At 38.8% G+C, this 144,179-nt stretch overlaps 4 protein-coding genes across 5 annotated transcripts; 3 read left to right on the top strand and 1 right to left on the bottom strand.

Annotated features, from left to right (window-relative positions):
- Positions 1-29,573: 29,573 nt before the first annotated feature.
- On the top strand, positions 29,574-100,480 carry LOC132103958 (junction plakoglobin-like). The gene is made up of 15 exons (XM_059509070.1): positions 29,574-29,973; positions 69,701-69,738; positions 72,395-72,556; positions 76,317-76,570; positions 77,449-77,687; positions 81,346-81,547; positions 81,645-81,789; positions 85,931-86,034; positions 88,713-89,051; positions 94,328-94,480; positions 94,668-94,787; positions 96,082-96,232; positions 98,421-98,542; positions 99,401-99,443; positions 100,258-100,480. The coding sequence occupies exons 2-15, from the start codon at positions 69,726-69,728 to the stop codon at positions 100,392-100,394; spliced, it is 2,184 nt and encodes a 727-aa protein (XP_059365053.1). The 5' UTR covers positions 29,574-29,973; positions 69,701-69,725; the 3' UTR covers positions 100,395-100,480.
- Positions 100,481-104,545: 4,065 nt separating this feature from the next.
- On the top strand, positions 104,546-112,715 carry LOC132103956 (WAS/WASL-interacting protein family member 2-like). Of its 2 annotated transcripts, none has more exons than XM_059509068.1 (8): positions 104,546-104,666; positions 105,856-105,980; positions 106,078-106,210; positions 106,753-106,863; positions 107,624-108,286; positions 109,228-109,431; positions 110,967-111,068; positions 111,348-112,715. In XM_059509068.1, the coding sequence occupies exons 2-8, from the start codon at positions 105,921-105,923 to the stop codon at positions 111,386-111,388; spliced, it is 1,314 nt and encodes a 437-aa protein (XP_059365051.1). In that variant the 5' UTR covers positions 104,546-104,666; positions 105,856-105,920; the 3' UTR covers positions 111,389-112,715. The 2 variants fall into 2 exon arrangements, with proteins under 2 accessions (XP_059365051.1, XP_059365052.1); XM_059509069.1 differs by having other exon boundaries at positions 104,552-104,666; positions 105,895-105,980.
- A 2,794-nt stretch (positions 112,716-115,509) lies between these two features.
- On the top strand, positions 115,510-119,553 carry LOC132104627 (pyruvate dehydrogenase (acetyl-transferring) kinase isozyme 2, mitochondrial-like). The gene is made up of 3 exons (XM_059510189.1): positions 115,510-115,670; positions 116,249-116,390; positions 119,405-119,553. Exons 1-3 carry the CDS (start codon positions 115,553-115,555, stop codon positions 119,478-119,480), a joined length of 336 nt encoding a protein of 111 aa, XP_059366172.1. The 5' UTR covers positions 115,510-115,552; the 3' UTR covers positions 119,481-119,553.
- A 4,264-nt stretch (positions 119,554-123,817) lies between these two features.
- LOC132104626 (CD209 antigen-like protein C) lies at positions 123,818-131,471 on the bottom strand. The gene is made up of 6 exons (XM_059510188.1): positions 131,307-131,471; positions 127,360-127,485; positions 126,642-126,812; positions 126,373-126,554; positions 126,040-126,155; positions 123,818-124,095 (listed from the first exon to the last, which is right to left on the bottom strand). Exons 1-6 carry the CDS (start codon positions 131,389-131,391, stop codon positions 123,939-123,941), a joined length of 837 nt encoding a protein of 278 aa, XP_059366171.1. The 5' UTR covers positions 131,392-131,471; the 3' UTR covers positions 123,818-123,938.
- Between the last annotated feature and the right edge of the window lie 12,708 nt (positions 131,472-144,179).

Here is a 144,179-nt window from a genome sequence, read left to right as displayed (position 1 = left end):
AGCCATAACCTATTTGACATCTTTATAAAGGAGTGACTTATAAATTATTATTTATATATATATATATATATATATATATATATATATATATATATATTCCAGTAGTTTTGGTTGGAGTTTCTTACAGTCTAATTTATTCCCTTGGGTAGTTATTAAAATATCTATCTCCCATAACAACCCTGCAAACACAAACATTCACAGAAAGAGAAAGAAAACCTTCATGCTTGACAGCTAGGCCTCCAAAAGACAGTTTGACAATTAAGTGCATCTCAGAATAATTTTTTGATTCCAGCTATACGTTGCAGTCCTTAATATGAAAACATTTCATGTTAGAAGCCATGATAACCATGGCTCTCGAAGCATAGCTTGTATTGAGGCTGTTTTATGGACCCAGTTAGCTGTCACTGCATCTTGCAGTTGGCAGATGTAGTGGAAAAAGTGCCTATTCATGAAGGTGTTTTTATGTGGAAAGAGTAAATTTGAAACAGGGGAACCCAGGGACTATAGTTGTCACATAAGATGATTTTAATTCAGTAACTATAATTGTCTCATTTTACATATGTGTGTGTGTGTGTGTGTGTGTGTGTGTGTGTGTGTGTATATATATATATATATATATATATATATATATATATATATATATATATACACAGTATATATACACACACACAAACACACACACAGAGTGCTGGCTGCATTACTTACAAATTGTTAGAGGTGGACTTTAATTAAACAATTGAGAGCAAGAGAGAGAGCCAGAGAGAGAGAAAACAATAAGTAGGGAAGGTCAATAAATTATGAAGAATTTACTGCCATAATGTAAAAAGTTTGTAATAATGTAAAACCATAAAAAAGTAACTTGGTCTGATTTTGAGCATTTTAAAACAATATAATCTAATTATTATTATTATTATTATTTTAAATCTGATTATTATATGTAATCAGTTACTACCCAGTACTATATATTACATTTTTGTTATATTGTGAATTGATTTGTTTCATAATTTCCTGTATAAATTCTGTGAAAAAGCCCATACCAGATTGTTTGGCAGGTCATTGTGACAACTTACCCCATACATAATGGAGCATGTTGTCACAAATGTTGTGTTAAATGAACTGTATATGTTTTCTGGCACAATTATTGAAATGTTTACTAAGGTTTTTTTTTTATTTTTGCACCAAGACTGAAACATATTCTCTGGAGTAAAAACTGTGACAAATCTGCTATATATTGTGCATCATACAGTACATCAATGAATACATTTATTGTAGTGAACGTTAATACTAAGAGTTGATGCATAGTTTTTCATGCTGTGTACGTACGTGTTAGAAAGTGAAAATCCATATAAAAGGACATTTTATTTTCACCCAAAGCAAGGGAGCCAAAGTGCTTGTTTTCTGACAGCATCATTTGTTATAAACTTTCCCTGCAGGGTTAGAAGAAGATCTCAAACATTTTGTAAAATGGCCCTTCATGCGCACTTAGTGCAGTCATATGAAAACCTCTCCAAGAACAGCACTTTTAATGTACGAACAACATTTATATGCCTTCATAATATTCACAACGCAACATGCCACACTGCGACGGCATTGTAAGTGTAGGTGAAAACTCCTCAGCTTCAAAGCTTTAATAATTGCAGTGTCAGCCAATCACAAATAAGCACCGCTTAAAGCCAATTATAGCCAACAGAGTTATTCACCTCAATTAATAGAGTGACACAGTGCTGTTAAGGGCAGAGACCTTTAGTACTTGATCAATGCCCTTCGTGTCCAGACAGATAATTGCATGCTAGATATTAAAGTGGAAAAGAAAGAGCAGATTTTACGTAAATGGTTAGTATGTAAAACTCAGTTTTCTGATGAAGAGTTAAAAAATAAAATAGACTTGCAACCTGGTACTTATAGGTGTAGGACATACTCTGTTATGCTTCGATGAATAGCTGTGAAGTAGCTTGGAACATGGTGACTGTTTCTAGCTGGTCTTTAGTTGCTAATCATTACATGGTACAAGTTAGTCGTTAGTTGATCAAAGCTGGTTATTAGCTGATACACGGTGGCCATTAACTGGTCAGAGCTGGTCATGCTGGTCATCATTAGCTGACTGACCAGTCATCATGTTCCAAAATCCAGTTTGACCATCGTAAGCTGGTATGACTGACTGGTAGCTGGTTTGTTGCTTTTCTAAAATGGTCTACTAGCTTCCTGTAATTGGTCATTGGACTGGAAACTTTCAGCTGAAGTATAGTGTGATGTACAAACTACATGCAGCAAATGTTGAGGTGAAAGTGTTAACCTGGTGTATATATACCTTTCTGTCAGCAGCTCTGTCTTCACCTAGAAAAGTCCCGAGGCTCTGTGAGCGCAGCACTTCACCTGTCCTTATATCCATACCTGCACTGCACGATGGCAACTGAATAATTAAGGGTCTGGGGTGCTAATACTCAATCTGAAGGCTTGATCACATTTAAAGGTGAGCTGATGTCCTCAAACTGTATGCTTTACCTTCCCATGCAGTTTTTGCAATATTGCTACATCACACTTTTACGGAAGTCCTAAAAGGTCATGGATTATTACATGCATAACAATTTTCTCATTATCATGGCTTAATTTTCTTGCAATCTCAACATAAAAAAAGCTGTTTTCTTGTGATCACGACTTAATTTTCTTGTTAGTTTTAATAAGCATTAGGTATTAGACTGAACACTGTTGCAGCAGTGAGACTGTGATGAGCCATGCAAGAACAGATACACTTTCAAATAAAATAATAATTGATTCAAGCATTCAAAACATTTATAAGTTAATTACTTGCCAGTCATGAACAAAATACTGCACAAATTAAAGCAATCACGAAGCAGTAAGGCCATCACTCAGTCCCAAATGCCTGCAATCTGGGCCAATCTGAACTAACACAGGTTGATATAAACTCCATCAGTTATATTCAGTTTTATACTGCCACCGAGTTCTGCAGTTGTGTAACTTGGAGAACAACTTTTGTTATCTCAAGGTCATGCGAACATTTAGCCATGATGACGAGAAAAAATAAAAATATATATATTTTGGACTTCTGTACGCTTTTGACTAAAATGGACATTTCTCTAAATAAAGCATGTGTAATTCATACATCACTTAATGATTTGAGTGTCTTTCAAGTTTCAGACACTCTCTTCATCAACAAACAGGTATGGGACATTTTTAATTAACATGGTTAAATGTAAGCCAGTAAGAGCGATTTCTCTCACACATTTCATATCATAATCTATTACCAAATCAACAATAGTAATATTTACAGCAGTGCTGCTAAATATATTTTGTGGAAACTGTGATGCGTTTTTCAATTGGCCTTGAAAGGTCAAATTTATTTTGCACTACTGGTCACACATACTATCTGCAGACAGACTGATGATCCCAGAATCTAAACACAAAGCACAAAAGGCTCACAAGGGGCTTTTTCTTTAGAGAAGTTTGTTGTGTTCTTAGCATTTAGAGTTGAAGATCTCTTTCTGTGGACAGACATTACAACTTTTCTGTATGATGTTTTTTTCTGTGGAGAAACAGCTTAATATAAGAGATGTAAACATGCAACAGGCTCCAAAGTCTGTTGGTAGACATCCATAGAGAACAAAGTGCAAGAGTAAGCAGTGTCCTTAAGAGAGACATTTGCTTTTGGTTGCCGTTTTTATGGGCTTCCATTTAAATGTTTCAAAATGTCCCAGAGATTCACTCAGATGCACACCATTGTTTGAGCCAGTACTGTTTTTTCAACCCTGAAACAAACAGACAATTATGCACAGAATATACACAGGCTGTTGTTGAAGAGTTTAGCTTGTTGTGGAAAGACAACCCACGCAGGATGGAGCAATTATCATTACGCTTTGGTGATCACAAGAAATTGTTTTTAGGTAATTCAACAATGCTTTGTCAGAGCAGAATTGGAGGATATCTGTTGAGAATGCTATTCGGACCAGAAGATTGTTCTCATAAGTCTCTCCTATGGCTAGAACAGGATCATATAAGCAACATTTCCTAGTCCAATCGTTTCGTGCCCAACTACCTTCACAGCTGGTTAATTACCTTCTTTAGAGATCAATATTTAATTAGGAAATGTTTTTGCCCATGGGTGCAGTTTTAGACAGTCACCAGACTGAGAGGCCACTCTCTCCACATTTAATAGAATCGAAATTCATTCATAAGATGCGTTCGGCTCCTAATAAATTATGCTTTGATCGACAGAAAGGCCTTCCTTATCTTGTTAGTTAGGTTTTATTTCCTGTAGGCCAGAAACGATGTTTGTATATGCATAATTCTTGCTGGCATTACAATATCAGGTGGATATAAGGCTCTTGAGGATTTGCTGTACAGTAATCATAAGAATCTTCAGTGTGATGTTTCTTTGGGTGCTCTCATCTTTTCTGGATTTTGCAGCAGCCGTGTTCCCCGTCCATATATTTTTGTGTGTCATATTTTATTCACTGTAATCTTTGTGTTTGTCACATTACCCAACACAACGGACACTTTTGGCCCTGTGGACTTGGTTTTCCAAAAAATGAAATTTGTCACCCATGTATCATTCTGAAATCACATGACATGACAACATTCATTCTTCGGCGGAGCACAAAAAAGCAGGTATTTTGATGAATCTCAAATGTTTGAGCATCAAATAAAATTCAGTGGGACCCAAAAAAGACACTGGACCACACTGACTGAGAGATTTCTCAAAATATCTTTATTTCTGCTGAAGAAAGTCTGGTTGGTTTGACATGACATGAGGGTGTGTAAATGATGATATGGTGAACTGTACCTTTAAACCCTGTTAGTTTTTATGTTTAATTCATTTACTAATAAGACATGAATGTTAATAAGTTTCACACACAGTAAAATAAGATTTTTTTTTGTTTTTAAAAAAAAAAAGTTTATTGGTGTATGCTTTAGAAGAAAACGAAACAATATTTCAGTTTTTCCAATTGAAATACCACATTTAATTGCCTTTTCTTTGTAAATGTTTGTGAAACTTAACTAGCAGTTTCCGAGTGAAAATAGTTTCAACAACAATTTATTCTTCAGTGCATGATAAATATTAAATTAGTTATCTGTTTGGTTATACTGTTTGTCTCACTCCTAGTTTATCAGGGGTTTAAAATGCAATAATGAATATTTTAGTTTTAATAAAAGACAACCTCTGGGACACAAAAGCACCTGTAGCTGAAGCTGAAACATCCAATGACAATGAAACGTGACAGAACATGGCCATGTGTATGAATCCTAGGGAAGAGACATGATAAATGATACCCTGAATCAAACTCAAATCTCTCTAGAGCAAACTGAGAGCCACAGTCAAAACTTGTGGTCATATAAATTGAAATGCTCCTATGAGCACGCTGATACAGTGCCGTATTTTTGGCATAGTGACAAATAATTTCTCCTGACACTCATTAAAGACTTCAAAGGAAGCTTTTCATCCCCTAAATGCTTCACATGTTCCAACTGGGAGACAAGACTTCAGCTAAATCTGTGAAACTGCAGCCGCTATCTCGGTTTCTGACAGCATGCTAATGTTCAATAATAGATGTGTGAGAACAAGACCCAAACTACATTTGAATTAATTTTTCAGCTGCCCTCATTCACCCCTCGTCTCCTGCTTTTCTCAGCTCCTCCTACCTCTTCCATTATGTCTCTTTTTTTTGTCAATTGCGTAATAGGCACAGTCTTGCAAACCATCATAATATAAGCTCTCTTATCCAGCTCCACAGGGAGCTGTCATTAATTTTCCCTTGCCATCTCCCGTTTTCGCCTCCTGCACTTATCTACGTCCCCACACACGTCTTGTTGAAGCTTCCAAAAGACTTCAGAAACTTCTTATTTCTGTTTTATGTTTCCTGTGTTTTTTCTCTCTCACACTTTTTCTGTCCTTTGTGATTCTGTGTTTTTCATCTGTTCCCCCTTACTGGCAGAACGTACAGCCGGCGTTCAGTCATCTACTTGTACACTTTCTCATGTTTGTCCCCTATCTGACACGCCACTTTTCTTTACAAGGCGAGACAACTATCGAGAAAAAAAGGCATATTTAATGTATGAAGGTGAGTGGATTGTTTTCAGAAAGGTCATATAAAGTAGCAACTGTAGCGTAAAAACTTTTTAAAGGGATAGTTCACCCAAAAATGAAAATTCTTTTGTTGTTCCAAACGTATATGAATTTATTTTTGTAGAACACCAAAAGAAGATATTTTGAAGGATGTTGGTTACCAAACAGTAGCTGGTAGCCATTGACTTCCATAGTATTTTTTTTCTCTTCCTATTATAGAAGTCGATGGCTACCATCAAAACAAAATATCTTTAAAATATCTTCTTTTTTGTTCAACAGCAGACCTGTCAACGATTTGTCACTCTAAACCTGCTCCTCTGTCCACACGCAGTACTCAAAACAAGCAACAGAAGAGTTAAACCAATTAGAGTGCAGGGTTCGTTCCCCAAATAGCAAGCTGGGAGGATTGTTAAATGCATAAGGCCTATCATTAAAAAGAGACTGCCACATCATAAAATCCCTACTTCATCTCCCATCCACTTCCACCGTCTTTATGTGGGAAGTCGTGGCTTAATGGTTAGAGAGTCGGACTCCCAATCGAAAGGTTGTGAGTTCGAGTCCCGGGCCGGCAGGAATTGTGGGTGGGGGAGTGCATGTACAGTTCTCTCTCCACCTTCAATACCACGACTTAGGTGCCCTTGAGCAAGGCATCGAACCCCCAACTGCTCCCCGGGCGCCGCAGCATAAATGGCTGCCCACTGCTCCGGGTGTGTGTTCACAGTGTGTGTGTGTGTGTTCACTGCTCTGTGTGTGTGCATTTCGGATGGGTTAAATGCAGAGCACAAATTCTGAGTATGGGTCACCATACTTGGCTGAATGTCACTTCACTTTCACTTTATGATTTCTTAAAGGAACACTTCACCCATTTGCATTTAGCTTTGTATTGTTAGAAACCCAGTCATATATTATAATGATCATGGATTTTTCCTTTATTTTTCCCTGAGATGGGAGAAATAAGGATTTAAGTGTTTTACTTCCTGCTTATTATGACGTAAAAATCGTCATTTTGCGTCATAATAAGCAGGAAGTCAAAATTCATTGAAAAAGTGTATAGACTACAGACACTAGCTTATTATTATTCCAGGGGGTGGGACCCACTCACCCTACAGGCCTATTACAGATCAGTGGGTGGGACTAAACTTACAGAAACGAAAATGAAAATCCGCCATCTTGTTTGGAAGCTATGTAGCTAAGCTAACAAGCGCTTATGGAGTCAGATTTACGAGAATGGCTGGAGGAACAACTCATGATATGGAAGAAGAGGATTTTCAAAGTCTGTTGCTCGAAACAGATGTTCGTGGCTATCTATACGAGCCACAATATAGCGCAGAGGAGGAACAGGAGGCGGCGGCTGCAGCCGAGGCCGGAGACCTGCCTGTTGCGTCCGAGGAGCCCGGGCGTGCTCGAGGTGGCGCGGACTGGTGGTGCCTGTGCTCTCGTTGTGCGCCTACGGACACAGAGCTAGAGTCCGTCTGCTGCCAAGAATTTCAAAGATGCCAATTTCTCCTCGAAGAAATGTCCGAGGCAGACAAGGACACGGATGTTTGCGTTGTGAACCATCCTAGTTTCGCCCCGCATATGGACAGAGGCGTCCTGGAGACATATTTCAGAATTCCGAAGGTAAACTGGAAACGCCAGCCGAAGCCTGCAGGGACAAATGGACGTCTAACTGTAAAGTAAGTGTTTTTATTATCGCTAACTGTGTCCTCAATGTCTTGGGAGTGGGAGTGGCTTATGGAGCTGTGCAAATGTGTTGCATTGTGGGAGTTGTGGTTTTCCATACAAATGAGCCCTAAAGTTACTTTCTGTAATAACTCGGTCAAAAAGGCACCAAATTCGAAAATTTTAATAGATTTCGACTACATATATGACCCACTTTCAATGAAGATCAATGTTCCCACGGGTGAAATGCTCCTTTATGCGAGGGCAGTCAGTAGTCATTATTTTGTTTTTGTTTTGCATTTACATTATTTGATATCGTTTATGAGATAGAATCGCTAGCTAGGTAGCGTTACCCTCAACAGTTATGATAGTGATGCTTCACCAGAAGGTTACGAGCCTTCTTTTCTTTATGTTTATAATTTTTTTATTGCTTATCATTATGTCCATTCAGCTACAGTGATAGCTGGATGCCTTTGTCCATATTAGGGATTTCCTGGAGGATCATTGATTCTATTACTTCTGTGATGCATATGTGGTGTTTCTGTGCAAGGGCGCCCTCTGGCGTCCTGTATGAATGAAGCAGACATTACATATAATAATACACATAAAAATAATACTTCTTTAAAATGAAATATGAAGTAGGCATATGATATTTCATGTTTTTCTACAGTGTACAGATGTATACTGATGTTTTAATTAAAGTGTACTAAAGTTTATTTATTTATTTATTAAAATCACACAAAAAAAGCAGAAGAAGAAAATACTCTGATGTGCCAAGCCATCAGAACCGAACTGAACTGAAAACTGTGGTTACAAAAGACGAGGTATGTATTGATCTGTGGGGCTAACTGTTTTGTTGCATCCCTTCTGTTTACTCTAAAATACTGTGTGACTGAGTGCACACCTGCTAACCTTGAAATTAACCATCAAGGTAATAATGTGGCTATCTTGAAATAAATGAACTGAATATATGAACAATATATGAACAATTATGTAATCTTTATCAAATCTCAGATTTCAGTCTGTACATTATAATGTTGTGATGTCTAAATTAACTGAATAATGAAAAAAATGTGGTTTACTTTTAAAGCTATTTATTTGGACAAAATAGTTGTCCATTTATTGGTTAAAAGCCATAACGTGAAAATGATTATCAGCTTATTGGTATTAGTTTAATGTGTTAATAATCAGTGAACGTTCAAGGTTTTATCACTAATTTGCAAAATTGAGTGTTATTTTTATAGTATTATTTATATGATTATAGTATTTATATATTTTATTCATATTAAGAAACAGCTTCTATTTTGAAATATACAAATTTAGTTTCATTAAAATTTTACAGAGCCACTACGTTTACTCATTTTAATTATTACAAAAAGAGTGGAAAAATGTATGATTTATTTTATTTCTATTTGTATTTACATATAATTATTTTTTCTTTCAGTTATAGTTTTAGTCATTTTAGTACTTTTTTCAGTTGGTTGCCAAGGTTTTCATCTAAAGTTTATATTTTATTTAAGTTTTTTTTTTCAATTAACAAAAACAGTTTTTAGATTTAGTTAACAAACACTGTTAACATGTTTTTGTTATGCTAGTTGTGGTAATCTTGTATCTGACAAGTTAAGTAGTTAATGATTTACACTTCACAAGGGTTTGCAAAAATTGACACTGGCATGTTACCAAACATTTGTAAAAATTGTATTATGCCAAACACACTTTAACATCCAGTATGCATTTTTTTGACTAATGAGAACTTCAGAATTGGGTTTTATGTATTCTGACTTCCTTTCAGACAGACCTGGACCTTTCTACACCCTCAAATCACAGCTTAGGTATTTATATACACTACAGTATGTCAAAATCCTCCATCAGAACTTTTTCCGTAAGTACTGTATCACCGTCAGTACTATTTCACCGTCAGTACAAGCCACAGTTATACTTTTGAATATTTCAGTTTTAAAGGTGAGCTATAGAAATGCTTTGGGGTCAAATGAACTAACTGGAGTTATTGAGTGAATACATAAAAGTTAGTGTTACCTTAGCCTACAAAAGTACATTTTGAACATCGTTCATCCTTGCTTTAACTGATGATTAAACATCTTGCGATTTTTTGTTTTAGAAAGACAGAAAGACCAAAGTATTGCACCTGTAAATGCAATTATATTATTTCAGAAATTATCTATCTAAATGTCTATTTAAATGTCTGTCTGTCATCCATTCATCCATATGTTTGTCTATCTGTCTATGTCATTATCCATCCATCCATCCGTCCATCCATCCATCCAACCAACCAACCATCTCTCTATTGTTCTTTCTCTCTTTCTACCTATCCTTCTGTTTGTCTTGTCTATTTATCTATGTCCACCTGCCCATCCATATATCTATCATTATCATGGCTTTCTTTAATATAATAATCTTATCAGAAGGTATTAAACATGAAGGAACTGTTATGGTTTTACTCTTTTAAAGTTGTGGCTTCACTCCATATTCATACAATTTTGACAGTTTCTCATATGCATGAAGTAAAGCAGCTGTTAAGAAGGATATGTATTACCACCAAGAGAGTCATGAGTACTTTCATTATGTCTCAGGTCATTAGCATTCTCTTTACCTTTCCTGTCAATCTGTCAATGCTAAAAATGCCATTAGAGACTCATGAAATGTCTGCTGTTCTGTAAATGTTCTTCTATCCCAGAGGATATGAGCATTTCTGCTGTGTGCTTGAAGGAAAGCAGCTCCCCGAGCCGTCAGTGTTGTCGTGAAAAAAGAACAAAATATGTTTTTTGCCTTCCTCTTCTATGAATCCCTGCAGGTTTACTAATGGTAACAAATGCAAATATTAACTTCTGCATTATCGAAATGGTTTATGAGTTATCGTTTGCTTTGATGCCATCCTAATGGATTTTATCAGTTTCAATACACATATAAAAACACCCAGGACCTTAGCAACCATATAACAACACCTGACAACCACCCACAACTAGAGGTGGGTGATATGACCAAACTCGTATATCACGATAATGATATACATCATTAATATTTTTTTATTTCTTATTTAAGTTACAAAAGGGATTTAGTCAAGAGCAGTGAGAGACTTTCTCTCTGTTGTTTGATTAATATGAATGGCAGACAGGACAAATATTGGACTGCTTCCCCTTTAAGATAGAAGTCCGGATCCAATAAACTGTTACATATGCGTTTTCTTTTCTTTTCTGTTTACTCTCTCTTAAGGCCTAAATCACTGTGTTTATGGGGATACTTGCAAAGACCGGGATGTAGACACATATAAGTGTGTTTTTGTAATAATTCAAAGCCAATAAAGGGGCAAAAAAATCAGTCGATTCAGCTTTATTGTCTATTTATAGTGTAGGGGGAGGGATGTTTCAGATTCTAGAGAGCATCTGATTGGACAGAAAGTTTGATGAGAATCTGAAGTGCAGGGTGACCAGATTGGAGTAGACATCAAAGTTACGTCACTTGCTGATGCATGTGCAAATCAATTTGAATACTGTTGTCAAAGATGCCATTTGAAGCTAAACACAGATGTATAAACGGACAGACTATAGATGAAACCTACTTTGATTACCCTACTTTTAAAGCATGAATTTGATTTAAACAATTTTAACATTATATTCACATATGCAGTTCATAGGGGGCAGACTGTATTGGCCCTGCAGTTGCACCATGATATAGCCTACTATTTAAACCAATAACATTTACCTATTTTATCTTTCCATTCTGACTTTTTTCCCCCCTCAAATGCAAGTTTAAATCTCCTAGGTAGGATTCTAGTGAAATAGTGAAAGTCGTGACATTTAAGCTAAGTATGGTAACCCCTACTCGGAATTGGTGCTCTGTATTTAACCCATCCAAGTGCACACACACAGCAGTGAACACACACACTGTTAACACACACCCGGAGCAGTGGGCAGCGTGAGTTTATAATCCCTCACTTCTGGGTTTTTTTCCACCTCAGAATTGACAACCTCGCAACTATCTATTCTGAGGGGGAAAAAAAGCCTGAAGTGTGGGATTATAAACTCATGATTCTGAGCTGAGGGGAAAAGACAGAATGACGAGTTGATTTTTCTTATCGGAATTATAAGGAAAAAGGTCAGAATTTTGAAATATGAACCATGACCTTTTTCATTCTTTTATTCCATGGTTTCCATAGACTGCTTCTTCTGCCACCAGATAGACTCCGCCCACAAAAAACATCATCAGCGTTTGCAAACACTGAAATTGGTCTATTGGCGGAAATTAGAGACTGTAAGTTTTGAATGCTTACATCTTGTAAATTAGATTTTTGTTATTGTTTTGGAGCATACTAGCTTATAGATAACTTTAAGGCTAACATATTCATACTAAAGGCCAAAAAAATGTAAATTTTGATTTCATGGGGAGTTTTTTCTGTTATCTCTGAAGATTACTATTAGAAACAATGTTCGCTTTAAATGGTCAGAATGTTCACAACTCCGCGTTCATGCAAATTAAAATACAAACCAAAGCAAAATTCTTGTAGTTCCCACCCTTGATCTCCAGCTACTCTGAATGTCTCAAATGATAGCCCCATATTTATTTTTGTTTCTCTGGTTCACGTTTTCCTCTAAATGTACCATCCATTATTGCCAAAATTTGCAGAGAGAGAACGGCACAGGCAACAATGACAGAATGCTTTCGAACAATAGCAGCACACTTGCAACTTCCATAATGTCTGCACGTTTTCAACTACAAGATTGATCAGAAGAAAATATTTTCAGTGCATAGCTTGACAACCATGATGTTTCAGTCATGTTGCATTTGCCAGGGTGTTGCTATACGCTTGCTAAGGTAATTGAATAGCTGCTAAGTTGTGGCCTGCTGGTCCAAGCCTGTTTACATTTTCTGTAGAAAATACAAGTGTCTTGCCAATGGAAAACTGCCAAGATGTTTGGTGTTGCTATGTGCTTTCTAAGGTGTTTTGGGTGGTGGCCTACTGGTCAAATTTTGCAAACACACTCTGAAGAAAGTTAGTTTTTGCAATGCAAAGCTTGATTTAAAATGATGTTACAGTCTTGTTCCTGTTGCCACAGTGTTGCTATGTGGTTGCTAAAGTAATTTGGGTGGTTGCTAGCCCATCTTCACAGTCACACTTTCTAGTTTGTAGATATGGTTCAGCTCCATCCTTCAATGCAAGCCTATGGGATTTTTGTCCCCTCCTGTTTAATGTCTGTTGCAAAAATGAAGTTCAATATCTAAATTGAACAGACTCTAAACATGTGAAACAACAGTAGTGATGCTTGACCTGGCAAACACCACTAATTAGTGCAAATCTTTTGTATCTTAAATATAACAACATGTCTTCCACTGATGAATTTTTCATAATGCCATTCCTATCTGAGCTTGACATCTTTAATGTTGCAGGAGTGTTATTTCCAGTTTAAAGATTAACCGTTTATTGCGAAAAGCATAGCTGAATTGAATTAAGAAGTGAACCTGATTCTGAAAACAGTGCAGATCTGCATTCACAATAACATTAGGTAAGCCATAGAGCAAACCAGGACAATGCTGCTGTGCTCTCTCTATTTACCCAGAAGCCCTGAGGCTGTAACAGGCCTGCATATTCTATAGCCTGTGCTGCTCTATGGCTACAACAATCTCTCTCGCCACACTATCCTTTGAGCTTTTTTTGCATCTCTTGTTCTCCCTCCCCACCCCCTCACTATCATTCTTTCTCTCACTCCTAACTGATTTCATACAGCATGCATGTCCCCCTTTTTGTACACACACATTCTCACTTGTATGTGTGCTATACTTTGCTGCTATACTGACAAAGTTTATTTAATCTTTTTCATGCCTGTTCATTTCCGCTTTTCTCTCGTCTGTCTTTATTTCGTTATCCCTGCCGGGCAGATGAGTTCAGCTGCCACTCTGCAAAGCGTGTGTGTGTTTGTGTTTACGGACATCCAGTTACCTTCCCTCAGCCATTGACAGTGATGGCTTTTGTGTGAGAGCAGCCACAATGTTCAGACTCATTTATCCTGTAATGCAGTATTCTCCTCTGTGAAGAGCACTCACGCATTCAAGCTCTTCAAAGCTCAGCAACACTATATATTTAAATGCTTTAAACGGACCAGCAAAGAAAAAAAATAGCATGGAGAATCAAATCAGGAACATAATAGAAAAGTCAGACCAAGCTGCTCAAAAAAAAAAAAGCAGTTACACAATTGCTAAGTTGTACTGTACATGCAGTTATGTAAGTGTGGTTGTAGTCATGTTAATGTAATAAACTGTTGGGCAATCATTGTTTTAATGAATAATAAAACTTGGCGGGTGTCGCTGTTGGACAGTGTTTTCTCTACTTCCTGTTGGCCTTCTGTAGCAAATTGTAGCTCCGTGTAGCTGTTTTTATTTTATTTTTTTCTCTAGAATCTTTATCTTACTATCACTCTCTGTTTTTTAAAGTGGTAAAATATAACTTAATTCACACCATATTTCTGATATTATCGATCAATCTTATCAGATTAACTTTGATCGTTCACTTTTATTTTATTTCCATGAATGCAGTTCACCTGCAAAGCGTTAGCACTCGTTAGCTTGTCATTAGCGTTTTCATTCGAACCTATCGCTGTTTTCTTTTCTCTTCTCCCTCGCTCCAGTTTTTCACAAGTTCATCAAACAACCGCAGTAAGAATTTTCATCAAGCACGGTGAGTAATGGCTTCTCCTATCATTGTTTCTTGCACCTCTTGCCACATGTACAGTTTATCTATCTCTGTCGCTGATAAGGGATTCACATGTGATAAATGTAGGGAAATAGTTAGGCTGACAGAGAAGATTTCAGAATTAGAGACACGCATCCAAACTTTAATTGAGGACAGTAAGAATGTTAGGGCTCTAGATACGGCTTTGGATGCGTCTAGCTCAGAGATTCCTGTACATTGTTCGGTTCCGGAAACAGAGCCCCAGCAGCAGGGCAACTGGGTGACGGTGAGGCAGCGTAGTCGTGGGTCAAAACACCGCTCTTCTGTTCCGATCAAAACATTAAACAGGTTCTCCCCACTCAGTGATGCACCCACTGAGAAACGGAACGTGAATATAGAGACACCAGCCACCATAGTCAAATGTTTACCGGGAGCCAGAGCGCCTGACATCTTGGCAAATTTAAAAGTGCTGGCTAATGCTAAACGTAAATACAGTAAGATTGTTATTCATGCCGGCGCTAATGATGTTCGACTTCGCCAGTCGGAGATCACTAAAAATAACATTAAAGAAGTGTGTGAACTTGCAAGCACGATGTCAGACACTGTAATATGCTCTGGTCCCCTCCCTGCTTACCGTGGTGATGAGATGCATAGCAGATTGTCATCACTCAATGGCTGGATGTCTAAGTGGTGCCCACAAAATAACATAGGTTTCATAGACAATTGGACGAGCTTTTGGGGCAGACCTGACCTGTTTAAAAGAGATGGTCTTCATCCCTCCTGGGGTGGCGCCACTCTTCTCTCTAGAAATATGGCAAATAGTCTTAGTGTTTATACTTGACTAACTGGGGCCCAGGTCAGGAAGCAGACAGACTGGCTAAACCGACCGTCTGCTAGCTGCCTCCCGTCACAGAGGTCAGTTAATTCTCAGCACATAGAGACTCTTTCACCTAGATATCACACTATAGAGACTGTGTCTGTTCCCCGAACTAGAAAATACAAAAAACGTCCAAACCAAGTTAAGATTAACAATTTAATTGAGGTTCAACAAATAAAAAACAGAAGCAATATGGATAAACAAATGATAAAGCTTGGCTTATTGAATATCAGATCCCTTTCTACGAAAACACTTTTTGTAAATAATATGATCACTGATCATAATATAGATGTACTCTGTTTGACAGATACCTGGCTAAAACCTGATGATTACATTATTTTAAATGAGTCCACCCCCCAAGATTACTGTTATAAACATGAGCCACGTCTAAAAGGCAAAGGTGGAGGTGTTGCTTCAATTTATAACAACGTTTTCAGGATTTCTCAGAGGGCAGACTACAAGTATAACTCGTTTGAAGTAATGGTACTTCATATAACATTATCCAAAGAAACAAATGTTAATGATAAATCCCCTGTTATGTTTGTACTGGCTACTGTATACAGGCCACCAGGGCACCATACAGACTTTATTAAAGAGTTTGGTGATTTTACATCCGAGTTAGTTCTGGCTGCAGATAAAGTTTTAATAGTTGGTGATTTTAATATCCATGTTGATAATGAAAACGATGCATTGGGATCAGCATTTATAGACATTCTGAACTCTATTGGTGTTAGACAACACGTTTCAGGACCTACTCATTGTCGAAATCATACTCTAGATTTAATACTGTCACATGGAATTGATGTTGATGGTGTTGAAATTATTCAGCCAAGTGATGATATCTCAGATCATTATTTAGTTCTTTGCAAAATTCATATAGCCAAAATTGTAAATTCTACTTCTTGTTACAAGTATGGAAGAACCATCACTTCTAACACAAAAGACTGCTTTTTAAGTTATCTTCCTGATGTATCCAAATTCCTTAGCATATCCAAAACCTCAGAACAACTTGATGATGTAACAGAAACTATGGACTCTCTCTTTTCTAGCACTTTAAATAAAGTTGCTCCTTTACGCTTAAGGAAGGTTAAGGAAAACAGTTTGACACCATGGTATAATGAGCATACTCGCACCCTAAAGAGAGCAGCCCGAAAAATGGAGCGCAGCTGGAGGAAAACAAAACTAGAGGTATTTCGTATTGCTTGGCGGGAAAGTAACATATCCTACAGAAAAGCATTAAAAACTGCTAGATCCGATTACTTTTCTTCTCTTTTAGAAGAAAACAAAAATAACCCCAGGTATTTATTCAATACAGTGGCTAAATTAACGAAAAATAAAGCCTCAACAAGTGTTGACATTTCCCAACACCACAGCAGTAATGACTTTATGAACTACTTTACTTCTAAAATCGATACTATTAGAGATAAAATTGCAACCATTCAGCCATCAGCTACAGTATCACATCAGACAGTGCACTATAGACCCCCTGAGGAACAGTTCCACTCATTCTCTACCATAGGAGAGGAAGAATTGTATAAACTTGTTAAATCATCTAAACCAACAACATGTATGTTAGACCCTATACCATCTAAGCTCCTGAAAGAGGTGCTTCCAGAAGTCATAGATCCTCTTCTGACTATTATTAATTCCTCATTGTCATTAGGACATGTCCCCAAAACCTTCAAACTGGCTGTTATTAAGCCTCTCATCAAAAAACCACAACTTGACCCCAAAGAACTAGTTAATTATAGACCAATCTCGAATCTCCCTTTTCTGTCCAAGATACTAGAAAAGGCGGTATCCACACAATTATATTCCTTCTTAGAGAAAAATGGTATATGTGAGGATTTCCAGTCAGGATTTAGACCGTATCATAGTACTGAGACTGCTCTTCTTAGAGTTACAAATGATCTGCTCTTATCATCTGATCGTGGGTGTATCTCTCTATTAGTTTTATTGGATCTTAGTGCTGCGTTTGACACAATTGACCACAACATTCTTTTGCATAGACTTGAATACTTTGTTGGCATCAGTGGAAGTGCATTAGCACGGTTTAAATCGTACTTATATGACCGCCATCAGTTCGTAGCAGTGAATGAAGATGTATCCTATCGATCACAAGTGCAGTATGGAGTACCTCAAGGCTCAGTACTAGGGCCGCTACTCTTCACGCTTTATATGTTAACCTTGGGAGATATCATCAGGAAACATGGTGTTAGCTTTCACTGTTATGCTGATGATACTCAGCTCTATATTTCTTCGCAGCCCGGTGAAACACACCAATTTGAAAAACTAATGGATTGCATAGTCGATATAAAAAACTGGATGACGAGTAATTCTGAAAAAACAGAGGTGTTAATTATAGGACCTAAAAACTCTGCTTGTAATAACCTAGAACACTGTCTAAGACTTGATGGTTGCTCTGTCAATTCTTCGACATCAGTTAGGAACCTAGGTGTGCTATTTGATCGCAATCTTTCCTTAGAAAGCCACGTTTCTAGCATTTGTAAAACTGCATTTTTCCATCTCAAAAATATATCTAAATTACGGCCTATGCTCTCAATGTCAAATGCAGAAATGTTAATCCATGCATTTATGACCTCAAGGTTAGATTATTGTAATGCTTTATTGGGTGGTTGTTCTGCACGCTTAGTAAACAAACTACAGCTAGTCCAAAATGCAGCAGCAAGAGTTCTTACTAGAACCAGGAAGGATGACCATATTAGCCCGGTCCTGTCAACACTGCACTGGCTCCCTATCAAGCATCGCATAGATTTTAAAATATTGCTTATTACTTATAAAGCCATGAATGGTTTAGCACCTCAGTATTTGAATGAGCTCCTTTTACATTATAATCCTTTACGTCCGCTACATTCTCAAAACTCAGGCAATTTGATAATACCTAGAATATCAAAATCAACTGCAGGCGGCAGATCCTTTTCCTATTTGGCGCCCAAACTCTGGAATAACCTACCTAACATTGTTCGGGAGGCAGACACACTCTTGCAGTTTAAATCTAGATTAAAGACCCATCTCTTTAACCTGGCATACACATAACATACTAATATGCTTTCATTATCCAAATCCGTTAAAGGATTTTTAGGCTGCATTAATTAGGTAAACCGGAACCGGAGACACTTCCCATAACAACCTGTGTACTTGCTACATCATTAGAAGAATGGCATCTACGCTAATATTTGTCTGTTTCTCTCTTGTTCCGAGGTCACCGTGGCCACCAGATCCAGTCTGTGTCCAGATCAGAGGGTCACTGCAGTCACCCGGATCCAGTACGTATCCAGACCAGATGGTCGATCAGCACCTAGAAAGGACCTCTACATCCCTGAAAGACAGCGGAGACCAGGACAACTAGAGCCCCAAATACAGATCCCCTGTAAAGACCTTGTCTCAGAGGAGCACCAGGACAAGACCACAGGAAACAGATGATTCTTCTGCACAATCTGACTTTGCTGCAGCCTGGAATTGAACTACTGGTTTCGTCTGGTCAGAGGAGAACTGGCCCCCCAACTGAGCCTGGTTTCTCCCAAGGTTTTTTTCTCCATTCTGTCACCGATGGAGTTTCGGTTCCTTGCCGCTGTCGCCTCTGGCTTGCTTAGTTGGGGACACTTCATCTACAGCGATATCGTTGACTTGATTGCAAATAAATGCACAGACACTATTTAACTGAACAGAGATGACATAACTGAATCCAATGATGAACTGCCTTTAACTATCATTTTTGCATTATTGACACTGTTTTCCTAATGAATGTTGTTCAGTTGCTTTGACGCAATGTATTTTGTTTAAAGCGCTATATAAATAAAGGTGACATTGACATTAACATTAATGTAAAATATTATATACAGATATTTGTATTTTATTTATAAATTGTTTATATATATATATATATACACACAGACACACAAACACACACACATTGTATCATTATAATATATTCTAAATATAAATATTAATATAATACATTTTACATTTTATATTATTCTAAAATATATTAAATTATTACAGATTATTTATAATATATATTACATATGATAATATCTAATTTTGTTGTACACATTTTTATACATAGTTGCTTTATCTTTGATAAATACATTTTTAATTATTGATTTTGAGTAAATAATTTATTAATATTTATCAAAAGTTTTATTAAAAATCATATTTTAAATATTACATTTATGTTTTATTATATGTTAAATAATATAAATATATTAAATTATAATATTTAATTCATAAAAATATATTGTATAAAAAATTATATATATATATATATATATATATATATATACATTTTTATTTTATCTTTGATATCAATAATGAACAAAATATTTTGAGTTATAAATATAATAATTGAACAATAATTAATAATAATAAACATATAATAAAAACGTATAATGCATTTGACTTGATTTGAAATTGTTATGGCACAGATTTATTTAATACATATGTCAGATTCATTGTGTTTTGTTCGTACTGAGTGACGGCTGTTACACCAAGAACTACATTTTAAGTTTGTATTATTTTATAGTTCCAGTGTGTTAAAGGAACAATGTCCTCTTTTATGTAAATATAATTGACTTCTCTGTCTCTGTGCTCTCTGTGTCCGTGCGGATAAGCCTGTTCTAATGGGGGTAAATGAGGAACATTGTCTGACTCATCCGGTTTTACCCACAATCCATCCAAACCTGTTACTGTCCTCTGTTCTGTCCTATCCAGAGTAGTGCTGGGAATTATGTCTCTAATATTACTGTCATGTTTCTGTCTCATTAGTATGAATCAGTTACTGCATTTCTCATTTGTGAGATTTTTATCGATTTGGATAAAAGCGTATGCTAAATGTAAATGAACTGTCAGACAGAGTGTTTTTTAGTTTATTCACAACAGCTGAACATGATAATATTTTGATAAAAGAGAATTAGATGGTTTTTGGAACGTATCAGTGTAAATCATTGCTGTTTCTTTGTGTAAATGTGTTAAAGATCAGCAGTAATGGATTTCTTTTTAAATACATATTGTCAAAATATACACATCATGTGAGGCGCTTATATAATGGAAGTGAATGGAGCCAATTTGTAAGCATGTACTGTACAATACTAGAGCTTTAGTAATATTGCCACATGTAAACAATATTGCGTATCATGATTTTAGTATGAAAAACTCTAAAACGACTGTAAAATGATGATGAAACAGCTCAAATAATGCATTTTAACAGGAACATGCTTTTATAAACTTATAAGTGTAATTAAAAAAAAAAAATAGAAAAAGAAAAGAAATGGACCAATTTACTTCTGTTGTAACTGAATCCTTAATTCATGTTTTTTTCCTAAGAAATTATTATCTACAATTTAAATTATGCAGAAATGCATTATTGAGAACAATTCATACTAAACCCAAATTTTCTGTCATGATTCTGCCCTCGTGTCCTTGATTTTTCTCTAGTCTTGAGGCAGGATCATGACAGGCCCGTGTTTTGTGTGCAAGCACATGGCCTTGTCTTTGGGCCATGTGCTTGTGTTGTCTCGTTTCCTTGCCCCGCCCCCTTGTTATCCTAGTTTTGTCATTATTGCTTTACCTGTGTCATCTGTTATATAATCATTAGTCTCCCTATTTCAATCCCCTTGTGTTCACTGTCGAGTGCAGTTCATTGTTACACCTTGACTAAACGTTGTGAGACCTGTCGATTTGTTTTTTCTGTAGTGTGAATACCAGATTGAAGAATCTCTTGTTTTATTGTTTGTTTCGTCTTACTCCTGTTAAGTTATTTCTTTTCCCCTAGTCGTTGTTATCCCCCTTGTGGGTTTTGTTTTCCCCTTTTGTCACTAATAAACCCTATGTAGTGCATTCTGTCTGCGCCTGAGTCCATCCCCGCACCCCAATCGTGACATTTTCATTTTGAAATGGAAAAAAAAAAAGTTTTTCTGTTTTATGAATTCATTATTTCGTTAAATGTTTTCATAATCTATGATGTCCTTAATTAATGCAAAGTCAGCACTCAATCAACTTCTGGGCCAAATCCTGACTGATAGCAACCCATTCTTTCATAATCACTTCTTGGAGTTTGTCAAAATTAGTGGGTTTTTGTTTGTCCACCCGCCTCTTGAGGATTGACCACAAGTTCTCAATGGGATTAAGATCTGGGGAGTTTCCAGGCCATGGACCCAAAATTTCAACATTCTGGTCCCCGAGCCACTTAGTTATCACTTTTGCCTTATGGCACGGTGCTCCATCGTGCTGGAAAATGCATTGTTCTTCACCAAACTGTTGTTGGATTGTTGGAAGAAGTTGCTGTTGGAGGGTGTTTTGGTACCATTCTTTATTCATGGCTGTGTTATTGGGCAGAATTGTGAGTGAGCCCACTCCCTTGGATGAGAAGCAACCCCACACATGAATGGTGTCAGGATGCTTTACTGTTGGCATGACACAGGACTGATGGTAGCGCTCACCTTTTCTTCTCCAGACAAGCCTTTTTCCAGATGCCCCAAACAATCGGAAAGGGGCTTCATCGGAGAATATGACTTTGCCCCAGTCTTCAGCAGTCCATTCACTATACTTTATGCAGAAGATCAATCTGTCCCTGATGGTTTTTTTTGGAGAGAAGTGGCTTCTTTGCTGCCCTTCTTGACACCAGGCCATCTTCCAAAAGTCTTGGCCTCACTGTGCGTGCAGATGCGCTCACACCTGCCTGCTGCCATTCCTGAGCAAGCTCTGCACTGGTGGCACTCCGATCCCGCAGCTGAATCCTCTTTAGGAGACAATCCTGGCGTTTGCTGGACTTTCTTGGACGCCCTGAAGCCTTCTTTACAAGAATTGAACCTCTTTCCTTGAAGTTCTTGATGATCCTATAAATTGTTGATTTAGGTGCAATCTTAGTAGCCACAATATCCTTGCTTGTGAAACCATTTTTATGCAACGCAATGATGGTTGCACGCGTTTCTTTGCAGGTCACCATGGTTAACAGTGGAAGAACAATGATTTCAAGCATCACCCTCCTTTTAACATGTCAAGTCTGCCATTCTAACCCAATCAGCCTGACATAATGATCTCCAGCCTTGTGCTCGTCAACATTCTCACCTGAGTTAAAAAGATGATTACTGAAATGATCTCAGCAGGTCCTTTAATGACAGCAATGAAATGCAGTGGAAAGGTTTTTTTGGGATTAAGTTAATTTTCATGGCAAAGAATGACTATGCAATTTATCTGATCACTCTTCATAACATTCTGGAGTATATGCAAATTGCTATTATAAAAACTTAATCAGCAACTTTTCCAATTTCCAATATTTATGTAATTCTCAAAACTTTTGGCCACGACTGTAGTCCAAAAGCCCACTTTGCCTAGGAGGTGTATATACATAATGAGAGAGAGGGAGAGAAGAAACATTATCTAAATTTAAGTTTTATGTATTTTAATTAAAAATTTCCATCTATTAAGATTTAAGACATGATTTTAATATGGATAAATGAATAAACTTAAAGTGATGATAATTTGTCAGTTGTACATAAATGAAACCGTTCAGATTTTTTGTAAAAGTACTAATAAACTGGAAGTGTTTTAAATACACAATAATATTTAGTTTGTTTCAGTCCTACATATATTTGAAATAAATCAATATTGCTTGTTCCACAGCTAGCCATATTTTAACCATGTTCATAGTTTTTAACTTAATACATTTAATAGTTTTTTCAGTAACCAAACAGTTTACAGTAGCCATTGACTAGTATGAAAAAATATTCTGTGGAAGTCAATGGCTACCATCAACTGTTTGTTTACTAGCACTGATCAAAATCTCTTATTTTTGTGTTCAGCACAAGAAAGAAATAAATACAGGTTTGGAACGAGTCAATGCTGAGTAATTATTGACAGAATTTTCATTTTTAGGTGAACTATACCTTCAATAATAAACTTTATGCCATGATTTATTCATGGTTTCAAGTGCAGAAATCATGCCTGTTTTTGACTTCTTTGATTTCATACACTCTCAGGACAAAAGGTATAAAAGCTGCCACTGGGATGGTTCCTTTTTAAAAGGTACCCCTTATTATATAGCTAAAGGTGCATATCAGTACCTTAAATGTACATATTAGTTCCCAAATGGTAAATATTTGTATACCTTTTTAAAAGGTACTGCTCCAGTGACAGCTTTTTTTCTGAGAGTGTATGTGACTGAGAAATATATATAATTTTTTTTAAGCTAAAACTGTGTAATCCAAATTTTTATTTGCAATTTAAACAAACAATTTTTTTAATTATTTTAAGTGTACTAAGGCTGCAATACTGAGGACGTCTCATTCTGTAAACCGCAAAGAAGCTCCTCAAATCTCAGATACCCAAACAATGTGTACTATATTACCCATCTGTCTGATGGCAGTGGATTGAGCAATGTATAACAGAGCCTGAATGCAAGTGTAATGATGAACAGGGTACTTGCTGAAAGCTCAGGCTCTAAGGAGCGAATGCACATTTCTTATTTTGCCTGAGTGATGTTTTGGCAGCATTTTCTACAAATTATTTGTAGTATAAATCAAACGCTGGTGTCTGTGGGTCACACAGTAGAGCAGACGGTCGGAGAAAGGCTGAGCAGGTTACTTTATGTTAATATCAACAAATTATTGAATAAATTAGTGAGATGTAATAAATATACAGCTTGGTTTCCTCTGGAAATGTAGAAATAAACAAATAGAGCACATATGGGGACGTGCACAGGCTTTTATGCTCAAAGAGAGAGAGATAGCTGAATGTATGTGCTTTATTTATGCCTGAGGGGCAATATTCACATCCACATTCAGTCAGACACATTTCCATTTCAAAATATCGCTCTCTTTCATCTACAATCACATCCCCCTGGAAGCTAATTTCCTGAAACAATGTTTCGCAATTTTCTTTATCCTGACATGTGATGAAATGTCACTGCCTCACCTTTTGTTTGCCGCTAATGATCTTTTATACTAAACACATGGTTTAGTAATTATAAAAGAGCATTACACGCTCCCAACCTGAGAGATATGTGAACATACAGCTACTGTAAAGCAAAAGGTTTTTTGTTTTTTTTTATTTGAGTGGTGGTGCATGATTTTGCGAATGAGGCCAGGTTCTCTGATATTTTCTCTATTATTATATTTATTACCCATACTCAGTAACTGCAAAACTAGTATATATTTCATTAAGATAAATATTCTGGTTAATTTGATAGATTTTCAGTTACTAATAAGAATGTAAAGCTCTATTAAATGCACGTTACCATGTTGAAATCTATTCTGCAAAATTGTTCTGCAAAAAAAAAAAAAAAATGATAATAATAATTTCTTCTCATAATTTCTTGTGAAATTCTGGGCCTAACTGATCCCACACAGTTTGTGTTGTTGTTTGACTTGTTTCACCTAGTATCTGATAAATGTTTTGATAGAAAAAATGATAAAAAAAACATATCAGAAAACCATGAAATACACTGTTCAAATATCCCAATACTTTTATTCAGCATTAAGCACAATGTTGTTTTAGTATAATTGAGATATTGTGTCTAATTACTACTTCAGTTATAGTTATTTACTTACAAGTTAAACTGAATTAAAATGAGAAATATTACCTTGGCAACTAAAGAAACATTAACATCAGTGGTTCAACCATAACATTATGAAGCAACGATAATATTTTTTGTACATGAAGATAACAAAAACAACTACTTTATTCAACAATTCGTCTCCTTTGTTGCTCTCCACATCACCGTAGCACCATTTTGCCGCGACAAAACGATATGTTTTCTACATATATTTATGCTTTGATTTGAAAGAAAACAGCGCATCCTTGTGTCACGGCTGACACAGAAGAGTGTAAGCTGCCTGCTTTCAGCTCATATTCTCCAAAATGGCGCTACACTGAGGCTTTTCGTTTTCTTTGCGTACAAAAAGTATTGTCATCACTTCATAACATTATGGTTGAACCACTGATGGCAGATGGACTATTCTGACGATGTCTTTCCTACTTTTTTGGACCTTGACAGTGTAATTTACTTGGCAGTCTCAAGCCAAGTCACAAGCCTCCTGGTTTTCATCCAAAATATCTTAAATTGTGTTCGTAAGATGATCAAAGCATTTATGGGTTTGTAATGACATGGGGTGATTAATGTCAAAATTTTCATTTTGGGGTGGAGTATCCCTTTAAGAGAAAAACACATTAAATTCCAAAGTTACAGTAAAACTTTATTGTTGCAAAAGAATTTATTGAAAAGTTCTACTAATCAAAAATGTATCAGTTTTCACAAAAAATGCATGTTGGTTCATCATGTGATCATGTGACACTGCAGACTGGTGTAATGATGCACAAAACCTTAAAAATTTAAAACACTTATCTGTCATAAAACTTTGAACAGTAGTATAAATGGCCTAGCAACACCCTGGCAACCATTTTTTTTTATAACAAAAAACTCTATACTGTATCCTTAACAGGTCTTCTTGTGTAAATGGGACAAATAAAGAGCTACTGTATAATGTATATGTAAACACACATTATGCTACAGTGCAGATTATCTCTGAGCCTGCTGAGATGAATCGGTTATGAAAGCAGCTAAGTGAATTTTGATGACAATTGTCTCAATAAGTGCAACTGTTAATTGGAGAAATGTATTAATCATGGAAAGCACCAGGGATGTTCTCAGCACATGCAGCATGTGGAGGAAGCTTCTCCTTGGCAACACGAGGCTATGTTTAGGCAGCGTGTTCCAGGGTTTGTTCTGGTGATGGTCGATTGATTTGGGTCTCACTGGAAGCAGGCAAGACAACAGTATTTTGTCCAGAATATTGTTTATGCAATGATGGATCATTAAGTGCTTGTTTTGGTGTCTTTAGAGGATAAATCAACTGAATATTTTCTTGAATTTGCAGACTTCTTTCTCGGTGCTCTTCTGGAAATTCTTAAACACTTAAAAGGAGAATTCATCCGAAAATGAAAAATTGCTGTTAATTTACTCACCCTTAGGCCATCCAACATAGCTGACTTTTTTTTTCTTCAGTAGAAGAGTAAAGAAAATTTTTAAGCTGTACTGTAGTCATTGGTGATTCATAAAATCAGTGGCTACTCATTTTTTAGAATTAAAAAAAAGCATATTAGTGAACAAAATTAATATCCATGGCTCCTGACTTTATTAGGTCTTATGAAGTAAAATGATCAGTCTGTGCAAGAAACTGAGCATTATTAGCAACTTATATTACCCGTAATCCAGAGCCTCAGGACAAATACACGTACAGTTACACCCCTATCCTTTAAAGTAGAAGGTTTGAAAAAACTGCTCACTTGAGGTTCTTTGGGGAACCAAAAATGGTTTTTCTATGGCAATGCTGCAAAAAAACTTTTGGATCTTTGAGTTTAATTGATCAGCTGTCTGCATTTATGTAAAATATAATAGTAAAAACAATACTCAAGCAAATAATTGTGTTGCAGGAACATACATCCACTTGTGTGAGGGAGAATATTGAGTTGTAAGAAATGCAATTATTGTAAGAATTCCTGCTGACTGGCCTCGGACAGAAATTTTACAACTTTCAAGTGCAGGAAAGGGTTTTTAAAGCCTCCGATATCAAAAGTGGCAGGAAGTATGGGTCCTCACCATGGCAACAAAAGTGGAGAGCTTTCATTATGTCCCAGACAGCTGAAGGAGTTACTTAAATAAAAGAAATGTGCATTTGTCTCTCAGTAATCATGGAGAATACGAAGCACCTCAAACCTTACCTATTGCTGTGGGTTTCAAGCAGTGGTGATTAGAATAACCTTTAATGGGCTCTTCAACAGAAACTCTTGATATAAGGAGCTTTATTACTGTCTTATCTGGGTGCTTTGATGACTGGATCCCTGATGCTCTTCTTTCAAGCAGCAGAATTCTTGAGGCTCAAAATGCTTTTTAATAACCTGTTTATTTGTTTGTTTTTATGTTGAAGTGGTGATGACGACAGCTGTTGATTGTTAAAAACAAGTCATGAAGAAAACGATTTTCCTCAGCAATGCTGGATTTTGGTTTCTTCCGAACCGTGGCATGTTGCACAATCTTGTAATTGCATTGGCTTCAACTAGAGTGAAGCAGAGTGAGGAGACGATGTCTGTCTGATTTGATAAACATGGGGTCTTGAGATGGGATGCGCTGAATCTGCTCATCCATCCATCCATTTGCCCCCCGGTTCAGAGGGAGAGGTCAAAATAAATCAGACTTTGGTTTATTGGACATTATTTATTCTGCTAAATTATTTCTTTCTGACTATTTAAATTAAGGCAAGATATATCAGATATTTTTCTGATAACGGACAAAATCAGATATTAGATAAAAGTTATTCATAAGGTCATCTTTCACTTCTTCAATGATGTTTGTGCAGAATTTAGATGTTGATATTTTGCATGAATATCTATGTGATATTTTTAAATGCAACCAAGAATTTTGTCATGTCCTTGCTGGACTTGATGAATTTGAGATAACTCATAAAAATGTGCACATAATAAGTTTTGTCCCTTAGTCTGCACTGAGCGCCATCATCTTTGGCCTTAAACAATAAGCATGTGATCGCTATGATCTGAGTCTGCATGGATTCAGCACGTTTTTCAATTCGCAGGGGTGCCGAGCAGAGCGAACATCAGAGAGGACAAGGTGTGTGTGTGTGTGTGTGTGTGTGCATTTATTGATAGATTGCTATGATATGACATCTGCATCGGTGCAGTTCTTATAATTGCAGTTTGCATAATGTTACTGGACCAATACACGGTTCGGTTTCTCATCCAATACAATACGTCTTCGCTGCGTTCACCTTCAGCCCTTATCAAAGTGTGATAGTTTTTTTTCTTCCAACAAAAATGAAGCGATTAACACCCATGAAAACATACTTTAGAAAACGATCATGATTTATTTTAATTTTCTTTTTAAAATTTAACACATATTATTGTGTATTTCGGCATTACATTATGCAGCCATGCACAGAAATGATTAAAGACACACATCGTTGTCTGAAAGCACTAAATGGAACCAAGAGAGAAACATCATGTGGAGTTATTTTGTTTTGTATTATTAAATATAATTTTGTATTAAGTAATAATAAATCATTAGTGTATCATGATACATATATTAGAGTAAGAGTAAAGGGATTTGTGTTTTTTTTAAGTAATTTTCAAATTCAAAATCTAAATATTTCAATTTGTTTTTTACAGTGTTGTATATGGCTCAGTCAGTACTCCTACTGCCATATATGAAATACAGGGAATACAATGGAATAGTGGATTGCAATAAGGTTAGTAGTATACAACCCTACCCTAATAGTCAAATAATATTTTTTTAATCATACCTTTCATACCCTTATTGGGGGCTGAGCCCCCCTAAAATGAAAATCCTAGAATCGCCCTTGGTCTTAACCCTTAAAACTCAGTTAAAATTAAAAAATTTTTCAATGTTTTTTGGCTTCACTTTATTTAAGGTCCAGTTCTTACTATTAACAAACTATTAACTATTACCATTAGCTACAACCTCTAATTTACTGTAAATTAATTAAAAATAAGTTTAGATATGGCGTGGATAAAGGGAGATAGAATATGGTCATGCAGAATAAGGCACAATTAATATTATAATATTATAAATGCTAATATGCCAATATGCTGTAATATGCATGCCAGTCAATGAGAAATGTTTTGTATATTTAGTATATGTGGCTACATTTAGTATTTGCCTACTCCATATTTACTATATAATATTGGATTAATAAAAAAAATGTCCTGGCTCTTCCAAGCTTTATAATGACATTGAATGGTGGTCAAGATTTTGAAGCAAAATAAAGTGCATCCATCCTTCATAAAAAGTACTCCACACGGCTCTGAGGGGTTAATAAAGGCCTTCTGAAGTGAATCGATGCATTTGTGTAAGAAAAATATACAAATTTAAAACTGTAACAATAGCATGTATTTTCATGAGAGAGTGGCGTTTCAGTGGATGATAGAGGACGTAGGCATAAGCATCGTAGATGTTAAAAACACCAGATAGACATCTAAACAACATCATAAATTAGATTTGCACCACAGAGGGTCTTAGAAATTAGTACTAAGCAAAAATATATTTTAATACAAATAGGTTTAAAGTTTTTTTTTTTTTTGAATTTATTACAAAAGGACTTCTTTAAAAAAAATGTATTTGAATAATTAAATATGTATGTATGTGTGTGTGTGTGTGTGTGTGTGTAGAGAGAGAGAGAGAGAGAGAGAGAAAGAGCCTATTCAGTTGACATTACCAGAGCCCCAAAAATCGTTGTCATCAAGACAGCCTAGTAGCAGCAGTGATGGACATGGCGGCAAGAACATGAACCTTACATCTCACACGATTCTCCTGATGTCTGTCTATGAACGAGCATGAATGGCCATCGCAATAGATGCGCCAGAATTCTCAAATAATTACCGATGGTGTAGAAACTGAACCGCTAGAGGTCTCGCCCACTCGCTCGCTCGTGCAACCGGAGGCTTCACGGAGGGCTCCGCTGCTGTCAGACTGACTCTACTGCTCAGCGTTTGCCAGACTTGGATAAAAGTGGACGGGGGGACTTGGGTCCGGAGAAGGGATTCAGGAACTGTATTTTTCTTTTCTTTTTTCTTTCTTTTTTTCTTTTTTGGGAGACACTCGCCAGTGGATTGTGATCATTTTGTGAGGTAAATAAGTGTGCTGATGCATGCTTTTTTTTATACTGACTTTGTCCTGGCGACTGTGGAAACCACCCTTCTGCTGTTAGATGAACCTAGTGTGCATCACTGCACGTTGTTTGCACATGCATCGTTAGAGTTTAGTGTTGTCATATAGATCTCTAAGTGTGTATTGTTGTTGTTGTTTTTTGTGCTCGTGTTCTATAACAGATTAGCCACTTCTGTAACATGCCACGGGAAAGCTGGTTTAAAGCCCAACGGAATTCGTCACACACGATAGATGCGAAACATCAGGCGATGTTGCATAATTTCACCCCCCAAATGATTGCTCTCCTCTGTAGTATAGCCTGGTATTATATTATATTTAGAGAATATTGTTGAGTTCTGCATGTTCAGGAATCTAAACTTTAGCTCACATTAGTTGAGTGCAGATACACTGCTACATATCGACCATAATGCAAGCTCATTTCTTTTGAATGATAGTTAAATTACCAAAGTTTATCTAATATGATTCGTGTCTGGCGAAACCGGTTTCACGTGCGCGTGATCGTCAACTCCGTTAGATGCTCGTTGAAATATTGCGTGGAAACGTAACGCGTTTGAACTGCCAGAGCTTTTCAGGGTCGTTGATTAGCGCACAAACCAGTTTAACTAATGACAAATATTAAAAACCTCAAGAACCTAAACTTAGTGAATCGTTAGCATGTATGAGCTGCGAGACATCCGGGTTCGATTCCTATGATGAAAAATTGCGACTGTTGTTGTTGTATATTTGACTGTTTAATTGTATTTTGTTAGCCAATTTACTTTATTCATAACTTAAAAGCAGCGATTTTTGTGGGAGCGAATGAAAATCCGCGGTAAACGCCTCGCGAACGGGCGCGTTTACTGATTTCCTACGTAAAATCGCTAGTAAAATAAACCTAGGAGAAAAAAAAAATTTCAAGTTATGTTGAATATATTAACATTGATGTCAGAGCAATAATTGTACAATTATTTATATAAGTTATTTTAATTAAAGGAAACAGAACGCCTCTGTTTAAAATAACTTGTGTGCTAGGCCTACCTATTTTCGTGACTGGGATTATGGATAATTTTAGTTGCAAAGATTTACAAACGCAGACTTTGTGAGGGACTGTTTGTGTTATAGTATGTTTTTGTTGAAGTTTGAGTGATTTAAATGAAAGTGAAAACTGGTTTCAACTCTCAAACATTAAACCGGTTCTAAAAGTAAGTTCCTTTCACACTGGAAGCGAAAAAATAAAGTTGCTGTGTTGTTAGTTTTCTAAGTGTTTCTTGTCTGCCATTGTATCCAGGTGAGTAGGAACTTTTTCTGAATGAGTAATTATTTAGTAACTGTTCAAAAAGTGTGTTCTATAGTATTATTGTATGTAGTATGAATCTAATTTGGATGTACTACATTCGCCATGTTGTTGTCATTTGACTACTTTTGCCATTCACATGTTCACATTTAAAGTGTCTATCTCAACGGTCATCTGTTTATTTTTTACCTACTATTTTATGAATATTCATTCACATACTGTTTTTCATCTACTGCATAGTAGGGAAGTACACATATTTAGGTGCTTCCAATGACTAGTAACTACTCTTAAGATGATGTTTCTTGTCAGATTGCATTGAGTTCAAGTCAATGAGTTGCTGCAAGTCATTGATTGTGTGAAAAGGGTTTAGAGGTCTGGTTTAAATCAAGGCTAACCTTTCAGTGCATGCTTTGGTAATGTGCAGTTATTTATTATCAGTAACGTTTGAACATAAACTCCTTTACAGCGCAGTCTCGAGTCAAGTTCACATAATTGATGGGTGGGTTTTGTGGCATTTTGATTGACACAAAGCTTAATGGTATCTACTCGATGCAAGTGCACAGACATCCCAGATGCCAGTATTGCTTTCCAAACTTAGTTTTCTTCTTAGCGGGGAACATTTGCCATAGAGGCCCTTAGAAATTCAGATGGGTCGATTGATAATTATAGCCAAGCTTGAGGTTAAAGCCAACTTATTAGATTGCTTCTTCACATAAAATGCAATCAGCTTAATGTGTAAAAAATCATTTGTTAGTTTTCCAACAGAGTAAATACAGGAAATTAACAAACAACCAATAATTATAAATCACAAATTGGTTAATATCCAAAACAACCAGTCAAGATGCTGATTAAATGTAAACATTGATGCAGTGGGCTGTATTTCTGATTACACGATGATTTACAATCATAGGGGTGAATGCAAATTGACAAAAATTATCATTTAATCAGTGCCATTTGATAGTTTCGTAATGATGAGCCGTGATGACAGATGAATTTATGGATGGTGCAAAAATGCAATGTCAAACTTTGCACTCTAAAAAATGCTTGGTCGTCTCAACCCAACTTTTGGGTTAAAATTTTAATTAAAAATATTTAACCCAACAGCGGGGTTAGTCCATATTTGACACAAAGTTTGGTTTAAACAACACACAATCATGTTCATGCAGCATTAACTAGAAAACAACAGGACACTCTGTAATGTCAGTGGCTCCAGCTATGGGCTATTTAGGCGACCCATCATTGATTTTAGTTGTTTACGAGGCTGATTTTATTCCTCTGCAGGCAGACTGAAGTATGTTAAGGATTTTTGCACATTTATATTTATAGTCTTTTAAAGGAATGATTCACCCAAAATGAAAATTTGCTGAAAATCTACTCCATACTTTACAGTTCAAACAGCTGATAAATCCACACGACCCCAGTCCATCAATTAATGTCTTGTGGAGCAAAAAGCTGTGTGTTTCTTAGGAACAAATCCATCATTAAGACATTTTTAACTTCAAACCACTGGTTCTGGTTAAAATATGAGTCCTCTATCCATAATATTGCTTTAGGAAATGTTTTTATTTATTATTATTAGGAAATTGATTATGGACTATGTTTTGTACAGGAGTGATGGAAACTAATGTAGACTGAATCTGCAATTAGTTGGTTTATCATAGACATTTAAACCATGAAAAATTTCTGAATTGTGTTATACTGATCATTATTAATGATGAAAGGGTTGTACTGTTCTCTAATGAATGCGTGCACGGAGAGCTGCAGAGAGTAAGCTATATTATCGCCCCCTCTGAATTCACCTTTATGCTCCCTGTCATAGCTCACATCTGGTGTGATGGAAATAAAGCGATGTTGTTTCAGCCTTCCACTGAGACACCTGCTGCTCTTTACAGACAGGGCTTGACAGAGTCTTCTGCTGTCGCATCCCTTTGGCACTGGTGTCAGTGGAAACCGGCCCTGGTCCTCTGATTCAGTGTGCATTCATTTACTTTTTAAGGCTCAGATGGCAGAAAATAGCAACTAGAATCGTTGTCTGACAGAAAGTAAAAGGTTTTTTTTTTTCTGTCGGAGAATGCACTGTATTCTCTTGTAAAAGAATCCCAGCCTTTGTTTCGCTTGTCTGTTGTTCTTGAGTGCTGAATATTCTAAAAACTGAATATTCAGTGGGAAGTAGTGTAGAGTGGGACTTATTCCAACCCTCAACATTGTAAGTAAATGTCTCTGTCTTTCTTTCTATCTATAAAATGCACATGCGGAAATAGAAAGTGAGAGTTTTACATTACACTTATTTATTCCTGTCTAAATGATGGAATTTTTTGGAATTATTCATTATTTTAGTACTTCAGATAAAATTAAGGCTTTAAGACAAGGCAAGTGGCAATTCTATTTGGTCATAATTTGCAATGTGATTAAAAAGCTAAAAAACAATAACTATTACTGTAGTTTATTGTGTTTGAACTGATAGGAGTGGAAGGAAAGAGAAGGTTGGCATGCTACATTAGACATAATGTCAGTGCTCAGAGATTGCTGCCTCTTTAGTGCCCTTAGCTGCTCTTCATATTCCATTGACCTCTTGTATTTATTGCATGAGTGCATGTGTATATAGCAGTTATATGTATGTGTATATCTATACTTAATATTAATAAATAAATCCCACTTCTTGTATTTATGTATGCAAATCGGTCTGAATGAATAAATCATGCTGTTAAAGGAAAGACTAACTCACCCATAGATATCACGCTTCATGGCATGTCAAAATCAAACCTGAAATGACTTGAAATTTGAAAACACGATATTTGAGGGCTTTTTAGTGAGTAATCAGCCTGGTGAAATTAAAGGTACATCTCTGTGACTGTAGCCATCATGACATGCAGTGTTTACAGAGCTTTGATGACCGATGACCCGAAAATAAGTTGAATTAAAATGAACAGCTGAACATCATTTCACAAATAAAATATACTTATTTTTATTCAACATAACATTAATTACATTGTCAATGTAAAAATACTTTATGGAAATTTTTCCATATTTCCCTATGTTCTTCCCTCAAATTAGACGAGTTGTTACGTACCTCTCCCGTCTCAGTGCGTGCACTTAATCGCTGACGCGCGTGGCACCACTATGTTAGCGTTTATTACCATTCATTCCTTAGGATCCAAACAAGGATGAATTTAGAAGCCACCAAACACTTCCATGTTTTCCCTATTTAAAGACAGTTACATGAGTAGTTACATGAGTTAAGTATGGTGATATGAAGTAAAACGTGGTGATTTTCTAAGCGGATAAAAAATGAATTGATTAAAAATTTTATATTTTATATAACTGAATAAGTAAAGAATACATTTATAGATATTTGTATATACAAAGCATTAAACAATATAATAAAAGTGTAAACACTGCTTACATTTTTTGAACATCCCGACTAGCCCAACACAATCAACCAATGGCGGAAGTTTTGGGCAGAGCCAGTTATCTTTCCAATCAATGCTAATATTCCATTCTTAACATAAGAATGTTAATTTGATTCTTCAGCGTACTGTAACTCATCATCTGTTCATCTAACTGTTCATTACTGCTTTTGCCATCTGTTTTCACTCTTCCAGTACACTTAATGTGTCCCTGCTTTGAAAATGCTCTATTTTATCAGTTTAATGTCTTCCTGTTTCTTTGCTGCTTTGTGCTTAAAAACAGAGTGTCTGTTGTTCAGAATATGTTTGTGAGAGGATTTGAGTGAAGCGGACGGACAGATCTAGAGAACAGAGGATAAAGTATTTGTGACAGCAACAGAGAGAGCAGCAAAGACGGGAACTGTGTGGCTGATGATTGTCTGGCCATATTTATGAGTTGCGCTTTATAAGAAACCACAGAAACCAAGCTATTTATACTACTCTGGTGATCTCAACCAGACAGCGCCATTTACATAATGTAAAAATCTGCTCAGCTTTGGTTCGTGTCCTCCTTGATGGCTGACCCAGTTTTATGTTTGATGGTGTGGCAAAACATGTCATTATGTGTGAATGAATTACATTCTGACTGCATTATATTTTCTTGTAGCTTTCCATGTGAGAAACCCATGTGTTGAGAAAGGGTTGTGCAGTTACACGGCTTACACACGTATGCAGACTGACACACACACACTTACACAAGCGTATATACAAGGTTCCTGTTATCTCAGGCAATAATTCGGCCCCATTTCTTTTACCATCTCGGTCGTCAGGAACTGAAAGGCAGCCCCAGAGAAGCAATGGATGGGGAAAAAATGGAGAAAGATTACCACAATGGATGGGAAAAGAAGTAAGAAGGTGACGATTATTGAGAAAACTAGGCAAAGCGGGAGAAATGAGAGAGAGGTAGATAGCAGTGCATATGAGAGAATAGAAGTACTGAAAAAATCACTCAGGAACAGGAACGAGAATTTCATATATGTAGACTTATGTGTGATTTGCAGTTACGACAATTGCGATCCAACAATTCATTTTCATAAATTATTTTCAACAAACACATTCATAAATCTCGCAATTGCAACTTTCTTGGAAATTGACTTGATAGCTCAGTTGCAGCTTTATTTCGTGTAATTAGGAAAAAAGAATCATAAAGTTCAACAAGTTTTTGGAATGGTGTTTTGCATTTATTATTATTTTTAGTTTTATATCTTACAATTGTAACTTTATTTCTAAAAATTTTACTTAATATCTCACAGAAGTAAATTTATTTTTGCAATTAATCAGGCCAAAATTTATGCTTCATTTCTCATAATTAGAAAGAAAAAAATGCAATCATAAATGGCAACTATTTCTTGAAAATGGGTGGGGTTTTTTTTTTTGGGGGGGGGGGGTTGTATCTCTCACAATTGTAACTATTTCTCACAATTTGACAAAGTTGCAATATTATTTCTTGTAATTAATTAGCTAAAAAATTATAATTGCAATATTTGTGAAAATTGCAACAAGTTTTTTTTTTTTTTATTGTGATTATAAAGTTTCCTCACAAATGAAACTTAATTTCTTTTGCTTAACATCTCACAGTTGCAACTTTATTTCTCATAATCAAGCAACATCAAAATGTACCCTGTTTGTTATCTTAATAAGTGCTTCAGCTCTTCTTGTGGATGATTTATCAGTGTACTTCAGTTTAAAGAAAACGTCTTGGTTACGTATGTAACCCTCGTTCCCTGAAGGAGGGAACGGAGACGTTACGAATGGGATCGTGCCCGAGAGCCCAATCACCTTCGAGTGGTACAAAAACGAGCCAATGGCACTCAAAGTACCTTGGTCTGCGGGATTTGCATCACGAGCTCCGCCATGCAGAGCGGGTATATAAGGAGCAACGCGAGCAACTGGCATTCAAGTCTTCGCTGAGGAGCCGAGCCAGTGACCCGGCCTTTCAGCGGAACAGCAATGTGGCAAGGGGACTTAACGTCTCTGTTCCATCCTTCAGGGAACGAGGGTTACATACGTAACCGAGACATTCCCTTTCAGTCTGTCACTTTCGATGTTGCCAATTGGGTCCCTTACAAAACGCCACATGGCTGTCTTCCAGCGACCTGTGTGAGTGATAGCACCCTGTCGTGAGGCCAGCAAGAGTGAGGGCTCATAACTTACACAGAATACACTGGTTAGCATATTCCAGCTGGACGTATGCTAGCAGGCTGCCTGCCCGTGGGAGGACTTACAGAAGGCAGGTATCCACCCAGGTGGTGATACAAAAGAACTCTGAGGTACCCAGCCCACAGGGTGGTAGTTTCAATGACAGAGCTGGCAAGGGGCTTGCCAAGGGAAATGCTGCGGAGAGACTTACAGTGGACATACACATGTGGGATTGCCCAGAAAGGGGAATCCGCACGTACTGGACAGAGCAGCGCCAGGGCTGGGTCTGCCTCCTCCAGGGGCAGCACTTGCAAGTTCACCACCTGATCCCTAAAAGGAGTGGTGGGAACTTTGGGCACGTACCCAGGCCAGGGTCTCAATATAACGTGAGAGTTAGCCGGCCCGAATTCCAGGCACGCTTCGTCAACTGAAAATGCCTGCAGGTCCCCGACCCTCTTCACTGAAGCCAAAGCTGTCAGGAGCTACCACCTGTGGTGGCAAGGTACCTAAACCTTCCGTGACCCGTCCAGGACCCACACATATAGGTTCCACAGGTCGGGACGTGGGTGCCAGAGGGTGCCCCGTCTCTGAGAAAGAAGGTCGTTCCTCAGAGGAATTGGCCAGGAAGGGGCTGTCGCGAGGAGTACAAGTTCGGGGAACCAGGTCCGGCCGGGCCAAAAAGGCGCAACCATGAGGACCTGCTCCTCATCCTCCCTGATCTTGCACAACATCTGTGCAAGAAGACTCACTGGGGGAAACGCATACTTGCGCAGGCCCAGCGGCCAGCTGTGTGCCAGGGCGTCCATGCCGAGAGTGCCCTTGGTCAGGGAGAAAAACAACTGGGAGTGGGAATTTTCTGGAGAGGCAAACAGGTCTACCTGAGCGTCTCCGAATTGTTCCCAAATCAGCTGAAGCGACTGGGGGTGGAGTCTCCATTCCCCGGGACGAGACTGCTGCCGTGAGAGCTCGTCAGCTGCACGATTGAGCCTGCCCGGAATGTGAATGGCACGAAGCGACCTCAGATGATTGTGACTCCACAAGAGGAGATGGTGAGCGAGTTGCGACATGCGGCGGGAGCGTAGACCACCCTGATGGTTGATGTATGGTACGGTCGCAGTGTTGTCCGTACGGACCAGAACGTGCTTGTCCTTCAGCAGGGCCCTGAAGCGGTGCAGAGCAAGCCGTACTGCTAACAACTCGAGGCAATTGACATGCCACTGAAGTCGGGGTCCTGTCCAGGAGCCCGACGCAGCATGCCCGTTGCACATGGCACCCCAGCCTGTGGCAGAGGCATCTGTTGACACAACAACATGTCTGGATACCGGTTCTAGGGGCACGCTGGCCCGTAGAAACGAGGGGTCCAACCCCGGGAAGAAGTATCGGCGGCAGGCCGGAGTGATGGTCACTCGGAGCGTGCCCTGTTGCCATGCCCATCTCGGGACTCGGTCGTGAAGCCAGTGCTGAAGCGGTCTCATATGGAGTAGCCCGAGCGGTATGACCGCCGCCGCGGATGCCATATGCCCCAGGAGCCTCTGAAACAGTTTCAGTGGAACCGCTCTCTTGCCCTCAAATTGTCTCAGGCAATTCAGCAGTGACTGCGCGCGCTCGTTCGTAAGCCACGCGAACATGGTGACCGAGTCTATTTCCATACCGAGAAAAGAGATCCTCTGCACAGGGGAGAGCTTGCTCTTTTCCCAGTTGACCTGAACACCCAGTCGGGCAAGGTGTCTGAGCACCAGATCCCTGTGCTCGCACAACCGCTCTCGAGAGTGAGCTAGTGAGCCAGTCGTCGAGGTAGTTGAGGATACGGACACCTTGTTCCCTAAGAGGAGCCAGGGCTCCCTTCGCGACCTTCGTAAAGACGCGGGGAGACAGTGCCAACCCTAATGGGAGAACCCTTGTACTGATATGCCTGCCCCTCGAAAGCAAACTGAAGAAACAGTCTGTGTCGAGGAAGAATGGAGACATGAAAGTACGCGTCCTTCAGGTCGATTGCTGCAAACCAATCCATCGGACGAATGCATTCGAAAAGACACGCAAGTCCAGGATTGGCCGTAACCCACCTGTCTTCTTGGGTACTATGAAGTAAGGGCTGTAAAAACTGGACTTCTTGTCGGCTGGAGGGACCGGCTCTATCGCGCCCTTTGCCAGCAGGGTCGCGTCCTCCGCGCGCATGACGGGCATCTTTGCCCACCATCGTCGCATGGACACCCCGAAACCTGGGGGGACGCTGGGCGAACTGAACCGCGTAGCCGAGCCTGAGCGTCCGGATGAGCCAGCGGGAAGGCCTGGGGAGCTCTAGCCAGGCTCCCAGGAACCGAACCAGCGGGGTCAAGGGGACTACAGGCGTACCCACAGTGGGGCAGCGTGGTGGAGCAGACAGCCCCGGAGGCATAGCGTCCCTTAGCGGGGGCGGAGTGCGGGCACTCGTCTGACTCCAAGTAGCAAAGAGGGCATGAGAAGGCGAAGCGTTCTTGAGCCGGCTTTGCATGGAAACTGGCAAGGGAAGAGGAGAACGAGAGCGGCGAGGAAGCACGTCTCCAACTGTCGTTCGTGGCCTCCTGGGACCCGGAGGTGGTGACAACAAAGGATTTTTCCCCGGCCATCCTCCGGGGGAAGGAGTGGTCCTGCTACCATCTCCTGATGAGTTGACGTCTCCAACTCCGGGTCGCCCGTCTCAGGAACGCCGCTTGGCCTGGCGTTTGGCAGGCTTAGGGGCAGAGAAGGGTTGTGCCACCCTTCTGCGGCCATCTCCTCGCTGCGGTTGGGGTGAAGGCTGCTGCTGTGGCCGAGCGGGAGTGGAGGAGGCCGCAGGGGGGCGTCCTCGGTGACGAGACACGTGACACAACGATCGTGGCCGTCACGAGGAGCGATGTATCGACCGCACCCAGAAACACATGGGCGAAATGACATCTTTAAAAAGACGCAAATCGGCCCGTATCTCTTTTGTGAAAGAAATTTGCTCTTTCAGAGGTGTTGGAGCGCTCAGGGGAACGCGGGAGCTGTCGCAGGAAACCCAAACAAACCACTGAATCGCGCCGTCACACCAACACTAGTGACTCTTGCTTGTAGCACTCTGGTCAAAGCAGCACACGATGTGCTCGGCTCCGAAGCGAAAGCTTGAATGCGATTTGCTCGCGTTGCTCCTTATATACCCGCTCTGCGGGGCGGAGCTTGCGATGCAAATGCTGCAGACCAAGGTACTTTGTGTGCCATTAGCTCGTTTTGTACCACTCGAAGGTGATTAGGCTCTCGGGCGAGGTCCCATTCGTAACGTCGAACATGACCGACTGAAAGGGAACTTTATTTTCATAGTATTTCATCAAATAATGACTTTTCACAGACAAATTTCCTATTTCACTCTGAAATATGCTAAACTCCATCTTTATTTAATTAGGGCTTAAATTAAATCCTAGATCACTGCACAAACTATTATTCAATGCACAAAATTCACTATAATTAAATAAATTCCAATGGATGTGAGCTAGTGCAGTGAGACTCATCATTTGAGGTTTTCATGTTCTAAAGTCTACTTTCATATGCCTTCAGAAAAAAAAAAAAAAAAAAAAAAACACCCAGAGTACGGCAGAGTGTTGGGAGATGATTAGCGTCAACCAGAGGGCATCTGTTTGCTATAATCTCTTAATGGCCAATGCACTGATGTATGGAATAATTCCATATGCAAAATCATTGAACGTGTGTTTTTGCATGTACATTTGCATGTTTCCAGGAGAGTGATCTGAATAAAAATGTGGTAGTAGTTACTGCATTGATTTGTCTTTGTCACATCTCTCATCTTCTCTTTTAGTTCTAAACATGTATTTATGCGTTTATTCCCTATTGGATTCTAACGTATTATCTTGTGGAAACTAGGAGTAAACATATGTCCATTACACTTTAAATTTGTGCATTGTGCCATTTTTCATGTACAGACAGCATGTCCAGTTAAAAACAGTTCCACTTTCAACTAGTCCATTATAAAAATATGTAATTTTGCACATCCCTATAGTGGAATGACATGTTTTTTTTTTTTCCTTTTAGCATCTCTTCATTCCAAAACTCACTCTAGCGTTCGATGCATGCACTCCCCACTTCCTCTACTTTTCTGTCTCAGTGCATCAAAGAGCCAATTTGAAGTGCCTTTTTTGGTATGGCAGCCGCTGCCTCAGTGTCTCTGAAGCTGGCAAGACCAGCGCAGTCAGACAACATGGCTGGCACCGTATGCTAACAGACGAGAGCAGCATGCTCTGCAGAAGGACAGATAATGAGTGTTATTGTCCAGCATGGTGTGTTGCATCCTTACCAACTTTCATTTAAGCAAATAAAAAGCATCATCCATCTGGTGATTAAACCAATGCCAAAGAATAGCAACTCAATTGTCCTCATCAAGAGGAATGGATAATGATAATTGACCTTTTTATGCCAACAACAAGCTTCAGAATTTAAAGGCATGGTTAAGGACATTCAATACAGGTTAAGCTCTATTGAATCTGATGTTGGTTACTACAGAAAGTGATTTTATTCAAATGATGTAGCAGGTTTGTTTACATGTACTGAATCCAATCCTAATCCTATCCTTTTTTTTCAATACGATTCAAATATTTGTTTACATGTGCATTGTTCAAAACATATCTTTAAGGGATATGTCACCACAAGTTTCTTTCTTCTATCGAGATGATAAGATGATATTTTGATAATCAAACAGTTGACAGTATCCATTGGCTTCCATATTATAAAATAAATAAAAAAAATACTATGAAAGTCAGTGGCTACTGTCAACTGTTTTGGATGGCTAACTGTATAGGAAACTTATACAGGTTTGGAACAAGTGGAGGGTGCATAAATTATGAATCATTTTTGGGTGAACTATCCCTTTAAATCCATCCGTACACTAAAAAAGTTATCAAATTTACTTGGGGGAAAAAAAACATTCACTTAGAAGGAAAGAAACGGCAAGTAACATATTGACTTAAAATGCACTCCAATAATCATTGTTTAATTTACAAATGTCTGTGAAAATTGGACAGGGGCATTGGAAGTAATTACATATACAGAAAAGTTCTAATTATGTAAAATGCACAGATAACATGCATTGTGTGTCTGAAAATATTACAATTATTTTATACTTTAATATATTATTTCTATATTAAGTAATAATCTTCTTGCTCAAATTGTACTTATTTTTCACAAGGGAAAGAAGACATGCTAGTTTTATGAATACACTTTTGATGTCTTGTGGCTATAAAGGATGTGTGTTTTAGTGTTTATTGCCTGCCTCTTTACTTCTATTGTAAGTGCCTTACTATGAGTGTGATTGGTGCTTTTTTCCTAAACAATTGAGAGACAAGTCCAAATCATTTGTCTTGTCACAGATGCTGTCAGTGTAGATTAGCTGCTAGTGAACCCATGAAACTCCTTTTAATAGGTTAACAGAGCCGTCATCTCCCCAGGCGGTGTCTCTCAGATGAGCAATGAGTAAATATTGCTTTGAATGAAATCTGTCATGTTACTTAGAGCTGCTCATGTAGGGACAAACTTGTTTTTGAAATATTTTAACTTTAATAACTCTTTGTCACCTGTTTTCTTTCAATGAATTATTGTTTGGAATTGATTACTAGCCTGCTACTCATTCAATACTGCACAATGCATAATGTATAAAGTCTACTATTGATTTAAAAAGCACATTTCTCCACAGTAAACATTGTCTTTGAGTACACTGAAAAACTGCTGTGGAAACAATTTTCTTTCAGAAATTGCTGGTGAATTTTACAAACAATTCAAACACAAACACATTTAATTAAAACATGAAATTTTGAAGAAGAAAAAATTGGATTTATTCATAAAAATACTGCAATAATCTTTGTTTCTAAGATTATTTAATCTTTATTTCTAAGATTAGAAACTATTTTTTTACAGTGAAGTATGGTACACTGAAAAAAAGCAATTTCCACAATTGAAAAAAAAGATACAAAAAATGAAAGTTTGAGTTTTCACTCAAAAATTGCTTGTACATTTCACAAATAATAACAGAAAAAGTGAAAAAAAAAAAAAAAAAAGTGAAGTGAAGTGAAGTGACATTCAGCCAAGTATGGTGACCCATACTCAGAAACAGCAGTAACACATTAAATTAAACAATACATCTTGAAGAATAAAATGTTTTCTTGTGAAACATACTTCAATACTCTTTGATTTACAAGTTCAGAAAATCTCTTTACAGTGAAGTACAGTACACTGAAAAAAAATTGATAAAGAAAAAGTTATCATTCAGAAATTTCACAAATAATTACAAAGAAACGGCAAATAACGCATTTAATTAAATGTGAAATTTTGAAGTAGAAAGACTATTTTTAGTGATTATACAGGATCACATTATGTTGTATGTGATTTGCATCTAGTTATAATTTTGGACTAGAAATGGGTTATTGTGCATTTAGAGAACAGCTTGTGTAAAAATGTCTTCATATTTGGCAGCCTGATCAAATACTGTGTGAAGAAAAAGCTGTCAAAGTGATATCACTTTTATTTGTCGTTGAGAGCATTGCATTGTAGGATACAGTTTTATGCTACTGTATATTTTGCAGTATGCTAGTATGAAATTGCAAACACTGGCAATTAAGGCAACAACTGTGCAGACTTTTCAGCTGAGCTCCCAGGTAACTGATGGATCCTCTGGTTTCATGTTTCTATTTCTTAATAAATAGCCTCATTCTCTTTTGAGTGTGTCTCTGTTTGTTCACGCCTCAATAACTCTTCGCCTGCTCCCTCTGTACTTTCCTCTCTTTGTCATTTTCTTTCATCTTATGTGAACATTTCTATCTCCTCTTCTCCCTCCGTCCTAAATCTTTTTAATTCCAAACCTTGCCAAGAAACCCACAGCCAAATTTCATAAGCGGCAGCATCTGCATTATCTGCATTTTCCGTCAGTGCATTACCATAACACTGATTTTTAGCTGAGTTAGTGTTGGCTGGTTTGAGAGGGTTCATTTGTAAACTCTGTTCCTTGACAATGACGACTACTTTATTTTTGGGGGAAGTGTTGTCGGTCAAATGTTTTTGCCGGGCTCAATTTGTAGATTGTCCTGGCGGCTTTAGTGCAGTAGCACGCTAATGTAGTGGAGTGAGGAAAGATAATGCGAGCAAGAGAGAAAAAGTAACCTCTGCATCAGCAGAGATCCTCAGCGAGAGATACCGTAAAATTGCCCTTGGCTTTGTAGCTCTAGCAGAGGACCGTGGCGTTTTATAGAAAGCCTTTAAAAGTGATAAGAAGACTGGCACCTGGAAGACGATATGTATCTGTTAGTGAACTCTTCAAGTGCAGAATTTAAGTGAGAGCTTACACTTCAGCAGACTGGGATAGACAGACAGATGCCCAGTGTATTTCAAGTGTTTGGTCATTCTTTACAAAGTTTTTTTTAATACAATAGTATGTTGTACTTATTGAATTTAAGAAATGTGCAAAAAGACATTTTCTAAATAGACTAGCTCATGAGACGAGATGGTAAAAAAAAGCAGTAAACCGTGATTCATAGTAATATTATATTATAGTAATATTGGGAAATATTTGTACAATTTAAAGTAACTTTTTCTAATTGAATATAATTTAAAATGCAATTTATTCCTTGTGATGCACAGCTGAATTTTCAGCAACCTCAAGAAACATTATTATTATCAGTGTTGAAGACGTTTTTGAATGATTTTAATTATGTAGATCTCAGTTTTATTCAAATTTAATAACCCTATATATATACAGAGAGATAGCGAGAGAGAGAGAGAGAGAGAGAGAGAGAGAGAGAGAGAGTATATAGTTGATATGTTATAGTTTATCTTCATTAATTAAAACAAAATTCTAATGGAAATAAATGTAAAAAAAAATACTGATATACTAAAAAAAAAAAAAGCAACAAAAATACCACAAATTTAAAAATGGAGAATATACTAATAAAAACCGATACAAACTATTAATAGAAACTAATCTATAATAATATATCAATGATACAAAAATAACAACATTAACCACTCAGATTTTTGATGACCCTTCTTTAGTTTTATATCCCCTTTTTTTATTGGTACATTGAAATGCAGTTGATACTTTATCCACATAAGCATGCAAATATAAGCAGAAGTATAGATTTATAAACTTCACTGTATTTTATAGACTGAATTTCAGAGCAACTTCATTACTTCAAGACCTTGGTATACTGCAATGCAGTGAAGCAGGAAGAGATGACACTGCTTGGGATTTAATTACAGATAAATAATGCCTTCTTATAATCATTCGGCCTTGTGTGCTTTATTTTGACATTCCTTTTTTAATGAGTATTTGTTTATTCATTTAAATTCCTTCGCCGAGTAGTGCATTAGCTCAGATTTCTGGTAATTGCAGGTCAGTGTGTGTTGTGTAGTGAAAACTGTGACTTCTTCAAAGCACATTGAATTGCACGGATCCCTCAAAGTAGCAAAGAGAATAGTCGTCAGAGCCACTGTCACGTTTATGAACTTTTGGTTTCCTTATTTGGTCATCTTCCTTTTCTTGTTTTAGTTAATTGATTGATCCTCACCTGTCCCCAGTTCCCTCATCACCTGTGTGTTTAAATACCTGGTCTGTTTAGTTCTCCCTTGTCCGTGATTGTTGATGTTTAGCGTTGTTAATGTGTCAAAGCTATATCTGTATGTTAATGCTAAATGTAAATCTTGTATATTGTCTGTATTCTCCGTCCTCAACAGTAAACTCCTTATTTTGTTCCAGATCCTCATCTCACACTTTATTTTACGTTTAGCACTACCTCAGTTTGTAACAGAATCACGGACCTAAACAGTATAGTTTATTTTTTAGCGGCGTTTTTTTTTCCTCCTCTCCCGGAATGGCCATCCCAGCAGTCCGTCTCCTATGCCTGGAGCAACTGGACCGTTCGCTGGAGGACCACACCAGGGACTTTTTAGATCTGGCGTGCCTTACTCACTTCCCCGACCGCTCGCTCTCTAACTTTTTCTACACCGGCCTGAGTGAGCGGAGTAAGGCACGCCTACCAGCGAACGGTCCCCGAGAGGATTTCGCCGCTTTCGTGGAGTGGGTGCTGGAGAAGAATGGATCTTCGTGGACCATCAGCACCGCCGAAGAGGATATCTCCAGCCCCACTCCCGACCCAGAGACCAGCCAGCCACCATCAGGCCACACGGAGCCAGAGCCCACTGCAGCCGCAGAGCCCGAGCCGATTCAGGACGTCGAGAGCGCGACTGACCAGGTGTGCGAGCCGGCAACACCGTGTATCGTGGAGATCGAGGGCGTGGAGGAACGCCCTGCCCACACTTCCGCGACTGAGGGTGAGCTGTTTTCGGTCTCGGGAAATATGGAGCAACTTATGGATCTAATGGACTGGTCTATGGAGGTAATTCCTGTATCCCCTGTTTTTCCGCTGGTTCCATCCAGCCCTGATCCCCTCGTATACCCTCTCAGTCTCCCACTCCTACCTCCTCCAGTCAGCTCCTCTGCTCCATTTCCGCTGGTTCCACCCAGCCCAGAATTTTCTGTTTCTCCGCTGGTTCCGCCCAGCTATGAATTTTCTGTTTCTCCGCTGGTTCCGCCCAGCCCTGAATTTTCTGTTTCTCCGCTGGTTCCGTCCAGCTATGAATTTTCAGTCTCTCTGCTGGTTCCGCCCAGCTATGAATTTTCTGTCTCTCTGCTGGTTCCGCCCAGCTCTGAATCTTCTGTCTCTCCGCTGGTTCCGCCCAGCTCTGAATCTTCTGTGTCTCCGCTGGTTCCGCCCAGCTCTGAATCTTCTGTGTCTCCGCTGGTTCCGCCCAGCTCTGAATCTTCTGTGTCTCCGCTGGTTCCGCCCAGCTCTGAATCTTCTGTGTCTCCTGTGTTCCCTCCCAGCCTCCCTCTCCCACCTCCTCCTAAACCTGCCAGTCCCTCTGCTCCACTTCCGCTGGTTCCGTCCAACCCTGATCCTCCTGTGTTTCCTCCCATCCTTCCTCTCTCTCCTCCTCCTCCTAGACCAGCCCGTTCATCGACCTCATCTCCGCTGGTGCCAGTCAGTCCCGCAGCTCACCCTCAGTCCGCGCCATCTGGGCGCGATGGTTCGCCGCTGGACTGCCAGTCTCCAGCTCCGCCTTGGCAGGTTAAGGCCCTGTCTCCGCCTCCAGCCTCCGAGCCCTGGACTCCTCCTCGGTCCTTCGACCCAGCGGCTCCGCCTTGGCTCTTAGCTCCCTCGTCTCCACCGTGGCCTGTCATCCCACCTGCTCCACCGGGCTCCCTCGTCCCTCCGGCTCCACCTTGGTCAGTCGTCGACCATCCGCCGCCTCGGGACTCCACTCCTCTGGTTCCACCTCGTCACTCCATCCCTCCGGCTCTGTCAGGCTCCTCCTTCCCTCTGGTTCCACCGTCATCCTCCGTCACTCCGGCTCCACAGCGGTCTTCCAGGACCCCGCCTCCGCCTTGGTCGCCAGAGCCTTCTGCTCCACCTAGGCCCTCCGGATCCTCGACGTCACCCTGGCTCTGCGGCTGTGCTGCTCCATCTTGGGCTCCTCACCCACCGGTGCAGTCTCCTCCTGTCGGCCCCCTGGTGTCGTCGGCCGCTTCTCCACCGTGGCTCCTCCCGCCGTCGACTCCACCGTGGATCTCCGTCCTGGCTGGTCAATTAATTGATTGATCCTCACCTGTCCCCAGTTCACTCATCACCTGTGTGTTTAAATACCTGGTCTGTTTAGTTCTCCCTTGTCCGTGATTGTCGATGTTTAGCGTTGTTAATGTGTCAAAGCTATATCTGTATGTTAATGCTAAATGTAAATCTTGTATATTGTCTGTATTCTCCGTCCTCATCAGTAAACTCCTTATTTTGTTCCAGATCCTCATCTCACACTTTATTTTACGTTTGGCACTACCTCAGTTTGTAACAGCCGTAGTGTGAGAACAAGACATAGGCTACTGATGGATATTTTTTCACTGTTTACAGTAGCCTGGCTTGTCCAATATTATCTGCTTCACAGTTCACAGTCTCAGCTCATTTTCTGGTCAACAGAAGCAAGGTCACTGAAGTTTGTTCTGTCTGTATCCTCATGCTACAGCAGTCATATATGCACATCTGCTGCTCACTTTATCAGCCTGTGGTTTCTTCGCTATCTGCTCCTGTCCTGCATGATATCTTCAGCTGCTTCAGGCCGGCACCTGCCTGCTCCTGTGCTTCATATGCCAGAGCTGCACTAAATATAGTCGTGACATTTCCATGATTGATGTGTATAAGTTTGATGAAAAACTTTTTTTTTTTTTTTTGCAAATCAAATGTTACTAGTCAGAATTCTATTTCAAATTCCAAAAAGGAAGTAGATTGTGTTGTGTTTTTTTGGAAGAAGCTTGCCTACAAGCTGCATTTATTTGAAATGGTAAAATTGTGAAATATTGTTATAATTTGAAATAACAGTTTTCTATTTGAATATATTTTAAAATGCCATTTAGTTATCGTGTATATAGTCAAACTTGTCCTGTTTTTGTTTAGTCAAGTTTTAGGTGTCTAAATGTCTGAGCATTTTAGTCTACTTTTTGTCATTCTGTATAATTAAAATTATAAAAAAAAAAATCATCAAAATTCTAATCAAATTTATTGTTGTCATTTGAGAAATGTATTTTTACATTTCAGGAATGACACTTTCACGAAAAAGTATAAATCAATAGAATGTGAACTCATACACATGGTTCATTTGACCTCATCTAGTGTACTGATTTATTACTTAGATATGCACTCTGTCTACATTATGAAAACTGGCAAAAACAAACAAAAAATACATTAACAGTAAAATTCCTAATAGAAATTCCAAATTGGAATAATGTTTCTCTATTAAAATAACATTGGTTATGTAAGTGCATTTATTCAGCAACCACAATCACAAACAAAATAGTCGAGATCTCATGACAGAATACAGACTGGCTGAATATCACTTTTTTATTTAAGCTGAATATCTCACATAGACAGCGCTAAACTTCAGTTTTCAAATCATCATCAGTGATTCTGCAGTGATGAATGTGCGAGTGTGCTTGGTTGCTGGATTGCAAAAAATTTGTAAAACACTATATTTTACACTATTTTTAACAGAGAAGCTCTGATTTGCGGATTTTAACTCTAGATATCTGGCAACTGCAAACATGAAAGCTCGTGTAGTAGAGGTGTGTACAGCAGTCCGCAATAATATTTTGCCTTCTTTTTTTCGAAGAAAATTAGAAGAAATTTTAATATAGTTTTTATTTTTTAAATATATTTTTATGTGCATTTTCAATAATTCAATCTGCAGTATTTGTTCAGACCAATATGAAAATCCATCCACATAACCCCACATTATACATTATATTTAAATTAATAAGATGTTTTATACTTCTGAAAAAAAACTGGTTTAAAGGCTTGTGAGGCTTATCATTTTATAATTTATTAAGTTTTTGTGAAAATCTGTATCTCAACTAGTGTTGGGCGATATGGTCATTTTTCAAATCGTCATATCGTCAGCCCGTGAGATCGACGATACACAATATTATCGAGCATGGGTGGAGCAAGAGAGAGACTCTTTGTTCTTGTCATAGCATAACTATTTGGTGTTTTAAACCACGCAGGTGCGCGAGAGAGAGAGCCTATGGAGTCACCAATTATCAAAAAAAAAAATTACTTTCAAACATAGCTAGTTCATACATAGTCGGAGGCAACTGTCATATCACACGTCCGCATCTGTGCAGGGAAGTTATCAGTCTAATAAATGTTCTGCAAAATCAGTCAACGGTGAAAATCAACAGCAGATTTCATTTAAAGTCCAACAGTTAAAAACTAATATTGGGCATAAACGAACATTTAAATATAAAGTATTTAAAACAGGTAAGTTGATATATTTGTAGTAAAGTTGAATTGAACTGATGCATCAGTCATACAGCGCTCTGGACCACGCGCCTCATGACGAGTCTGACGCACCGTCACAGAAACAAGAATGAGATGCAGTCTAACATAACTGTGGCATTAAACTCAGTTAGTGAGGGCTCGTTTAATATATTGCACATACAGTATATAGGCCGTTTAGATTACTTGTTAAAGTGCAATGAAATACCTTATATCTGCAGACGATGTTAGGGTTGTGCCGATAGTCGTAGTCCTTCTACGTCATCACCACATAGGCCTAGTGTGTTTTACAAGTTAAGTGATCAGTCTTTAAGAAAAGGACTACGTGAGAACCATGCACTATTGATGATAAATTCGCTCTGCCGCCTTGTTAATTATTTTGTCTTTACTTTATTTGTGACACCAAGAAAGAGTTAATCTCTCATGTATGAGAAGAGCGCATTGCCGTATACCAGCCATTAAATGTGTGGGACACCAACTCGACGTTTTCTATCTCTTTCATTTCATGGATTTAACGAATTATCTGAGTCAAAGCGTTACAACTTCACCGACTACATACTCTAATCCTCCTGCGCGTGCGAGGTGTGTGTGTGAAATGCGGGCAGTGAAATAGCTGGGCAGTTTAAAAGCCGAATTATAATAAGCAGCCTAATAAAAATAAAAATAATTGTTATTATTATTATAATTTAATACATTAATAGGAAAATGAGCCTAATATCGTCTTGATTATTGACAGAGAATTCTGCTTATGTCGATATCTCTGACGATCGTCGATACACGATACTATCGTCTATCGGCAAAACCCTAATCTCAACTGTAAATCAATTGCTATTTTGTGGTCTACAACATGAAAGAAAGCAATTATAACATGTGGATGAAACACTGGACACAACTATAAAGCACCACTGAGAAGCAGAAAGCATCACAACAAGAAATAACCTTGAGCTTGATCCAGGTAAATATGTGCAAATTTATAGGGCCCAGTTTCTATATTTTGCCTGGGGCCCCCAATTAACTAAATCCGTCCCTGACTCTACACCCATGTTTTCCTTTTTCACCTCTTCAGAACAGCACGAGGAATCCCTTTTAATTCCTCATTAAGCTGTTTTCCCTATAACTACAGTATGGCACAGCTGATTGAGAATGAATTCACCTCGCGGTTGGCTGCTCACCTAGCTCGATTTTCCTCTATGATCTCTGCAGTAAGAGGCTGGTGTGATGTGCTGTGCAGAGTAATTGCCATATAGGTTAAGAACAAGGAGACACATTTATTTTAAAAGGATGTTTGCATGGGAAACTTTGCGGGCAGACCCAATATGTAGGCCTATATTAATGTCTATTATTTTCAAATTATTATTATTATCTTTTCACTGGTGACAGATGCTCATTAAAACCACTCTGGCATCACAAATCCATTTGTTTGGTCAACAATCCCAGCATCTTCACAGGTAAAAGGTGCAGGTAATTTCTCCGTCTGCACAGCTCCCTCTGAAATGTAGCTGTTACAGGCAGAATGACAGAAACACTCTTTGGAAACCTAGGCAACATGCTTTCATAGCCCTGTCAAACCAATCAAATGGCCGCGCAGTGCTGTAGAAAATGGCAAGAGAAGTGGTGATGATTTGAGAGCTCCTGGTGTGATCATTCAGCGTAGACCTGGTTTCGACAGATTTGCAATGATGGCGTTCTGTGTGCCAAACCGGTCTTATCTGGGCTAAAAGAGGCTAGAGACGAGATTGATCGGAATCAGTTTGATACCAGAGGTTGTCTTAGTCTGGTCTTTCGACGTTTGGTTTTGTTGTACATTCAGTTCACTTTGGATGATAATTAATAGAAAATATGTTATGGAACAAGCTGAATTACATGCTTTTATGGGGAACGAGTTGACATTTAACATTTTAATTTGTCTAGTGCATGTTGAGGGTTTTTTTTTATATATAAGGATGCCCAAGTATTATGTATTTTTCATTATAAAGAGCCATTTACACTGTATTAGAAAATAACCCTATGGACTACATGCTATTTCTAAACGTAAATAGTCCACTGTTATATTCAACATTTTACTAAACGCAAAACAACTTTATCTGGAAAGATTTTGTTATTTTAAGTTGATAATATAATTATCCTCTGCCCGCTTTTAGAGTAATGTTAGCTGCATAATCCTGAATGCTAACATTTCCAATTTAGTTTATTGTTATAGTACATTTTGCATAAAATAAAATAAAAGCCCCAACAAAAATTGAATCCGATAACTAAAAAAACACTTTGGATCAAGAGATATGTAAGATTTTCTACCATTCTTTAGAAAGCAGAATGGAACCACGATAATATAAAAAACAATGAAATATGTTAAAACTTTTTTTACCGTTTATAAGTTTGGGGTTAGTAAGATTTTATTTATTTATTTGAAAGAAAAAATAAATGAATATTATATTCAGCACGGTTGCATTAAATAGATGAAAAATGAATGATGATTCATGTGTCACTGAAGACTGGAGTAATGCTGTTGAAAATTCAGCTTTGCTTCACAGGAATAAATTACATTTTATAATACATTCAAATAGAAAACAGTCATTTTAAATTATAATAATATTTAGCAATTTAACTGTATTATTGATCAAATAAAAGCATAAGAGACATTTAAAAACATAATAGGCTTACAGACCCCAAACGTTTGAACACTGGTGAATTTTTCATTAAAATGTTAATTCACAGCCTTCACAATATCTCTTCACTTCAGTCGGAAACCAGGTGACCAGGCCACGAAGACCTATCCTTTGTGCCATTTAAAACTGAGCCTCATTGTTTTTATTGGAACGGTAGAGTTTATCCTTAACAGCCGGCCTGTCTTGGCACTCGACTGTGTCATATCATTTCACCCTGGCCAGGGTTCAAAAAAGCACTGTTAGTGCTTAGCACCGCATTATTACAAGGGACTTATGGCAGTCTTTTACATGTGTATGTCAAAGCTGCCTGAAAAGATGCCCGCTCTTGCGTTTGCTGGTTATATTTCCATCTAATGTTTGTTTGTTTCTTTAACACACCGTTGGAGACAGAGCAGGCGATAAGGAAGAACAGCAGATCTCACCAGGCTCAGGCAAGGTTTGCTTTAATTAGCATGTGTCTCTGGCTGCATGCAGACACAGAGGGTCCCTGGTGTGTGTGTGTGTGTGTGTGCGATGATGGAGAAGGCAGGGATTCTCCTCTGTTTTTTGTTTTTGTACATCCACGGTTCACTGTTTCACAAGCAGCAGCGAGGCATCTCCTTCATCCATGTGTCTGCCCTCTACTTTCACACAGAGCTGCTAATGAGAGCGGAGGATGAAGATGAGAGATGAAAGGCCTGTCATTTTTCTCATGATGAGAGAACTTGCGTGTGTGTGTTGAAGGTTTAATAGGTGATCCCGGTGCACCCAAACCGTTTTATGTTAACAGGAGCAAAGGGAAAGCCGATAGCTTTAACCTATTTGCAGGTAACACCATTAAACATGCCCTCGCCCCCTGATCCTGGCTCCTCTTTGTATGGATGTGATGCACAGGGTTTTTTCATGGGATCTTCAGTACGGTAAATCATCCCTGTGGCTTTTCTGTGGTTGGGATATCTTTTTTCTTTGAAATGAAGAAGCAAGGCAGCGCTGTCGGCAGATGCACGTCTGTCTGAGCGCCAGGCTCCAGCTCTATGGGATTTTATTTTGTGTTTTTATAGTCTTTAAATAGCATTCAGAATACATTTTCACAGTTTTGCTTAAGCAGCCCAGGAGAGACGAAACCTGCTTTGTGGTGAAAGTGAAGAAAGAGACTTTTAGATCCTCATTAAAGACTGTTATAAACTTCTTTTGGAGATGAAGTAGAATGGAAAATAGTTTTTTTGTCCATGTGTTTCTGTCATGTTTTCCAAGAAAAAGATCTGAACAGACTTAAAGCAAGATAAATTGAGAAGCAAAATTGAACAACATACTGAAACTTGTTTGTTAAGAGAGCGTTTTTTACATCGTTATTTTTCATAACCCTTTGGCAAACTGTATTTCTCTTGCTTAAGCATCAACTGAACAAAATTGAGTGAGGTTTATGAAGAAGAAAACATTATGCCACTAGGGATGAGAAAAATAAACTTAATTTAAGATGCATTCTATGAACACAAATCCTCATAACTTATTTTGTTTTCCTTGCCAACTAATTTTATCTAGCTTAAAGGTTTAGTTATTGTTCCTGAAAAAAAGTGTATCTCTCTCTCTCTCTTTGTGTGTGTGTGTGTGTGTGTGTGTGTGTGTGTGTGTGTGTGTGTGTGTGTGTGTGTGTGTGTGTGTGTGTGTGTGTGTGTGACTCTGTCTGACTTTTTTTTATGGTCAATGAAAAAGGACTTGTTAAAATTCTGTTTTGCAGATATATTTCTTTTTGAAATAAACATTAACTGAAATACTGTTTGTATATATATATATATATATATATATATATGTGTGTGTGTGTGTGTGTGTGTGTGTGTGTTAACATTTGTTAAATACTAAAATAACTAAAATAATATAAACTAAACATTATTACTATTAATTTACTCAAAGTAAAAACAAAAATATAAAATAAAAAATATATATATTAACAAAATCTATAAAAGTATATCAATGATATATATAATAAATAGCAAATACAAAATAATAATAATTATATAGTTAAGAAAAACTTTAAATAAACTAAATCTAAAATCAAAATGAAAATAAAAATTTAATTAAAATATTAACCTAAACTACCTAAACAAATAATAAAAACTAGAGGTCGACCGATATATCGGGCCGATATTTGTCATTTTTTAATATATCGGCATCAGCCGATATCCGTGTTTAGTAGCGCCGATTTAAAGTCAGGCACGTCGGCAGGCAGCCCCGTGTTATTGGTGCGGTGGAAAGTGCTGCTGCAGCAGCATGTGAAGCACCCCAAGCCAAAAGTTTTGGAAGATTCAACAACAGTCCTGGGAGATAAAGGTAGTCAGAGAATTTCACTCTGTAAATGGGGTGGAGAAGTTGACAGCTCTAACAAACACTGCAGCGTGACGTTACCAAAGTAAACTGTCTCTGACGTTACTCCGCCGCTCACAGACAGCAGCGTGCTCGGAGAGACAGCTGTCCTGGAGCTGCCCAGAACGGTGAATGACATTTGTTCGGAAGCATGGTTTGATGCAGACAATAACCAGTTTTCCATCTAACTTATTTGTATTTAGGGATGTCAATATTCGGTTTTTTCCATGATCGATCGTCGTTTAAATTAATGATCAATTAATTACCTTAATGCTGCAAAATGCGTCTGCAGCGGTATTATTATTATGTGCAAAAGCCACTTGGAAAAAAAGCTTTCTCACCCGAATTAAAGGGGTTTTAGTCTGAATAAAATGCTAGTAGCAGGACTATAAAATGAATAGATGTGATTAGGATCATTTGATAAAATGAAGAGAGTGCGCCATACGTTGGAGATCATTTTACTTTGTTGACTGTTTACCGTCAAGGAAGACCGCTGAATGCGTCTCTTTAAATGGTTTCGTGTTGCTTGTTGTTGTATTTTAAAACGCTACTGCAATGTTTTCAAATGACACACTATAGTAGTGGTGCAACGGATCATCATTGATCAATATCTTCGGTTCGGCACACACATTTTTTATTTATTTAATGTAAACTAGACAGAAAGATCATCCTCTACACATGAGCAAAAACGTCCTTGGAATAACAGCAGAGTGGACGGTCTTTTCAAACTGACCAGTGTAACCTTTTAAATGTTTGGTTGACTGTACTTTATTTTAATAATGAACAGACTGCGATGTAAGTTTGAAATTAGAATGCACTTTAGATGTTCTGTGTCATTTATACCAAACACAGAGTGTGTTTGCAGCACTACTGTTATTTATTTTTTATATATTTATTTTTTTATATTTTTCAGTTTAATTGATTTTTATTTCTAAAATTGTATTCATTTAAATGTATATTTAAGTTTACATTTATGTTCCAACAAACTTGAAAAATTCTACTTGATAAATGCTCTAAAACTTTAATGCAAATGATTGACATATATATATATTACATGTTTTATATATTTAATACTTGGTCAGTTTATTGATTTTGTTTGGTTCACTTTGGATACATTTTTTATTTTAATACCGTGAAGTGCACAAAATTAAGATTCGAGAGATGGTTCAAGTCATTGCTCAATAAATGATGATAAGTTTAGAAATGTTGTGCATCCACTTATTATTAGTGTTTCATTTTAGCATGCAAATGAAGGGGAAAACTTCAAGATATCGGCCCTAAAAATCGGCAGCACATATCGGCCATCGGCTGACTCTGACCTCCAAACATCGGCATCGGCATCGGCTATAGAAAAACCCATATCGGTCGATCTCTAATAAAAACTACATAAGTTTTGTGTGGAACACAAATATATATATATATATATATATACAGTACAGACCAAAAGTTTGGAAACATTACTATTTTTAATGTTTTTGAAAGAAGTTTCTTCTGCTCATCAAGCCTTCATTTATTTGATCAAAAGTACAGAAAAAACAGTAATATTGTGAAATATTATTACAACTTAAAATAATAGTTTTCTATTTGAATATACTTTAAAATAAAAAAAAATTATTCCTGTGATGCAAAGCTGAATTTTCAGCATCATTACTCCAGCCTTCAGTGTCACATGTAACATCCAGTCTATCACATGATCATTTAGAAATCATTCTAATATTCTGATTTATTATGAGTGTTGGAAACAGTTCTGCTGTCGAATATATTTGATGAATAAAAGGTTAAAAAGAACTGCATTTATTCAAAATAAAAAAAGAATTCTAATAATATATATTCTAATAATATATTTTCTTTACTATCACTTTTTATCAATTTAACACATCCTTGCTGAATAAAAGTATTGATTTTATTTAAAAAAAAAGAAAGAAAAAAAATTGCTGACCCCAAATTACTGACCAGTAGTGTATATTGTTATTACAAAATATTTATATTTTAAAAACATAGCTTCTTTTTTTTGTACTTTTTATTCATCAAAGTATCCTAAAAAAGTATCACATGTTCTGAAAAAATATTAAGCAGCAGAACTGTTTCCAACTTTGATAATGAATCATCATATTAGAATGATTTCTAAAGGATCATGTGATAATGATCCTAAAAATTCAGCTTTGCATCACAGAAATAAATGATAATTTAAGGTATAATACATTTAAAAACAATTATTTTAAATTGTAATAATATATCACAATATTACATTTTTTTCTGTATTTTTGATCAAATAAATGCAGGCTTGATGAGCAGAAGAAACTTCTTTCAAAAACATTAAAAATAGTAATGTTTCCAAACTTTTGGTCTGTACTGTATATATTTATATTAACATAAACTACAATAATATGTCAATGGTATTAAGATGAGCTGCTGGCTCTTTATATGTGTCTTTAACCTTGAGCTGTCCTCAGGAGCGCTTCACTTCCTGTGCTATTTGCACAGATCTCATTGAGGCCAGACTCTGAGATGGCGTCTGAGTCCGGGCTCGAGGGTCACACCCCGTGATTCCTTCCCTGTGAACTTTATTGTCATGCTTAGATTTCCAGATATCTCCACCTTCTGCCTTCAGAACAGGAAGTTGCAGCTCTAGTTCCCTTGATGATGTGAGTTACACTCAGATGCTTGATAAAGACCCCGGAGCCGGATAAATTTCACAAAGATCTGTCAACATGATTGAAGGCACTGCACAGCAAAATATTATATTCTTAAAATGTGCCAGTGCTACAAGACCAAATGGAATTTCAAGATATTTTTTTTTCTGAAAACAAGCATAGCAAGGTATTTCTTATTGGTTTTAATCATTTTTGACATATATTTACCAGAAAACAAATGCAAAATACTTATATGATGCTAAAATGTCATACTTTTTAATATAATTTGTTTATTGTTTAATATAATTTGTCATATAATTGCAGACATTTGAAAACTATATATATATGTGTGTGTGTGTGTGTGTGTGTGTGTGTGTGTGTGTGTGTGTGTGTTCGCATTATAAATAAAACTGTATAGACATGTTTTTAAAATATAAAAAAAACTAAAACTTTAAAATCAAGGTTAAAACAAAAATATAAAAAATAAAATATTAACAAAAACTATAATAGCACATCAAGTGGTATTAAAATAAATACAAAATAACTTTTTAGAAATGAGTGTGTGTAATATATATATATATATATATATATAAATTTGGATTTATTATTTTAATATAACTGATATCTGATAGACATTTAACTTGTATATGATTGAAATACAATACTTTGTTTTTAATATTATTTTTCATATTGCAGACATTTTAATAAAATATATATTTTTTGGGGTCCATATTTTTAAAAAATCTGATGTTTTTTAATACAGGTAGTTTAAAATTATATAATTTGCATCATCTTAATTCATACGTTATATAATATGCGATTTCTGATTTCAAAGAATATTAGTATAAAACATTTTTTGTAATATAATCCACTATAGTATCCAAAAGTATCTGAGAATGAAGTGAAATTAGTGTTCATATCCCTATAGTGCTTAAACTGAGAATTTGTCTGAGTTGCAAGTAGAACCAGAAAGACCCAGGTCCTCAAATCCAGTTGAATGAACACACAATATGTTTACAACTTCTGTTAGAGATGTTAAGCTTTTTATACACCAGGCTCTTCAGAATTATGCAAATGAGCCTTTCAGTGGAATCATCTCCAATTAGAGAAAGCTACTTTCCATGCTTTTATAGAAATATTTGTACATTATTTAACTATCCGCAATTATGGGCCAATCTTACATCATTTTAAAGAAAAATTACTGAGGAAATATAATTTTATTTATTTTTTTAATTATTTATTTATTTAAATTGTTTTTTGGCTATGGGCACTTTTGTCCATGTGCACCTTTAGAAAGTAAACTCTACAGAAGTACCCTTTTCACACTATTATTGATTTATTGAATTTGAGATGAAATGAAAATGATATTTGTTTGGTCTGAAAAAAATAGCAGAATTTTCCTAAAATGCATTTAAATCTATATGCATTTGCTATAAATTTTAAGAAACAAATGCCATTTTAGTCTCATCTTAAATTATGAATTGTTTTAAATATAATTTTGTGATGAAAATTACATTTTAAACATTTTTTAAATAAAATCGCTTCTTTGTCTGGAAGAGGCTAATTTTATAGCTAGCATTTTGATGTATACTAATACAGAAAAATAAACCATATTTTTTAAATTTATTGCATAATTTAACAATTTCAGCTTTATTACAATTGATACTCTATATAAATATATTTGTATCATATTTATCCTTTTTTTTCACATCACATCTTCTCTTGCCAAACAAGCCTACTAACTTTTTATAAATGTTTTTGTTTTATTATTTTATTTATTTATTTATTTATTGCTGACAATTGTTTTATAGTGGGAATGATGATACAATTATGTACAACTATTTTACAAGTTAGATATATTTTAATCAAAATTTTACAGATGTAATAATAAAAAAATTTGTGATGATTCTCTTCACATTTAAAGTAATAAATATTATATTGCTAAAAAGTTTCCAAAGCATCTTTAATGTAAATATCATATTACAAAGCCATTGAAATCTGATATTTAAAGATGTAAGTTTAATTTTGACTTTTACTTTCTATTTTAAATGAAATAAACAGAAATGTGGTCTCTGTTGAAGATCTGGGATGCACTGGAACGGTCCTAATGAAAGCTGTTAATGATCTCAGATCTGCAGAAGTGGACTGGCCGCTCAGGCACACAGTTTTTAATTGGTTTAGATCCTATCAGTCCGGCAGAAAGTTCTTTGTTATCTCATAAGAGCACTGACTAATTAAAACTGATATAGCATGTGGAGACCCACAAGCAATGTTTAGCATTTTTTCAACATTTAACGAAGTAAAAAGAGACATAAAAGCCATCAAGATAAACCATTAAAGTTTGAATGTTAGGGTACATTATGTAATGTCAGAATCTATAGCCTATTTGAATATTCAAGGAAAATAATACATAGCATCAGTGGCGGACTGGGACAGTAAATCAGGCCGGGAATTTGACTCCACCCCAGGCCACCTCTGTTGCTGCAGTCACCACCCAATTCATGTGTCCACCAGACCAGACTGCTAAACTCTTTGGCTCTTTCAGTTGTTTGAATTGGGTGATACTTAAAAAATAAATCTAAATCATTAGACTGTGGATGGGCAAAATAATCAAATGGAGTATCAAGGCATTCACTGTGTCTATCATCTTTCCCTGAACCCCCCTCACTCTGCACATTGAGTTTCTCTGCAATATGAAATAAGCACTTTCAATAATCTATATTAATTATGCAGCCATCAATTGTATGTCCCAATGATCACAGTCCTACTACTGATGACCTTATAAATCATAAATCAAAAAAATCATTTTAAGTCGCTTTGGAAAAAAGCATCTACAAATAAATAAACAAAAGCGTTTTCATCATATTCAAACTTAAAATCAGCCGACTTTTATTTTGGCGGGTTGCCGGCAAGTATATGCGCTTCCGGATTTAGCGCTGCTGATTTCTTTTACTGTCTATGATTAAAGAGTGTCAGTGGATGAATGTCACAGTTTTGTATTGTGCTTTGAAACGGTAGGCATAGCCTAGATTTATGGTTTCAGGTTGAAAATAAAACTTATATAGTACAGTTTTGTCACGATCGGTGTTACAGAAAACACAGGAGAGGGAACCAATCGCAGGTAAGTCATTTATTAAAGGGTAATCCAAAAGGGGTAAACAGTCCAGGCAGGGTCAAAACCAGAATATCCAAATCCAACACAAACAAGACACGAAGACAAGGCAAGGCAAAATGACGGACATGAATTAACAGCAACATTAAACAAGGACTCCGTAACACAGACTCAGACAGACCGGGTATAAATACACAAAAGGATAATGGGGAAACTGGAGACAGGTGGGGAACAATCAATTAACTAAACAAGGAGGAAGGTGACCAAATAAGGAGACAGGAAGTGATAATATGATACACACTGTGGGAACCGGAGGACAGCTAGTGGAAACCCAGGGAACACAACCCAGACACTGTGACAGTACCCCCCCTCTACGGAGCGGCTCCCAGGCGCTCCAAGACAGACACAGAACAGAGACCAGGAGGGAGACGGACAGGTGGAGGCTCAGGGGAGGGACGGAGGGTCAGCAAAGAAAAACATGGGGAACAGGCATCAGAATGTAAACACAAAACAGGAAGACCAGGAGGGAGGAGGACCGGAGGAGGTTCAGGGGGAGGGACGGAGGGCCAGACTAACAGAAAGGAACAGGGACAGAAATTAACACAAAAGCAAAAAACAACATGAAGCCCCCCAGGGCGGAGCAGAAGACCACCACGTCCTTGTGGTCGAGGCCAGAGTTCCCCAGGGCGGAGCAGAAGACCACCATATCCTTGTGGTCAGGGCGGAAGGCCCCCAGGGCGGAGCAGAAGACCACCACAGCCATGCGGTCAGGACCAGAGCCCCCCAAGGTGGAGCAGACCTTCGTGCTCAAGATCAGAGGTGACTTGCCTCAGTCCATGAAGATCAGAGGTGACTTGCCTCAGTCCATGAAGATCAGAGGTGACTTGCCTCAGTCCATGAAGATCAGAGGTGACTTGCCTCAGTCCATGAAGATCAGAGGTGACTTGCCTCAGTCCATGAAGATCAGAGGTGACTTGACTCAGTCCATGAAGATCACCGGTGACTTGACTCAGTCCATGAAGATCACCGGTGACTTGACTCAGTCCTTGAAGATCACCGGTGACCAGCCCTGACTCTGGAGGATCCGCGGTGACCAGCCCTGACTCTGGAGGATCCGCGGTGACCAGCCCTGACTCTGGAAGGATCACCGGGACCTGACTCGACTCTGGAAGGATCACCGGGACCTGACTCGACTCTGGAAGGATCACCGGGACCTGACTCGACTCTGGAAGGATCACCGGGACCTGACTCGACTCTGGAAGGATCACCGGGACCTGACTCGACTCTGGAAGGATCACCGGGACCTGACTCGACTCTGGGGAGTTCACCGGCACCTGACTCGACTCTGGGGAGTTCACCGGCACCTGACTCGACTCTGGGGAGTTCACCGGCACCTGACTCGACTCTGGGGAGTTCACCGGCACCTGACTCGACTCTGGGGAGTTCACCGGCACCTGACTCGACTCTGGGGAGTTCACCGGCACCTGACTCGACTCTGGGGAGTTCACCGGCACCTGACTCGACTCTGGGGAGTTCACCGGCACCTGACTCGACTCTGGAGGGTCAACTAGAACCTGACTCAACTCTGGAGGGTCAGCTGTGACTCTCATCCTGTGCAGCGGCGCTGGGCAAGCAGCCATCTTGGGCCATGACTCTGGACAGGTGGCCATCTTGTACTGTGGCGCTGGACCGGTGGCCAATTTGGGCATTGGCGCTGGGTTAGCGGCCATCTTGTGCTGTGGCGCTAGGCTGACGGCCATCTTGGGCTGTGGCGCTGAACCGGTGGCCAATTTGGGCATTGGCGCTGGGCTGGCGGCCATCTTGTACTGTGGCGCTGGACCGGTGGCCAATTTGGGCATTGGCGCTGGGCTGGCGGCCATCTTGGGCTGTGGCGCTGGAACGTTGACCAATTTGGGCATTGGCGCTGGGTTAGCGGCCATCTTGTGCTGTGGCACTGGACAGACGTTCATCTTGTGCTGTGGCGCTGGACAGACGGCCATCTTGTGCTGTGGCGCTGGACAGACGGCCATCTTGTGCTGTGGCGCTGGACCGGTGGCCAATTTGGGCATTGGCGCTGGGTTAGCGGCCATCTTGTGCTGTGGCGCTAGGCTGACGGCCATCTTGGGCTGTGGCGCTGAACCGGTGGCCAATTTGGGCATTGGCGCTGGGCTGGCGGCCATCTTGGGCTGTGGCGCTGGAACATTGGCCAATTTGGGCATTGGCGCTGGGTTAGCGGCCATCTTGTGCTGTGGCGCTGGACAGACGGCCATCTTGTGCTGTGGCGCTGGGCTGGTAGCCAGTTTGGGCAGTGGTGCTGGACTGGCGGCCATCTTGGGTTGTTGCGCTTGGCTGGTTGCCATCCTGGGCAGTGGTGCTGGGCTGACGACCACCCCGCCGGAAGAGACAGAAGTGGCTGGGGCATCCCACCGAAGGCGATGCTGCAGGTAGCGCACAAATTCCCAGAATTCCAGTGTCTCTAACTGCGCCATCTCCTCCTGAGACACTGGATCATCCAGCCCGCCATTAAAATAGTCCTTTAGGGCCGCATCGTTGTAATCCATGCCCTCGGCCAGGGACCAGAACACCTGAGCCAGGGTCCCCACTTCATTGCCCTCTTGGCGGAGGGCGATCAACCGAAGATACTTGGCTCGCCGCTCCGCCATCTTGGCTGGGGAATGGAAAAACGACATACCACTGGTTCCTAGAATGACGGAGTCCTTCTGTCACGATCGGTGATACAGGAAACCAGAAGATAGAACCAAGTGCGGGTAAGTCATTTATTAGGGGTTAATCCACAGAGAATAAACAGTCCAGGCATGAGTCGAAAACCAGAAGAGCAATCCAAACATAAACTAAACAAGAAGGCAAGGCAAGGCAAGATGACGGACATGAATTAACAGCAACATTAAACAAGGATTGCGTAACACAGACTCAGACAGACCGGGTATAAATACACAAAAGGATAATGGGGAAACTGGAGACAGGTGGGGAACAATCAATTAACTAAACAAGGAGGAAGGTGACCAAATAAGAAGACAGGAAGTGATAATATGATACACACCGTGGGAACCGGAGGACACCTAGTGGAAACCCAGGGAACACAACCCAGACACTGTGACAAGTTTGTGATCTAAAATGATAATTGTGCATTAACAGCTGTCAACCATGTCGGTACGCAAATGCGCTGTCAGAACATATTTATATTACGCATTTTTTATTTTGGTCGCACATGCGGACCTGCAGACCACTTATGTGCACCCCTGTATATATTATCATATTATTAAGAATATTCTAACTACAAGCAACAGCACAAATAAATACAATAGAGTAAAGATACAAATAAAATAAACTGACTTTCAGGTTTTTTTAGGTTTGTCTTGCATTAGTTTTTAGGTACAGAAATTAAAGTAATCAAATGTAAAACAGCATTGCATTTTGGACTATAAATTAAAGATTATTCTTTATTAAGGTAAAAAAAAGCTTTTTAATCAAGAGCAGTGAGTGATTTCTTGGTTGCTGTTCGATTAATATAAAGACTGTCACTTTAAGAGAATGCACTGATACAGTGTTCGTATTAGTATTGAACAAGAGTGAATGATTTGTAGAGGTATTTTTCATCGCTGTTGTTGTAATGTCTTGGAATCCAGAATGTACTGGCATCAACAGAAACATATATTAACTGAACCCTGTTTGTTTTACGTGTTATTTATAGTAAACCATATTACAGATGCTTTGTCAGATTTAAGTTGAACAGCGGTCTCAGCGCGTGTCGAACCGTGTGTGGTGAATTGAACGGTTCGGATTTTTCAGTGAACCATAGTAAATAGGCTATAAATGTAATTCTGACCGACCTGCTCCCTTACTGGTGAACATGGCTGGGATTTTGCAGCAACTTGCTGCGTCTGTGGCCAGGGCTTTTCTCCTTTTTATACGTTCCGTCTCTGCTCCTCCTTTGTGTTTACGCTCCATTTTATTGTGCGATTTTCTAAGATAAAGCCTGCCTCTGGATATAGCCAATTAGGCAGTGCTTCGCTGATGTTTGGTCATGTGGTGGTGTCATTTTCACTCCACGATCGCCTGATTCGTACATTCATAAGACCGTCAATTAATTTGCAGTTGCATACCAGCCTATTGCACGTCAGTCTGATCGACTGCACAGTGGCAGCCGGCAGGCCAGAATGACCGTCAGGCCACCGGGAAATGTCCCGGTGCTCCCGATGGCCAGTCCGCCCCTGCATAGCATGTTAAGGAATAGATGACCCATACATTTAAATTTGCTGAAAATGTACTCCCCATCAGGCCATCCAACATGTAGATTTTGTACTTCAGTTCAGTTCAGATCAAGAAACAGTCTCATCTACATTTTGAATGGCCTGAGGATGAGTACGTTTTCAGCTAATTTATAATTACGGGTGAGCTACTCCTTTAATGTATAGAAACATGTGATGTGGAAGTATTGACAGTCGGATCAGTAGGTTCCTTAGTCTAAGAAAATGTTTAAAAAGTGCATAAACAATATATATTCTGCTCCAGTTAATGTTAAGAATGGTTTCTTATTGACCATGGCAAATCAAATTCCATCCCGCAGAGCATATTTCTCAACTAAATTGGATTCATATCCAGAATCCAATATCCCATTTTAATGTTTTAGTTCAGCAAAGTACATTTCTGCAGTTAATATCACTGCAACCATGAACATGAGAGTTGAAAATGACTAGAAATTGAAGCAGTGAGAAAAGGGAATGAACTCTATAGGCTAACACTGAACTGTGATTAATGCCGTTCAGAGACTTTGAGGTCTTCCTGTGAAATTCAGTACATAATCATTAAGATGATCCAGTATGTTGTGCATTTAAGAACAAGAACATCCCTTTTTTTTAGTGTCTCTTTCATGCTATTGAATTACAGTGATGTTGTATTTCCCCCCTGCTGGTAATGTGATGCTCCCGCTGCGGGTCAGTCATGCTCACTAAAGTTTTAAGGTCCTATTACAGCCATGTGGTGGAAATATGAGTGATAATCTTTATGCAACACTTTGTACCGGCTTCTCTGCTGAAAGCCAAAGAGGTTATATTCTACACTTTTGTATCATTTCATTTGATGTAATTGGTCTTGTAATGGGTCTCATTCATTAAAAGTGCATGTGGGATTCAAATTTGAAAATTTGAAATTCTATATTGATGAGTGTTTTGGGCTTTTTTTTTTCTTTTCTTTTTACCTTTATTTAAACAAGGTCTTATTAATTTGATCAAAAGTGACAGTAAAGACATTTATAATCAAACCATCAAAGAACTGTTTTCAACATTGATAATAATAACAAATGTTTCTTGAGCTGTAAATGAGCATATTTGATTGATTTCTGAAGGATCATGTGATGGAATTCTTGTTTTTAACTGTATACTGCATACTCTGTATGTAAAAATGTGAAATGGCGAGTATTATTGTGTCACATGACCACACTACTCTCATTATATGCATCTATAATTCAGAGTGGTGTCCAGTTCAATGTTGGAATTTTTATTTCTTCGCTTTTTTAATTATTATTTTGTATTTGCATTTGTAATTCAATACATTTGAGTTCAAAATTAAATAGTTAAAGTTGATTAACAAGTCAAAAAATCATCAATCAGTTGAAGTTGATATTGCTTCCAATTCATTCACCGCTAGATTTGGATGGGCATGTTGAGCGCATTGCATTGTGGGATACAGGATTTCACAATGTATACTATCAAGTGGCAACCTTCCCGTCTCTCTCTTGAAACCAACACGGAAGTGACTTAAACTGCAATTCATCGACTGGCCACTAGAGACTGGCCCCAAAAGGGAGTTAATACCGTAGACCACCCGCCCCCCCCATGTTGAAATGCCCAACTTTACAGCAAAAAACAAAAAAAAAAAAACAAACGCCTGGTGCAGAAAGTGGTTTTGGTCTAAATAGCTGCTAAGCTATATAAATATATAATTAACAACTCCACCCACGTCCCTCCTTTCTGCCCATTTTCTATACAAATAAATTTTCAGTTTTCCTAAACTTAAACATTTAGCTCAATGAGTTACCTACCGTTTCTTTCAGTGTGTAAATGTTCTTCAGCAATAGTAAATATAGTAGTACTGTTCTCGAATGACTTGTTCAGTTTATTCCAATAAATAGTCTGTGTGAACTGGGAAACCAGCATTCAGATGATGCTCACAATTGAATATGTTTTTCCATGATATGGCTCCTATAAATTGGTTGAGAAGCTAATGTGAGTGAATAATGGCTGGTTTAACTGCATTAGTGAGTGGATGTTTTCTTATGTGTCAGAATGTTTTCTGCTGTAACGTGTAGCTTTATTTTTTATACTTTTAGTTTTCAAGTTATTTTGTTCTATTTAGCTTTATTTATATTTCAGTTTTAGTTGGTTTAGTACTCAATTTTTTTAAATTATTTTCAGTTTAAATTTTGTTATTTCAGTTTTGTCATGTGCTTTTGTCATATTTGTGTTTATATAGGCTACAGTATAGATATAGAGATATCAATGTAGGTATAATTCTAATTAGCTTTATTGTATTTTTGTTTCAGTTTTAGTCATCATTTTAGTCACTTAAGCCAAAACTTATATTTTTAATTTATATTTTAATATAATTATATTTAATTTAACTTATATTTTAATTTAATTCAGCTTCGTTTAAATTGCTGAAAATATATACATTTTTATTATATAATTTGTTATAATAACAACACTGATCCAGTTGATGTTCAGGCAGTCCCAGATGTCAGCTTCTGGTCAACTAGTCATCCAGTAATTGACAAGCCAATCAGATGTAATCTTTCCTTAATTTTATGAGTAGTCCAGTAATTATTCAGGCAACTGAATGATTAGTTGATTTTGAAAGTGTGTAGTTTTGCGCATCATTAGAGCATGCATTATATTTGAACATTTACAGCTACATGTAATGAATTTTATCTTCTGCTTAAATCCTCACACACATGCATTCACATGACATACTCTTGCTGATGGACTCTCAGATATGAATCTGTCTCGACGCTTGCATAGTAAACACGAAGTACAGCAGCGTGTTGCCAGAAATCAACTGACAGCTCTGCTGGTGCTGCAATGTTCATTGTCAAGTGTCCTAAATACGGCAGAGACCTTTAGTTGTATCTGGTGTGTGTGTGTGTGTGTGTGTGTGTGTCAGGACCACAGCTATTGTAACACCAGAACAATGGCTTGAGTGTAAACAGGTAGTGTCTGATGAAAAAAAACAGACTGAGATCTTCTCCAAGCATTAATCTTCATCAGAAGTGTTGTCTTCTGCAGGAAGTGAGTTGTGGAGAAAGAGATACACTGACTCGGACAGACCTTGGCCTTCTTCAGAATAAAAGTAGAGACTTCCTTTCTTTATTTGAGACCTTTCCACTGCAGTCTGTCCCTCACATCCATTCTCACATTCTCTTTAAATGTAATTATTATTTTAAATAATTAATTATTTAAATATGTAAAGAAATATATTAATATTTTATCAACAATAACAATAATAATAATATTTATATTCTAATATTTCAGTATTAATATATTATTATTGCAATAGTAATATCTTTTTTTTATTGGTTACATTTTTAACATTTTAAATTATTATTATTATTATTATTATTTTAAATAATTAAAATTAAACCAATACATAAATATTATATTATATTTAAAAATAATAAATAAATAAAATAAGAGTACTAATATCATAATTTATTTAATTTAGTTTTTATTTTGGTTGAAAAACTGCAGGGAGCCTTTAAAGCTTCACATTTTTTCATAATTCTGCATGTTGGAAAAAGCTGTATATATAAGGAAAAATTATTTATTCTAAATCATAATTTGTAATACATCATTTTTCATTGTTTTGTTTGTTTTGAGCATCCTGACTTTCAACGGCTTGAGTTTGGGAGACTTTCTGTTTGTTCAGCTAATAGCAGGCGTGTTCGAGAAACCTATTTGAAATAATTGAGATATATATATATATATATATATATATATATATATATTTATAAAATCTCCTGTTTGGTGATGCTAGTGGCAAAGAGATTACACACTTCACCTTTAAATTGATTAATTTTCTTCAAGATTTGATGTCAGGAATTTGTCCAGTCCATGTCACTTTTAATGAAATCAGCACTCATGCAAATTACTCTGAAATTACTCTGCTGTCACTAATAAATGACTGTACAGCAGCTTTTCTCAATGATTTTCATTAGATATGCTGTGAATCTACTCTTGACACAGACATCCCGGTAAAGTCACTTTATATGCATATTCACAAAATATCCGTCACTCAAATTAAATAAGTTTTAGCCTGGCCAGGAGCCTTTAGAAATGAAATGTCACTGTGTTCTTATTAGGATAGTTTTGAGTGAGTTGGAGAGCATTTTTGCTCATATCCCTGAATTTTAAACCATAGTTGGGACCCTGTATGCGACATCTCATTTTTGAGATGAAAGCACTCAAGTATAATTTTCTTCTTCGGCGCTGCCATCCTGATCACATGTGCTAGCTATAAAAACTATAAAAACTAAAATTTCAGCTTTAAATGGGGGCTCAATAGCTGAGGTTCAGATCCGATGAGAAATAAAAGATTGTAAATGCACGAACACAGAACTTTTCTCACTATTTGTTTGCAAGGATGGTGACATTCTTGTGAACGTGTCATTCATAATTTTTACAAATTGATTCCATATCGAGTGTTCTCTACCACTAAGTTCATGGCTCAGAGCCGTTTTTGCTCCTGAAGTGGGTTCAGATGAAGGTGTCATCTCTATCCATCATGCCTCTTGAACGGTCCTCACCTCCAGTCATATATCTGCCTGTGGTCTGTGCTATGAACACGAACGGTGCAGGTATTATAAACATAAACCTGCAATGAAACAGACTCTTAAGACTCTCAGTCCTTGAGAATATAAACCGTAAACTGTAGGTCCCATCAACTTGCCCTGCTCAGACTTTGAACTTCAAATGAAGCATTGAAATTTCACTTTGGGAAAGCTGCTATGATTTGTGCATTCGTTCTATGCAGTAGTTTTATAAATAGCATTGCCTGCTCACTATTTTTTAGTCCCAGTGGTGCTTTTCCCACTAAACTGGTGCATGCTGTCATTTCACATTGCAGATCACTGCATTCATAGTTCATCCCTCTTGTTCTCTATGCAGTCTAAGACTTTTCATTATGTTTTATCACAGGTTGAATTAAGGCTGGACAGTGGTGATGTCACTGCAAAGTAAGTTTAATCATTTAAGAATTGCTAAGTTTGATGTTTGAAAAATGTACTTAGTTTAATATATTTTCTTGAATTTCGTTCTGGATGTGAAAGCTGGATTTGAAAGCTAGATGTAAAGTGGCAGGTTGATACAATAGAATCCAGAAGTCTGAGACCACCTGTAAAAATGCTCTGTTCAATTAAAATTTATAAAATGTATAAATGACAATATCAGCATAAAAAATTAAGTTAATGAAATAAGCATAAGTCTCACTTTCACAGTATTTGATCATAGTCGGGGTGTCACTAATTTGCTTATTAGTAGCTTAAAAATTTATTTACTCAATGTTTTACAGTTTTATAATTTGTTTAATGCTGTCATTCAATTAAACGACATTATGATTATTATTATTACAATTATATAATATATTTAAAATATCTTGGATGACTTTATCAAAATAACTATTTTGTTATAGTGTTTGTGTGTATGTGTGTGTGTTTGTGTGTGTGTGTGTGTGTGTTTGTGTGTGTGTGTGTGTGTGTGTGTGTGTGTGTGTGTGTGTGTGTGATGAACACCTGCTGTTAACAAACATAAACACGGAGGGAAAGCGAAACACAAGAACTACAGTTGATTTCCAGCCTTAGATGAAATAAATGAAAATAAAATACATTAAATCTCTCGAGATATCAGGATAATTAAACAGCTCCACAAACAGCATTAGCAGCTTCACGCATTACTAACCAGATTGACTTGATTTCTTTCAGTCGTCTAAAGAAGCGCTTATTGAGAGTTAACAGAGGCTTAGATGTTGATGGTTTATTGTTTTGTTTTGACACTACCGTGATGGTGATCAGTGTTTTCTTTCATCTGGCTCTAAGCCTTGACTTTTCAACATTAACTTTTCTTTGGCTGTTGTAACCATCTGTTTTTGAAGCACATTTGTTGTGACAAAACAGAGCCACAAAGGAAAAAAAAAATCTGGTATTGTTGGTTATGTTTTGTTTATGACATAATCATCATGTAACTCCTGAATCACTGATCTTATTCAGTGTTTCTTCCCTCCCGAAAATAACTGGACAATTCAGAAGCATAATTTCTTTATGACAATGCATGCTGGGTGTCATGGATGAGTAGCTGTAGAATCACTGGAATGTCATAATCAGAAAATATAAATCAACACCCATACGATTAGAAATTGAAGGAGATCAGTGAATCAGCAGAGTAGATGATGATCATGACCACTAAAGTAGTAAACATCAGATGAATCATCAGATCTTAAATGCACAGTTACAGCTTTAAAGAAAAAAAAAACAATGTTCAAAAGTCAAGGGTCAGGAGCCCAACTAAAGCAATCACTGATTTCCACAATGAACGAAAACAATAAAACATCATCATCGAAACCTCTGTAATTATCACTAAGAGCTACTGTAGATGTCTGACAGAAATCAAGTCAATCTGGTCAGTAATATGTGAAGCTGCTAATGTTTTTTGTGTAATTATCCTCTTTAATGTCTTTTATTTCAGTTGATTTCATCTAAGGCTATGGCAGAAGTCAGTTGTAGTTCTTGTGTTTCTCCTGTTTCTGTTCTTGTTGTGTCTCTTTCCTTCAGTGAATCTGCTTGTTAACAGCGGGTGTTCTATATTAGTCCACTCATGTAGGGAATAGTGAATGAGGGTATAGGGTGTGATTTGGGACACAGTCTCTGAGTGTCGTCTTTGAGTGCTGTTAATTCATGGTATATTGCAGCAGACTACTTTCTCGAAAATGACCAATATTACCCTGAATGCATATGTTATATTACTGTTTAATTGGAAAGCAGTATGTTAAAAAATTTGGTAATTGCATATATATAATAAAAAAATCATATCTGTACAGTATATATGAAAAAAGAAGATACAGACCAAAGGTTTGGACACACCTTCTCATTCAAAGAGTTTTCTTTATTTTCATGACTATGAAAATTGTAGAGTCACACTGAAGGCATCAAGGGCTGTTTGACCAAGAAGGAGAGTGATGGGGTGCTGCGCCAGATGACCTGGCCTCCACAGTCACCGGACCTGAACCCAATCGAGATGGTTTAGGGGTGAGCTGGACCGCAGACAGAAGGCAAAAGGGCCAACAAGTGCTAAGCATCTCTCAGGAAACTCCTTCAAGATTGTTGGAAGACCATTTCAGGTGACTACATCTTGAAGCTCATCAAGAGAATGCCAAGAGTGTGCAAAGCAGTAATCAAAGAAAAAGGTGGCTACTTTGAAGAACCTAGAATATGACATATTTTCAGTTGTTTCACACTTTTTTGTTATTTATATAATTCCATATATAATTCCACATGTGTTAATTCATAGTTTTGATGCCTTCAGTGTGAATCTACAATTTTCATAGTCATGAAAATAAAGAAAACTCTTTGAATAAGAAGGTGTGTCCAAACTTTTGGTCTGTACTGTATATATATATATATATATATATATATATATATATATATATATATATATATATATATATATATGTGTGTGTGTGTGTGTTTGTGTGTGTGTGTGTGTGTGTGCTAACATCCCACAATTTTTTATGAATTATTTTCCATGAATCACATTTGCCGACTCCATTTGAAATGATCTTGATCTGAGTCGCTAAGCCTTGGTCAAATATTTGTTAATTTTCATGCTCATCTTCCGCAGTGAGTGAGGCAGAGGGGGCTGTGAAGGTGGAAGAGTGGCAGCAGACGTTTTATGCCTCAGACTCGGGCATTCAGTCAGGAGCCACCACCATTCGAGATGAGGACCAATCTGAGTGCAGTAAGAAGTACAGCGTCAGTGCCAGCGCTGGCGAGAGCGCCACTGGTAATGTGTTCTCTCCAAAGGTCTCCCTTCGCCTCTCCGGAACATTTTGATGAATTATATGACCCGAGGGCCTATGAAATTTCACATTAGAGTCAGTGGCATTGAACCCATCCATGAGGCCTGTGTCATTTCACTGGACTTGAGCAACATTCAGAAAGCATTTTTTTGTTTATTTTGGGATTTATTTTTTTAGATATAAGAAGTGCATCATCTACGTAAGGATATGCATTAAAGCAGTGGTCACCACCCTTTTCTAGCCATTATCCCTGACCATTATCCCTGGGCTTTATGAAAAACAAGATCTACATATTAAAGAATTGATATAAAAAGACAGCCCAGATTGTACTTTCAATATGAGGCCTTATATTTAGTGTTTTAATTAGCAATGCACCGATCATGCAACCAAATTGACCGATTCCGATGGTTGCCAATATTTTTTTCTTTTAGATGTATTGTTTAGTTTTTTCTTTTTTAAGCAAATTTATTTATTGTTTATTTGCTCTATAACATGCAAACTGGCCTTAGACAAAAATACCTCTAGCCGTTTGAAATTTGTAGCAACCACTGCATTTTAAACAAGATCCAAACAAAGATGTCCAACACATGTTGCATGTTGTTTTTGTTAAAATTAGATTGTTTAATGTTCAGATTTAAAAGAAAAACAGAATGGTCTGACTTTATCTTTTTGAAATTACCCTACATAAAACATCTGCATTAAACAAAAACAGCAGATGGGCTGAATGAGACGCAGATTCACTTTCTGACAGCAGGTGGCACTTATTGAACAGCAACGATACAGAATTTCCTTGGATACTTTATACTTTTGGACTTGGATACTTTTACTTTTATACTTTTTTACTTTTATTTATAGTTTTACTTCGATACTTTATACTACTTTAACAGGGGTAAGATGAGAAGAAAACAGACATCGAAACAGTCAGTGCTCTTCAGAGATACATTTGTATAACCCCTTACCGCCAATTCAGTATTTGTGTTTTCTTCCTATATTTCAAGCATTGTGAACAGTGTGCTTGCTCTGTCTGCTATAGGATTTTGTTATTGGATTCTGTTAACGTCCTGACTCAGGCATGATGTATTTTTCTTTCTTTCTTTCCCAGTAGCTCCTCAAAATAACAGAAACATTGTACTACATTTTTGTACCGTATTTTTCGGACTATAAGTCGCACCTGAGTATAAGTCGCATCAGTCCAAAAATACGTCATGGCGAGGAAAAAACATATATAAGTCGCACTGGACTATAAGTCGCATTTATTTAGAACCAAGCACCAAGAGAAAACATTACCGTCTACAGCCGCGAGAGGGCGCTCAATGCTGCTCAGGGGTAGGCTTCAGGAGAACTGAGCAGCATAGAGCGCCCTCTGGCGGCTGTAGACGGTAATGTTTTCTCTTGGTTCATTTCTCTCGGTTCATGTCAAATTAATTTTGATAAATAAGTCGCACCTGACTATAAGTCGCAGGACCAGCCAAATTATGAAAAAAAGTGTGACTTATAGTCCGGAAAATATGGTACTAATTTTTCTGTTATTTTCAGGAGCTACTGAGACAGTGAAAGATCTACCAGAAAGATTGTGATTGATGGTTTGGTGACCACTGCTTTATAGGATTAGTTCACCCCCAAATTTTTATTTGCTTTTAATTTAGCAATTCAGGCCATCCAATATATGGTGACAGTTTAAAAAAAAAATTAAGAATAAAAAAGCATTTAAAGCAACACAAAATTAATACCTGTGGCTCCTGACGATATATTGAGGTCTTATGAAGCGAAACGATTGGTCTGTGCAAGAAACTGAACATTATTTTCAAAGTGATTACAAAAGTGATTTCAAAGTTCACATACTGTAATCAGACTGAACCGTCTGAAGCAGCACAGATCTATAAGTTACTCGATCAAAACTCACATTTGGATGCCTGACAGTCACACAAACTCGAAATGAGACAAAATACTGGCGAAGATGATCTTATGATCCTGGTTTGTGCTGAGTCAACAGTGCTCCAGTTCCTCCAGCAGTCACTTAACTGAGGAAATGGTTCTGTTTGTTCACTTTATACATGTAAAACACCCACATTTCACATCTTTATTGGGTGCTTTAGTAGTATAATTATTCATTACATCATTGCTTATGTCAAACCCACTAGTGAATTACACCAGTTCATGTCTGAATGAACCAGTTTGCAGAAAAGAATCCGATTTTTCCCACTGCCTGAGGCTCTGGATTACAGGTTATAATGTTGCAAATAATGTTCAGTTTTCTGCACAGACTAATCGTTTCACGTCATAAGACCCATATATATCGTCAGAAGCCATTGGTGTTCATTTTGTGTTCCTTGAAATGCTTTTTTTATTGTCAAAAACCAATAGCCGCTGAATTACATTATTTCAATCTCCAAGGACCACGGTTACAGCTACTGTTGGATGTTACTACATGTTGGATGGCCTGAAGGTTAGTAAATTAGCAGCAAATTTTCAATTTTGGGTGAACTTTCCCTGCGCCACGGCTCAGAGAATCTTATTGCTTTATCTCTACAAGATGCATATTAAGAAGAGGTTTTCTCATCATTATACCCGAGGTTTTCTCATTATTCTTTGTTGTCATGGTGCATGTTGTTACTTGTAAATATCTGGGAATTTTCAAATAGATTCCTCACCATGGCAGTGTATGTGCTTGTGTACTTTGGAAGAAAGCTGCAAATTTATTGTCTGCCGAGAGCCAGTGACATTTAGAAACTCATCCAAACACTTGGTTCAGTAGGTTCACTTTTTATGATTTGAACATTAATGCTATCACAAGAGAACCTCTGATGACCCCTAGAAGATTGCGATGCTTCCAGCCTGGATTGCACTTTAGTCGGAGAGTCACTGACGTTCTCCCATTATTCCCACCTCTGGTTCTCTGGTGTCAGTTTATTCTGTTATTAAATGTGACCTAACCCACACCTGTACTGCATCTTGTGGGTTTTAAAATGATGGCATCTGAAATCTGATTCTACATCGGTTTTTATATTAATTCACCAAGTCTACATATCTACAATGTTAGGTATAGTCAGGATAATTAATTATATTAATTGGTGGAAGAAGTAATTAATATAATGATAAAAGTCAACATCATCATAACCATTATTATTATTTTATTATTATGTGAAGCTGAAGTGTGATAAAGAAAGTCCCAAAAAGTGTAGCACTGGCTCTGAAACATCACTTTCACAATAATAATAATAATTGGTGAAAGAAGCTATTCATGTCATTTTTTTATAGAAATAATAATAACATTTAATATTATTAGTATTATATTATTAATTGTATTATGATGTGAAGCTGAAGTGTGATAAAGAAAGTCCCAACAAATGTAACATCACTTTCATAATAAAAATAATACTAATAATTAGCAATTAATGTAATATCTTTAAAAAAAATAATAATAACATTATTATTATTATTATTATTATCATGTGAAGCTGGAATGTATTTCTGAGCCACATTATTACACTTTTTTGGAATTGTTTTGTTATATATAATATATTTTACAAATATTTTTAATGTTTATTTTAAAGTTAATTATTTATTAAACATTTTGTCTGTTTACAGTTTTCTGCTACCTTAAAATAAAATGGGGTTCACATCTAATAGTATCAGTGCCATCAAATCAATTATATTACTGAGTAATAAGTGTTAAAATTACTGTAATGCATCACCTTGAGTGGCTAGTTGGTTTAATATGATTCTTTCTTCATCTGTACTCAGATATGGAGGCTCTGTACAGTCTAACTCGAGCCCAGAGAGTACGTGCGGCCATGTTCCCCGAAACATTAGTGGAGGGAGAGACGGTGCTCACCGCGCAGAGAAATCCAGACCAGCCCACCAATGTGCAGAGACTGGCCGAGCCCTCACAGCTCCTCAAAACAGCCATCGTCCATCTCATCAACTATCAGGATGACGCCGAGCTGGCCACACGGGCCGTACCAGAGCTCACCAAACTGCTGGCCGATGAGGACCAGGTACAATGCCAGATGCGTACAAATTAAAAATACACATACAATAATCACAGTAAACCTTTTTGATTAAAAACAAAAAATGATTTGTGGATAAACAGAACAGGAACAGTGTAAAACATCACAGTTTGGCCAAAAGCTTTAGCTTTTGTTCTGTTGGTGTCCCACATCAGCTGATGTCTTAAATGATCTGGAGTAAAATTACAAACGTGTTGACTTAGTAGCTGTCATTCTCTGAGAATAAGACGGAGAGTGCATGTGATAATATGAGATGCATGTTTCCATTACCCTTTTCCTTCTGCAAGATGGGAATTGATATCACAAGACAAACTAGAAATGTGGAAGGAGAACGGGATATAAAGTCAAATAAAGGACTGAAATGTGCTACGACGTGATATGACAAACAACTTTAGGATAGGATCTGTTTTCCAGGTTCAGTTACTGGCTGCCGAAAGCATGCAACCACTGAAAGTCTAAAAACATTTAGATATTGGAAACCGTATTTCTTAAATTTTCTAATCATGCCATGTGAATAATTTAGCATATTTTTTAATTTTTTCTGCATATTAACAATTTACAGTTTCTTATTTGGAGAATACATTTAACGATTATATGTAGATAAATATATATATCTCATTCTAATGGCACCCATTCCCTGCAGAGGATCCATTGCTGAGCAAGTGATCTATTGCTAAATATTGCAAAACTAAAATACATAATGGATGGCCTGAAGGTAACTATTTAATACATTTTAGGTAAACTATTAAATAAAATGCATAGGTTTAGATGGATAGGGTATGCTATACTGCTGTTATGTCATATCATACTTCTATATACCAGAATTGCTGCACATAAAAGTTTTTTTGACCATTTTACCATTGCAGGTGGTGGTAAATAAGGCAGCGCTGATTGTGAACCAGCTTACTCGGAAGGAGGCGTCTCGCCGTGTGCTCATGCAGTCTCCTCAGATGGTGTCGGCTGTGGTGAGGGCCATGCAGAACACCGGAGACCTGGAGACGGCACGCTGCGCTGCCAGTGTCCTGCACAGCCTTTCGCACCAGCGCGAGGGACTGCTAGCTATCTTCAAATCAGGCGGCATCCCTGCACTAGTGCGCATGCTCAGGTCAGTGTGTGTCTGAGGTGTTTGTGCACAGCGTTTTACTTCTGTAGTGTGTGCACTTGATCAACATGTAGGTGTAACAGAATGTTACAGATAAACTAAAATAAAAATGAATGAAAACTAAATAGATAAAGAAATCAAACAAACATAAAATACCAAAATAAATGAAAATAATGTATAATATAATAATATATAAAATTATTGTAAAATAAAAATGAAAAAATTAACAAACATAATAGCAAATACCAAATATATTTTGTGTTTTATTGACTGCATATTAGATAATGTAATGACATAAAAATGTATTTTATCATGTGTATATATATATATATATATATATATATATATATATATATATATATATATATAGGGGGTTAGGTTAAATATATAAGTGTAATTAATATGACAAATACATTAAAGCAATTATATTGTCATGATCTTGCCCGTGGTCCTCTGTCTTGTGTTTGGACTTTTGTGTTACTTCCTGTCTAGAGTGCCATTTGTAGTCAACTTGTAGTCCTATGTTTCTTTGTTTGTCTTTAATTCCTTTCCCAGGTGTGTCTTGTTACCTTGTTATCCTGTTTGCGTCTCTGTGTATAAACAGCCCATAGCTTCAGTTAGTCTTTGTCAATTGCTCCCTGCCCTTGTCTGAGTTCCTTGTTTTACCCATGTTTGATTACTTGTTGGTTCCTGATTTTTTTTTTATTAAACTCCTGCACATAGATCCTCGCCTCTGTTTGCCTCATCTCGTCTCTGCAATTTTGTATATATATATATAATTTAATAATTTAATATAATTTAACATTTAATTGTATTAATATATGTTTAAATAAATTGTAAGAATATATAGTTCAGTCATTTAACTCTAGATGGTGCTGGCTGATTGGGTGTTAACATAACTGATGATATTTAGAGAGTTAAATGACTTGACACAAGCTGATTGGTTCATGCTGCATATGCAGCCAATGAGCTTACTGCCTTGCATTTAAATGGCTGTTAAGCATTCACCTGAGATTCCTGCAGTGCTTTCAGGGTTCTCTGAAACCCCCCAACTTCCCCAGCTCCACCTGTATAGATCTGCTACAAGGAAATATTATATGCTATTTGTGCAGCATGTCTTAAATACTCACTGCACCGTATTGCCGTATGCATTGGCAGTAGCAAGTTTCTGTACTTGCTTGCAGCAGCAGCAATGATCTACAACTACAGCAATGACCAACAGCAGCAGCAATTCAGCAGCAGTGAAAGTGACATTCAGCCAAGTATGGTGACCCATACTCAGAATTTGTGCTCTGCATTTAACCCATCCGAAATGCACACACACAGAGCAGTGAACACACACACACACTGTGAGCACACACCCGGAGCAGTGGGCAGATATTTATGCTGTGGCGCCCGGGGAGCAGTTGGGGGTTCGATGCCTTGCTCAAGGGCACCTAAGTCGTGGTATTGAAGGTGGAGAGAGAACTGTACATGAACTCCCCCCACCCACAATTCCTGCCGGCCCGGGACTCGAACTCACAACCTTTCGATTGGGAGTCCGACTCTCTAACCATTAGGCCACAACAGTGTAGCAGATCTGTTCCGCCAAGACCAAATAGATTAACATTGTCATATCCATCACCATGCTAAAATGTTCAGAGAGTTGACATGATTGAAATAGAAATAAATTAGAAATGTGATCAAATTTTTTTTTTAATATTCTTATTAAGCTTTATCTTAGCTTTTGACTAGATTTTTGCATTAAATATCTACTTTGTAAAAATCGCTACCTGGCCCAATTTATGTTTTTATGTAAATTGTTAAATATTAAAACCATATCGAGGAATAAATATCACATTTTTATCTGCAGTATATCAGCCATCTCTGAAAATGCAGATTCCCAGTGTTGACTTATGTGTCTGTAATATTAGATAAACGATGACTGACAGATGCTTGCCGGTCTAATGCTTTCATGTTTTAATTAGTCCCTTATCTGTACATGGACAGACAAAGGGTTTCGGTTAAATAGTGGCAAATATTTGATGGATGCTACAGTTTCTAGATGGACCCGTGCTAGATCACAACCAAATCAGCCTGTACCAGCATGGAAATTCATGCTGGTTTTAAGATGGTCAGCAGGGAAGCCATAATCCTTCCGTTGCTGGTCTGGTCAACCTGGCGTTTTCTTTAGCATCGTATTAAGCTTGGTGAGCGACTTTAGCTCTTCTCTCATTGTGGTGCACATTAATTTGTGCTTACTTTATCTCCTAACCTCTGGTGCATTTTAATGAACGCTGTGACTAAGCAATGCTAAAGCCAGAGTGTGTCCATTTTCTGTATATGAATACGTCCACTATACTGCAACAAGGGCTATAGCAGAGCTGCATTTCAGAGATATATTTGGACTCTGATGGGAAATTTGCTCTGTCAGAAAGCCCATTTGCGGCTGATGTTGAGATAATAGAGTAGAGCAGGATCTTTATGACCGTGCAACCAGGGCCGCTTCAACTTTGACACGGTATCACCATATTAAGTTACAGGGACAGTCTGCTTGCTGCAGTCTATAGTTAAATGTCTTGCTCAAGGATGATATATCAAAGACTGAACTTGACAGCAATCTAGATCTTTAAATGGTGTGTGTAATTTTTCTGGTTTTCTTTTATTTTTTAGTTTAATATGCACAGACAACTGTACGTTAACCATTTGTAGGCTGGTTTGTAGCTCTGTGAAAACATTGCATCCTCCAGATAGCAACCGTTGTTTGTTTGTGCATCCTGATCAACGATGGCAGGACTATCTGTTTTTCTCTAATCGGGAAGACTAATTTATGCTGTAACTGTAATAGTAAATGGAAACAATACATAATATAATACTTTTCATATTATATTTAAATAATTATCTATTCAATTTTCAAAATGTGGTCCAGGAAACTGGAGCTCCGAAGAAAATTCTATGCAAAGAATATTAACAAATGCTGAATTTTAACAGTATGAAATCAAAAGCAATAATTGTTAATAGTTTTATAGAAATTGTTATTGAAATGCATCATTTTCTAATATCTATAATAACAATATATAATTTGGATATTTGTTTATTGTTATTTATTTGATTAATAAATAGTATTTTATTTATTTTATTAATAATAATCAGAATTGTGTTAATAATGTTCATCTTTATTATTTCATCATAATTTTCATTCTGTTCTATTCTATTCTATACTATACTATTCTGTTCTATTCTATTCTATTCTATGATATTTAAATAGTAGTACATATTTATTCATTATTTATTAAATTGAATTTTATCATTTATTTATTATTTATTAAAAATGAATAATAAGTAGTGTACATGTATTATGTATTGTTAATAATGTTAATCTTTTTTCCACATGTTCAAGAATTTTATTTGTGTTGTATCATCCAACCGTTTTTGCCTTTCACCTTTTTTATTCTTATATTGACTAGAAAAAAGATAAATGTTTAATTTAATAGACAATAAATATTTTTGAGATAATATTTTAATAACTTGTTGTTGTGCAACAAAGTATGAAAGCATTAAATTGTGGAACATTTTAATATCATGCTTACTACTACACATAAAATGTCTGTATACGTGTAAATATGGGGATCATCCTATTTTTTGATTTGAAAATGTTATAAATATTTTATTCTTTCTTCAGTTCCCCTATGGAGTCAGTGCTGTTCTATGCCATTACCACGTTACACAACCTGTTACTGCACCAGGAGGGAGCCAAGATGGCTGTGCGTTTGGCCGATGGACTGCAAAGGATGGTCCCTCTTCTGAAAAAGACTAACCCCAAGTTCCTGGCCATCACCACAGACTGCCTGCAGCTGCTGTCTTACAGCAATCAGGAGAGCAAGGCATCGTATCATTACTGAGAATGCATTGCCTTAGAGACTGATTGCACTTAAAGTATATTTGTGGCCTTAATTTGTGTGTTTTTTTCTCTCTTCACAGTTGATCATCCTGGCAAATGCTGGGCCAGAAAGTTTGGTGTTCATTATGAGAAACTACAACTATGAGAAGCTCCTATGGACCACCAGCAGAGTCCTGAAGGTGCTTTCTGTCTGTCCAAGCAACAAGCCGGCTATTGTTGACGCTGGTGAGTAAATGTGTGTGTTACGTTCTTCATTTAACACTCTTTTCCCCTTTGTCTCACTTTTATGTATTTTTGATTCCAAGACCCTGGAGGAATATTCTTTTCTCTTTTCTTTCATTCTCAAGGTCTGTTCTCATGGGCGTTTTTGTATAATCTCCCTGTAATATCACAATCTCCATCTCTTTTTTTCTGCTTCAGATTTTGTCTGAGGGTGTTGTGGGCTTTTTTGGATATTTTTCCTCACTTTTTGCTGAATGAATTTGCATGACTTTTATAGTCATTAGTGAGTATTACATTATGAATTAATTCTGAGATTACTGCAGATGATAACCATTTGTTTGTTGTGTAACAATTTGTCTCTGTTATGTATGGTAACCCTCGTTCCCTGATGGAGGGAGTGGAGACGCCACGTCGTTGACTGACGCAAAATGGGATATTGCTTCGATAGACCAGTCTACTTCGAGTGTAAACTAAACGAGCCACTGCACATTGGCATGCAATTATTGCATCCAGCTGCCGCTGATCACAGCGTGAGTATAAGAAGGCAGCAGGTGCAATGCATACCAGGTTTTCGCTGAGGAGCCGAGCCGGAGACCCAGCAGCTCAGTGGCGGTACAGCAACCATGGCGACGGGACGTGGTGTCTCCGTTCCCTCCTTCAGGGAACGAGGGTTACCATACGTAACCAAAACGTTCCCTTTCAGTCGGTCACTCTAGACCCCACGTCAGTGACCAACACAAAATGGGATCCCTACCAAAGCGCCATGGGTGTTGCCCCTTCCAGTGCCCTGTGTGAGCCGCCTGCGTCCCTATAAGGTGTAGGCCGGGGCTCGGAACAAGTAGTTCAACTCACCATTGTCAAAGCACTACCTCACTGGATGAGATTGGTTAACACTGGGAAAACGCACCCATTCTGCTTGGAACAGGGATGCTGCGAAAGGTGTATATGGAAAAATTTGAGGGGATTAAAACCCTCTTGGGAAGGCAGAAATCTGCCGGGGAAACACGGGTCTAAGGCTATACCATGGACTATACACATACGAGTACCGCTTAGGTCTCAATATGGAACCCAGCCTTCCATGGTTCTCACAGATTCATCATGAAGGCCTGGCGCCGGACGTTCCGCCGCGTCCAGCTGCCTAGGGTGATGGAAGATCTCAACAGGGTCTACAGTATGGAAACTCTGGAGCAGTTTAAGCAAGCCAACACTAACCGGAGCCTCTCAGTGCCACTACCCGTTTGCGGTGAGAACACAGGAGGATACCGGCTCTACACGAAGGCTATAGAACCTAGCGAACGTATTAGGGGTAACCCAGCCCGCAGCTCTACAGATATCTGTCAGCGAGACACCACAAGCCAGCGCCCAGAAGGATGCAACACTTCTAGTTGAGTGAGCTCGCAACCTGAATGGGCAGGGCACACCCTGAGACTGATAAGCCAGGGTTATGGCATCCACAATCCAGTGGGCCATCCTCTGCTTAGAGACGGCACTCCCCTTTTGCCGTCCTCCTTAATAGACAAAGAGCTGGTCTGAGGTCCTGAAGCTTTGTGTCCAGTCTATGTAGCATCTCAATGCTTGGACCGGACAGAACAAAGCCAGAGCTGGGTCTGCCTCTTCCAGGGGCAGCGCTTGCAGGTTCACCACTTGGTCTTTGAATGGTGTAGTGGGAACCTTGGGCATGTAGCCAGGCCGGGGCCTCAGGATTACCTGGGAGTCAGCCGCAGGTCCCCTACATTCTTGATGGAGGCCAGTGAAAGCAGGAGCAGAGTTTTTAATGAAAGAACCTTTAGCTCAACAGACTGCAAAGGCTTGAATGGGCCCTGCTGTAATGATTTAAGCACTAGAGTCAGGTCCCAAGAGGGTATAGAGGGGGGTCGGGAAGGATTTAACCTCCTGGCCCCTCTAAGGAACCTGACGATGAGGTCATGCTTACCCAAAGGCTTACCCAGAACCTTCCGTCTCCAAAGGAGGAGGTGGCGGGCGAGTTGTGACATACGACGGGAGCGCAGACCACCTTGTCTGTTGATGTACACAACAGTCGCTGTGTTGTCCGTTTGGACCAGCACATGCTTTCCTCGTAAGAGACCTTTGAGACAGTTCAAGGCCAGGTGCATTGCTAACAACTTTAGGCAACTAATGTGCCACTGCAGTTGCGGGCCCGCCCAAACCCCTGAGACTGCATGCCCGTTGTACGTGGCCCCCCAGCCAGTGGTGGAGGCATCCGTGTAAACCACAGCATGCCTGGAGATCTCCTCTAGGGGCACCCCTGCCTGGAGAAATGCAAGATCTGACCATGGGGTGAGGGTTTGGCGACAGGCCGGTGTAACTTGGACCCGGTGAGTGCCGCACTTCCATGCCAACCTCGGGAGTCGGCCATAAAGCCAGTCCTGGAGCGGTCTCATATGTAACAGGCCGAGCGGTGTAAGTGCCGCCGCGGCCGCCATATGCCCCAGGAGCCACTGAAAAAGTTTCAGTGGGACCGCTGTCCTGCCCTTGAACGTATTCAAGCAGGTTAGCACCGACCGCGCACGTTCCTCTGTGAGGCGCGCTGTCTGTTCGACCGAATCCAACTCCATACTTAGAAAAGAGATCCTGATTTGGAAATGAGCGACACCTGCTCGACCCACCGGTCTCAAGTCCCACGGAGGAGATGGAAGGATATAAAACAGGAGCGTTGACAGTGAAGGAAGAGAGAGGACGCGAAGCGATATCCCATTTTGCGTCGGTCACCGACATGCCGTCGAGAGTGACCGACTGAAAGGGAACTATTATTTTAAAAAAGATTATATTTATACTCTACCCTTTAAAACTTTAGGGTTGGTAAGATTATTATAATTTTTTTTTAAATGTCTCTTAAGAGTTCAGATGCAAAAGCCTCTAAATGCCATCTGAAATTTTCATCTAAAATTAGGATTTTTATCAGGCCCCTATATTTATGTTCAGTTATTTCACTTTAATAGCCTGGAAAAGGACCTGCACATTGCCATTAAAGTAAAATGACTCAACCTAAGCATAGGAGCTTGATAAAAATCCTAAAATCCTAAGCCACTTAGAGGCTTTTGCATCTGAACTCTTCATATATATATATATATATATATTTTTTTTTTTTTTATTTTTTTTTCAATGACCCAAAGCTGAATTTTCAGCATTACTCCAATCTTCAGTGTCACATGATTCTTCAGAAACCATTCTAATATGCTGATTTGCTTCTCAAGAAACATTTCTTATTGCTATAAATGTTAAAAAACAGTTGTGCTGCTTTATGTTTATGTTTCATGATAAGGATTAGGATTCTTTAATAAATAGAAAGTTCAAAATTAACAGCTTTTATCTGTAAAAACATTATACATTTATTTTTTGTCACTTTTGATCAATTGTATGTATCCTTGTTAAATAAAAATGTTAATTAAAAAAAGCCAGTTTTGAAAAAAAAAAAAAAAAAAAAAAACTGATATTTGAATGCAAATCAATGGATGATTCAGCTTTCTGAGCTCCTTTGCACAGCATGACCAGGAATCAGTTTTTATGACCGTCAAAGACAGTGGAGAGTGCCAAAAAAAATCTAAGGAGAAAAGGGAAATGTGATCTGGAAACGTTACAAGCTAAACTTGAATCTGCATCCTCCACATTGGCACTATGAATCAACATAACAGCAGCATATCATTGTATGATGGTCACTGTATAGGTTTTACCATATTAACTCTGACCTTTCAGTGAATTAATACTTAGAAATAAAATGTTGAAGATTGCGGGACTCAGATATCTCGCTCTGTCATGCATTCCAGAGCTGATCTCATAAAAGTCTTCACAGTTATGGCATGACTATGTCCTCCTCTCATATGACGTTTTGACACTCGCTTGGATTGGGTAGTTACAACACTGGATGAGAGGCAGTTTTCAAGGATGTCTCCTAATCTCCTTCCCTCTTTTTATCTTCCTAAGCCATGTGGCTTTTAGTTTATCTTCGCAGAGTCTAAAAGACATTTCTCTCTCCTTGGCAGACAATGCCTAATCCATGGAGTAATACAGCCACCTTCTTTTTAGAGCAGGTTGTGTAGCTGGATAATTTTGTCCTTTCTTCCTTTTTTTGTGTGGCTAAGTCCGATAAATATGGACTCTAAGCCTTTTTCTCTCCATTTGGCAGGAGGTATGCAGGCTCTGGGCCAACATCTCACATGTTCGAGTCAGCGCCTGACACAGAACTGCCTGTGGACCTTGAGAAATCTATCTGATGCTGCAACCAAGCAGGTAAAATGAGCTGTTCCTCTCTGTAGACCATGTGCTTTTACAATGGTGTAATGTACTTAAGAAGTAGCTCATCCAAAATAGAACAGTAAAGACATTTTTTTACTGAAACTCTGGTCTTTGGTGATTCATAAAATACAGCTGCCTGTCTTTGGAAATAAAAAAAGCTAATCAAGGACCACTGAATAGCCTACCTGTGGCTCCTGACGATACACTGAGGTCTTATGAAGAGAAATGATCAGTCTGTGCAAGAAACTGAACATTATTTACAACATTATTACCTGTAATCCAGAGCCTCAGTCAAACGGAGTGATGTCCGGTTCACAGACAAATCATTCTTTTGAAACTGTTCTTTTTGGTGACTGAAACAAAACTTTAAATTCAGGCAGCACAGATCTACAAGTTACTCTGTCAAAACTCACTGCGGATGCCTGTCATTCACTCTCACTTGAAATGAGCCAAAACACCGGCGTATATGATCCAATGATGAAAGAAGTCATTTAGCGCTCCATTTCCTTCAGCAGTCACTGAACTGAGGAAACAGATCAGACTCAGACTGAAGACTGATGAGCCGCTGAATGAAAGGGCAAAAGGAAAGTTTTCAAGTTTTCACATTTTTTGCGTAAAAAGGTGAGCTGTTGAAGATTAATTGATTCACTTTATTGAATTATTGGAACTGCAACCCGAGACAAACAAAGCATCATGGAGAATTAACGGTTAAAGTGCAAGTGACTAATGCCTTACGTTTTTTTTTTTGCAAAAGGCTATTTTCAAAGTGAAGTAGCTTCTAATATTTCGTTTACCTCGTTAGCAGCTTGTTCAGTGTTGGTTGTTTGGTAACAGACCTGAGAGTGGATTGTCAAAGTCAAAGTCACTTTATTTATATAGCGCTTTAAACAAAATACATTGCGTCAAAGCAACTGCACAACATTCATTAGGAAAACAGTGTCAATAATGCAAAATGATAGTTAAAGGCAGTTCATCACTGGATTCAGTTATGTCATCTCTGTTCAGTTAAATAGTGTCTATGCATTTATTTGCAATCAAGTCAACGATATCGCTGTAGATGAATTGTCCCCAACTAAGCAAGCCAGAGGCGACAGCGGCAAGGAACCGAAACTCCATCGGTGACAGAATGGAGAAAAAACCTTGGGAGAAACCAGGCTCAGTTGGGGGGCCAGTTCTCCTCTGACCAAACGAAACCAGTAGTTCAATTCCAGGCTGCAGCAAAGTCAGATTGTGCAGAAGAATCATCTGATTCCTGTGGTCTTGTCCTGGTGCTCCTCTGAGACAAGGTCTTTACAGGGGATCTGTATCTGGCGCTCTAGTTGTCCTGGTCTCTGCTGTCTTTCAGGGCAGTAGAGGTCCTTTCTAGGTGCTGATCGACCATCTGGTCTGGATACGTACTGTATCCGGGTGACTGCAGTGACCCTCTGATCTGGACATAGACTGGATCTGGTGGCTACGGTGACCTCGGAACAAGAGAGAAACAGACAAATATTAGCGTAGATGCCATTCTTCTAATGATGAAGCAAGTACATAGGTTGTTATGGGAAGTGTTTCCGGTTCCGGTTTACCTAATTAATGCAGCCTAAAAATCCTATAATAATAATCCTTGGATATTAAAAGCATATTAGTATGTTATGTGAATGCCAGGTTAAAGAGATGGGTCTTTAATCTAGATTTAAACTGCAAGAGTGTGTCTGCCTCCCGAACAATGTTAGATGGGTTATTCCAGAGTTTAGGTGCCAAATAGGAAAAGGATCTGCTGCCCGCAGTTGATTTTGATATTCTAGGTATTATCAAATTGCCTGAGTTTTGAGAACATAGCGGACTTAGAGGACTATAATGTAAAAGGAGCTCATTCAAATACTGAGGTGCTAAACCATTCAGGGCTTTATAAGTAATAAGCAATATTTTAAAATCTATACGATGCTTGATAGGGAGCCAGTGCAGTGTTGACAGGACCGGGCTAATATGGTCATACTTCCTGGTTCTAGTAAGAACTCTTGCTGCTGTATTTTGGACTAGCTGTAGTTTGTTTACTAAGCGTGCAGAACAACCACCCAATAAAGCATTACAATAATTTAACCTTGAGGTCATAAATGCATGGATTAACATTTCTGCAATTTATATTTTGTCGAACTTTGTCGAACTTGATAATGCAGTTTAAAATTTCCTAACTTGACAATCACATGCAATTTATTGTGCAGCTTTGTTTGTTGATCACAAAGTAAAAAGTAGATGAGGAAAACTAGGATGCCGGGTGTGTTCAGAGCGCCGCCATTACTGTTTATAGTGCGTGGAATGGTGCGTTGCGATTGATTGAGTGGATATATTGCACTCTGCAATAAAGGTGGAATTGTGTTTGTTGCAGTTTGGGAAAAAAGGGAGAAAACATGACCTAATAACTCTACGAATATCGCATTTTTCGGAAAATGAAAAATTGACTTTTTAGTACTGACCAGATACAATACCGATTTTGATGAAAACTTGTTTATCTTGCTTTGGAACCAAACTCTTCATATGTACACACACACACATACTAAAATAACACTGATAAGCTTAGGAGACTTTTTTCAAAACATTACAAAAATCTTATAGACCCTGAACTTTTGAACAGCAGTGTAAAGTGAAATGTGGGTTGCATTAACTTATATTATTGTTTCATCTCCACACAGGAAGGTCTGGACGATCTCCTGCAGATCTTAGTGAGTCAGCTGGGTTCAGATGACGTGAACATGCTGACCTGCGCTACTGGCATCCTGTCAAACCTCACCTGCAACAATGCACGCAACAAGGCCCTAGTCACTCAGAGCGGTGGGGTGGAGGCCCTCCTTCACGCCGTGCTCTGGGCTGGAGAGAAGGAGGATGTGGCTGAGCCAGCCATCTGTGCCCTGCGTCACCTCACGAGCCGCCAACTCGATGCAGAGCTAGCCCAGAATGCAGTGCGTCTGCACTACGGCATCCCCGACATCACCAAGCTCTTAGGCCAGCCGCACTATTGGCCTGTGGTAAAGGTCTGTAAGTGTTATTTTGTGTGTGTGTATGTGGGTGTGTCTGCCAATTTGAAAGTCCTCTCCGCCGTTTAAATTTAAAGGTCAGATTTGAATCTGGGGGCAGTTCTTGCATGCCTCTGATGTCGAAGAGTGCTGAGACTTGCCTCTCACGTTAAGCTGATTTGCTGCCGTATCTTAGTCATTGAGAAGCACTCTTACGCTACTCTGGGGCTTCGGTGTAATTTTGAGGACACTAGCTGGAACAATAAAAGAGCCCTCAAGTATCATATGCAAGGAACCACTGCCATACACAGACTGAGAGCTGTAAATCATTGTATCAGAATGCCTGAAATAATTTTGTGTTATATAGAAGAAAAATTGTATGGAATGGCTTGAAGGTTAGGAAATTAGGACAGTCTCACTGATAGTTTTTTGGAAGCAAAAAGGCATCAGGAGTCTGATTTTCATGGAACGTTCATGGAACGTTGAGCAACGGAGACCATTTGTGATACAATAAAGTTTGTTAGAACTTAACTTTATGTAAATATTATGGCTCTACCAATGATGCGAATTTGGTGCGGGACTCTTTGTGTTGGGGGAGTGGCAGACAGGGAGTGTGGGAGTGTTCAGGCAACTTAAATATATATATATATATATATATATATATATATATTAAGGGTGTAACGATACGCGTATTCGTATTGAACCGTTCGGTACGAGGCTTTCGGTTCGGTACGCGGTACGCATTATAGACCGAACGGTTCGTTGGACTAATTAATTATATTTGGAAAATAAAAAAAACACCAACTTATATGTTTATGTTAGGCTACTCAGTCAGACGCTCGCTCACTCAGCAATACAGGCTGAAGGCGCGTTGCAAAATGGCCAATGCGTTTAACAGACCAGAAATAGAAGATCCTCCAATAACCAACAGGTCTGGTGTTTGGGTGCACTTTGGATTCCGTGTAAGCTATAATGGTGATGGCAAGAGAGTGGTGGATAAAAAAACAACGATATGTCGCATCTAGGGTACAAAAAAAAAAAAAACACCAGCGGGAATACTTGAAACATGTCAACTCATTTATGCCGACATCACATTAGTGTGTCAGTATCTGGGAAAAGACGGAAAAAAGGAGAAACATACACACAACAAACTATCCCCGCAGCATTTAGACAGACATTTCCAACGGATTCAAACAGGGCAAAAGACATCACCACGGCGATTGGTAGGCTACATTTACGTTATAGCCGCGGATATGAGACCTTACTATTTAACATTCATTCTATCATCACCATTATAGCTTACAGGGAATCCAAAGTGCACCCAAACACCAGACCTGTTGGTTATTGGAGGATCTTCTATTTCTGGTCTGTTAAACGCATAAGCCATTTTGCAATGAGCCTTCAGCGCGTACTGAGTGAGCGAGCGCCTTACTCTGTAGTGCAGTGATCCTCACTATTTTTTTCACACGAGCCACATTGGCAGAGCAAAATCAAAAGGCGAGCCACTTTTACGACAACATACTAAGTCACCTTTGCAAATGTGCATTTCTACATATAAATTGGACATCCCACAAAAAAGAAATAACACGGCCAATACATTTTCGTTTAAGAACAGATTTACTTTAATAGTGGGATGTGCGAAAGCTGGCATGCATGTCAAACAAAATGCCCCCAAAAGAAAAAAAAATCTCTATGTTTTCAGTGCTGATGCATTCATGTAACATTTAAGGGCACCTAAAAGCTGTCACAACGAACCGGCAAAATTAATGATTATGAATATGTAAAATATAGCAGAAGACATTTAATTTTTTTTTATGTCTGTCAGCTAGAAAGATGCTGACTCGTGATCTTCGCAGTAGTGAACGCGCCTGAGAGAAATGCACATTTAATACGGGAGGGAGAGCAGTCTGTTTTCTTTCGTTTTGAATTGTTTTGTTTAAAAGTAGACATTTCAAGCTTTATATATAGCCTATTTGTCGGGTCTGTGAGTCATTCATGAAACAAACTCCAGGTTCACACCGGCTCCTTCGTATCGTGGTTATCTATTTTCTATTTACTTCTTATTAAATCCAGACAATTGGTTGATGAAACCTTGATTAAAATTAAGATACAATTAATACAAAACGAAATCAAATTTAAAGAAAGGCTTTGTGCTTTCTGTTTGAGGTCTCAGTGAAAGTTTTAAAGCAGTCTTAGTGTCGCTGTCAGAGCGCTCACGTCCGTAACGGAGAACTGTCCCGTCCATAAGAGTTTTTTTAAACACACACAGGAATACATTACATATTAAAATATATTCAAATAGAGAACATTTATTTTAAATTGGAATAATATTTCAAAATTTTACTGTTTTTACTATACATTTGATAAAAAATGTTTGCCTTGGTGAGCATAAGAGACTTGTTTCAATAACATAAAACAATTTTACCAACCCCAAACTTTTAAATCATAGTGATTACATTCCAAACATTTGCCCTTAATATTTGTATATAAAAATGAAACATTTCAGATGGTCAGTTTTCCTCTGCACTTTTAAAATAACCATCAGATGCAGTAACCAACCGGTTATTTTATCTTGCCTCCATGCCAGTCAAAGCCCTTGAATCTTGGGAAAATCAGGAAGGTCGTGGTGGATGTAATTGGCTGTCCTCAGCTCTCAGATTTGTGGTGGGCTGGACTCTGATTATCTGTCTGTGGGCACGGGCTCCCGGCATGCATGATCTCCCACTTAATCGTATCAGACCGTTGGAGCAGAAACCTGTGTGTGTGTGTGTGCTGTGATCTGTTCAGCATGTGTGTATTGATCCAGAAGAACAAGAATACCAGGTTTTTATTTTCACTCACAGTCTGCATGCGGAGATTCCTAACAAAATCAACCTGATTGAATAGGAAATCTTGAAAATATAAGCATTTGCATTGATTGTGTGCTCCGGTGTGTTTTGTGTGTTGCTCTCCACTGTTTCATTCCGTGATTAGTTTGTGTTGATGTTGAGCTGACCAATATAGTAGTGCTTTTAGACTATATCGACAGCATCACACTGATGAGTTTTTACATTTTCACTATCATTGCCGTTGTTTAAATGTAGTCAGGTATTACTTTATTGCTTTAGCGAAAGTGTCCAATAAAAGGTATATTAACAAGGTGATATGAGAAGTGAGTTCTAATTTGATCTCAACAGGTCTATCTAAAAATCTAATTGCTTTTATAAGGCTACAGATACAACTTCATCTCATATGCATTTACATAATTTGACACATTTTTCAAAAGTACTATTAAACTTTTTTAACCGTAAAACATTTTAAATGTGGTAAATACTGTGTGAAGCTTTAAATAATGCAGTAAACTACAAGACACAGATTTTACTAAGAATTTTAAAAAAAATTATTTTTACAAATCAATTAATTGCGAAGTTATTCAATATATTTTTTATATTGGAATACTTTCATGCTTAATCTTCAAATTAATGAAGAAACAACATGAAGACAGTATATTTTTAATATTTGTTTGATGGCATCACTGTTACCAATTATACTGCTGTCTCTATGATTTTTCTTCTTCTAACATTTAACCATTGACTATAGCCATTGAACATGACAGTATAATTGCTATCAATTTTAATATTTATTAGACTATTAAATAAATAATTTATTAGTTATTAAAAATTACTTCTAATTTAAGTGAACTTAAAACAATCTTCACATACAGTAAATCCATTATAATAAATGTCATATTTAGCTACCCATGCCCTTCAGCAAGCTGAAAATTAAATATACAGAAATGTATAAAGTTATCAGTCACTCAATTTTAAATTAAATATATACAAATCCTTAAAGCTACAACTGTGATTGATTTCCTATTTTTTTCTTTTGTTCTTTGATGAACAGGCATCATTGCAGCTGGTTATTTGGTTATTTTGGCTGCTATTACTTTAAGAGCTGCCGCTGCTGAACAGGACGCAGATCTGATATGCATCATATTTTCTCACAACTCACAACTTTTCTGACCCACTTCAGCTCTTAAAGTCTCTACTAATGAGCTGACTAATGCAACACACATTAGAGCCCAATGTGTGGAATGCATTGCATCATGTTTATTTGCAGCATTTTCAACAGTTGACATGGCTTTTCATCCCACCCTGCAGAGATCTGCTCTATCAGTCAGTGTTCTCTAATCAGCAGAGGAACATTGTTGACTAATGATGCATTATGAAGGAGGCTGAAATTAAGCGTTTACCCAAGTCTCTTTGTGCACAGATGGTTGGGCAGAAGTAAAATGACAGACACTTCACATAAATGCATGACATTTCTCTGAACTATATCGTGGAGTGATATGCACGTGATTTCACCATCAAAGACTCACATGTGCATTGATGCCTCCAGAAACATTTGAAGTTGCACACAATCTTACACCCCCAAAATTTTATAATCAGCTCAGATTTTTAATAAAAAAAAAAAACATTATTGCTGCAAGTAACATTGCTCGGTTGCCATCAAGTTGATGTCAGTGCCTGGGCTTCAGTCAACACTCATCACTTTGGGATTTACAAGATTGAGTCACTTGTTAAAGATGATGAAAGCTCTGAGGAATGGACTTATAATGGAGCTGCACGATGATGAATTTACAACAACTGAGTTAAGGCTTAGATTATGTCTTTTTGAAAAGGTACAGCGGTACAAAAGTGGGGCACGGTTTATTGAGTTGAAGAGAATTTAGCCATCATAAAGAAAAATCCCAAAGAAGATCTTTTTTTAATTATTTTTTCATAGGCCGCAATAATTCATAGTGCAGGAAGTTTTTGGACAATTTAAAGCACGCATCTCAATATAAAATATAATAAATGTTATAATAATATATAAATAAAATATTTTTTTCATTAATTTCTTCCAAATTATCTGAACTATTCTATTTTAATGTATTTATTTACTTACTAACTTACTCTGTTTTAGGTATCTTAAGAAAAATGATCAGCTAATGTGATATTTATATGAAATTCAATATATAAACTTTCCGTTCATTTCAATATAATCTTAAATTTCACATCAAATTCTTCCAGAACCAAATTATCTGAGCTATTTATTTCTATTCATTTTTATTTTTCAGAGTTGTTTATTTATTTAAATGGAATTCAGTTGAAACATTTAAATGATATTCACATGAATATTTAGAGTAATTTTATTTACTTTGGAAACCATTGCATTAATCCATTTGTGAGCATAAGAAAGCAATAAGAAAATTCAAACAGACAGATGAAAATGCTCTAAACACTCATTAATTCTATGCATTTTTCGCACTATAGGCCACAGTGGGTTTGATTCGTAACTTGGCCCTGTGTCCGGCCAATCAGGCGCCTCTAAGAGAATCTGGCACAATCCCTCGACTGATCAACCTGCTATTGAAAGCTCATCAGGAAACTCAAATACATGGCTCAGGGGCCCAGCAGACCTATCAGGTGCGTTTGGAGCTTTTTATACCTATTCATGGATTTGTCGTATATGCTCTTTATTCACCCTCACATATAGTCCCTCAAAGGGAGGACAAAATACAGCCCAGTTAGCATCAAGGTCCCAGTATATGGCATGGACCAGATCCCTTTAGCATTAGAGTTAATGTTTTCTTCTCACTTTTATTTTCCACAGGATGGCGTGCGAATGGAGGAGATCGTGGAAGGCTGTACAGGGGCTTTGCATATACTGGCCAGAGATCCCATCAACCGAGGGGAGATCGCCAGCATGCAGACCATTCCTCTGTTTGTGCAGGTACTGAACCAACTTATGGCAGTTTTGGCAGTGAAAGTGGTTCATCTGTGTGTGTTGTGATGTGTGGGTGTTGCGGGCGATGGCTGCTGTCTGTATGTGTGTGTGTTCGTCAGTGTTTATATATTACGATACCAGTGTCAACGAAGCTACATTTAAAGCTTTCTTTTAAAATACATTCAAGCTGCTCTTTTGCAAGCTACAATCTACTCTTTTTCACTACAAGCAGTACTGAAAAAGAAGTTAGATAAGCTACAAACAAAAATAAATAAATAAATCAAATAAACAAAATACCATAAGGGTGTGATATATTTTTGAAATACATAACTATCAGAATATATCTTTTATATTGAGATACAAATTTTTCTGCCACAACAACAAGCAATTTGAGTAGAGTTATCGTATTAAATTTGAAGACATACATACTAAATAATAATGCCAAATGTATATAATTTATATACAATAAAACATAGTGATACATGATAACATTTAACAAAATATTTCACTTAAAAAATGTAAAAAAATAATAATAATAATTACAAACGGACTTTTTGTGGAGTGTTATAGCATTTATTTATTTTGAATATTTATATATATATTTTTTTTTTTTTTTTTTTTTTACTATATATTTAGTATTTATTATTATAGTATTGTATACTATATAGTATACTATACTATACATTTTCATCTAATTTGTGATCTAATATTTATATTATATTTTATTATATTATATGTTGTTTTATTTCGGCTTTATTTCAATTAACGAATAAGATTATTAATGGTTTTAGCTTTAACAACACTGCTTTTGTGCAGGAACTCGTTGTTCTGAGTTGATTCATATTAGATGAATCTGCTAAATGAACCAATTCACTAAAATCATATTTCCCCAAACTGACAGAGAGTGTTAAAAATTATGTTGGTAATTATCTGTGCAAAATAAAATATGACATTAAAAATAGTGATGAAGTGGTTAGTTGCTATTTGTTGTGAAAAGTGGCTTGTTAATGAAAAAAGTGACAGAGTTATGTTACGATACGGAAAAAATACTATTGTCACTGATTTTAGTTGCTTCCCAAAAAACTGTGCATTATTATTATGGTTTATTATTATTATTATGGTAAAATGCTTTTAAGTCCAAAGTAACTTAAAAAATAGGAAACAATTACATAAGTGCAAGAAAAATACATTCTTGTAATGAGATGGAGGTGTTGATGAAGCAGTAGTGAAACAGCACAGATTAGTTTTTTTGTGTGTGTGTATGACCCTTCTCATTCTTGGACTTCCTGTTTCCTGTTAGCTTCTGTACTCCTACGTGGAGAACATAAAGCGTGTGTCCGCTGGTGTTTTGTGTGAACTGGCTCTGGATAAGCAGTCTGCTGAGATGATTGACGCACAAGGAGCATCTGCACCTCTAATGGAGCTCCTGCACTCTCCCAATGAGGGGATTGGTGAGTGATGCCTTTCCAGAGGAAGTTTAATGCCACACCCCAATATGGCAAGCTGTTTGGGGGCAGCTGTGGCCTAATGGTTAGAGAGTCAGACTTGTAACCTGAAGGTTGTGGGTTCGAGTCTCAGGTCCAGCAGGGTAGAGCTGTGACCCGGGCTTAAAAGTTAGGCCCGAGCCAGACAAGTAAAGTTTGATTGACAGGTTTTTAAAAGCCCGAACCCGTTTACAGCCTGACATTATTCAAATGTGCGCACGCACACAGCTCTTTTGCATTTTGTCAAGAATGAGTCATTTATACATGTTTTTAACATAATTTATTCATAACTAACGTAGACTACACCACTTGGAAGTTGGAATAAAGAAATAAAATAAGTCCTCTGTATCATCTCAACATCTCAGCACTCTAAATATACATGGGCTCATTTAGCCTATAAATAGACCGATGCACCAATAAAAACGAGTCTTTTTTAACAAATTAAATTTTAAATTAAGATGGGTATTTGGCAATAACGAAATTAAGATAAAGGCTCTGCAGGATTTGCTTCGCACTAGCAGCTGACATTTAATAAAAGAATAATGCCAACATTAGCGTATATACTCTGTACACATTATGCATTTAAGACTCAATGAATATTTATGTATCATTTTAAAAAAAACTTTACTCACAGCGATTAGGCTAAGCCTACATGTTTTTCCACTGTAGATGGCTTCAGCGCGTTCCTGCGCTCACTGATGGTGTGTCATTGTTCACTCATTATTCTCATTATAAACATGGTCAGAACATTTCCACACCTCAGACTTTGCTTTAGTTGCTGGTGCAACCAAATCTTAATCGCCAGAGGCAAGCCTCCGTTACACCTACTAAGCATCAATTTTCGCATCTTTCTCGCACTAACCGAAACACATCACATGACCGCTCGGTTACCTCGCAAACCAGAGCGCAAGCCCGAGCCCGGCCCGAGCCCACGTACGATGATAGAAATTAAGCCCGAACAAAGTTCGGGCAAAGATCTTCAGCTCTACAGCAGGGATTGTAAGTGTGGGGGGGGTGAATTACCAGGTGTGTGTGAACTTGGATGGGTTATATGCGGAGCCCAAATTCCGAATATGGGTCAAAATACTTGGGCTTCACTTCACTTCCCTTTTAACACTTTCTCCTGTTTCTGCTCGACAATGACAGTCTGTGGTAACACAGACAGACACGGCATGACGTTACGCTGACTTAGGTGCCACACATCAGCATCGAAAAGAAGCAGAATACACGAAAGACCAAAAGTTTGCAACCAAATCTTCAGCTCGGCATATAACGTGTTAAATGGCCATTAATCTCACAAGCTGAAGATTTCACTTTCAGGAATACATTTAGTTAAAAAGTCTGTTTACACTTCACTTGATTAACAGACCATCCATTAAAGTCATAGTCCAGCAAGTGTATTTTTCATACGTACTGTATGTGTATATTTTATTTGTATTTACATTTATATTACATAATAAATTAATGTTAAATATTACATAATAATTTAGTATACATTATATATTTATATGTGTGTTACATTATGATTTTTTTTTCAGAATTCTTTGATGAAAAGAAAGTTCTAAAGAACGGCATTTACTTAAATAGAACTCTTTTGTAACAATGAAAAGCATTTACTGTAATTCTTTACCTTTTTATTTGTCATATGTTATTAAAGTAATTTCTGTATTTTTTGGACTATAAGTCGCACCTGAGTATAAGTCGCATCAGTCCAAAAATACGTCATGATGAGGAAAAAAACATATAAGTCGCACTGGACTATAAGTCGCATTTATTTAGAACCAAGAACCAAGAGAAAACATTACCGTCTACAGCCGCGAGAGGGCGCTCTATGTCTTCAGTGGTAGACTGCAGGAGCACTGAGCAGCATAGAGCGCCCTCTCGCGGCTGTAGACGGTAATGTTTTCTCTTGGTTCATGTCAAATTAATTTTGATAAATAAGTAGCTCCTGACTATAAGTCGAAGGACCAGCCAAACTATGAAAAAAAGTGCGACTTATAGTCCGGAAAATACGGTATTTATTTTCCACTAAATATATTCCATGCATTATAAAAATTACATAATAATAATAATAATCCATAATAATAAGTAAATAATTATCATGTATTATATCATATATCAAAAAATCAGGTTGTAATCCTTCTCTCTTCTTCAGCCACCTATGCTGCAGCTGTTCTCTTCCGCATCTCTGAGGACAAGAGTTCAGACTACAGGAAGCGTGTGTCGGTGGAGCTCACACATTCCCTCTTCAAACATGACCCTGCAGCTTGGGAAATGGTGAATATAGTATTTATTCAGGAGTCACACAGCACTCTTTGAGTTTGAGTTCACTCAATGAGTTCATTTCGATGAATGATTGTATGCAGTATCAATTTTTTGCCATCATAATGATATAATTACATTGATACGGCATAAATGATGACATACCTTTCAGTTATTGAAAATGAATGCAACCAAATTGCTAATTCAACCCTGATTTGAAACAGTGTGCTTTTTTTTCAGTAATTCAGTGTGTCGGTTTCATTTAGGTTTCTTATACTGCAATCGTTTATTTGACTGTCATGACTGCAATTGCATATTTTTAGCCATTTTTAGTGTGTAGATCAGAAAAAAAATTGGCTTAGAAAAGTGATGTTAGTTATCAGAGAAAGTGTCATGTTTGCAGATACAACTTAGTTTGATATTTTCTAATGCAATAACATTCAAATCCACGTACGTGTGACTTGTGTCCAGAACGTTAGAAATACTTTTTGGGACCACTGTGTAATACTGTAAACAGTTATAAATTTAAATGAGATGGATAGGAGACGTATATATAAAGGAGATGGATATGTCCTAATGAAAGTGAATTGGTGCCCACAGCATTTATTTGATCAAAAATACAGTAAAATCAGTAATGTTGTGAAATAGTATTTCTATTTGAATATTTTAAAAAGTAATTTATCCCTGTGATCAAAGCTGAATTTTACTCCAGTCTTCAGTGTCACATGGTCCTTCAGAAATCATTCTAATATACTGATTTGCTGATCAATTAATATATATATTTTGATATTTCCTGATATTTCAATGGTATCATATTTTTGTTTGTTATGAAAGAAACTTTTAATGAATGGGTTTGCATTCATATTCTTTCAGGCACATGCCGCCATGCCACTCGACCCTCAATATATACCAGATGGTGAGTTGAGAGCACAGTCCTTCTGCTTTAGTACACAACACCACCACAAACTGCCTATTTATCTGGCACATCTCGCTGCATTAAAGTGAAGAGCATTACAATAAAACGCCACATGACAAATGAGTTATGGCATGCGTATGCATGTGAGAAAAGGGTCAAAGACGAAAAGATAAAGTGAGACAGTCATTGAATTTACATTTTTATCAAGGGCAAGAGTGGTTTGATTGTGTTGTTGTCAGTTCATCCCGCGAACAGACAGAATACTGTGTTCCTCAGTGAGGGAACATCAAGGATGCGATGTGCTGTTCACTCGTTCGTCAAAATTGGAAATAAAAAACAACCTACTGAAACCTGATCGACCTGTTTGATCCTGTTACACAAATATTTTACACACTGATACTGTTCAGACATAAAATATCTGAAGAACAAAATATAAAATATATTACATTATATACAATATTTCAGTTTAATTGTATAGTGTGATTTACTACAATGTTTATATATCATTAAATTTAATCTGTATTTTATTATAACATTCATATATTATTTATACAAAATATATAGCATTATTCACAATTCTAATAAATATACACTATAATATGTAATATAAAATTCTTTATATATGTCACATTAGTTAGTCAATGCATTAAACTAACAATGAAATACGTTTTTATTAACAATGTAACAAGTAATTATTATGAAATATTTTTTTTTAAATAATAAAATATAAACAACAAAGACAAAAACAATTGAAATATGTTGTGTTTACACATAATTACTGTAACTTTAACTGATCTCTCTCTTTCTCTCTAAGATCTGGATGCAGTTTACCCTCCATATGGTTACTCTGATTTACCCATGGACGGCCTCCCGCTGGACGCTGAGCTACATGAGCAATACATGCCAGAAATGACCTATGACCTTCGACAGGTCTACCCAAATCCCCTTTAACAACACTGCCAGCAGGTTAGTTTGCACACACTTCCCTGACGTACAATTCAGAGTCTCTAGTAATGAGTTAATTCAACATTATCCTGTTCGTGATTTTCTGAACGTGTGATTCCTGAATAAAATGAATCTCATCAAAGATGTTCCTCTCAGTCTTCAGGTAATGAAGTGGATGATGATGAAGACCCCAAACCAGTTTGTTCCCTGCAAAAAAAAAAAAAAAAAACATGCCTGAACTGTGCAGTGCTTGAACAAAAGAAGAACAAAACACACAACTTGCTTTAGTTCACCACCGGTCTGTTTGTGATGTGAACTCCAAGCACTGCCTAACTCATCTTGTCATCTTGTGCTACTAACAGAGTGACAAATCCTGAAAGTGTGGTGACGCGATAAGCATGTGATCATAACATGTACATTTGGTACTTTATATTGTTTGTCCAAAGATGTCCAGACAACTCCATCCTAGAAATGTAGCATAGCTAGCTAGCTAGCGGCTCGGCCACACGAGGGTTCGTTTTCCTTTGCGTTCTGTGTATTTGTGGCATTGCTACTGAGTAGAAAATAAAAGCAACAACAAAACATGCATCTAAAAACAGAAACCTGTTTGTATTTTCATAATCTCACTATTATACGAAGACATTTGTCCTGCCTTTTTTCTGGTACTTAAGAAAACTGCAAACCTCTACTAACAGGTCAAGGGCAGGATTTCTTCTGTTTTCATTTTTTCTTGCATTTTTTTTTTTTTTATTATGTTTAAGAGACAAACTGATATTCAGTTGGAAGAGAAAGTTTAGGGTGTATGATTTCATGTAAAGACATTTTAGGAGGCATTAATGGATGATAGATCTGTAAACGTTAATCTCAGCTATAATATACAAAAGTATTTGGACACAAATTCCTAATAAACCAATAAAATATTAATGCCAGTGGTTTTGAAATTAAAGTCTCAGTAAACACATACAAGTGTCCAAATACAGTCAGTCAGTTTATTTTCTGTAGATTTTTTTTTAATGACTGCTATCATGCAACAACATTGTAAATCCAAAAATAATTGTAGGATTCATACATTTACAGGTATGTCAGAGTTGCTTAATTAAATAAGTACAATGTATGGCCACATTTGTAGTATATTTCAGAGAAATCTAATACATAATGACTATAAAATGACCATTTGTTTTTCTTTCAGTGATATTACTGTAATAGGAACATGATGTCATTATCCTGAATTTTGTTTTGGCACAATAATCATTTAGCTTTGTTATTTTAATTATACTCTAAAATGATGGTATATTACTCTTTATTAAGACCAAATACAATGTACTGTTTAACAGAGGGATAATTTGCATTACAGTGATTGCTTTTCCCACCTTGCAATCTTGAGTCACCCTTAAAGTTTCCAGCTAGAATTTCAATACAAAACAGTTATTATTATACAGCAGTCTGGAACACTTTATTCTGATTGGTCAAAATATTGTCTGATTATGACTGGTTGAATACATTATTCTTTATTTGTTTACTCCAGACTATTTGCTCTTTAAATAACATCCCTTAGACTTTAAATATTTTTTATACAAAAAACTATATTGTTTTACATCATTGTACATAGATATAAATGTGCTAATCTTGTTTTGAATGACATTTTTGTGGTCAGTTGACTGATTATAAACATGAATTTGAAAGGCTTAAATGAATTTGAAAGATATTACAATCTGTGTGAAGTGTGATTGCTGATTGATGAAACTGCAGTAATTATCGAGCATTATTCATTAACTGTAATTATAATGGAGAATTTAGCTTCTTAAGTAAAAATCTGCCTGCCATCTGTTGGTATATAAGGAACATGTATGTGCCAAATGTAATAGTAGTTATTGATAAAGGCTATTCTGGTACAGTTGCCCCTGTTATGCTCAAATCTTTTACAGCAGCAGTGTTAGTATCAATCATCTTAAATGAATAGTTCACCCAAAACGTACAATTTGCTGAACATTTACTCACCCTCAGGTCATCAAAGATATGGATGAGTTTGTTTATTTGTCGGAACAGCTTTGGAGAAATTTGGTTTTTCATCACTTGCTCACCAATGGATCCTCTGCAGTGAATGGGTGCCGTCAGAATGAGAGTCCAAACAGCTGATAAAAACATCACATTAATCCACAAGTAATCCACATCACTCCAGACCATCAGTTAATTAAGTGAAAAGCTGAAATAAAGTCATCTTGTCTGAATCAGGAGAGAAATATGCACAGATCAAGCACTGCTTACAAGCAAAAAATAATAATAAAATAACTGCTTTAAAAACGGTTCTAAACAAACATGTTGGTGGATTTGGATTTCAGAGGAGAACAGAAGATGGACTTTTTCACTGAATTATTATGGATTATAGGATCCATAATATAGGATCATATTTTGGCCAGGAGAAACAGTTTGAAGTTAAAAACGTCTTGATGGATTTGTTTCTTACAAACACGCAGCTTTTCCCTTCACAAGACATTAACTGATGGACTGGAGGGATGTGGATTACTGTGATGTTTTTATCAGCTGTTTGGACTCACATTCTGACGGCACCCATTCACTGCAAAGCAAGTGATGTACAGTAATGCTACATTTCTCCAAATCTGTTCTGATGAAGAAACCAATTCATCTAAATCTTGGATGGCCTGAGGGTGAGTAAACATTCAGCAAATGTTCATTTTTGGGTGAACTAGTCCTTTAACATTTAATCAAATATTTAGCAATTGTCACATTGATTGGCCTTCTCTTCTTGTGCATATTTAGTGATAATTACACTCCTGATGATGCTCTCATCATATAGTAAAAAAAAAAAAAATGGTTCACGGAATGTCAACAGGAAGTCACAGTGATTATGCATTTTTACTGAACATTTTTAGTTTGACTGTTTTTGTTTGTTTTCAAATAAATAAACTGAATTATATTAACCGTCTCAGCTACTTGACTTTTATCCAAGGAGAAACAACTACAATCATACATTGGATAGGACTGTGTACAAAAACATATATCGTTTCATAATAATTTGAATGACTCCTTGACTGATCATCTGTTAAGCACGTTTGGCCACAGGCTGCATAAATGTTGGACACCATCCTCATAAAATGTAAATTGCATGCTTATCCAGGCTTGCATTTACTATTTCATTAAAGTAGTTATTTGTATAGACACTCAGGCTTAGGGCTACCTGGTGCATTTGATCTGATCACCTCCTTAAACACACACATCATTTAACCTGTTACCTGAAGAAGGTTTGGTGTTCTGAGAGTCGTTCTTCATAGTCCAGCCCAAATGAAGAAAATGCATTTGTGAAAAAAGTATTAAATAAAAATGTCTTTCTCTGTCAGTATGTTATATATATGTTTACCAGCCAAACTGTAATAGACAATACGCTGTGTTTCCTGTGCAGTTGATGCTCATATGACACTAATAATGAATAGAAATTCTTATGAATCAGGATAATATAAGCCACAGAATCCATGTAATTTAATGCATCCTATAGCACCATCACGTGGCAGAATTTGGCATTACTGGTAATAACACTCCTGGGATTGAGTTAGTATCATAAAATAACTACATTTGAATTTCCTGCATGAAATATGAAGCAAACGAAGCAAAACTGCAACTGAACTTGACAGCCCTATTTTGTATATAAAAATCAGTTTCAGTGACACGATGGTGAGAAGATAAGGATACTTTTCATTTTTAAAGCAAATGATCTGCGGATGATCTGTCCACTTTATTTCTGAAGTATTTGAAACGTTCAAAACATTCTCACAAAATCATTAAGTAAATGTGGGGTTCATTTGATTAATTGTGTGTGTGTGTGTGTGTGTGTGTGTGTGTGTGTGTGTGTGTGTGTGTGTGTGTGTGTGTGTGTGTGTTTGCGTGCGAGCGTGTGTGAATGTGATATATAGGCTACGCACCAAAATGACCATGTTCACAAGGTCAGAAAACTGCTAATCTTATACTTATCTTGTATAATATAAAAATAAAACGTATATATATATATATATATTACAAAACATATAATAAAACTCTAGTGGAAAATCTAATAGAATAAACCCAAGCACTCAGATTTTAGCTGCTTTGCGTGCTATTATTCAATAAAAGCTTTTTTTTTTTAATCAATAATGAACATTTTCACGCCGAGGTGTTCAGTGACGTAATTTCCGTTATGAACGGGGGAGCAAATCAAGGCGATTGACGCGCGAGATCATGTATGACGGGAGCCCGGTTTGCGAAAACATCGGACATTGCGGGAAAAAAGTAGGCACACCCATCGTATTATTTCATTACATAAACACGTTATGTCGGGTTCACACGACGGGATATTTTCTTCACGCGCAGGCGGCTGGAAGCGTCTTGACGCGATGGACGCACCTAGAGGCCAAGCTAAGCTAAGGCTAAAGTCCAGCTAACTCACAATCAAATAAATGCAAATAAAATACGTGATGTGCATTTAAATGTCATTTGACGATTTTCTAGTCAATGAAATGATTTGAAAAGTGTATGTTATAAGGGTTAAATGGCCTTAGCCTGCAGGCCCTGTTGTTTACATACTAACTGCATGTTATTATTATTTTTATTTACATTTTTACATAGATGCTACACTAATTTATTGTACAGTATACTGCTAACTTTATTCTATAAATCAAGCACATCATAAATGCGGACATCCCGTGTATATTTTACGGTTATAATTATAGTTAATATGGTTTCCATTCATTTTTTTTTCTAAAGCAACAGAAAGAAAGAAACGGATGAGATCTGTTCAGATGTTTTCTATCTGAGCTCTAGTGTTTGTCTACTTATTAAATAAGAGGTTTCTGATTAAAAACAGTAGAGTATGGATCAGTATCTTTTTTTTTACAAGGTAAGAAAACTGCGGATTCGATATAATCTTGTATAATATAAAAATAATACATGTTTATGTATTGATAAACATCGGTGTTGTCTGATTTATTACAAAAATGTGAAACATATTCTGTATATATACACCACTGTTCAATCTATTTATTTTTACAAATATTTGTTTGGAATTTGGAATCAATCGTAGTAAATTGATCAAACGTGACCGTAAGGACATTTGTAATGTTAAGAAGGTTTTCTGTTTCACATAAATGCTGTTCTTTTGAACTTTCTTTTCATCATAGAAAAAAAAATTTAGCACTGTTTTCACACAAATATGAAGCTGCACAACTCTTTCAACGTTAATAATAATACATATTTCAGCTTTGCATCACAGGAATAAATTAAATTTCATAATATATTCAACTAGAAAACAGATATTTGAAATTGTAATAATATTTCACAGTATTTCTGTTCTTACTGTATTTTGGATCAAATAAGTGCAGCCTTGTAAACCAACAATATATATTCATATATAAAGATGGCTGGAAAAAATGACCTCATTTTTAAAACGTTTGATTTATGCTTTAATTTGCTGTTTCTTTAGGTAGCTGTCTTCATGAAGTTTTATGTGTCACACTTTCAGCTGTAATCACCGGACAGAGATCCAAGATGCCCATTCCTCCCCCTCCCCCTCCAGGTGGACCCCCTCCTCCACCCACCCTTAGCCAGGTAAGGACTCTCTAGTTGGCTGGTAACTTTATTGGGAACTGCAAAACCTTACCTCAAAAATATTTGCAGCATTCTTTTTTAATTTGCTTTTCCTCAGACAAGCACAAGCCCTCCCAAGCTGAGCCGAGATGAAGCGAAGGGCAGAGGGGCGTTGCTCTCTGATATCTGCAAAGTGCCCAAGTTGAAGAAAGTTGGCATTGTCAATGACAGGAGTGCCCCTATGATTGAGAGTAAGTGGAAAGCATAAGCCCAAATATTTTTTTATGTGCTGCTGAGGTGAAATAGTTTTTTTTTTTCAAATTCTAGTGATCTTTGGATAAGGTTTAGTTCAACTCATAAAAATCATGCAAAGCCAAGGCACTCGAGGATGAGTAAAATATAAAACCCCTCGTTTCACCCTGATGAAGGCTTCTTAGCCAAAATGCATTGGTGTGCGATCATAGGTGATTGTTTTTAACATTATAGCCATGAGAAAATAAAGGCTTTTCATATTTTTCTTCTCTGAATGGAAAAACGGCATGAATATAATAGTTCAGCATATTAATAGGGGTATTGAAGTTGTTAATGCACACCTTGAACTGGATACAACAGTGCATTTACTTAAATGGATAGTTCGCCCCAAAGTAAAAAAAACAACAACAAAAAAAACTTGCAAAACTGTTCAGAATTTTGGAGGTCTTTATATTCTTGAAATAATTCTCTTCTGCTCATCAAGACTGCATATATTTGATCAAAATACATTAAAAACGTTTGTGTTTGTTTGTTTTTTTAGAGGCGAAAGGGAGTGGCGGAGGTGTGTCTGGTGGTGGAGGGTCTTCTGCACCGGGTCAGCCAGTGGGAGGGCTGTTTCAGGGTGGCATCCCAAAATTGCGATCTGTAGGAGGTGTGTTGATTGTTCTATCTATTTAAAGGAAAACTTTTTACACCCTGTGTTGTGCACCATTTTTGTGTACAAAAATTTGTTTATAGTTCACACTCCTAAATATTTTTCCCTAAGGATCTTTCAGTGAACAGTTCTTAAAAGAAAAAATTCTTAATGAGGAACATTTTAAAAATCTAAAGAACCTTTTTCAACTATAAAGAACCTTTTGTGGAATGGAAAGGTTCCATGGATTTTAAACAGATAGTTCACCAAAAATGTTGATTATCCGGTGATTTACTGACCCTCAAAGCCATCCTAGGTGTAAATGACTTTCTTTTTTCAGACGAATACAAACTGAGTTATTCAAAAATGTCTTTGCTCTTTCAAGCTTTATTATGGCAGTGAATGGTTGTCAAGTTTTTTAATCAATTATAAACTCAATCCATCCATCATAAAAAGTTCTCCACACAGTTCTGGGGATGAATAAAAGCCTTCTGAAGTAAATAATTTTTATTTTTGGGATAAACTACCCCTTTAAAGATTCTTCATGGAAACATAGATCCCAATAAAGAAACTTTACAGATTTCCAGTGTACAGATTTCCTACTGTAGGGTTTTCACAAAAATGTGTTTGTTCATTCTGCAGTGATCATTGCCTGCAAAATATGATTAATATTTGAGTATTGTGCCAGTGTTTCTCAGATACGCAATGGGTGTTTCCTCAAATGAACGCAAGCCTTGTAATTATGGTTGGTTCTGATGTTGAACCGGTTGTGTTACAGATGGTTCTGCAGGCAGGTCTGCGTTGCACCATCCTGGGACTCGTTCTGCTGCCCCTCGCCCACCCAGCGGTCACGATGATCCCGACAGTCCCTCTCAGCAGGCCTCCCCCCCAGAGTCTGGCCGTTCCCAAAGACCGTCCCTCCCTGATCTCTCCCGTTCCCCCAGTGGAGGCAGCAGCCCCTCTACAGGCATGAGGCACAGCTCCTCAGCCCCCCCTCCGCCACCCCCAATGTCCCGGCGTGGAAACGCTCCTCCTGCCCCACCGCAGAAAGCCACAGCTCCCTCATACAATCGTGAAAAGCCACTTCCGCCGACTCCAGGGCAGCGAGGACCCTCTCCGGCACCGATGCGTGAAAACGCTCCACCTCCACCTGGGAAACCTCCTCCTTCTCCAGCGAGCAGCCGCTTGTCTTCATCATCTTCTTCCCTGGCCCCGCCTCCGCCCCCTTACCGTCAGCAGTCTGGGTTTTCCAATGGCCCCTCCAGTCCTGTGAACGAGGCGGCCCCCGAACTGCCCCAGAGACACAACTCACTCAGCAAGAAGCCTTCAGCAGGGGGACACACACCGACACGAGGACATGCTCCACCTCCACCACCGTCACCCACCCCACAGGCTGCCAGACCTCCGCCTCCGGCGAGAGAGCCCCTGGGACGAGGAGCAGGTGAGCTCTACTTACAGTCTAAAATCTGGTGGATCCAGAGAAAATGATTACTCTGTGACTTTTCTCCAATTTACTCAAATTAATCATTTTAGTAGAAGATTTTTTGGTTTTGAAAAAAGTATTGTAAGCTCACCAAGACTTCATTTATTTGATCAAAAATACAGTAAAGACAGTAATATTGTGAGTTGTTATTACACATTTAAATGAACTCTTTTCGACTTTAATATATGATAAAATGTCATTTATTCCTGAAATACAAAGCTGTATTTTCAGCATCATTACTCCAGTCTTCAGTGTCACATGACCCCTCAGAAATCATGCTGACTTGCTGCTTAAGAAACATCTCTCCTTATTATCAGTGTTGAAAAGTCATATTTTTGTGAAAACCTTGAGACATTTATTTTTCTGAATTATTTGATGAATACAAATTTCAACTTAACAGTATTTATTTGAAATGTAAATATTTTGTAACGTAATAAATTACCTTTGTTCAATTTAATGCATCCTTGTTGAGTAAAAGTATTGATATTACTATTATTCTTAAATGAAAAAAACACCAAATATTTAAACCATACTGTTCTTCTAGAGCTATTCACACAAAATAAATAGTCTGTCATTATGTCCTTTTTAATTTGCGTAATCCACAAGGAGTATTTTAAAGCTGTTCGTTGTCTCTTTTCTAATATGTCTATCACTGTGACCACGTCTCTCAGTTTCCACCTAGGACAACATAAAAGCACTATACATGCAGTCTATGATTCAGGCGCTTTATTCTAAGTTATGATCATTATTGTGTGAGGAAGTCCTTCATAATTTAGCACAAAGCTGTTGTATGGCTTCAGAAGAGTTGAACTATGGTGCATGAGAATTAACTATTTGTGTATTGATATTTATCTTTCTGTTATTTGCTTGACTTTTTTCAACATGACTTCCTTTACTAGCTCCTCCAGTTCCTGGGCAGCCGTCACGAAACGGCCGGGATGCCCCACCTCCGCCTCCACCTCCTTACCGGACTCACGGCACTGCCTCGGATGTCCCGAGCCGAGGCAAGCCCCCACCTCCCCCATCCCGCACCCCAGCCGGACCCCCGCCCCCTCCCCCGCCCATCCGCAATGGACATACTTCCATTTCCCGTTCCTTTGTAGGTGAGTCATTCAACCCACACCTGCCCTCACATCCTCATTTCAACATCCTTCCTTCATATAGAGAGGATGATGTTTTCTCCAAATTGAAACTAGCACTGCGCTTGTCCTGTAGGGCAAGAGATGGTTCTGTCATGTGGCCAGAAACTCTCACAATGGCCCGTCTTTATTCTTGGGCACTGGTATTGTGCAAAATAAGTTTGCATTTAGTGTTAAACCTAAAACTCAGATTGATTTTCATATTAAAGTGTTACTCATTTATGAGTTCACAGGCATTTGCAGTCACAGCTGTTACTGAATCATCTCACATTCAGTGTATGACGATGCTGACAAAATAACTGCATCAAACAATAATCCAGCCGCTTTATCGGGCATGTGCTCACTCTGATCTAGTGGTTTGTCAAGCCCCTTTGAAACCTCTAATCTATGTGTCGTGTCGTTACCAAATATTGGCATTTTATGCATTTATATGCATTCAGCTGACCCTCTTATCCAGAGTGACTAAGAAAAGTGCTTTAGCATCACATGAACATGACTTAAAGGGGTCATATGATGTGATTTAAATTTTACCTTTCCCTTTGGAGTGTTACAAGCTCTTGGTGCATAATCTAATCTCAAATCCAAAGAGATATTCTTTTTTAAAGTTAAGACTCTGCCACGCCCCCAAAACGGCTAGTTTAAACACACCCCCACATCTCTACGTCACTATACGTCTACGCCCGTGTTCTGACCCGGACACACCATAACAGTATATGTTAAGGGGCGTAACATTTGCATCAGACGCTCGAGGTATTCAGCCAATCACAACACACTGAATAGCTGGCCAACCAGAGCACACCTCGCTTTTCAGAGCGACGAGCTTTGTAAAAATAAACGCATTTCAGAAGGCGGGGTATAGAGGAGCAACAATAACGTACATTGTGGAAAATACGTTTTTTTTTTTGTTTTTTTTACCTTAAAGCACATCATTTCATTACACCAAATACACAAAATAATGTTATTTTTAGCAACTTCATATGACCCCTTTAATGAACAAAAATGTATGTCATTTACATTTGTTCACTAATGAAGATTTTCCAGAGTTACATAAAAAACGAGGAAAGATAAAAATAAAAAAAACTATTGATCATAAATAATAAGACCGTGTTATTAATAAATAAATATTTAATAAAAAATACATTTTTGTTAAATGCAAGACAAGTTTCACTCTTTTTCTTACATAAATAGAGAAGCAAATTTTGAAAAGACCTATATTACCTTTCAAATGTTTGGGTCATTAAGTTACCTGCAGCTCCAATGCCGCAGGGATTTGATCAAAAATACAGTAAAAAGAACAATATTGTGAATAATTATTTATATTTAAGCCTTCAGATTTGCTGCTCAAGAAACATTTATTGTTAAACATTAATCTTTTGTGGAATAAAATAATTTCTTTAAAAAAATCTTACTGACCCCAAACTTTGCATGGTAGTGTACATTGTTATTTTTGTTTAGAAAATTATATGCAAATATTCCTTTTTATTTGTCTGTTCCAACAGATGATTTTGAGTCCAAGTATTCTTTTCATCCTCTGGATGACTTCCCTCCTCCAGAAGAGTATAGACACTTCACTAAGATATACCCAAGCAAAGCTAACAGAGGTAAGTCCCAGGAAATGAACAGTTAGATCTAGCAGTTTGGTTCAGAACCACACAAGCTTCAACAAATGCATGTAACACATCTCACAGTGAGCACAAAGCATGCTTTGATCACTCGGATGCTCTCATGTGCTTGTGTAAAGACAGCTGCTGCATGCTTTTCATCTTCAGTAGGTTTATTGCACAACTTTGCCTGATGGCTTCAATTCTGGTACTGTTCACCAGGGAAGAATACAGTGATTTTTAATCTTGGACTCATATGTGTTTCTGTTTGTTTGGCAGTAATGAGAGGAGCCCCTCCTTTGCCACCTGTTGGGAGGTAAACACTGTGACCAGTCGCTCGGACTCCACCATCGACGAGGGTTCCTCATTCAGACCCATACGCTCATAAACAGACAATCTCACATGCACATCTAAAGACACAAAGCCTGCACCTTATTAACAATCATTCCCCCATCGGATAACGTTCCTCTACATCAAGCAAACTCCATTCTATCACTTTTGTCTGGTGCGGAAGGTCACCGTCGCTCAGAAAAGAGTGAGATTAGGGAAAGTTTTGCATTCCATCATCAATAATGGACAACTTTATTTTATTTTTTTCTCCTTTTGAAATTTTAAGTACCCTTAAAATGGTCATTGCACATTGGGTTGGACGTACACTGAGAGCCAGAAGTGGCCGTCAGAGCCTGTATGAAGGTAAAGCATAGCACTTGAGATGGGAACAGAAAGCATGTCCCTGGAAAATGTCTTAACTACTACGTCAGGCAACATGTTCAAGGTTTTGTTGTTCATTTTTCCTCTCAGTCGCCACCCCATGTTATGCACTGTGAATAACGCATCACTCAGAGTAGAACGTGTCTGAGTGTGAGCTGAACTCTACAAACTGTTACTGCTTTAGATGTTTTTGTCTTTTGTCCTGGCCGTGCCGTTTCAGGGAACAGCCATTACCTTTAAGTTCTCTCAGGGGGTTTGTTGGGACTTCATTACCCTCTGGTAAGGTTGTGAACAAAAAAGTCTGAAAGTGCCAACAGATGCTCTGCCATTAATAAATCAGCATGGCTCCTTTAGTCGTGACATGAATCCTCCTTTGGGAACTGGTAGGTCGATTGCTTTTTATCGTTTGTTCTAAAGATGGACCATGGGATTTTTTTCAGGTTCGGAGTTGTTGTCATTCAATATGCATCGCACTTTGTGCCGTAAACTCACCTGCATTTTGAATCCTGGCTTTTCTGTCATTTTCCCGCTACAGGGCAGCACATCTGTGCCACTTGTGTTATGTTTGAAAGCAGGTCATGTCCACATGCTGTCTACAGATTGGTTTTGTGCAGCATTGTGTCAAAGACAGCCTTTGATGGAGCGTTTCAGCCATTTATGAAGTTGATCTAGGATTTTCATCACTTTGGCAAAAATCAAGTTCAATGCATGCTGCTTTTTGGGACAGACCTCCAATATAAACGTTGGGTAAATTTGCATGTAAAGCCGTGAAATTGCTTTCTGTATTGCTTAATTTTCTTCTGTTTTTTAACAATGCATCTGCTGTTCAGATGACAGGACTGTGACCAAGGGTTCTTGAACGGTTGTCTTATACGTTATAGTATTGCTGCAGAAATGTGGCAACTAGTCATTTCATTACCAGTCATGTTCAACTAACTGATGTTTGCATTCAGCCAAGCCATGCATGCAGACAGGGTACGCATTCAAGGCTGACATCCCAGTTTATCCACCTTGTTCAGTGTCATATCGTTAGATCTTCCTGTTTGTTCATGTTTATTCTCCAGAGAACAGCCTGCAGTTCAGATCTGCAGAAAAACTAACTTTCTCATAAATGGAGTGTAGATTAGACGGAACGTTTTTTGTCCCTCTTTGTTCTTCTGCCTTACATTTACTGATTAACGTGTCGGTACGGGATTTGTAAAAAAAAAGAAAAAGAAACTTGTGTATTTACAAGTACATAGAGAGATATGGTAGTGATAGTGATTAATCTATTTTTAAGTTATAAAAAGCTTGTAATATAATAAATAATTTCAGGCAAACATAGGTTTCAAATTAAGTCTCGGACTAATCGTTACTTGATGGAATGTCCTTGTACATGAATATGAATATGAGGATGTTTTCTTAGACTAATACTTGTCTCTACTTGCCTACTGTCTGCCAGCAGGGGTCAGTGTACATGTCTTTAGACGAGCATAACTTACTCACATTGAGAGAGAGAGAGAGGACTGTCATTGTCACCATTCCATGCTTAACTAAAGCCTGTCCACACCTGTTGAAATAAAGCTGAGGAAAAAACACGCTCAAAGAATGTCTGGGTCGTTTTTTCAGGGGTAGACTTTGACATAATAGAGGTTTTACCAATCCTGAATAAAACAAATACCTTCAGTATGAAAAAAAGGAAGACTACGAGCAGTTCTTACCAAATAAAGCCTTCATCCATGTGATGACTATCTATCCCCAAAAGAACTGGTCTGTCATCTGAAAATCCTGGACCAAAACGAGGACCTGTACAAGCAGTACTTCACCTGGAGAGAACAGTTAGTTTCAACGGAAACATTATTTAGTCTTGAACAGGCCTGTTGGATTTGCAATCATATTAGAAGGAATAAGCGATACAAATCAGTCAAAGATCTCAACAGCTGGTTCTGGGGTCAAAGGCACTTTAAGAGATGCTGAGTGAATGGGTGGTGAGGGATGAGTAATAACAATTTTCAATTCATTTGGTTTTAAAATGGCCAACCACAACCGACGCAGTAGAAGCTGTGGGCCTTAAAAAGAAGTGAACCATTTTATTGCATTGTGTCCTCATGTCATAAAAAAAAGAGCAAATTCATAACTATTCAGAAATATCTCTACAGGACATTCTTACTTTTTAAAGTGAAAAGCTAGTATTTAGTCCGAAACATTTGTTAAATTATTAGTTTTCAAAATGTATATGCCATTATGCTTGTCAGGAAGCCTCATGCCTTCATGCCAAGATCTCATCACTATCGTTGCTCGTGAATTGTTAATTGATCGCTGGATGACAAGTTTTGTGCCTATAGTCATTCATAAATTTCTACTTGCCTGAATGGTTTTACACATAGGCCTACACATAAATAATAATAATAATAGGGTAGTTATATTGTCCTTGGTTAAAACACCCTATGTCTTTAACCAGGTCATATCTATACATTTGTGTTAGCCCCTGAACAGCCTACAATAAAACCGCATAAAACCAATTGTTTTGATTAGCAAAAAAAAAAAAAGTAAATTAAAATTAATTTTAAATGTCGGAAACCATCATATTAATAAATGGAGATGCGTTTACTTAAAATTAGCCTACTTTTCAGGGCTTGAAAGAATGTGCTAATGTTTATGTGACGCAGCTAGAGTTGAAATTTGACACATTAGTTTGATGTGACGATTGTAGTTTTCCAGTCCATACTGACTCGAGGCTAGTTTAAACTGGTTCTTCCATAGGATGTTCGCTGGTTGTGCAACTAGTAGCCTACAGACAAACATATTGACACATAACTCTCTACTGTACCTGTTCCAACCGCCAATGCAAGCTTTTTCATCAGGACACCTTTCCTCAGCTCAGTGCTAACTTTTGTTTTCTCTCTGGTATTTGTTTTAAATCACTTCTCTTGTGTAATGTGTTTGTGTGTGTGCATCTTCTAGGAAGCAGTCATGAGACGTTTAGTTTAGTTTAAGTGCTTTTTTTATGCAATCTCAGTTGTCATGTTTACTGCTCTGTTTCACATCTCAAATGTCACTTCAGTCTAGTGATTAAGATCTCTTTTTTTTCTCCATTCTCCAATAAATAATAGCCTACCTAGGCCTGATATATATATATATCTATCACATGCATCTGAAGTCACTTCATCATGGGATGTCAGATTCTTAAGCTCTGCATTAATAACAACGACCTACTCTATCAATTTGACCTATTACCTCACCATATGACTGCATATTGCACATTTCTAAGATGCATCGCTGCATTTAATATTTTTTTTATTGTGCATTTGTCATGCTTTTTGGTAGGGTTTCTTTTCTTTCTTTCTCTCTCTCTCTTTTACCTTTACGTGTTTTATGTGTGGTACTTTGCCAATGCCCCATGACACATTCCTGTTCTCGGGTCCAACTGGTTGATGATGGGTGACGCTTGACCTCATGATGTCCAGCTGTATCATCTTTTTATTTGGCGACTTGTTGCACTCGTACAAACCTTTATACAGTCCATGGCACAAACATTACGCAGATGCAAGCTTGTTGATCGAGATTCCGAGAATTGACGTGTAGCCTACCGGTCCCTGTTTCCTCTCTCCAATTGGTCACCATCGATATGGGCGTATCACTGTGCAAGAACCCAAACTTTAAAAAGTCGTCAACAACAGGGGTCTCAAGTCAAACCAGCCCCAGACTGAATAGAAAATCGCACGCGAGGATATACGGAAAACTTCAACATACAACGTTTTTGTTTGGAGTTTCGGATATTTAGATCTTCCAAGATGAAGTTTGTAAGGTATTTAATGAGGAATGCTGCTATGCTAAATGCGCCAAAGCATATTGATTATTACGCGAAATTTTCTCCATCGCCCTTGTCAATGAAGCAGTTTCTGGATTTCGGTGAGTTTAGGATTTTAATGCAAAGTATGTATGCATGCATGCAATCTTGTCACTCCAAGGCTGACAGTGCACTCTGGGCATTAGTGCATGTGTATTTCACCAAAACATGCGATATTCTTTTATGGGGGTGGGGGTGATTTGCTTATTCATGTAGAAATTAAAAACTATAGAAATGTGAATGTTCGCTCTAACAAACTTTAGCATGTTATATTTTTATATTTATGCACAAAGAGTGTAGGGTTTTATATATATATATTTATACAATTAAAAATTAATTTACATTTAATTTATATATGTATATATATATATATATATATATATATATATATATATATATATATATATATATATATATATATATATATATATATATATATATATATATATATATGAAAGTATAAAAATGCTAAATTAGTGCACACAACAAGCCTCAGCAGAAATTGATAAAAAACAAAACGTGTAAGTCATTCTGTAATTGCTGTTTGCTCAAGTCTCTTTTGCTTAATATTAGAGTTTTAGTTCAACTGTATTGCAGCAAAGTGTGCATTTAGCTGAGGATTCACACTGTGTCTTTTCAGGATCCACAAATGCGTGTGAGAAAACATCCTTCGCTTTCCTCAGACAAGAGCTCCCCGTCAGACTAAGCAACAGTTTGAAGGAGATCAAGATTTTACCTGACCAACTGATCATGACTCAGTCCGTTCAGCTAGTTCACAGCTGGTGAGTTCATGCCCAAAAGCTATTAACTAACTTTTGAACAGTCCCATCTGACTTTGAGTAAACAGACGCAAACGAACAAGACAAATCATGTCTGTCTATGATTTAATACATTGCTGAAAATTCTAAGCCAAAATGGTTTATTTTACACGTGTGCATGTAATGCGTCTCACGCCTCCTGACTGAACGATGAACTTTGCCTTAGTTCCGCAGCCTAATGTTTTCGAGGTATACTGTAGGCTACTGTACATGACGCACGCGGCAGTTTAAAGTTCAGAATCAAGCTTCATCCGGTTTCCATTCTAAATGTACTCTAAGGATCAACGTTCTAATCTTAGGAATATGGAATGTGGTTTCGTGTTGAAATACCATTGCAGACCCTCGCTTTCTTAGTAGAATGCGGACAGGTTTATGTAAGGGATCCTGCGGTTCACTTCAGAAAGTGTAATATGAGAAGGAGCGCGTGGCGGTGACGCGCAGACTTGTTTTCGTGAACTGACTTGAAACAAAGCTCCCAGCAGAGCAGCAAGGAGGAAAAGTCAGAGAAAAAACCAGTTAACATATAGAAAACCAGTTAGGGAAAAAAATCTATAGTTAACATTAATAGCTAATATATTTAAAAAGTACGACAATAATCAGAAATAATTATAGCCTAAAATAGTTTAAATACTATACTTTATATATTTATTCTATATATGTGTGTTTTAATTTTAGTAATTGCATTTTGTGCTTTTGTAACATTCTATGAGTTTTTGTTTTTAAATTTAGCTTAAATTTATTTTTTATTTCAGATTTATAAAAAAAAAATTTTAATGAAAAAAAAGTCGCCAAGGCAACATTAAGTTTATAAGTTTAAAATTTGAATCTTTATATTTTTATTTTGTTTCAGCTTTAATAGCCTACTGAATTTTCTTTTATATTTTAGATTTAATTTGAGTGATTTTAGTACTTAAACATATTCAAGTTCCTTGCCCAAGCAAAATTTTAGATTTTAAATGTAACATTTTATTCTAATATTAATATTTCTATTTTATTTCAACTTTATTTTACAACCCGAATTCCGGAAAAGTTGGGACGTTTTTTAAATTTTAATAAAATGAAAACTAAAGAAATTTCAAATCACATGAGCCAATATTTTATTCACAATAGAACATAGATTACGTAGCAAATGTTTAAACTGAGAAATTTTACACTTTTATCCACTTAATTAGCTCATTTAAAATTTAATGCCTGCTACAGGTCTCAAAAAAGTTGGCACGGGGGCAACAAATGGCTAAAAAAGCAAGCAGTTTTGAAAAGATTCAGCTGGGAGAACATCTAGTGATTAATTAAGTTAATTGATATCAGGTCTGTAACATGATTAGCTATAAAAGCTTTGTCTTAGAGAAACAGAGTCTCTCAGAAGTAAAGATGGGCAGAGGCTCTCCAATCTGTGAAAGACTGCGTAAAAAATTGTGGAAAACTTTAAAAACAATGTTCCTCAACGTCAAATTGCAAAGGCTTTGCAAATCTCATCATCTACAGTGCATAACATCATCAAAAGATTCAGAGAAACTGGAGAAATCTCTGTGCGTAAGGGACAAGGCCGGAGACCTTTATTGGATGCCCGTGGTCTTCGTGCTCTCAGACGACACTGCATCACTCATCGGCATGATTGTGTCAATGACATTACTAAATGGGCCCAGGAATACTTTCAGAAACCACTGTCGGTAAACACAATCCGCCGTGCCATCAGCAGATGCCAACTAAAGCTCTTTCATGCAAAAAGGAAGCCATATGTGAACATGGTCCAGAAGCGCCGTCGTGTCCTGTGGGCCAAGGCTCATTTAAAATGGACTATTTCAAAGTGGAATAGTGTTTTATGGTCAGACGAGTCCAAATTTGACATTCTTGTTGGAAATCACGGACGCCGTGTCCTCCGGGCTAAAGAGGAGGGAGACCTTCCAGCATGTTATCAGCGTTCAGTTCAAAAGCCAGCATCTCTGATGGTATGGGGGTGCATAAGTGCATACGGTATGGGCAGCTTGCATGTTTTGGAAGGCTCTGTGAATGCTGAAAGGTATATAAAGGTTTTAGAGCAACATATGCTTCCCTCCAAACAACGTCTATTTCAGGGAAGGCCTTGTTTATTTCAGCAGGACAATGCAAAACCACATACTGCAGCTATAACAACAGCATGGCTTCGTCGTAGAAGAGTCCGGGTGCTAACCTGGCCTGCCTGCAGTCCAGATCTTTCACCTATAGAGAACATTTGGCGCATCATTAAACGAAAAATACGTCAAAGACGACCACGAACTCTTCAGCAGCTGGAAATCTATATAAGGCAAGAATGGGACCAAATTCCAACAGCAAAACTCCAGCAACTCATAGCCTCAATGCCCAGACGTCTTCAAACTGTTTTGAAAAGAAAAGGAGATGCTACACCATGGTAAACATGCCCCGTCCCAACTATTTTGAGACCTGTAGCAGAAATCAAAATTGAAACGAGCTCATTTTGTGCATATAATTGTAAACTTTCTCAGTTTAAACATTTGCTATGTTATCTATGTTCTATTGTGAATAAAATATTGGCTCATGTGATTTGAAAGTCTTTTAGTTTTCATTTTATTAAAATTAAAAAAACGTCCCAACTTTTCCGGAATTCGGGTTGTAATATGGAAGACAATTTTTAATAGTTTTAGTTAATTTAGACAGTTTGTTTTTATTTTAGATTATTTTTAGTAATTTAAGTACTTAAACAGTTCTTGGGGGGAAAAAATTATATACTTAGTTAAAAAATTTGGCATTTTTAATTTTAAGTTTTTTAAGTCACCTGGGAGTGTTGAAAAATTGCAAATCTTTCCTGTAAGTGTAAAAACATTATTTAGGCTGAGGGTGTTATTGGAGATGAAAAAGTGTAATTGTAACTCTGCAGTGGTAAAAAATAAATAAATAAATAAATAACAAAAACCCACCCTTAATCTATAGTGATTGTACAACCTTTCATTCCCTTTGTCTTCTCTATATTTCTTTCTCAGGGTTGTCCAATGCCTGATGGACATCCTAGAATTTCAAGACAAGAGTCCCAATGACCCAAGAGTTCTTGCTGAGTAGGTTTTTCAATCTACACGCACCATCTGTCAGAATATTAAATAAGTATTTTTAAACCGAACAAAACAGCAGGATTCATTGAGTTGTTTCGCTGTTTGTGCAAAACATCCTGTCAGTCTACAAATCATTAATCTACAGTTTTCTTCCCGCAGGCTTTGTCCACAGATTCAGTAGAGAAGCTTCCAGTGTTCAATCAGACTGCCTTGCGCCATTACAAATTCAGCCAGGAAGCTGATGACTGGTGCGTCCCGAGGAAGGAGCCGTTGAATTTAACTGCATACAAGGCTGCAAAGTGAGCCATGAGAGCTGACTGCCTTGAACACATGACAAAGGCTTTCAAGAGATTGCCAAGATAGGCTTCCATTGTGAATGCTCGCATTCTCTACCGAACTGGGGACCACTGACAGCATTTCCCAATGCTCTTTGAGTACTGTTTCCTGGGAACTCTTAAACTGCATGTGGCCAGAATTGAAGATGCAAAACAGTAGATTCCTTAGTGCTGGTGAAGTTAATGTTTTTTTAGCAAAAACAGGTGGAGAGAAGTGTATGTATTGCAGAGGAGTAAATACCGAAGGCAGAATAAATGTAGCTGGGATGAGAAGTGAGACATGAGACATTTCTGAAGTCAGAAAAAGTGTATGAATTCTGAGAAGAGTCAAAATTAGGAGGATGTGGCCAAAGATGTGTTTTTTCCTGTCTAAAGAAGCTGGAGCGTTTGAAATCATACTTGATGTAACACTTATTATTTAAGAAAGCATTTATGTAAGCATATATTAATAGCACTGTATGGTTGTGTTTCTTTGCATTATGACCACTAAATGTATATACTCAATGTTGTGTTCACAATATTTATAATTTTTTAAAATGGACCTTGCTGTTTGTTTTTTCAGTATTAAATAAATCAGATATTTTCTCATCAATATGCATAAGCTGTTATTGCAAACAATCCGAGGAAACGTTTCAGTGAAATGCATTCTAATGCACATGTGATTATGTAATCGGGAACATGATACCCATAAATGTGCACACAATAAGAAAAACATAAGAAAACAAGCTGATGTTGCTACATCAGTGTTTCCCAACCCTGTTCCTGGACATTTTCAAACTCTTCAAATTAACCAGACCTGATTCATCTCATTAGCTCATTATAGTTGAGAAAGGGATGGGTCAGTCAGAAAAGCACTGTCCAGAGAGCCGCCAACTCTCACGCATTCAGCAATTGCCACTGTTCCACTATTACAAACAAATTACTACATTTTTTATGTCAGTTAGATGTATGTATCTTGCATTGTTTGCTTCTGAATGAACTGTTTCAGTGGTAAAATCACATGTTCGCATTAGATATTACAATAGTCTTGTGTTTTGAAACAATGATTGTGTGAATTGAAGATGTGTGGCTGTAATGAAAATTGCAATGGAAGCATGAGATCTGGTTTTGAAAGTTGTGTTACAAGTTTGATCAGTTTGTATTTTTGTATTAAGATATTTGAACATGTACATTACTCACTTGAGAAAATAGTACCAAAGTGAATCATATTCATGTTCACAGGTTACTCTCTGTTCTTGTACTTTTTTTAGGTAACGGCTAATGCTAGGTTTTATAATCTCAATCTAAATGACTGTGAAAAGACAAAAGACATTTAAAGCTCTAGTAGCCCTGCTTGGCCTGGTGCAAAAAGGATGAGCACAATTCATTTTATAGGAAATTTAAAAATCATGGCTATCATGGCGTTAAAGTGATTTTAACAAAGTCATATCCGTTCCATAAGCTCGATCAGAGTTGATAAAGGTGTTTTGCCATAACAGGGCTTAAATAATGAGCTCAAAACACAATGCTACGTGCCGCTCTACTGCTGTCTAACATCTCTGTTTATGGGCTGTGATTAAGATTAAGCTGATGTACGTCAAATATAGCACTTTGATTAGGCTGCTGGCTGTGGCAATCAGTCACAGCACTGTCATAAAAATCAGTCAGATGGGACATGAGAAGACACGACCCAGAATGCATTCATCTGTGCACCTTACACAAATGCTTAAATCTGTACAAGACAAGGACCTGTTTTGGAAATATGATAAAAAGGTAGTTTGTATTGCTTTCTTTGAATTAGGCATTTGGTTTAGTTCGTCACATTCTGAAGTAGTGTGGCTTATAATGCTCTAAAATAAATAATCGTTTGTTCTTAAAATGAATCTTATCTAAAGTGATGCACATAGTCTAGAAAAAGAACAACAAAGGCACGGCTTTCTGTCATTATTGTGATTATTTGTAACATTCTGATGACAGAGAGGTTTGTCAATTAATGAAGGAATATATATATATATACAACCCGAATTCCGGAAAAGTTGGGACGTTTTTTAAATTTTAATAAAATGAAAACTAAAAGACTTTCAAATCACATGAGCCAATATTTTATTCACAATAGAACATAGATAACATAGCAAATGTTTAAACTGAGAAAGTTTACAATTTTATGCACAAAATGAGCTCATTTCAATTTTGATTTCTGCTACAGGTCTCAAAATAGTTGGGACGGGGCATGTTTACCATGGTGTAGCATCTCCTTTTCTTTTCAAAACAGTTTGAAGACGTCTGGGCATTGAGGCTATGAGTTGCTGGAGTTTTGCTGTTGGAATTTGGTCCCATTCTTGCCTTATATAGATTTCCAGCTGCTGAAGAGTTCGTGGTCGTCTTTGACGTATTTTTCGTTTAATGATGCGCCAAATGTTCTCTATAGGTGAAAGATCTGGACTGCAGGCAGGCCAGGTTAGCACCCGGACTCTTCTACGACGAAGCCATGCTGTTGTTATAGCTGCAGTATGTGGTTTGCATTGTCCTGCTGAAATAAACAAGGCCTTCCCTGAAATAGACGTTGTTTGGAGGGAAGCATATGTTGCTCTAAAACCTTTATATACCTTTCAGCATTCACAGAGCCTTCCAAAACATGCAAGCTGCCCATACCGTATGCACTTATGCACCCCCATACCATCAGAGATGCTGGCTTTTGAACTGAACGCTGATAACATGCTGGAAGGTCTCCCTCCTCTTTAGCCCGGAGGACACGGCGTCCGTGATTTCCAACAAGAATGTCAAATTTGGCCTCGTCTGACCATAAAACACTATTCCACTTTGAAATAGTCCATTTTAAATGAGCCTTGGCCCACAGGACACGACGGCGCTTCTGGACCATGTTCACATATGGCTTCCTTTTTGCATGAAAGAGCTTTAGTTGGCATCTGCTGATGGCACGGCGGATTGTGTTTACTGACAGTGGTTTCTGAAAGTATTCCTGGGCCCATTTAGTAATGTCATTGACACAATCATGCCGATGAGTGATGCAGTGTCGTCTGAGAGCCCGAAGACCACGGGCATCCAATAAAGGTCTCCGGCCTTGTCCCTTACGCACAGAGATTTCTCCAGTTTCTCTGAATCTTTTGATGATGTTATGCACTGTAGATGATGAGATTTGCAAAGCCTTTGCAATTTGACTTTGAGGAACATTGTTTTTAAAGTTTTCCAATTTTTTTACGCAGTCTTTCACAGATTGGAGAGCCTCTGCCCATCTTTACTTCTGAGAGACTCTGCTTCTCTAAGACAAAGCTTTTATAGCTAATCATGTTACAGACCTGATATCAATTAACTTAATTAATCACTAGATGTTCTCCCAGCTGAATCTTTTCAAAACTGCTTGCTTTTTTAGCCATTTGTTGCCCCCGTGCCAACTTTTTTGAGACCTGTAGCAGGCATTAAATTTTAAATGAGCTAATTAAGTGGATAAAAGTGTAAAATTTCTCAGTTTTAACATTTGCTACAATATCTATGTTCTATTGTGAATAAAATATTGGCTCATGTGATTTGAAATTCCTTTAGTTTTCATTTTATTAAAATTTAAAAAACGTCCCAACTTTTCCGGAATTCGGGTTGTATGTATGGCAAAAGGAAGAAAACAAAACCAGGTATTGACTGATCGTATTGTACAGTTATGGTCCAAACTTTGACTCACTGCTGCGCTCTACTGAGTGTAAGTGGAACTGCCAGACGTTCCCAAATTTATAAGAAAAAAATAAGTATTTACATAAAAGGACTATTACATTGTTATTGGTCCCCCCCCCCCCCCCCCAAAAAAAAATGCAAAGAAAACATTTATAAGGATTTTGTTTAGGAAAAGACTAAATCATTTTTATATATATATATATTTTTTTAACATAAACATTTTAATCAGCCTCAACAGATTTTTTTATATATATAAAATTAGAGCAGGTAATGAATTCACTAAATTGTCCAGTGTTAAAATGCATAGCTAAATGTAGATTAATGCACAAATGGTGTCAGATTCAAATAAAAAGTGAATTGCTTTTTTTGACCCATGACTGCAGACATTCTAAATGCTATGAAAATTTCACTACAGCTTGTACTACTAATGATCAATGAATGTCTGTTGATGATGGTGGTGAAGATGAAGTTCAAGAGGACTGCAGCTTCTCACAGATCCAGGGCAAGGACATAACGCAGGGCGCGTCATACCAGCTCTTTGTAGCCACACGGCTTAAAACATTTGTTTTTACAATGTAGCCACAGTCTTCATTCCTGTGATTGTTGGGCTCACCATCTTCCCAGAAACTAATGAAGGAAACACAAAGGTGATTCTAAGGGTGTTGAAAGGGTTAAATAGTCACACAGCCTGGTTTCCTTAAGATATATAGGCTTTTAACATGACAATGGCAAATCAAAGTAGTGCTAAAATACTTTTAATAATTTTGATCATGTCTTTTTTGAAGCTTTTAAAAGGGACATTGCATTTGGGAATTTTCTATTCCCTGTATAAGTCTGTTAATAATGTTATTGTTTCTTGCACCCGTAACTGTTATCATTTTATGACCATTTTCTACACTGATTAATTTGGTTCAGTGGGTAAAAAAAAAAATTTTTTTTTTTTTAATTCACTCCCTTTAAATAAATCACATTTTCTTGCTTTGTAGCCTTAAATGAAGATGGACACGGTTTTTATTTTATCTACCCAGCTCATCCAATTAAAAGATATACCGACATGTGAGAAAAAAATTCACAGAGTTGGAAAAAGGCTAAACCCTCTTGTGTAAGTATTTTGTTGAACCACCTTTTGCTTTAATTACAGTTTTTAGTCTGATGGGATTTGCCTGTCTCTGCTAACTTTGCACATCTAGACTTTGCAATATTTTCATGCTCTTCTTTGCATATTCTTTACTAACTTTTCAGTAGGGTTTAAGTTTTTCTCCTTCAGTCACTGTGTGTCAGTTGCTGTGTTTTGGGTCTTTGTCATGTTGGAAAGTAAACCTTCTTCCCATTAACAACTTTCCTGCATAGAGCAGCAGATTTTCCTCAAGAATCTGATGGTATTTTGCCACATCCATTTATCCTTCTACATTCTCAGAAAAAAAAAAGGTACAAAAGTTGTCACTGGGGCGGTACATTTTCAAAAGGCACACATTTGTACCTAAATAGTCCATATTGGTACCTTAAAGGTACATATTAGTACCAAAATTGTATATATTAGTACTTAAAAGGAACAAAAGTGTACCTTTTAAAAAAGGTACCACCCCAGTGACAGCTTTTGTAGTTTTTTTCTGAGACTGTGTCCTGACAAGTGTTCCAGTCCCTGCTGGAGAGAACCACCTCATAACAGGATATCACCGCCTCCATGTTTTACTGGAGGAATGCTGTTACTGGGATGGTGAGCTGGATTGGATTTCTGCCAGACATATCATTTGGTGTTCAATTTTGATCGTTTGCTTCAGTTGCACTTTCAAAAAGGACTGAAAAATGCTACAGGAAAGCCATTTTCATGCTGAGCTGATCAAAATGATCACAGCTGATCAGTTAAAAGTCAAATAGATTTGTGAGCCATTGAGACCTGACTGAGTTTACAAGTCATTTTTAGGAGGGATTGATTATTTTCCCAGCTCAGTGATTCTGCGTTTTCATTTTATTTCAGATAAATTAAAAAAAGCTGGATAAAACAAAAACTGTGCCCATCTTAATTTCAGCAAGGGTGATTTTTTTCTACACCTGCTGTAATGCATTGACCAGGCTTTCATAAGACCTTTATATGTACATGACCTCATAACAGCTTTGCATAAAATAAAATAAAAAAATGAGCACAAAAAAAGTTTCCTGTAAGATTTCCCCTGGAACAATTATATATGTAAATGGTAAAATATAAATTTCTTATTCCCAAGCAGTCACTACCATTAATGAACCTCAAATGACCATTAAACACTGAGCATATATAAATCATTTTGAGGATGTATATAAATAATAAGAATATTGCTTTATGCAAGATCCCTTTTTTTTTTTTTTATGATTATTTTTCGTAACAAAGAGGAAGAAATGACAGGAAGGATAAGATGATTCAGTGTATAATCACAGGACATTCACCCAAAATCGAGAAATGAAAAAATTTGATTCTGTAGTTTTAACTCCAAGTGAGATGCATCATAATTCTGAAATGCTTCCAATAATCTGTAGCGATCTGCATTCCAGCAAAATAGTTTTAACTTGTAAAGATATTAAATGTGATATTCTTACCCTTCAACCAGTTTAGTTCCATCCACCCAGTACCACTCGTCTTCTACTTTTTCATCACTTATGCCGAACCAGTAAGATTTCCAGTATCCACGGGGCAGCAGGTTCCATATGAACGTCTTCATCAGGTCAAAAGGTGAAATATCAATCAAATCAGTCAAAAACCTTATGAATCCATTTTAATGAATCATGTTTCAACTAAGATACCTTTCTCTTTTGCACATTCCCAACAGTTTGTGTTTTTTTTACACAACTATAGATACTATAGGCCATTTGATGTTCAGCAAATGCACATACACACTATGATATAAATACAAAAAAAAGAAGCGTCTTTACCTGTTCTTCAGCTGTGAGGATGATGGCCAGGTGTCCTCCTTCTTTTTTGCAGTACTCTTGACTGTCCGACCAGCTCCTTCCATACTCTGAGACGTAGTAACAGCTGCCGTTAAAGTGCTTCCAGTCTTCAAGACAGGGATTCTTCATTGGTACTGGAGTGGTTTGTGGCGCAGGGGTTGCCTCTAAAAAGACCAAACATTTTAACATCATGAAATGCAACAGATATTGTTTGTTGATAGCACAAATGCATGCACTTGCACCTCACTAACCAAGCTCGGCGATTGTTTTCTTCAACTGCATCCGTTCTTTCTCCAGTTCACTCTTTTCTCTCTTCACAGCCTGCAGTTCTTCAGTCAGAGCCGTTACATTAGCGCAGTCCTTCTGCATGTGTGATTCAGCAGCACTGAACGGGGAATCCTGATCGGATGAACGTGCCTTATCTAAAACACAAGAGAAGAAATGAAGGCAGATGTGGGTCAATGATAGGATAGAAAGAGAAACAGGATTTTAAGAAATAAAGATAGAAAGATTCTGTTTATAACATAAGTTTAAAACTACATACTAAATTTCTTAATTATTATAATTTATTAACTCAGAAATTGCTAGTAGATTTTACAGTTAATTACAAAGAAATGGCAAGGAACACATCAAATAAAATGTGACATTTTGAAGTAGAAAGACTGAAATAGAGAAGAAAAAACATATTTTAATGCAAGTAAACCCTTTTTTACGTTTTCAAGATAAATAGCAACTGAACAGTGTAGTTTTAACAATTTTGAAATGAATATTTTTTGCAAAGCATCAGTAATTTCATATGCATGGACATCGTAACTGAATATACTGAATCAAATCTTAACGAAATTTGAATTTCTGTCAACCAGAATTTAATAAAATCAAATGGAATCTGGAAATGTGTTTTAATATGCAGATCTACTTGTTAATAAAGACATTCACACCGAAGTCATGTAAGTGAGAAAGGAGCAGTACCCCTGTGAACATTTGTGAGCAGCAGGATCATGAGTAAGACGAGGCAGAAGGCAGTCAGGCAAGCTGTTGCCACCTTGAAAGGATCCTGGCAAAACTGCTTGCTTCGTTTATCTGGGTTCTGAAATACTGTGAAGAAACAAATAATCAACTGGTTTTATTTACTATGTAACAACTGTAAAAAAAACTGCAAAAGTCTAACAATGAACAATTTTACACAATGTTAAATGAATAAAGTAGGCTATGCTCACCTAACATTTTGTGACAAGATATATAGACTTTTCTATATGCTTTCTGGAATACATGTGGCACGTTTCAGTGAATCATTTACTGTATTTTGCCAGGTTAACTCAGACTGTGAGAGTATTGAATCAGTATATTTTCCAATAATGGTGGATGGTTGTCAAGCTGGAGTTTCTAGCGTAAAACTTTTTAATTTAACTGCAGCATCTGATGTTGAAGCATAAACTCTATTCATTTAATAACTGCTTGTTTTCTTTTCTTAAAAAAAGAAAGAAAAAAATAGCTTCTATAATCTTTAGTTTATCTGTTTTCTTTTTATTCATTATACTATTAACAATAGCAAAAAAGGCCTCTAACACTAGCTTACTCTGTTGCATTTCTATTCTATCTGTTTTCATTTTATTATATAATAAAAAAAAATAAAAATTAAAAAAAACTTGCTACATGTACTGCATGAAGCTAACTGAGACATGTTATAACACTTTTGTTGATTCTGACTGCTTCTATTGTCTTCATTTGTAAGTCGCTTTGGATAAAAGTGTCTGCAAAATTACTACATTTACTTTTATGTAACCATTAAAAAACACATACTGAATATCAGAGAGCATGTTTCTTTTCATGTCTAGGTGGTTAAAGTCTGGAAAAAACTAACAAACATGCTTTTGGAATGATGTGTGGCCAACAATTATATATCTGATCCAAATTAGTATGCAACCAAACATTTCTGATTTTTAGAAATTATACATTTATTAAATTTTTTTTTTAACTGAATCAGCAATAGCTTTTTTCAAAGCATTTGCCAACATATCTATAATTTATATGTATTTTACTATTTTTCTATATATTAGGGGTGGAACGGTTCAATTTTTCTTTTTTCTTTTTAGGTAGGTCGCTAACGTTGGTTTTTAGGTAAAGAAATTAAATAAAGTGGTGAAATGCAAAATAGCTTTGCATATTTGACTGTATAAATTCAAGATTAATCTTTATTAAAGTTACAAAAGCTATTCAATGAAGAGCAGTGAGTGATTTCTTTGTTGTTGTTTGGTTAACATTAAGAAAGTGCTGTCACTATTAAAGAATGCATTGATGCAGTGCGGCTATGTCTGCTATAGAATACTTACCAAGAGGGCATTTTGACATAATTTTTGTGTGGATTTGTCCATTTTAAAACAATACTTCACAGAGAGCTTAATATTTGCGCGCTTCGGATGAGCTTGCGCGTGCAGTGGGAAGATTCATGCGTGTGCTCATCCAAAGCACAAATATTAAGCTCTCTGTGAAGTATTGTTTTAAAATGGACAAATTCACACAAAAACGCGTCCTCTGGGTCTTAAATGTTTAAACTTGAAAATCTTAAATGTGTTTAACTTAAACATATTTACCCGGGTCATGATGGAATAAATGCTCATATTCTATGGGATTTAAATCCTGCCACGATTCAAAACTGAAAATAAAGGTCTGAAAGGTTGAAACTAAGTGTTCGAAAACTCTCAATGGCACACAAATCTATTTGACTTTTAACTGATCAGCTGTGATCAACATTTGCAAGATCGAAAAATAAGATTTGCAAGCTTGCAAAATGTAAAAAAAAAATACAAATATCTCTGCAAACGTTGTTTTTTAGATATCCTTCTTCAGAACTGCACCATTTTTTTTACGATGTTGCGCAAAGAATTTTTCAGAGTTTCAAATTTGTCAGTTTTCTCCCACTGTATTAGATTGTTTTCCAGGTTTGAAACCTTGTAAATAGTGATCTGAAAACTGGTGTGCGAATAGGTGAAAAAAAGTTTTGAAACTCTGAAAACTGAGGTTCGAAAGGGCGAAACCTATTACATTACATTACATTTGCACTCCTATTGCAGACAATTTTTTCAGAGCTGAGTTTACAACACCCACTTTGCGGAGATATGCCCACACAGTTGCGAGCTTGCGACTCACGTGATTTGTGGCAGCGTTGTCACGCAGCTCTGTTTTGAAACTCTGAAACTCAGACTGAGCGAAAATGAAGCTTCGCAACCTCGCAACTAAAAAAAAAGCCTGAAGGGAGGGCCTTCTGCTCTTGGCCAATGCTTTGCTGTCTGCTGACGTAGAGTCCAATCACAAGTCGTATTTACTGGAAAGGTGGGATTGACCGACTGCTCCGCCAATGACAAAAGCGCACAGGATACAGTGGATCCACAGATTTCTGACTACAAGGCGGTCCCGTCTAGCATGGCGTGCAGTCCGGTTCTAAAATAAGGTTACCGACTTGTCGCTGGAATTCACCGTACAATTGCCGGTATCCACTGAGTTTACCACTGATAGTCCGGCGGTGCATCAGCACACTCACCTCACGCAGCGAACGACTCACTTTCCTCAACTCAGTTTCTTTTTCGGGGGGCGGGGGGTTGGTCCTGTAGCTAATTTCACATAATGATTACAAATTTCAAAATCATAATTTTTAAAAAGGTTTTATTTAAAAATTTGCCTTATTAAATGAACTGTTATTTATAAGCTTTTTTCCTTCTGTGGCCTGAAATTGTTGAATTTTGGTAAATATTTAGCTAAATGTGGGTTTTTTTGTGTGTGCTGGTAGTAGGCTAGTGCTGGCACCTTGTCTGGTTTAGGCCTGTCATGGATAAATAATGATGACAATAAAACCGCCAGTAGGTGACAGCAAAACCATGGTTTAAGTATTTATTGAATCGTTCAAATCAAACTTTTCGTTCAAAACGGCTGATTCTATTAGAATGCACCACCGGCCTATCAGTGGTAAACTCAGTGGATACCGGCAATTGTACGGTGAATTCCAGTGACAAGTCGGTAACCTTATTTTAGAACCGGACCGCACGCCATGCTAGACGGGACCGCCTTGTAGCCAGAAATCTGTGCATCCTCTGTTTGCGTATCCTGTGCGCTTTTGTCATTAATGTAATGTAATAAGTTTCGCCCTTTCGAACCTCAGTTTTCAGAGTTTCAAAACTTTTTTTCACCTATTCGCACACCAGTTTTCAGATCACTATTTACAAGGTTTCAAATCTTCAAAACTATACACTGGGAGAACAGTGACAAATTCGAAACTCTGAAAAAATGATTGCACAACACCATTAAAAAGAGTGTTGCACTTCTGAAGAAGGAAAACTCAAAAACAAAATTATGTTTGAAGAGATAAAAATTTTTTTTACCACTTTGCAAGCCTGCAAAGCTGTTTTCAGAGTTTCAAAACTTTTTTTCACCTATTCGCACACCAGTTTTCAGATCAACATTTACAAGGTTTCAAACCTGGAAAACAATCTAATACAGTGGGAGAACACTGACAAATTTGAAACTCTGAAAAATTCTTTGCGCAACATCGTAAAAAAATGTTGCAGTTCTGAAGAAGGAAATCTCAAAAACAACAATGTTTGCAGAGATATTTTTATTTTATTTTTTACATTTTGCAAACTTGCAAATCTTATTTTTCGATCTTGCAAAACTTTTTTGTAAGATTTTGAGTTTTCGAACACTTAGTTTCAACCTTTCAGACCTTTATTTTCAGTTTTGAATCATGGCAGGATTTAAATCCCATAATATTCCAGCATAGGGCATTTGCACTGAACAAGAGTCTAAGTATATATATATATATTGTTTACTGCAAGGATTGGAGAGAGGATGGGTCTCGTTACACACAGTGCAACTGTAAACACTAGTCTAGAGTAGAGAGACAGCACATGCTGTGATTGTCATACCTGAATATCGCACCTCTGGACTGCTGCAGTCATCGTAAGGTTCGTCGATGAGATTTGCGTGTATTTCTTCTCTGTTTGCAGACATTGCTCACCTTTGCACACTTACACATGAAAGGCACTGGGGTATATCTGTCCGATGCAGTGCTTGCTCAACAGCAGGCGTGGTTTAAAACGATGTGAATTGAACGATGTGGATTGGTTGACATTTGTAGTTCTTTGTATCTTGACTTAATCCAGATGTTTGCTCAGTCAGAGAACATGTCACAACTCACAGTTTCCCGAAAGCGCTTTGAGCTGTGTAGTTTTCATTAAACCAGCAGCTTATGACTCACCCTTGATCTTTTCTCACGTTCATTCGTTGATAGCCACTTAGATAGGCCTATAGCTTCAGATTTGATGAGATTTTTTTTTTTTTTTTTACATTCTGAAAGTTCTGTTTATGTGTAAAATGGGGGACAATGCCCCCTTTAAAGGCATGGTTCAGCCAAAATACAAATTCTGTCAACATTTGCTGTGAAACACATGGTGGTAAACAATCGTTACCATTCGGTAAAAATGCTATGGAATGGGACCCGGAATTGTTTGATTAGCAGTAGCCTAAGGTTGCCAACCGTTCAGTAGGCTAGGCAGTATAGGGCATCAAAGATTCCGTTTGAAAGCCATTCGGAATGCAGTTTGTCCCGTATTCGCAGGCTTATGAAGTATGACCACCTTTAACCATACGAATAAAAACTCTTAACGGAGTATAACAGTTTCCGCGAGAACCGTTCAAGGAAGGCTTTAAGACCGAGGAGAATCTCCTGCCGGCTCTTGAGCGGGACTCGCACTTGGGGTCATTTTTGGCAAATCAGTTTTGGTGAATGCAAACTGAATATTGTTCACGAGTCCAACATCTAGCCACGCAAGAAAACATGAGGGAAGAAGTGATCAAAAAGCAAGTCGTCTTAGTCGTTAGTTAATGTCGTTAAACAGAGGGGGAAGAAGAATCAGAATGAGCTTTATAACAATTCTTAAACAACCATTAATAATTCTCAACCTTGGACCTAGATCCTTATTAAAACATAAAATGACAAAAAATATATATATATTATTTATTCATACTGTAGCCTATGTTGCAACAAGTGCATTGTTTAAAAAATGCTTTATTGACAGACGTTTCATTCAGTATTTTTTGTTGTTGTTGTTGTTTCATATTATGCCATATGCGTGTATCTGTATCTTTTAAAGGGGTCATATGATGCGAATTCAAATTTTCCTTTCTCTTTGAAGTGTTAAGCTCTTGATGCATCAATAAGATCTGTAAAGTTGCAAAAACTAAAGTATAAAATCTACAGATTCGATCTACAGATATTCTTTATAAAAATTAAGTCAACCACACCCTCCTAAAATGGCTTGTTGTAACATGCTCTCACACAGGTCCGGTTTGGCTAATCGGGAGCACCGGTGGGCCGGTCTGTTTTTGGGCCACGAGGACCTGACTGCCTGCACTCACAGAAGCACTAGTGGTGTAGTCCTAAAGAAAAAAGTTGTTTACTGTAGTATATGCATTGAGTGGTTCTGTCCACTACAATTTACCGCAGGAACAGACGTCACCTCAGGCCTGACAGGTCAATCAAATGTGACTCACAACCTGACTGTTCCATGGACACTGACAATGACTTGAGCAATGACTCTGTCCCAAATTTTGCTCCAACTGAGCCTCCTAAAGATGTGAAAAGGAATGTGCAACATCCGGAATACACGAGAGCCGGACGTATCGTCAGACAACCTGCACGGTTTAAGGATTATGTGCTTACTTAAGTATGCTAGATTAGTGTTACTATTGCTTGTTCATAGCAAATGTTTATTTATACACTGGTGATATTATCAGCATACTTTCCTTGCTTTATGTCTGATTAATATTTTGTTAATAGCTTAAGAAGGGGGATGTGGTGTATGCAGTGAGTGGTTCTGTCAAGTAAGTATGCCCCCATACAATTCGTGTAGTTGGTATGACCCACTGTTGTATAACTTCCATAGTTGTATGGCTGGTAGCCAACGTTCTGAATAGAGTGTGAACAAACTTGCTAGTAAAGAAGCTCAGCGTGATAACTCCTGTGTGTACTTGTCTTAATGCCAATTAAGGCTTAACAGAGACCACAACATTTACTATTACCCGGAGGTAAGAAGTGGATTATCCTTCATCTGAAACGTTTGTCTTTTCATCCTGAAATGCAAGTCAAATGTTGGATCACAGTAATTAGGAACCAGTTTCCCCAAATCCTTTCACTCGATTGGGATGTTCTCTTTTATTCTGGATGGGAAGGGCAGGGACTGTAACATTGAGTGTATTTTGCAGTATTAAACATATTTATACCGATTTAATTAGGCTCCAAAAATTCTTCAATGGCCTTCTCAGCTGCCATAGATGCAACTCTTGCGTCATCACAACAGGGTGTTCAATGCACCACCGTTTCTGTTTCAAAAACTATTTGCACCATTTTGTTGTGGCTGAACGCAGCCCTGAGTGCCACTGTCCTGCAGAGTTTAGCTCTAATCAAACACACCTGAACAAGCTAATCAAGGTCATCAGGGTTGAGACCTATACTTGTCAGGATTACTGAGGCTACAGACAAGTGAGGTTTTTATTTCAGGGTTGGAGCTAAACACTTCAGGACATTGGCACTCCATGGCCAACATTGCCTACCTCTGGCCTACATAAAGTGTGCAAAGAGAGCTCACTAAAAACCTGTCACTTGTCTTAGTTGATCGCAATCTCACAAAGTTCCGTTAAAATCAATGAATCCCTCTGTACTGCACAATTAATCTTTTATTTACATCATTATAATAAGATGGATCTCGAGCTTGCAGAACTGAGAACTGGACAAAAACTCTGGGGTTTTAAGCGTTGAATAGGTTCTAACTTTAACTGCTCTGACTGTGGTCATTGCATTCAGTAAATCAACAGATATGTATGCGATTGCTACTTTGCTGAATGCTGTAAAAATGTAAATAGAAACCAGTTATGCTCTCCGTAGAGCAAACACAAATGCGCACTATACAGCTTTGACTATAATCTCCTTAAAACCAGGCCTGAACTAAGGGCAGGGCCGGATTTGGACACAATTTCAGGCTGAGAGATCTCACACTCATCCAGGCCATCCTATACACCCACAACAAATTCTTAAAAAAAACAGGCTATTATTTGTATGGCCATCACAATTGTCTAAACCCTTAGGCTGGAGCCGTGCAAAATAATAAAAGGTTCTTGAATGGCACTTTCACTTCCACTTTCCTTTTCTTTATTTCCCCCAATAGCTCTGTCCAACCCTTGCGTATAATATGTATGCATATGTGTTTTTTTTCTTGTACCTGTCACCTATTGACCAGTATACTGTTATGAACAGAACTGTGTCCACCTAGTTGCAAAAAACATTGTACGGTAATTTGTTTGCACAGAATGTTATTTATCTTAAAATTACTTAAGTAACCACAATTTTACAAACCTATATTTAATATAAATATATTAAAAACATTTGTATTTAAAGTGAATATTTAAATTAGTAATATTTAATATTTAAATAAGTACAATAACTTTATTGAAAAATGCATTACATATTTTTGTGTTGCTGTCTGCTCTCCCTCCCTACCTTTACTATAAATCCATGTGAATATCCTACTGCTAAATATAGCCTATTAATGTAACTTTACAGTAAATGGTGTGCTTTAGCGAACAGTATTCTGACTTATATTTGGGGATCCGTGTCAGTAATTGTTGGACAGTTTGGTGTCTCTCTTATACACACAAAGAATTAATCAATAAAATAGCAAAAAAGAGGAAAGCTGGTCAAATGCGAGTAATTGACATTCACGCACTCTCTTCTGCTCTCTCTCTCTTTTCAGTGACTGCATACGGCTCAGTCCTCCGTTGAATTTATGTAACGGAGGCTCGGACTGTTAGTAAAAACATTCAAAAGCAGTGGTTTCATATTGGGCTTGTTTTTTCGATTCTAACCAGAGAATGTCTCCACTCAAATCCGTGCACTCACTCACTACCATATTAAATATTTCATATACTTTTGAAACTCCAGTTTAGTTGATCCGGATAAGCACTCGTCTTCACAGTTGTATACACTATGGCTTTCTTCTTTCATGAGGGTGTTTGGCACCAAGGCATCTTTGACACACACGTCTTTATATATATATAAATTATAATATAATTTTTAATTCAACTGGAATTTTATCAGCAGAAGCAGGAAAGAAAAAATAAAAAAGTGAGTATTTGTTTCATAGGCCAAACCTAAGAAAATTTTAATATTAGGTTTCAGTTTTGCCAACAGAATGAAAGCATATTAACAAAGAATGCATGATTTGATGCTTAAATGGCACTTATTTTGCCCTTTATAGGTCCTGCATGTAACTTTTTTTTGCTTGGTGAATTTTGTAGTGGTTTCATTTCATTCCATATTTTTCAGATGATACTTATCAAAATAGGATTTTCCTGTCACTGATTTAATCCTGGTACTTTTAATCACTCAGATGTCTACATCTTTGTGTTAAGCATTGGGCGTGTTACTACTGGTGTAATTACTTGACCTTTAGTTGAATTAACGGTTAGAAAATCATGTGCTGAGGTGATTGTTGTCTTGAAGGTCACATTTTTACCTGGCTCAATGAGGTAAAGAGAAATCTAGATTAAAACACCTGTATTAATTCTTGCCATTATCATGGTTTAATTTTTTTTCCCCAAATATATTGATTCAACTTGCACCTTGAATACATGTGAGTACATAACAACCGGTTTTCTTTTCACATGACAACATGTTTTTGTTATGCAACACTGACTCTGATTTGACAGACATTTTTTAAATAAGAAATAAATTGATGAATTAAAACTGCTTTTAAAAAATAGGAAGAAAAAAATAAATAAAATGGTGCCAAACTTCCAAACTCCCAAATTACTGTCAACACTTCTTTTTTTTAGTATATTAGAATTGTTTTTAAATTCAAAAATGAAAACGCACAGAACAATGGAAAGGCCTAAACCAGTGGTTCATTGCCAGTTCATTCTAGGGCTGTGCGATTAATAGAAATCGTTATAAAATCACGATTTGAGCGTGTGCGATTTCTAAATTTATAGCACGATTTCCATGGCCCTTTTTTTCGAGCCCATGTTAAGGGATCAGAGCGTTCACACTGCATGCGGTAAAAGGCTAGAAATAAAAACGTGCGAAAATAATTAATATCTAGCACATGAACATAGAGAGAGTTGATAGTGCACATGACGCAGTTTGAGTGAGAAGAGAGACACGTTTTAAGTGCGCACAGTCTCTCCGGGCGAGAACAGCCTGTATCTGAGCAAGCACTGGTTTTGTGACAGAGCAAAGGAAATTTGCGTGGGAGCGGAGAGATTCGCGCTCGTGCATTATTTTAATGTGCTTTCGCATTACATTAATGCGCTCTCGCTGCTGCTTCTGCACCGTATACTCATACTGTATACTCACTGCAAACGGAGTACGTGTGAACCTGTATAATGTATAACAAATCTATTTCAACACAAGACACCGCTACAATTAATGAGCTCTATGAACAATGCATGGCAAAAAAAGAAAGTCCCTGGACACGGGATTTATTTTATTATTTTTTTGCCATAAGTCTAGAAATTGTGTTACACCTTTACTATAGTGATTATTTTGGAGTTACAACTTTTTGATAAAGCTCTAATTGGTTTTCCTTTGGAAATATGTTTCAAATTCATCCTGAATGCATTTATGACTGTAAAGCATATCTGTGTGTGTCAAAATTGTGATTAAAATCGAAATAGCAAAACTGATCAAAGAAATCGAACTTTTCTCCATATCGCACATCCAGTTCATTCAATAAATAGTTTATTAACCCAACAATAGCGGGGTCAGTTAATTTATTTGCAGAGGGCCACGCAAACATATGTGTTTGGTTGTGTGGGCCGCGAGGTGAAAAAGGTTGGCAACCACTGGCCTAAACCATAGATCGACTCCCCGATAACGCCATTCGTTTTGTCGCTGAGAAGCGAACTGCCCTCGGAGCTGCAGAGGCGGATCTACGAGGTTCTTAACCATAGGACCGGGACCCACGCTTGGGCCGTGAGCACCACCTGGAGTGCCGCAAAAAACGTTGTTTTTCACCTGTGGGTCGCGGGACCAAACAAGTTATCAATTGAAGACACCAGAATGACCACTGTTATCCATGAGTCAGTTACAATACACCATCCCACCACTAGTGGCATTAATGCCTCAGTTGTTTAACAAACGCTAATAAGCAGAAGAAGACACTCAGTCAACCGTAGCCTGAAGCAAAAGTTACGCCTGTTTCACCCATAGGTTTAATCCCTGATTTCCACTGCACACTGTGGCGCGTTACGGCTCCGACACGGTTACCGGAGCTGATCGCGGTCACTCTAATCTATGCTTGTGTTAACACCTGACGTTCTGCGGCACTTTTCAAAAGCGTCCCAGAAGTAGCTCTCCGCGCCTAGTCTATTTCTGACGCACCCCGCGTCCAGACCGCACAGCATAGAGGTACAAAAAATTTGCATTTCAAAATAAACACCCTGTGCAGACTCCCAATTGTATTTCACATTACCATGGGCGGATCTACAGGGGGGCAAGGGGGGGCAGGTGCCCCCCCACTCTAGAGCCTTGCCCCCCCAGCTGCCCCCCTAACTTTAATGATCCAAAAACTGTACTTACAAAAACAACCCACCACTATGTCCAATACATTTACCAAATATGAACAATTTAATTTTTAATTTTAAATGTGTTATTCGCCCTTCCCCCCTACCCCTCAAATTGATTCAAACGTGCAGAGCCTGGCTCATACACACAGCGAGTCTGCTTCGGTGCGGTGGCCCTGCAACCAGAGACAGAGCTGCCCCGGACAGATCCTCTGAAGGTGAAGTGAGTTTCTCCAGGTGTAGTTTAAACACACGTTTAACTTAAAGTTACATTTGTAATGAATGTATTGTATGCTAAAGACGATTCAGCATCAGCAAAAACAGCGAGTCTATTACGTTAGGCAAAATCAGCGGTCAAATCGCTCCCTCGTGATTTGTAAGAGCACTCTTCTCTTTGATTAGCCTGATTTTGATTTTAGTAAAGACAAGAACAGCTTAATAAAAAATATAAAATATTGAGGGGCAGCGCTAGGGCTGGGCTAATGGGGCTTAAGCCCCGAAAGTTTTTAGTAAAGCCCCGAATATTTTGTTAAATTGTCTTTCTCACAGAGCAAAACAATTCATCAGAAAAACAAATGTGAATAAGATTACAGCGGCCGCGATTAACTAATCATGAACAGTGCATATTACATTTTTATTTATATTTTTCCCTTTGCATTAAAGATACTTTTGACGTGCTTTTGCAACGTTGAGCATTGTAGCCAATCACAGACATGTCTGTTGATCACATCGGCCAATCAGAGTCATTTAAATGAATCGCTGTGCTGAAGATGTGTTTTGCGCGAGCTCACCGAGTTCACGTTCGCAAACCTGTCATTATTCCCTGTCCTGCTCCAGCGCCGCTTCCCTGTCCAGCACCCTGGCCAGCGCCGCTTCCCTGTCCTGCTCCTGCGCCGCTTCCCTGTCCTGCTCCTGCGCCGCTTCCCTGTCCTGCTCCTGCGCCGCTTCCCTGTCCTGCACCCTGGCCAAAGCGGCTTGCCTGTCCTGCTCCAGCGCCGCTTCCCTGTCTGCGCCCTGGCCAGCGCCGATTCCCTGTCCTGCGCCCTTCCCTGTAAGCGGCGCTGGTGCAGGACAGGGAAGCGGCGCTGGCCAGGGCGCTGGACAGGGAAGCGGCTTTGGCCAGGGTGCAGGACAGGGAAGCGGAGCTGGTGCAGGACAGGGAAGCGGCTTTGGCCAGGGTGCAGGACAGGGAAGCGGCTTTGGCCAGGGTGCAGGACAGGGAAGCGGCTTTGGCCAGGGCGCTGGACAGGGAAGCGGCTTTGGCCAGGGTGCAGGACAGGGAAGCGGCTTTGGCCAGGGCGCAGGACAGGGAAGCGGCTTTGGCCAGGGCGCAGGACAGGGAAGCGGCGCTGGCCAGGGAAGCGGCTTTGGCCAGGGCGCTGGCCAGGGAAGCGGCTTTGGCCAGGGCGCTGGACAGGGAAGCGGCTTTGGCCAGGGTGCTGGGACAGGGAAGCGGCGCTGGAGCAGGACAGGGAAGCGGCGCTGGAGCAGGACAGGGAAGCGGCTTTGGCCAGGGTGCAGGACAGGGAAGCGGAGCTGGTGCAGGACAGGGAAGCGGCTTTGGCCAGGGTGCAGGACAGGGAAGCGGTGCTGGCGCTGGACAGGGTAGCGGCGCTGGAGCAGGACAGGGAAGCGGCTTTGGCCAGGGCGCAGGACAGGGAAGCGGCTTTGGCCAGGGCGCAGGACAGGGAAGCGGCTTTGGCCAGGGCGCAGGACAGGGAAGTGGCGCTGGACAGGGAAGCGGCTTTGGCCAGGGCGCAGGACAGGGAAGCGGCTTTGGCCAGGGCGCAGGACAGGGAAGCGGCTTTGGCCAGGGCGCAGGACAGGGAAGCGGCGCTGGTGCTGGACAGGGAAGCGGCTTTGGCCAGGGCGCAGGACAGGGAAGCGGCGCTGGAAAAGGACAGGGAAGCGGCTTTGGCCAGGTAGCAGGACAGGGAAGCGGCTTTGGCCAGGGTGCTGGACAGGGAAGCGGCGCTGGTGCTGGACAGGGAAGCGGCTTTGGCCAGGGCGCAGGACAGGGAAGCGGCGCTGGACAGGGAAGCGGCTTTGGCCAGGGCGCAGGACAGGGAAGCGGCTTTGGCCAGGGCGCAGGACAGGGAAGCGGCGCTGGAGCAGGACAGGGAAGCGGCTTTGGCCAGGGAGCAGGACAGGGAAGCGGCTTTGGCCAGGGTGCTGGACAGGGAAGCGGCGCTGGTGCTGGACAGGGAAGCGGCTTTGGCCAGGGCGCAGGACAGGGAAGCGGCGCTGGAGCAGGACAGGGAAGCGGCTTTGGCCAGGGCGCAGGACAGGGAAGCGGCTTTGGCCAGGGCGCAGGACAGGGAAGCGGCTTTGGCCAGGACGCAGGACAGGGAAGCGGCTTTGGCCAGGGCGCAGGACAGGGAAGCGGCTTTGGCCAGGGCGCAGGACAGGGAAGCGGCTTTGGCCAGGGCGCAGGACAGGAAAGCGGCTTTGGCCAGGGCGCAGGACAGGGAAGCGGCTTTGGCCAGGGCGCAGGACAGGGAAGCGGCTTTGGCCAGGGCGCAGGACAGGGAAGCGGCTTTGGCCAGGACGCAGGACAGGGAAGCGGCTTTGGCCAGGACGCAGGACAGGGAAGCGGCTTTGGCCAAAGCGCAGGACAGGGAAGCGGCTTTGGCCAGGGCGCAGGACAGGGAAGCGGCTTTGGCCAGGGCGCAGGACAGGGAAGCGGCGCTGGAGCAGGACAGGGAAGCGGCTTTGGCCAGGGTGCTGGACAGGGAAGCGGCGCTGGAGAAGGACAGGGAAGCGGCTTTGGCCAGGGAGCAGGACAGGGAAGCGGCTTTGGCCAGGGTGCTGGACAGGGAAGCGGCGCTGGTGCTGGACAGGGAAGCGGCTTTGGCCAGGGCGCAGGACAGGGAAGCGGCTTTGGCCAGGGCACAGGACAGGGAAGCGGCACTGGAGCAGGACAGGGAAGCGGCTTTGGCCAGGGCGCAGGACAGGGAAGCGGCGCTGGACCGGGAAGCGGCTTTGGCCAGGGCTCAGGACAGGGAAGCGGCTTTGGCCAGGGCGCAGGACAGGGAAGCGGCTTTGGCCAGGGCGCAGGACAGGGAAGCGGCTTTGGCCAGGGAAGGGGCGCTGGCCAGGGTGCAGGACAGGGAAGCGGCGCTGGAGCAGTACAGGGAAGCGGCTTTGGCCAGGGTGCAGGACAGGGAAGCGGCGCTGGCCAGGGAGCAGGACAGGGAAGCGGCGCTGGCCAGGGAGCAGGACAGTGAAGCGGCTTTGGCCAGGGCGCTGGACAGGGAAGCGGCGCTGGTGCTGGACAGGGAAGCGGCGCTGGAGCAGGACAGGGAAGCGGCGTTGGCCAGGGTGCAGGACAGGGAAGCGGCGCTGGCCAGGGAGCAGGACAGGGAAGCAGCGCTGGCCAGGGAGCAGGACAGGGAAGCGGCTTTGGCCAGGGTGCTGGACAGGGAAGCGGCGCTGGAGCAGGACAGGGAAGCAGCGTTGGCCAGGGTGCAGGACAGGGAAGCGGAGCTGGTGCTGGACAGGGAAGCGGCGCTGGAGCAGGACAGGAAAGCGGAGCTGGACAGGGCGCTGGACAGGGAAGCGGCGTTGGCGCAGGACAGGGAAGCGGCGCTGGCCAGGGTGCAGGACAGGGAAGCGGCGCTGGAGCAGTACAGGGAAGCGGCTTTGGCCAGGGCGCAGGACAGGGAAGCGGCGCTGGCGCAGGACAGGGAAGCGGCGCTGGCGCAGGACAGGGTAGCGGCGCTGGCACTGGACAGTGTAGCGGAGCTGGACAGGGTGCTGGACAGGGAAGCGGCGCTGGTGCTGGACAGGGAAGCGGCGCTGGAGCAGGACAGGGAAGCGGCTTTGGCCAGGGTGCAGGACAGGGTAGCGGAGCTGGACAGGGCGCAGGACAGGGAAGCGGCGCTGGCGCGGGACAGGGAAGCGGCTTTGGCCAGGGCGCAGGACAGGGAAGCGGCTTTGGCCAGGGCGCAGGACAGGGAAGCGGCTTTGGCCAGGGCACAGGACAGGGAAGCGGCACTGGAGCAGGACAGGGAAGCGGCTTTGGCCAGGGAGCAGGAGAGGGAAGCGGCTTTGGCCAGGGTGCTGGACAGGGAAGCGGCGCTGGTGCTGGACAGGGAAGCGGCTTTGGCCAGGGCGCAGGACAGGGAAGCGGCGCTGGACAGGGAAGCGGCTTTGGCCAGGGCTCAGGACAGGGAAGCGGCTTTGGCCAGGGCGCAGGACAGGGAAGCGGCTTTGGCCAGGGCGCAGGACAGGGAAGCGGCTTTGGCCAGGGCGCAGGACAGGGAAGCGGCTTTGGCCAGGGAAGGGGCGCTGGCCAGGGTGCAGGACAGGGAAGCGGCGCTGGAGCAGTACAGGGAAGCGGCTTTGGCCAGGGTGCAGGACAGGGAAGCGGCGCTGGCCAGGGAGCAGGACAGGGAAGCGGCGCTGGCCAGGGAGCAGGACAGGGAAGCGGCACTGGAGCAGGACAGGGAAGCGGCTTTGGCCAGGGAGCAGGAGAGGGAAGCGGCTTTGGCCAGGGTGCTGGACAGGGAAGCGGCGCTGGTGCTGGACAGGGAAGCGGCTTTGGCCAGGGCGCAGGACAGGGAAGCGGCGCTGGACAGGGAAGCGGCTTTGGCCAGGGCTCAGGACAGGGAAGCGGCTTTGGCCAGGGCGCAGGACAGGGAAGCGGCTTTGGCCAGGGTGCAGGACAGGGTAGCGGAGCTGGACAGGGCGCAGGACAGGGAAGCGGCTTTGGCCAGGGCGCGGGACAGGGAAGCGGCTTTGGCCAGGGCGCAGGACAGGGAAGCGGCTTTGGCCAGGGCGCAGGACAGGGAAGCGGCTTTGGCCAGGGCACAGGACAGGGAAGCGGCACTGGAGCAGGACAGGGAAGCGGCTTTGGCCAGGGAGCAGGAGAGGGAAGCGGCTTTGGCCAGGGTGCTGGACAGGGAAGCGGCGCTGGAGCAGTACAGGGAAGCGGCTTTGGCCAGGGTGCAGGACAGGGAAGCGGCGCTGGCCAGGGAGCAGGACAGGGAAGCGGCGCTGGCCAGGGAGCAGGACAGGGAAGCGGCTTTGGCCAGGGCTCAGGACAGGGAAGCGGCTTTGGCCAGGGCGCAGGACAGGGAAGCGGCTTTGGCCAGGGCGCAGGACAGGGAAGCGGCTTTGGCCAGGGCGCAGGACAGGGAAGCGGCGCTGGACAGGGAAGCGGCTTTGGCCAGGGCTCAGGACAGGGAAGCGGCTTTGGCCAGGGCGCAGGACAGGGAAGCGGCTTTGGCCAGGGTGCAGGACAGGGTAGCGGAGCTGGACAGGGCGCAGGACAGGGAAGCGGCGCTGGCGCGGGACAGGGAAGCGGCTTTGGCCAGGGCGCAGGACAGGGAAGCGGCTTTGGCCAGGGCGCAGGACAGGGAAGCGGCTTTGGCCAGGGCACAGGACAGGGAAGCGGCACTGGAGCAGGACAGGGAAGCGGCTTTGGCCAGGGAGCAGGAGAGGGAAGCGGCTTTGGCCAGGGTGCTGGACAGGGAAGCGGCGCTGGAGCAGTACAGGGAAGCGGCTTTGGCCAGGGTGCAGGACAGGGAAGCGGCGCTGGCCAGGGAGCAGGACAGGGAAGCGGCGCTGGCCAGGGAGCAGGACAGGGAAGCGGCGCTGGACAGGGAAGCGGCTTTGGCCAGGGCTCAGGACAGGGAAGCGGCTTTGGCCAGGGCGCAGGACAGGGAAGCGACTTTGGCCAGGGCGCAGGACAGGGAAGCGGCTTTGGCCAGGGTGCTGGACAGGGAAGCGGCGCTGGTGCTGGACAGGGAAGCGGCTTTGGCCAGGGCGCAGGACAGGGAAGCGGCGCTGGAGAAGGACAGGGAAGCGGCTTTGGCCAGGGAGCAGGACAGGGAAGCGGCTTTGGCCAGGGTGCTGGACAGGGAAGCGGCGCTGGTGCTGGACAGGGAAGCGGCTTTGGCCAGGGCGCAGGACAGGGAAGCGGCGCTGGACAGGGAAGCGGCTTTGGCCAGGGCGCAGGACAGGGAAGCGGCTTTGGCCAGGGCGCAGGACAGGGAAGCAGCACTGGAGCAGGAGAGGGAAGCGGCTTTGGCCAGGGAGCAGGAGAGGGAAGCGGCTTTGGCCAGGGTACTGGACAGGGAAGTGGCGCTGGTGCTGGACAGGGAAGCGGCTTTGGCCAGGGCGCAGGACAGGGAAGCGGCGCTGGAGCAGGACAGGGAAGCGGCTTTGGCCAGGGCGCA

This window comes from Carassius carassius, chromosome 25, assembly GCF_963082965.1.
Source record: "Carassius carassius chromosome 25, fCarCar2.1, whole genome shotgun sequence".
NCBI classification, from domain to species: domain Eukaryota; kingdom Metazoa; phylum Chordata; class Actinopteri; order Cypriniformes; family Cyprinidae; genus Carassius; species Carassius carassius.
The sequence above is the reverse complement of the archived record's forward strand: the minus strand, read 5'-3'. Positions and strand labels throughout refer to the sequence as shown.

Coding starts and splice junctions, on each gene's coding strand:
- LOC132103958 (XM_059509070.1), top strand. Junction 86,035..88,712: donor CTGATGCTGCAACCAAGCAG/GTAAAATGAGCT, acceptor ATCTCCACACAG/GAAGGTCTGGACGATCTCCT. Junction 99,444..100,257: donor CCCTCAATATATACCAGATG/GTGAGTTGAGAG, acceptor TTTCTCTCTAAG/ATCTGGATGCAGTTTACCCT.
- LOC132103956 (XM_059509068.1), top strand. CDS start 105,921: ATGCCCATTCCTCCCCCTCCCCCTCCAGGTGGACCCCCTCCTCCACCC. Junction 106,211..106,752: donor GAGTGCCCCTATGATTGAGA/GTAAGTGGAAAG, acceptor TTGTTTTTTTAG/AGGCGAAAGGGAGTGGCGGA. Junction 109,432..110,966: donor CATTTCCCGTTCCTTTGTAG/GTGAGTCATTCA, acceptor CTGTTCCAACAG/ATGATTTTGAGTCCAAGTAT.
- LOC132104627 (XM_059510189.1), top strand. CDS start 115,553: ATGAAGTTTGTAAGGTATTTAATGAGGAATGCTGCTATGCTAAATGCG. Junction 115,671..116,248: donor GAAGCAGTTTCTGGATTTCG/GTGAGTTTAGGA, acceptor GTGTCTTTTCAG/GATCCACAAATGCGTGTGAG. Junction 116,391..119,404: donor GTTCAGCTAGTTCACAGCTG/GTGAGTTCATGC, acceptor TTTCTTTCTCAG/GGTTGTCCAATGCCTGATGG.
- LOC132104626 (XM_059510188.1), bottom strand. CDS start 131,391: ATGTCTGCAAACAGAGAAGAAATACACGCAAATCTCATCGACGAACCT. Junction 126,555..126,641: donor GAAAACAATCGCCGAGCTTG/GTTAGTGAGGTG, acceptor TGGTCTTTTTAG/AGGCAACCCCTGCGCCACAA. Junction 126,156..126,372: donor TCCTCACAGCTGAAGAACAG/GTAAAGACGCTT, acceptor GACCTGATGAAG/ACGTTCATATGGAACCTGCT.